General features: G+C 39.3%; 6 protein-coding genes and 1 long non-coding RNA gene across 15 annotated transcripts; 3 read left to right on the top strand and 4 right to left on the bottom strand.

The window, feature by feature from the left end:
• The first annotated feature begins 444 nt into the window (after nucleotides 1–444).
• On the top strand, nucleotides 445–23,839 carry LOC119883611 (SH2B adapter protein 2). Its single transcript, XM_038694358.1, has 9 exons — nucleotides 445–652; nucleotides 13,351–14,293; nucleotides 17,522–17,623; nucleotides 17,813–17,904; nucleotides 18,274–18,374; nucleotides 18,455–18,607; nucleotides 18,705–18,907; nucleotides 19,570–19,744; nucleotides 21,040–23,839. Exons 2-9 carry the CDS (start codon nucleotides 13,382–13,384, stop codon nucleotides 21,372–21,374), a joined length of 2,073 nt encoding a protein of 690 aa, XP_038550286.1. The 5' UTR covers nucleotides 445–652; nucleotides 13,351–13,381; the 3' UTR covers nucleotides 21,375–23,839.
• A 1,267-nt stretch (nucleotides 23,840–25,106) lies between these two features.
• dnajc30b (DnaJ (Hsp40) homolog, subfamily C, member 30b) lies at nucleotides 25,107–27,124 on the bottom strand. The gene has a single exon (XM_038694359.1). The coding sequence runs from the start codon at nucleotides 27,084–27,086 to the stop codon at nucleotides 25,950–25,952; it is 1,137 nt and encodes a 378-aa protein (XP_038550287.1). The 5' UTR covers nucleotides 27,087–27,124; the 3' UTR covers nucleotides 25,107–25,949.
• Nucleotides 27,125–28,218: 1,094 nt separating this feature from the next.
• Nucleotides 28,219–34,758, top strand: bud23 (BUD23 rRNA methyltransferase and ribosome maturation factor). Its single transcript, XM_038694374.1, has 12 exons — nucleotides 28,219–28,392; nucleotides 28,723–28,760; nucleotides 29,356–29,451; nucleotides 30,369–30,451; nucleotides 31,398–31,494; nucleotides 31,592–31,688; nucleotides 31,781–31,831; nucleotides 31,920–32,005; nucleotides 32,998–33,043; nucleotides 33,129–33,190; nucleotides 34,105–34,194; nucleotides 34,356–34,758. Exons 1-12 carry the CDS (start codon nucleotides 28,345–28,347, stop codon nucleotides 34,408–34,410), a joined length of 849 nt encoding a protein of 282 aa, XP_038550302.1. The 5' UTR covers nucleotides 28,219–28,344; the 3' UTR covers nucleotides 34,411–34,758.
• Nucleotides 34,759–35,288: 530 nt separating this feature from the next.
• Nucleotides 35,289–104,511, top strand: stx1a (syntaxin 1A (brain)). Of its 5 annotated transcripts, none has more exons than XM_038694372.1 (10): nucleotides 35,289–35,961; nucleotides 50,163–50,240; nucleotides 66,531–66,630; nucleotides 84,153–84,227; nucleotides 88,931–89,004; nucleotides 89,507–89,615; nucleotides 97,033–97,106; nucleotides 97,203–97,337; nucleotides 99,110–99,220; nucleotides 100,847–104,511. In XM_038694372.1, the coding sequence occupies exons 1-10, from the start codon at nucleotides 35,932–35,934 to the stop codon at nucleotides 100,919–100,921; spliced, it is 861 nt and encodes a 286-aa protein (XP_038550300.1). In that variant the 5' UTR covers nucleotides 35,289–35,931; the 3' UTR covers nucleotides 100,922–104,511. The 5 variants fall into 5 exon arrangements, with proteins under 5 accessions (XP_038550300.1, XP_038550299.1, XP_038550297.1 ...); XM_038694371.1 differs by lacking the exon at nucleotides 99,110–99,220 and adding an exon at nucleotides 99,464–99,574 and having other exon boundaries at nucleotides 103,206–104,511; XM_038694370.1 differs by having other exon boundaries at nucleotides 35,431–35,961; nucleotides 100,844–104,511.
• LOC119883621 lies at nucleotides 89,624–97,021 on the bottom strand. Of its 3 annotated transcripts, none has more exons than XR_005440693.1 (3): nucleotides 95,857–97,021; nucleotides 95,352–95,562; nucleotides 89,624–91,804 (listed from the first exon to the last, which is right to left on the bottom strand). It is a non-coding gene; the product is annotated as an uncharacterized LOC119883621 (long non-coding RNA). The 3 variants fall into 3 exon arrangements; XR_005440695.1 differs by having other exon boundaries at nucleotides 89,624–90,057; nucleotides 90,951–91,804; nucleotides 95,352–97,021; XR_005440694.1 differs by having other exon boundaries at nucleotides 89,624–90,314; nucleotides 90,951–91,804; nucleotides 95,352–97,021.
• A 3,867-nt stretch (nucleotides 104,512–108,378) lies between the features above and the next one.
• On the bottom strand, nucleotides 108,379–111,085 carry LOC119883616 (caspase-1-like). 2 transcript variants are annotated; one of them, XM_038694366.1, is made up of 8 exons: nucleotides 110,913–111,085; nucleotides 110,490–110,774; nucleotides 110,272–110,354; nucleotides 109,851–110,027; nucleotides 109,521–109,755; nucleotides 109,208–109,378; nucleotides 108,966–109,075; nucleotides 108,379–108,767 (listed from the first exon to the last, which is right to left on the bottom strand). In XM_038694366.1, the coding sequence occupies exons 1-8, from the start codon at nucleotides 110,917–110,919 to the stop codon at nucleotides 108,663–108,665; spliced, it is 1,173 nt and encodes a 390-aa protein (XP_038550294.1). In that variant the 5' UTR covers nucleotides 110,920–111,085; the 3' UTR covers nucleotides 108,379–108,662. The 2 variants fall into 2 exon arrangements, with proteins under 2 accessions (XP_038550294.1, XP_038550293.1); XM_038694365.1 differs by lacking the exon at nucleotides 110,913–111,085 and having other exon boundaries at nucleotides 110,490–110,882.
• A 1,670-nt stretch (nucleotides 111,086–112,755) lies between these two features.
• Nucleotides 112,756–121,641, bottom strand: LOC119883617 (caspase-1-like). 2 transcript variants are annotated; one of them, XM_038694368.1, is made up of 8 exons: nucleotides 121,044–121,641; nucleotides 115,485–115,772; nucleotides 115,254–115,336; nucleotides 114,872–115,048; nucleotides 114,543–114,777; nucleotides 114,244–114,414; nucleotides 114,013–114,122; nucleotides 112,756–113,807 (listed from the first exon to the last, which is right to left on the bottom strand). In XM_038694368.1, the coding sequence occupies exons 1-8, from the start codon at nucleotides 121,048–121,050 to the stop codon at nucleotides 113,703–113,705; spliced, it is 1,176 nt and encodes a 391-aa protein (XP_038550296.1). In that variant the 5' UTR covers nucleotides 121,051–121,641; the 3' UTR covers nucleotides 112,756–113,702. The 2 variants fall into 2 exon arrangements, with proteins under 2 accessions (XP_038550296.1, XP_038550295.1); XM_038694367.1 differs by lacking the exon at nucleotides 121,044–121,641 and adding an exon at nucleotides 117,431–117,758.
• Nucleotides 121,642–121,896: the final 255 nt, after the last annotated feature.

Below are 121,896 nucleotides of genomic sequence, written 5' to 3' on the forward strand. Positions count from 1 at the left end.
TTATTTGATAATAATAAAGGTTTACAAGACTAAAAACTCCCATTGATTGCATAATTGTGATAATTTCGATGTCATTTGGTCGTCTAATTGTGAGGAAAATGCACATGTAAAATTTGTCTACAGGGAAGTCTAACATTCAACAAATTTAGAGTATAACTTTTCCAGTAATACATGGCTAAACAAAATAATATTTTATAAATAAATAAGCTTAAAATAATTGTATAGGTAACTGCAATGAAATTACCAAAACCCATTGACAAGCAATGAACATGGGACTTTTGGACGCCCTGTGTGTTTGGAGTGCAGCTAGAAATTCAGGTGTCCCCCAAGAACTATGAACACTCATATGCTTCTCATTTGAATAGCAACGTGGGGCTTTATTGTGAAAGTATTAGACGGAAGTAGCATTTCACTCTGTATCTGTCTGACTTGTCAGTGGTCTGTGGACAGCAGATCCAAAGGCGCAGCAGCACAGTGCGTCGAGCGGAGAGATGGAGAGAGAGCTGGCCGGCCCTGACCGCTTATAAACCGGAGAGGAGAACATCACATGAAGAGGGAATAACCATGTTTGATGCTGAATAAACAACAACAACACAGCAAAACCCGGATTGCCTCAGAGACACCAGCGTCATGGAACCAGTCCTGTATTGAGGTGAGTGCCGCCGCCGCCGTCGTGCGCTGCTGCGGGTTTATTTCTTACTTGGCGCGTCTGGACCATCCTGATGTTTATGATTAGACATTTTGCAGAGCCCTTTTTATGTGCTGCTGGTGTCAAGAGAAAGATGAGAGCATCAGGAACAAACCTCCAGGTGCTGAAGATGATGATGAGGAGGAGGAGGACGACGACGAAGAGGAGAGGCTGGCGTGTTTTTGGTGTTCAGCCCCTATCCATCCCCACAGTCTGTGATGAATCCTGAATTACAATCGGCTTTTTGATGGTGTTAGCGGCTCGTTTTTAGGCGTTTGGAGCCTCTGTATGAGACTTCCCGGACTGGTGGGGAGTCGCTGTGTAAAAGGGGGCTTTCCCAATAATCCATTTAATAGCATCGAGAGAGTAAAGTCTGGCCAGTCACAGGACGGCTCAGGGGCCTGATGTGATGTTATCTGATGTGATCTGAGGTGATGTGAAGGCCCACTCAAGATGATCCAAAATCAGTGTGCCGACTCGTGACTTCTCACGCAGGCTCCCATTCATGTCCTGCTGTCTGGACCTGGAGATGTCAGCCATTCAGCAGAAATCTGCTGCCGATTCCCATTCATGAAGTCCATTACGCAGCCTGCACAACACTGTTGGCTTTAAATAGGCTCTCTGGGCCTGCAGCCTGTTTTAGGCCCGCTATTGACTTTCTCTCGTGTATCATTTTATAGGCTACAGTCAGTTAATATGAAGCCTAATAAGCCTGATTTTAACAGGAAACTGCTTTTATATAGGACTTTGCATCATTGCAATATCCTGATGATAGAGGCTTTACTGCTCTCTCGCACTGTGTTGTGATTTTATAGTAATTTATTCAAAGACAATGGCTTATTATTTCCCTTATTCTTGAAGTAAAGTATATAATACTCGATTACTGATATTGTTTTGTTGTAATATTTAAGCAGAATCCCTTTAAATATTATAAAAGTTGTGCTTTCCACAGCTGACCCGAGCTCATACAGTAGCCTATGCCAAGTCCTTCCAAGCTAGCTACTCTGCAGGGGGTGGACAGAACAACAGATATTCCTTACAGTATAATGCAATCCAATACCACCACAAAATGTGTAATATATATCTTTGCAATATATATATTTACATCATAGTGATATTCTGATATTTAATACAGCTCTTTTGTTGTAATATTTATGCAGAATCCCTCTAAAGTCAAATTTAAAAAAAGATTCTTTCTCTAAAACCTAAGATAAGCCAAGCTATGCTACACCACTCAGGCCAGACTGTCGCCTATGCAATCCAATGAATCATCACCACAAAAAGGCTTCTCCCATGGTTCAATCAACACCTGTCTGTCAGTGTGTCAACAAATACCGAATAGAATAAACTTTTTTTAAACAGTTTTATCACAAGCCACCTAGGCCAAAATGGAATACTTCGCTTGTGCACACATACATACTGTCATGCGTAAGTATGTATGTATGCGCGAGGTAAGTATGCACATATATACATACTTAACCTCGCACATACATACATAATCACCTCGCGCATACATACATACTTATGCAATGGCAGTATGTGCAAGCGTTTAAGAATGTGCAGGCATGCATGTATGTATGTGCAAGCGAAGTATTCAATTCTCATACAGTTTGAGGCAAGCGAGTTTGCAAACTCAAATACAAACAAATACTAACAAGAACATTGTAAAAGTACAAAATATGATAATGTAAGAAAACAGTTGAAATACACAAGTGTTAATGGCAATGACCAATCCATAGCTGGCCAACAAAATCCTTCACCACAAAGTGCAAAATGTCATAAGTAAAAATAATATACATGTAATTATCAGATAGTTTTTTTTTACATCAGCTTCAGCTCTTCGACACCCAATTAAAAACCTGTCTATTCCAGTTACTGGCACACTCGATGCTCACAGAGGTTGTGCAGTATTTATCCTCTGCGAGAAGCTTGTGGTCATCTGTGAAATTAGTTAGACCTGGTGGGTGAGAGACAGGAAATGGAAGTCAGTAGCAGAATGTGCTTCTCCCACGCACTCCGTCCTTTATCACTGGCTGCCATATGGATGCCTGAGCTCACTCAATATTTACATTGTCACTGCTTGCCAGAGAAACCACAAGAGAGCGAGAGAGGACACACTAATTAATGTGTTCAATATCTGTATGATAATTTCAATTGGTGAAGAACCCACAGGCAGACTGGCAAGCAGTGGTCAGCTTGTTTGTGTCCAGTTACAGTTTTGTGATGTGGTGCTCAATTAAAACATTTGAGGTACTTGTACTTTACTTTAGTCTTTTCTTTTCTTTTCCACATTAAACTTCTACTCCACTACATTTCAGAAGGTAATATTATACTTTTTATTGTCTGACAGCTTCAGTTACTTGTTACTTTACAAAATAAGACTTTTACATACAAAACATATGCAAAGCTTATAAAATATAATGTTGTGTTATATGTCAGACTACCCAACTGTGTATACAAGTACATTTACATTTACATTTACATTTACTCATTTGGCAGACGCTTTTATCCAAAGCGACTTACATTTGAGGAACAACATACAAGCATCAACAGAGCATCAACTACAGATCTACAACTGACAATACATACTCGTAAGAGCAGCAATAAATACTAGTAAGAGCTCACAGTACATATCACATCAATGGGGTAGATACCTAGGGAAGGAAGTAAGAGTTAACAAAAAGTGCAATCAAAACAAAAAGTGCAATCAATACAAGATCATTGTAGGGGATAGAAGGAGAAGAGCACAGGAAGTGCATGTTAGAGGTTAGGAGTTAGAGGTGTTATAAGAGGAAGTGTTCTCGGAAGAGATGAGTTTTCAAGAGCTTCTTGAAGTTAGAGAGGGACACCCCTGCTCTGATGGCATGTGGTAGCTTGTTCCACCATCATGGTGTCACAGTTGAGAATAGCCGGGACTGGGATTGCTTTGTGTGAAGGGATGGCAGAGCCAGGCGGCGTTCGTTGGAGGAGCTTAGCGGCCGAGAAGGAACGTAAGTTTGTATTATGGAGTTTAGGTAGATGGGTGCAGACCCAGCAGTCACTCTGTATGCAAGCATTAGTGACTTGAATTTGATTCTGGAGGCCACGGGGAGCCAGTGGAGGTCACTGAGTAATGGAGTGACATGAGTCCTTTTGGGCTGATCAAAAACCAGACGCGCTGCTGCGTTCTTAACCATTTGTAAGGGTTTCACTGCACAAGCTGGAAGACCTGCTAGGAGGGCATTGCAATAGTCGATGCGAGAGATAACCATGGCCTGTACCAGAAGCTGGGTGGCGTATTGAGTGAGGTAGGGCCTGATTTTCCTTATGTTGTATAGAGCAAAGCGGCATGACCGAGAGACAGCAGCAACATGGTCTGAAAAGGACAGCTGGTCATCAATCATGACACCCAAGTTTCTCACCACCTTGGTTGGAGTGATGGTTGCGGAGTTAATTTGTAGTTTGATGTTATGGTGGATAGATTGCTTGGCTGGAATGACCAAGAGTTCAGTCTTAGAGAGGTTTAGTTGAAGGTGGCAAGCCTTCATCCATGCAGATATGTCCGATAGACAGTCCATGATCTGCGCCGGGACAGTGGGATCGCCTGGCGGGAAGGATATGTAAAGTTGCATGTCATCTGCGTAGCAGTGGTAAGAGAAGCCGTGGGAGTGAATGATCGGCCCTCGAGATGCCCATTGCTGAGAGAGCGGATAGTAGGATCCTGTGGTTGACTGTGTCAAAGGCAGCTGATAGGTCAATCAGGATAAGAACCGAGGATTGGGCTGCAGCTTTAGCTGACCTTAGGGCTTCTGTTACAGACAGAAGAGCCGTTTCAGTAGAGTTTTTAATACTTTTGAGGTTTGGACTGTTTATTGGGCAAAACAAGCACTGTGAAGGTCACTTTGGGCTCACCAGTGTATTTACAGTTGGTATTAATACATTTACTTAAGTAAAGGATCTGAGTACTTCATCCTTCACTACTCAGGAATGCCCGCTCTCCATCTTCTCATTATGTCTGGTTTCTTATCACTGGTTGCATCTCTCTGCGTCTACACACACACTCACACAGATAGCTTCATGCAGTGCGGTGTATCAGTGTCTGGATCAGGACTGTGGACCTTTCATAATGTCTGTCTGTGTGCACATCACAGTGAAGGTGGACACTCTTCTCTCTGTTGGCCCTGTAATGTGTTGATACAAACTCTCCAGACAACATTCAGTTGCATCAGGGAGGGACGATAACCTCGTTATCAGGGGTCAGGTCAAAGGTCACTGATCTGCTGCTCTGAAGTGGACAGATCTAAAAGTAGGTAGAGAAAGGGGTCTATTACTGCTGACTTCTGCTCTTCCTCCTACTTCGTCTGATCCCCCTTCCTTTATCCTTTATTCCTCTATCTACGATTTCTCCTGGGATTTTTATCTTGTGTCCCCATCTCCTCAGATTTTCCTTTCATTTCCACCATCCTTTCTCTTTGTTCAGTGTTAAAGCTGCTTTACATTCTTTCTTCCTTGCTGTCTTCTCTCTCTCACACACACAAACACACACACACACACACACACACACACACACACACACACACACACACACACACCTGAATGTCAACTGTAATAATTTGTGTTTTGAATTCTGTAGGTAAATCAGTTTTACTGTTGGGTTATTTACCCCTGTTAAAATGGTTATTTTGACCAAGTTTTGAACGCAAGCTCAGGTTTTACCATAAAACTGTCCCAAATCACAATAATCATTTGTTGTACAAACGATGTGCATATGAAATTGAATACTGCAAAGGATACGTATTTATCAGAAACTAATAGTGACATGTATGTTGAAAAATAGCTACAGTAGAGTATAACAGTTCATAGCCACATCATATATATAGTTTGTGTAAATAACAACTGGGTCAAAACAAGTCTTTGTCTTAGGTGGTTTTCTGAATGGTAAATCCAAAAGTACTTTGCCTCTCATTCACACACATTCTCACACTCTCGCCCCTTGGCAGCGAGCTGCTAAAGTGCTGGGTACGTTATTGCTCTATTGACCCAATTGACATTTCATCTGCTGATTATTTTCTTGATTAATCAATTATTTGTTCTATAAAATGTCAAAGAATTGTGACTGATGTCCATCGCAGTATCCTACATCCCAAAGTGACGTCTTCAAAATGTCTTGTTTAGTCTAACGGTCTAAATTCCAAAGCTATTCAGCTTGCTATCATACAAGGCAAAGAAAAGCAAAACATTTTCACAACTGAGAAGCTGGACGGGCAAAGTGTTTGGCATTAATTGATTTAAAGTTGAAACAATTACTTCACTAGTTGATTAGCCGATTGACAGAAAATCAAACAGCAACAATTTTGATGATTGATTCATCATTTCAGTTATTTGATCAGGCAAAAATGCCCAACATTCACTGGTTCTATCCTCTTCAATGTGACGTTTACCTGCTTTCTCAGTTTACCGCTGCTTTTATATTCTTTTAAGTGAGTTTTTGGACTGTTTGCTCTCAAAGAGTAAACGATAAAAATAACCATCAGAACAGTCAATAATTAACATAATCATTAGTTGCAGCCCTAAATAAACTTTAAATATTATTGCAGATAGGGCTACAACTATAGTCTGTTTAAAACAATGGACGTAGTCTCTGTAAAGTTACCCATTTCTGAAGAGCGATTGTGAAGCTCAGTGTGGTTGTCTCTGGCAGTCACCATCTCAGCAGTGGCAGACTCATCTAACACCAGGCTAATCAAAAAATGGGTAAAGAGGTGGAGCATTGGTGAAGCTAAGGCGGGCCAAATAAAGCCTGGTTGCTGCTGCTAGCCACCTGTGATGGCATCGACCCATTACTCAAAGCGGCCTGCCCTTAATTATGCATTACTTTAAGCGGTAATATAATTTAAATAGGTGGGTTAGATAAAAATCAGTCAGTTATTCTGCTGTAAAAGTGGACATTATGACATGAGGCTCTACAAGGATTGGCTGGCTTTTGGAACCAGCCTCAAGTGGCCATTTGAGGAACTGCAGTTTTTGTCACTTTGGCTTTGGCTTCATTTCAAAGAGGCAACCAGAGGTTGCGACTTGGCTGCAATTAACAATTAATTTAGAATCATATTAAATAGAGGAAAGCAGCACATCCTGACCAGTGAGGTGCTGGAACCAGAAGATTTTTGGCATTTTTACTACCTATTTTAAATGACTTAAATTATTAATTGATATTATTTTTCAGACTATTGACTAATTGATTGCTTCAGCTCGTACCAACATGCTTTACATTAATACCTAGACGTGCATGAACAGCATGTAAAAATCATTGGCAATATGTATGGACCCAGAAATACAATATCATTGTTGTGCTGTTGTTCTCCATCTAACTTGTATGACAAACATAACATATTTGATGTCCTTAAATGTCCACAGTCTTATATAAGAACACATGATTAGTAGATTCACATCGCACTGATGTTGTGTATGTACAGCACTGTACTGTACTGAGTGTGCTGCTAGCTGTGTGCTGTGGAGTGGAGCATGCTAATCTTAGAAAACATGGCTGGGCCCAAACTCCCTGGGGTTGGGATCACAACATCACCAATCATCTTCATCAGCCAGTCACTGAGGGTGTGCTGCTGGCATGAAATGGCTTTGTTTGGATATAGGAGTCTGTTAAACTCCATATACAGTGTTTATCTCTGTAAGTACATGGAGGTATGTGTACACACAACTTTAAAAAAACAAATCCTTGTACATCCGTTGTGCTTGGCTACAGCATCATTTCCTCAGTAGCTCTGTATTACAAAGCACAACACAGTATTAATCAAGCATATGTAATTCTTGGCTCTGCACAGTTCAGTCCTTTGAGGGCTCTACACGTACACAAAGTGAACGTGTCTTGTGCGATGTGTTTTGCAGGCTGCAGTTGATAGCTTCTCCCTGCACAGTAATGTGTCTTTCCTCTCCTCACCAGTCAGTTTACTGTTACAGACAGAACTCCCAACCATCTGACAGAGATATTAGCCCATGTCCCCTGGGTAAAGAAGCAGCAGGAGGAGGAGGACGAGGGGGCACAGTAGTGGTAGATATTTACAGCAGATAGGGAAGAGATACAGGAAGGAGAAAGGTTTCTGAGGCCTGAAGGATGGAGGTGAACATTTTTAGATTTCCCTCGACTCCACTCAGCCTCAGAAAGAAAGAAAAAAGAAAGGAAAAAAAGAATGAGGGGAGTCATGGGGTTGTGAGACTCTACTTAGTGCCTCTGCTCCCCCTCGTCCTGCAGTGTGTCTCCCTTTCTTTATGCTGCCCTTGTCTCCTCCACCTCCACACACTCACTGATTGTTTTAGCAGCTGGCCTATGGAGCAAAACATGCCCCCCTCCAGTGGGGGAAGAAGTACTCAGATTCTTCACTAACGTAAAAGTACCAATACAACAATGTAAAAATACTCCATCATGTCAAAAGTCCATCATTCAAAATCATACTTAAGTAAAAGTACAAAAGTATTAAAAGCAAAATGTACTTAAAGTAGCTATAATCGATATTTTTATTATTGACTATGTGAAAACAGTGGGACAAGTGAAAAGTGAAGTGAAATATGAAAAGTGTCTCTCGTAATGATGAGCCTATACAGAGAAACATTTCCTGAATCTGCATCTTCCCTCGGCTTTAAAGAGCTTTATAACGAGTTTCAGATCATTGTATACTGTTTTGATGCACTCTCAATGCCCATAGCGTCTTTTTTGGCCGAAGCAGGCAGCTGTTGTTAGTTAAAAAGCTCTAAAACCCTACTGTTCACTACCTGCCCAGCACCAAACAGCAGACACAGACACAGTTCACAACTATCTGATGAACATAGTTGAGAATTTAGCAGCTAAAGAGCCAGGTGTTTCACTCAGGAGTTGGTCGAGACCAAAAACAGAGCTAAAGGAGAGCTAATATTGGACTTAATTCATCAGGTGGACAGAAACACGGTAACTGCTGGATGTGTAATAAGCAACTGTTTCCCTAACAATTTCATTATGTTAACCTGAAAAGTAACACCAGGCTGAAAGCAGCCCTCTGCTACTCTCTCTGGTTGAAAGTTTCAAGTATTTTACTTCTGACCACACCCAGTATCACTGATAGATGCCCAGTGGTTCCCAACCTGGGGGTCAGGCTCCCTCCAAAAGGTCACAAGATAAATCGGAAGGGTCATTTTTGTGTTTGTGAAATATTGAATAATGTTACTATATTGGGCCTGTAACAATCTACATGAACAAATTGTAAGATGTTCAGAGGGGAGGAGTTGAGGAGTTGTCTCTTTGGCGCAGCTGCTAACAACTCATAGACATCTGAAACGTGAAAGGACCTCAACCAAACCCTGCTTTATTATCATTAAAGTGTATGTCTAACTATTTTAAAAGGTTATCACATGTTTTTTTATGTACATATCTGTCAAATAAATGTCTTGGATTAAAAAGCTCAAATATTTCCATCCATCCATCCATCCATCCTGGAGCCAATCCCGGCAGCTGGAATCAGGCGAAAGGCAGGGTACACCATGGACAGGTTGCCAATCCATCGCAGGCACACACATGGACAAACAACCAATCACACTCACACCTAAGGACAATTTATAGCCACCAATCAACCTAGTCCGCATGTCTTTGGATGGTGGGAGTAAGCTGGAGTACCGGGAGAGAACCCACGCAGACACGGGGAGAACATGCAAACTCCACACAGAAAGGACGGGACGACCGGGGTTCGAATCCAGGACATTCTTGCTGTGGTCCCAAATATTTCCCATTAACATTTAATTTAGTAGAACTATATCGTAGCAAAAAACGTGAATACCTTAAACTTCTACTTAAGTACAGTAGAGTAGTTACTTCCCACCACCATAATTTCTTCATTATCTCCCTGTGTGCTTTGCAGTATGTAGTCTGCTTCAGTATGTAGTCTGCTTCAGTCTGCTGAGCCTCAGAAAATCCTGTCCACTTCCTCCAGCATCTCATGGCTTGAGTTTCATGCTGACTAGATGAATGAATATATGTGTATGTGAATGTGTGTGGGGGGTGGGGGGGTGGGGGGGTGGGGCACATCCTTATCTTTGCAGAAGGGCAAAAGTTTTAGAAATGCACCTCGTGTGTTGTTGTTTTGCTGCTGAATGAGTGGAAATGGAAAGTTGGCTCACTGCAGGTTTTTAAATAGCTGAATGGGTATTGACTTCCTCGCAGCCAGCAGCAGCAGCGGCACACACACACACTCACAAGGGGAGCGAGATAATTATTACAGTAACACTTGGTGATTAGCAGTTTAGCTTACAAATCTTGTTTGGCTTGAAGTAATGAATGGATGGATGTTTGGATGAATGAAGTGATGGATTCATGAATGAAAATGGATATGGAGTTTTTAAAAATTATATTTCCACACATTTATCAACTCTGTACCACTTTCTAATAATGCACTCTTTATAAAATGTTTCTAAGTTGTAACAGCTTTATCGCCAGGTTGTGAAACATCTCTTTAGCTGTTCGGTTATAAAAGCTGGTAATCAATTTATGAATGTACTTTATAATTAGCCATAAAGTCTCCTGTTATAAATGTTAATAAGTTTTTGGTAAGTGGTGTATGCCTAGACAAAAGCCAAAAGGGATGTAATAATTACTATTTTATAAGCAGTCGAATACTTTTTTTATAGCATTGAAATATTTAACTGTCTCTATGAATTGGTGTGGTTGAATTACATTCTTTGAAATTTCTAGAAATGGAATTTCAAAAACTTCAAAAGCTCAAGGTTGACAAATTCAGGTAAAAATGTATCCGGATTATCCAGTCAAATTAGTGACCTTATGGCGCCTGGGAAGTGTCATGGAGGGAAAAAAAACCCAAATTGTGTGCAAGAATGACCAATTTGTGTTCTTGATTTAATAATTCAGTATCATAGTATTTATTAGGCCTCTTTCCCTCTTATAGAGAGACTTATGACCCACAAGACTGAGGGTTTATGAACTGGATGGAGGTTTTTTTTTGTTTTGTTTTTTACAGTGAAACAGTCCCATATCCCGATAAAGAAAGGATCTTAAAGATAACACACAGAATTGTGTTTAACCAACTAAAACCTGAAATATACATATCAGTCCAAGATCAAAATAAAACCATTTTAAATCTGAGAGAGATTGAATGAATTCAGATGGATGGTTTTCAAAGTAAAATATTTCATTGAGACAAAGTCCTTAAATATTTACTTTTGTTTGCTTCCATAGTGAGCATGGGAGAACAACCACACAGTGATGCATGCATCTTAGAAATGTTGTTCATCCAATTAAAACAGCTTAATTTGAGACCCCTGACCTCCCACTTCTGCACACTAAGTGAAATAAAACTAAGCTAAATGGCCACAGTATTGGCACTTCAGATTCATCTGGGACGTCAACACAGACTTCCCTTGCCGTTTGTTGTTATTATTACTCTCTAATCCCACCCTTTCCTTTACTTTCTAGTGTCTTAATCCATCACAGCATTCCTCTGAAGTTCTGACACCGACCAAGTCTCAGCATCTAAGAGTTTCTCTCTCGACGCAAGCCAAGAAATTGTCTTTCAAAGAGCCGGGACTCCTGTGTACCTCCCCTTATCATATCCTGTCTCTGATCTGGCATATTGTTTCAGATCTGTGCGAGAGGGAATGAAGAGTGAAAGAGAGACAGATTTGCTTGTAGTTGAATGTGTGTGTCAGACTTAATTCATGTGGAGTGATTTGGTTTAAGGGTTCAATTTCAGAATGCCAACATTTGAGCGCATATTGGAAGTGAACCGCCAAGTGAAGCCCAGCAGCTCTGAGAATAAGCTCTTACAGCTTGCGAAGTGTTGGCCATCCCCGTGCATATGTCACCCAGCCTGCCCGCTCAGACAATTCTCTTTTATCTGTGTGATTTACAGACAACAATAATGAAACCAACACGTGTTTGATTGTGCATTAGTCACTGATGTGCTGAGGCAAAGAAAGAGAGAAAAGGAGGGGGGTGAAAACAGAGGACTGAGTCATACGAACACACATTTCATTTCGGGAAGCAGAGGAATGTAAGGCTGAGTGGACGAGATGTGGCCTTAAAAATACAAAGTATTAGTAAAGTAGAAAAACAACAGAGATAGATTGGAAATAAAGATTAGCTGTCCACACACGTCCAGATAATTCACATGATCTCAGTGCTTGTCAGAAACTATCAGTTGGTAACTGATGGAGGCACCAGCTTTCTGGATGATTTCTTTTCGATCTCCTGTCACGTTGAATCTGTCGTTTTCAAACCTCCATTGCCAAATCCTGGCTATAATCTTGAGCTGCCACAGATTCTGGACTGTTCAAAGTGAATAAATTCTTGCTTGTTGTCACTAGGGCCGTAGTTGCCACTGAGGACAATGATGTCATGGAGTCAGACATTTTAGGAGAACTTGGGGGTTTTAGAGACCAGGAGGGAGTTTATAGTCTACGCAGGTGGATATTTTATAGGCTGATTCTAGTGATTTTTGGACTCAATGTATTTGGTTTTGACTTCTTTTAGGCCAATAAATATAAGATTCACTATTTCCTTGCATTGTGAAGAGACGATGAAAACTGAAAACCATGTGTGAAAATTCTCCAACTTCTCAGGCTAAATTCATAATTTAAAAGTGCATTGGATTGTCTGAAAAATGTTTTGTCAAAAAACTGAAAACTGGCTTGTTTTCTTAGCTCCTAAAAAAATTGAAGATAACATGGTTTTCACAGGACCGATAAAGGACTGTATTGGAAAAAAAATTAACAATTGACTAAATAAATAAGATGTTAAACAAACTTAAAATAATCAAGGAAATGCTAAGACTTTATTTTTGGTGTAGTGTCACACCTACTTGGGGTAGGGGGACTCATTTCCTCTAAACAAATATATGCAAATCAGAATGAAGAATCTGTAGACAAGGAACACGACTTTGGTATCAGAAACATTCTGGCAGCCTATTTGAGTAGTATTGACCAATCAGGTTTGAGCTGCCTGCATGCAGGTAAACACTCAGAAACCCATCAGTGATCGTCTGAGGACGATTTAGCTTTTTATTAGCTTTTAAAAGTTATCTGCATTCAAACTGTCACGAGATGTTAGCGATGGGTCACAAGACTGCAAACAATGATATGTGAAAGGAAGAGGAAATCCCGGCCCAGATATCTGTCATCACTTAACCAGATATCCACTGGCTGCACCTTAAGTTCCAAAAACATTGGCTGTTGGTTGCCCCCAGAGGCTAAATTGTGGTCAGATGATAGCCAATTAGTTTCAAAATTGTGACTCATTCATCTCTGCATTTCTAAAATCCTGGCTACGGTCCTGGTTATCAATTTGAAAGTTGCACATTTTGTATGAAGGAATATGGGAATAGCGAAGATTGGAGGCGATCTTGATGTGAAACAAAAATAATCTTTACATAAAAATATGGGACAAAGTAACACTTGATAAACACTTGTAACAAGAAGACTCCATTTTTCATGTCATCAAGATATAATTATTTTAATGAAATACAATCAAAGCTGGTTGAACAGTCGGCTTCATTCACACATCATTTATTCTTTGCACCATCACACATGCAGGCCGTTCCACATCTGATCCAAAGCCAGGAGTTACACAAGGACATGCTGAAATATTTTACTTGCATCCACACTAACACTCTGCTCCTCTTCCTCCTCTCCAGCCTTGCCTCGGTGGGTTGGCATGGCCCAGTGATGAACGGAGCGGTGGTGCCTGGTAGCCCGGAGCTCTCCTCCTCGTGCCCACTGCCTGACTGGCGAGAGTTCTGTCAGCTCCATGCTCGAGCCTCCGCTGCAGACTTCGCTGACAAGTTCCAGCGCTTCCTGTCAGAGAACCCGTGCTACGACTCGCCTGGCGCCGATGTGAGCTTCTCACAGCACTTTGCCCACCACTTCCTGGAGTGCTTCTCCGCGGCGCTGACCCAGGCCCGGGAGAACCAGGCGTCTTCTCCGGGGGAGGACGGCTCCAACACAGCGCCCAAGTACAGCATTGTTCCTTTCCTGGGAATCCAGGGCTGCCCGCTGTCCTACGGTCACGACCTTTATCAGAGACGCAAGGACGCCGGGGCTTCAAGTGAATCTCTCGACAGCATGGACAGTGGAGGTGGAGGGATAGATGTGGGAGGCAGTGGCACCACCGCCTCCCGGGGCCCCCAGCCAGCCCACAAGGTGTCTGCTCTGGGACAGTCCCGCAGCTCAGAGGACGTGTCGGTCAGTCACCCAAAAGCTCGTTTCAAGAAGGGGTTCTCCCTGAGGAACATGAGCCTGTGTGTGGTGGACGGGGTGAAGGAGATGTGGCACAGACGGGCCTCCCCTGAACCCGATGGCCCCTCTGTTGGTGCCAGGAAAGCTAACGGGGGAGTGGGAGGAGGGGAGGCTGCAGGGGGAGAGAAGTGGTCCCAAAAGCTGCGGCTTCCCAGGGGTTCCCAGGGCCACAAGGCTGAGATGCTGGAAATCCAGAGGGAGGGAGCGCTGAGGTTCATGGTGGCTGATGACTCAAACTGTATGGGCGCTGCACAGTGGCAGAAGTGCCGCCTGCTGCTGAGGAAGACCAAGAGGGAGGAAGGAGGCGAGAAGTTCCTGTTGGAGTTCTACGTACCACCCAAGGTACACATGCACACGCCGACATGGAGGACTGTTGGGCAGAAAACATAGATCTAGTACTAAAGTCATTAGTTGCTTTAGGAATGATTTGATCAACAACAAATACATTTACAGCAAATCTGCCTAAAATGTTGGTTCTAAAATCTGATTTACTGCTTTTCTCTGTTTTATATTATTGTAAATTGATTAGCTTTGGGTTTTGGACTGCTGGTCAGTCAAAACAGTTAATTAAGAAGATCTCACACTGCTCTCTGCAAAAGTGAGAGGTGCATTTCCCCCTTATTCATTTCTCTCATTTTTAACAGTGTTGTTCAAGGTCTTAGTAGTAGTTACGCCCACTGCATCAAATACTAGATGTTTCCACCCCTGCCTGACAAAAACAAAAATGGACAAACATAATATTATCATAATATGACATTGGCAATCCTTACAGGAAACAGGGTAAGATGCAGGAAAATCAGTATTTTTTTACACTCCTGTTTGGCGTTTAGTGTCCATGTCGTCCAGATCACTTATTATTATTTTTCAACAGAATCATTTCTATCATAGCAGATTTTTTCCAGGTACAGTGAGGAAGTAATTGTGTCCAGCCACTCTTTAAACATCTAATTGAACATTAGACTTCAAGATTGATTGAAAAAATGATCAACACATTAATAATACATGAAATATAATCATTAGTTGCAGCCCTACATGAAGTCCAGCCTGATAATCCAAGCCGTCTGACCCTTACTGACAGCCTGAGGTAACTCACGGATTTTTAGATTATTGCCCCTGACCTTAAGAAGGTCATGGTTCTGTGCAGCTGAGTGTGTGTAAATCTGTCACTGTGCTTTGATCAATGCTGGGGAGAGGGGGAGAGGGGTAAGGACAGGTTGGAAGCAGGCGTAGGAGGGAAGGGTGAAGAAGCTGGTAGAGAGAACTGGAGACTGTGAGAGAGAGAGAGAGAAGTAGCTGTTACATTGATTTCTGTAAGGGGGAGTGGATCACAAAGATTCCCTTTCATGTGCAAAAAATAAATATCGATTGGTTCTTCGTCTTTGGCAAACTGTCTGCTGTGACAAACTGAAAAAAGGAACCAAAATGGTTTTGTGAGTCACTCAAAAACTCCACAAGCCACAAGGGGAACATATAAAATTAAACTTCATAATTGTACATCAGCAGTTTCATGTGTTATGTTCCATTAACGTCCACACGTGGGAAAATTATCATCAGCTGAGGACTGGGCTGAGATAAAGAGAAACTTCAGAGCTGCTCTGAAGTGACACATTAATTAAACACACACATCTCAACAGGCCTGCCCTGCAGACTCTCTGAGTTGTTTTATCACTGCTGTTCAATTCAGGTCTTACAAATCATAACAGTGCAGAGTCAACAGTGTCGAAAAGATACACTGACTCGTGAAATCTCACTCTTGCCTGCTTCTGGCAGACTGGCTCTGGCTTCATCCCTGTCATGGCTATCAATCTGCCGATTGCTCCGTGTGAGCAGAGGCGGCACTGCAGCACGCTAACTACCTGCATTATGACACAGCTGCAGGCCCTGAGACGAGCCACTCTCTGGTTCATGTCATAGACTGTATAAAATATGTTCACACCTTCCAAAGTAACATGCAATAACAGTAAGAGTAGATGTAAGTAACACATCATATGAATTGTTTGTTATTGTAAAAGAAGCAGCTTTAAGTAAAAATATTCAAACTTGCCTAAAAATACTAAAAGCTGTTTGGGCTATTTTTGTTGTTTGCTGGTGTGATTTTCTTATTTTTGTGGATAACTAATTTCCATTACTGTGGATGTTTTGACAGTGTTACCTGTATTTATAGAAGGAAAAGAAAATTAAAAAATATCCTGAGAAAATGCCACTTTTCCCCTTATACTTAAGCGTAATATGCAGTAGCCTATTCACTGAGCGCTGAACACTGAAGTGTTAAGCTTGCAGGGTAAAGTTTTGTGTCAGGGCCCGGCCTCTCCTTCACAAATGTAATAATGTTGGAACATTTGTGAACAGTTCACAGAGCTGGGTTTAGAAAAAAAACGCAATATGTTTTTGTCACTTTGTCAATATTTTTACATTAACAATAGATCAAATAATATGTGTAATATGAGAGGGATCATTTCTCACAGACAATTATCGGCTGACTCGAGTTCCCTTCAGCTCTTAGCTTTTTTTTGTGTTTTTCAACTTGTTTTGGTTTAATGCCCCCCAACTTGACTGTTTTTACTCTCACTGCTCTGACCAACAGATGGCTGTTTTTAGTGAAAAAGCTCATTAGGTAACCTGAAACATAACAAATTCACCACAGTAACATGACAAATATCTCAAAACATTGACCAATGAAAATAAAACAATCTGTATGTAATATGTGTTTTTTGCCATTTGTGTGGACTAGTCCTTTAAGTTTTTTTAATCAAAAAGACCACACCACAAAATGGTAAGACTGACCACACCAACTTACTTCCTGTAAGAGCTGTGTGGTGGAGCACGTACAGCCATGTGCACTGGTTAACACTGGTGTGCACTAACTAAACCTTTCAACAGACAGTGAACACTGGGCTTGTTCTGTCCACAGTAGGGACAGGAAATGGTCAAACGGTTTAATAAAGGAAGTGGTTTTTGACATTTGATCCAGAGAAAGGAATTGTGGGTATGGACGACAGCCAGCTACGCAGGCAGATCAAGATGAGAACAGTGTTGCTCCAGACAGATCAGCTGATAAGCCTCTGCTAGACTATCAGTCGGCCTCCTTGTCGCTCTGCCTCTCCTGACACACACACACACACACACCACAGCTCAAACACACTCATTCGATCTGTTAAGATTATCGTCTGGACCCAACTCTCTGCAGTAGGCAAACTGAGGCCAGGATGTTTTCTGTGTTCAACCGCTTGTAAACTCTTCCTGTTGACAGTTACAGTCAGTCGTCAGGAATAATCGCTTAGAAATACAGTGAGAAATAAGAGACTACATTAAACTGAGCTGTGGAGTAATTTTAGCAGATTGTGCAATCTTTTGTAAACTCTTCCCTACTGTTTTAATAATAATTAAAATGCGTGCCACTGATTTAAAACTCTTTTTAGTTTGCAGTTGGTCGGGACCTTTGTTGCATTAGTGAATACTGACCTTATATCTATGTTGCCACTTTTGTGCCAAGTAACCACCCACCATTATAACTTACAATTCAGTTAAATGTGACCTTTTATTCTGTGTATGCTTGCATGTTCACTTCAGTCCTCAAAGCCCAAAGTGAGCATCCCTCTGTCAGCCATCGTGGAGGTGAGGACCACAATGCCTCTGGAGATGCCAGACAAGGACAACACTTTTGTTCTTAAGGTAGGAACCGTAGCCATTTTACAACCACATTAACATAACTGCACCTTCCTCAGTTTCAGATGTAACTGCTATCAAAGAGCTAGCCCATGCCCTTGCTGAGTTAACATTGGATTTGCCCTGTTCTGTACCCTGATGTGGTTCTTTGAACAGAGCTCAGTGTGTGATCGCAGTGTTTGGCTGCTTCCATAGGTGGAAAACGGGGGAGAGTACATCCTGGAAACCATCGACTCGCTGCAGAAAAACTCCTGGGTTGCTGACATCCAGGACTGCATAGACCCTGGGTAAACCACCAGATAAATATTTGCTGTTTGCTGTTGGCTGAAGATGGAGAGAAGAGACGGAGGGGTGAAGGGTTGATGGGTAGGGGAAGGAGGGTTAACATACACAGTCATTAATCATCAAATTAGTAGAGTTTTTGACAGGTTGCTTTAGCACAAACATTGGCGAGCTTACACCATTGACATTCCTCCACAGTTTCCTGGGTTAGTGGACGTTTGTCGGTGCAGTGCAGGCCGTAAACAGAAAGATTATTTGTGTCCGTGTTTGTAGGATGTGGATGTGTGTAGAGTTGTGTGTTAGGACTCGATGATGTTTGTTTGCACATGTGTATACGTTCTTGCGGTTCTCCTGACCTGCCTTCTTGTGTACAGTGACAGCGGCGATGACATCGAGCTGGCGTCGTGTCCTCATGGTCAGGCCTCCAAAGACTGCTCCATGGTGGCCTCTTGCAGCTGCGAGCTGCTGTCTGAGGGTGAGAGAAGACCCACTGTTACATAACATACAAATCTTTTGATCCTCATGAATTTGTTCAAATAAAAAAAATGTGTTTAGGTGTGTATCGCGCTCCGGAGAGGCCATGTCCTACAGCAGCAGAGCATTACAGCGCCTCCTCAGTCCGCTGCAGGGAACCCCCCTTCACCCAGCACCCATCCCACATGCCTTTAGAGCGCTTCCTCCAGTCCCAGGGCTCCAACTCTTCCACAGGTAATAACACATACGTTTCAATTGCATATGAATACTCAAAAACACAGAAAGATTACAGATACAGAAAAAAACCTTGATTTGTTTTGACTCTGCTCAGGTGGCAGTGAAGGAGCGAAAGAGTCAGACGGGGATGCCAGCCTGGCGGGTTACCCATGGTTTCATGGTACACTGTCCCGCGTTCGTGCAGCTCAGTTGGTGCTTGCAGGCGGGGCCAGGAGCCACGGTCTCTTCGTGATTCGACAGAGCGAGACGCGGCCGGGGGAGTACGTCCTCACCTTCAACTTTCAGGGCAAAGCCAAGGTGAGACAATAAGAGAGAGGAGACATAGTGTAATGTTATGTGATTGAGTTGTACACTCCCTGTAAATTAACTAAGAGTGAGGGGTGATAGTTTATGTATAATGAAAAAATGCCCATCACAAGTTACCAGAATCAAATGTTATGTCTTCAATTTGCTTATTTTGTCTGGCCAATAGTAAAAGTGTATGTATGTAGTGAATTTAAAATTATATGAAATGAAAAAAGGAGGACAATTCTCATATTTGTGAAGCTGGACCTAGCTCCCAGCTGCGTTAAATTCACTCAAGCTTGTTCTCATGACATTCTGGGATGCAGCCACTGCAGCTGACAGCAGACCAAGTTGTTCAGGCCCTGGAAAAGATGCAGTAATGTCCATGTTTTGTGTTCTCTTATGTAACATGATCCTTGCACATCACATCCTGCCAGCCGGCAGTGTTGAGGAAGTGTCAGCCTTGACATTCTGTAGCTCTGCTACCACAGCAAGACACCTCTCAGATAATGTCCTGACCTCTGTCTTCGGCTGTCTGTTTCAGACGTGTCTAACACTTTCCCTACCCTCTCTTCTATCATCTATCTCTTCCTCGTCATTGCTTTCAATCACAAACCTTACTTGCCCTTGTTAACGTCCTGTCTCATTTTCTTCCCTTTCCTTCTCCCTCCCAGCATTTGCGGTTGTCAGTGAATGAAAACGGGCAGTGCCACGTCCACCACTTGTGGTTTCACACCGTGTCAGACATGCTGAGACACTTCCACGCCCACCCCATCCCCCTCGAATCTGGAGGCTCTGCTGACATCACATTACGCTCCTATGTACAAGTTCAGCGAAGCTCCACCACAGGTACACAAAACACAAATTTTAAATTCTCACACACATGCTTAAAACCACACCATAGCTGTAGATTTATTTGGAGAGGCCATATATGTTCACTCTCTAATTAGTACAGTTGATGTCAAGACACTGTCATGGTGTTTTTTATAACATGACTTTTCATGTCTAATATTTGTACTGTAATATTTGTAACCTGGACCAAGTTAAGTAAACCACAACAGCTATGAAAAAGGCCCATTATGCAAGTAAAAAAAGGTTTGCTCAGACCTATTCATTACTATAGTTCGACAGATACTGGATTTTTGAGGCCAATATTGATATTTGAGAGTTTAAAAAGTATGATAATGATATATTAAGACATCTCTCCTCTTACAGGACGCTGAATTCATAAGAAATAAAACATACTTTTTCTCACTTCAGGACACTCAGAGCTTTTGTTGCTACAGCCTCACTTGGTCTGGTATGACCAGAACTAATTTAAACTAAACTTGCTGTGTAACTGACATTAGCAAGTCAGTATGCTGACGTTATTTAAATTTAACACATGTGCTACTGTTACACTAGGTTTTAGCATTTACCATTATCACGTAACTGCCTCAGTTGTCCATATTAAGGTTAAAATTGAGAAAGTTCAAGCTTTTGACTTGCAGAGAGTGGAAACATTCTGTAGACAAAAAGTGCCTCAGCTGGACAGTCACTTCACATGTCACCAAAGGATAACTAAAGGTGAGTAGAATCTTCCAGAAAGTCTGATGTGTTGATGCATAGCAGAAGTTTGTCCTTATAGCTGAAGGAAGCAGAGCCCAACCTCACTGAACCCCCCATACTAACACTGCTCCTGCCCTCTGCTCTTCTGGCATGGGATGAATGCCCTCCTGTACAGGAGAGTGAGGGGGCGATTATACCGCAGGAGTTTTGCATGCAGGCCGAGACTCCAGCCCCAACCCACCCTGGTGGTCACAAAGAGGCCCTCTGTTTCCCGAAACGCCGGACCTACACACACTCATGCATTCACCCCCATACAGACACTTACATAAAGTGAGGGTTTGATTCAGGACGTAAAAGGCTTTACTGATACACTGGTCAGGCGTGTCTTTGGCACCAGTGTTGTCGGTGTTATTGCCCACCAAGAGAAAGGATAATACAGGACACTCTGCCTGTGTTTACAAGCTACTCTATGAGGGAGCCTTTTGTCAGCAACTCTCCAGTGTAACGCAACAAACAATTATTAGCAGCACAGCTTCATCTATATTATTAATCCTCTATTCAAATGATTTATTTCTTTTTTCCACAATCTGCTACAGATGTGACTGTGCCTCCAGTACTCACCCCACCCAGGGATGCAGGCTGCCGGACAGATTCAGCCCAGCCAGCTCTCCACCCTCCTGGGATCACAGCGCCTGCAGGGCCAGCTCCTGATACACCGCTCTCCTCGAGCAACTCCTCCTCACCCACCACCCTTCCTTCCCTCTCCCGCAGTGACCCAGGTACTGGAGGAGGAGTAGGAGGAGGGTTACAGAGTCGGAGCAACAGCTCTGAACGCCTGCTGGAGGCCTCTAGTGGTGCATCTGAGGACTACCACGATGCTGAGGGGACTCGCAGGGCCCGAGCAGTGGAGAACCAGTACTCTTTCTACTAATGGGCCCACAGCAGTCTACAGTTGTGTATTTTCTGGATTGGATGAGATGCTGAAAGTTGGAGGAGACATGGGAAGCTCAGCTGATGAGGAAAACGGTCCAAATCACTGGATCACCCGTCGTTTTGTTTGTTTGTTTTTGTTTCAAGGCAATTTCCTGTTTCTCTGATTTGAGAAGGGAGGTGAGATCTTGCCGAGCACTGTGTCCCACTGATGAATCCCTCAGGCCCCGCAGCTTTTGTGTCAAACTCCGTTGTCAAGAATATCAGTGAACAGAAAGAGAAACAGAAGGTAGAAATGGAGATGTGATGGAGCAGGAGACGAGACTTAGATGAGCATAGGCAGAGAAAGCAAGAGGAAGTCATCCAGTGGAGTCATATGGCTTTGATTCACCTCCTCTGACCACTTCCTGTTCACCCTCACCCACAGTTCCCTGGGAGCAGAGCCTGTGTCGCCACCCTGCCGAAGGGTTGAGAGTTTGAAATGACCCTGAAGAAACAGTCCCTCCCCTCAGAGCTCCTACGAGCTCCCGAGAGCATCCCGTTAATGTTTGTAAAGCTGCTTTGAGTCTGTCCCGGATATCCTCACTGTCCCTGCAGGGTTTCCCTACAAAGTCCTGCTCTGGGTTTCTACACTAACATCAGTACATCAATCATGGGTGTGTTAGTGTTAGCTCAGAGATGTTTTTCTTAAACGTGTGCAGCCTAAAGGTTCTTAGTGCCTGACAATTACCTTGGATTTGAACGGACGATTGCCCATAGAGATGAGGAGGATGTCGTTGATCTTTCATTATTCTCACAGTTTTGTTGACAGCTGCAACATACACAGGTGGCCATATGTTATGTTACATATCAGATTAAAAATGCCGAAATGGAAGATGAACAACACAAGTTCAGCCTGTACGAATCTGGCAGGATGGCTCCCATTTTGCTGTCGTACTTGGTTATTTCTATGAGTGTGTGGTGGTGTATTAGAGTCCAAATATTTTTCAATGATCAGTGTGCTACAGTAGTGTTTCTAAAACATGGTTTTCAAGGTCCCTCCGTCTGGTGCTGGTTCTGTATTCAAGCTTATCATATCAATAACCTGTAGATTAGATATGCTGTTAATATAGGAGTTCACTTTGAAGTAATGCCTTTAAGATATTATTATACCAAATCCAGCATTTATCGGAGGGACTGGGGATTTGTTTTTTTGGTAAGATGGTAGTATTGTGTACTGTCTGTGCGGCCTGGTGTGGACAGGAACGCTACAGGCAGTAAGGTAAAGGGGTAGGGTTAGGCTACTAGACGACCATGCTCGAATAGAAAGATGTGACGTTGCTGCTTTACTTTATGCTGACAGAGTACTGAGCTTAATTTTTTTAAGTTAATAATTCAAAACTACAGAATATTTTTCTGTTTTTCTGTAAGAACTGACGTCATGGTCCTAGACATTCATATATATATTACAAAATATCTGTTATAATATCCTCTTAAAGGAAAAGTTATTTGCTTGATATGATACTACTCTCATGTCTGTAAACAAAAATATGGAGCTATACTGCTAGCAAATTAAGAGTTACCTTAGTTTAGCATAAAGACTGGAAACAGGGAAAACAATGTTCCTGTTCTGGACTGTCTCATCCACCGTGGGAGACGGTCCCCAAAGGTCTGCTATAAAAGCTACTCTTTAATGAAGGTGGTGAAGTTAACCAGACATACATTTGCAAAATGTAAAATGTGCAAAGTTTTATGGAGAGTTTCTCGGACTATTTCTTGTCAGGCAACCAGTGGAGACTCCTGGAAGTTAGTGATCCCAACTGGAGTCCATCCAAATATAAATATGGCACATTAACCCCTTAAAATGGTGATTTGTTGTTTTCACCCATCGATATTTGTACAGATTAAATAAATGAGAGATAACATGCTCATTAGAGAGCTTTAGATGTCCTAGTGTGCAGATTTTGTTACTTAGCTGTACAGAGTCAATGTCCCCTGTTCCCAGTCTTTGTGCTAAGCTAAATTAGCTGCTAGCGGTAGCTTCATATTTACCATACAGATGCTAGAGTAGTATCAAGTTTTATCAAGAGTCATCATCTGTCTTTTCAAGCATGGTCATTTAGCTTCGGAGGTGAAATTTCACTTTCAGTTGAAGAGCTGACGGAAAAGTTCATGTGCCAATTTGAATCCTATTTTTGAAACATATTTATTCCTCAGCCGTTGTAAATTACATTTTTCCTATCGAGTCTTATTTATGTACAATTGATTGATTCTTCTTGATGAAACATCCTCAGTGGAACCTGTCTGTTGCAAGAGCCCATCTCACATATCACAGATTGCTCACGTCTCCCTTTTATTTTCTTAACACTTCTTAAAGCAAAATTTTCCGTTGTCTGACTGAGTTTTGAAGAGTCTGTGCAATTTTGTATAAAGTGATGTACTTGACATACTACTTTATATTTCTGTGAATAAAATGTGAACAACCTATTGCACATTTTCAGCAGTTATTTACTCATAAATGTCACAATCAGAGTGAAAATGTAGGAGATTAAAGGCTCAGAAAAGTCAAGAGCTTTAGTGTTACATAAGCCGATAAAAGTATTTAGAGTTATGGGGCACCGGTCTGCAGAGATAAAAATATCTCACCTCTATTCATTCATCTGCCGTGTGGTTTTCTTTTGTTTCAGTTATGTTAAATAAAACACGGTCAGCATATGTTCCATAATTAGGCCCTAATGTGAACACAATTTGAGTTGTAATACATTCAGTATTAGTGCTAGCGAACCACATTCAAAGGTCACAGTTTAAAGTGTTTGACTTGTATTGACCACTTTCAGTCACAGACATTCACAAGGTTTGTTTCTCATATTTAGCATCTTAAGGGGAGATAGACAAAATAAACAACAGCAACAGCATTTCACTGCAGGCTGAGACTTCCATAACATGCATTAATATCGTCCCACATAGACTTTCAGAGGTGGAAGAAGTACTCAGATCCTTTACTTAAATTAAAGTAATAATACAACAATGTAAAAATACACACAAGTATCATGGGCTAAATGTGCTTAAAGCTTAAAAAATAGAAGTACTATAGAATAGCCATTTCATTGTGTTATACAGTGTGTAGATTATATAATTATGCTCTTCAACTTGTTTTTAATTCAAATGAACCTCCTAAATAACTGATTGGATCTTCAGACAATATGTGGTGTGTCGTGGCTCTACAATTAAGAAACCTGCAAAGAAAAGAGGTTGCAATGTCTGTACTTCATTGATGGATCACATGCACATTTTGAGAAAAGAAAAGGTTAAGACTGACTCAATTATAGTCTAAAATAACTTGATAAAAGGTGGTTGTTGCAGGAAATGAATGTGTGGTCATTTTATATGTGATCATATGTTTTGTGTGTAACATCTTAATCTGTAAGAAGTAATTGCAGCTGTTAAATTTAGTAAAAAGGGTAGGAAGTAGCTGAACACTGAAAAACTTACATTAAGTACAAGTATCTCAAAAGTATTCTTAACTACACAGTACTTGCGTAAAAATACTTCATGTTCTTTTCACCACTGCAGAGTTTAAGCACATTGAGCTCCTTGGGCCTTCAGTTGTAACACATAGATCATTAAAATGCCCTGTAGAGGTCATATCTTATAACACTGGAAAACAACGACAAAAAAAACACCCAAGGACATAAAATGCTCACTAATTGCAACTACATATTTACATTGATAAATAAAACTCAGAAGAAAGACATATGAATCAAACTTTTTTTTTAATATTTGCTTAATACAGTTGCCCTTGTCTGGCACCTTATTTTTACAGTACATACAGATATACACAATTAAACACCTGGAAGGTGTCAAAAATGTGCATTCATTTTTAAATAGATCATCTTAAAAGTGCACAGTTCAAAATTAGTCTACTTTACAGAACCAGAGGAATTGTGTTGTTCAGTATGAAACATTGAAATTTTCTTCATCCTTGTGCAGCACTTTGACAGACTTTGGTTTAAGCTGCCAAAAAGGTTATTCCGCTTCATACTTGCCACTACTTATATAAAGTAAATAAATTATGATTTACACAGAAACTTCACAACAGTTGTTGATGGTACAAAGACTAAACCTGCGATGAGACGTCCACATCAGGTCCTCAGGTCCTGCAATGGTTGCAAGTAAGCATGAACTTTTCCAAGACTGTGATGATATGAATGTTTTAAAAAAAACATTTAATGTGAATGATATCTTATCACCCACACACTGGGTGCCCTTGTGATTCATCAAAGAGCTATATGCTCGAATCCTTGAAGGAATCAATAATCCCACAATCCTGCAATGTGGTTTGCAGATTTCCAGTTTCTAATTGACATTACAGTTTTTTGATCCAGCACTGCTTTCTAGATGAGGCAATACTTACTATGGCCTCTAACAAAAACAGTCAGTTTTTGTTTATTCCTGCAACACACAAAATAATTTTCTTCAACTGCCAGAAACTGTGCAAAAATTGCAAAACAGTCTGAGGTGGCACCCCACCCCCCTCCCTCCTGAGAGTCCTAACGTGCGACCCCCAATAGGGACGTGTCCGGCTGCTGCTTCTATTTCAGGGCCTGCTGATGTTGACAAAAAGTAGGCCTGCCATGGCCAGCAGCATTGCCACAGTCATCTCCATCATTTTCCACTGCCTCCACCTGCTTAGATTCTCCTTCTGTTTCTCCTGCATGCGCTGCTTCCTGGCTCTCATGTCCTGTTCCCTCTGCAGCTGCTCCCCGTAGTGGGCCTGATAGAAGGCATCAAAATCAAACATGGTCTTCCCTCCCGGTTGGGAGAACCGCCTGGCTCTGTGTTGATGCTGCTGCTGCGGGGAGGCTGAGGATCTGCTGGTGGTCTCCTTTGAGGGCGGTCTCCCTGCACTTTGAACGTCTGACTGGCTCAGAACACCCCGGTCGTACTTCCTCCTCAGGCTAATGTTGCCCAGCACTGTGTAGGCCTCGCTGATCTCAGAGAAGCGCTGGGTGGCCTCCTTGCTCCCTGGGTTCTTGTCTGGGTGGTAGATAAAGGACTGCTTGTAGTAGGCCGTCTTAATCTGGGACTGTGTGGCAACGGGAGACACTTTGAGGATATCGTAATAGGCCGTCCTGCTTCTGTACAGAACAGGAGTATCTTTTGAGTTGCTGTCACTCCTCCAGCTGTAGCTTCTTGTAGTTGTAGATGCTTGTAGGGTATCAGGGTGTAGTTTCAGACGCCTCAGTCCACCCCCTGGCTTCTCTGACCCCTGTTCTGCCAGAATGAAGATAACAGTGCAGAAGGCTCTGAGCTGCTGAGGGGACCTGAAGGTGTCAGGGCTGAGGGAAACAGCTCCTCTGCTCCAAGTTGTCCTCCTGCTAGGCAGCAGCTTCTCCTGGAGGAGAGGCTGCAGTCTTGCTGAGAGGTACAGGGCTGCTTTATGAGCTTGGAAACTCTGAACAAACCCAATAAAACGGGATGAATCCAGCTCCAAAGACGGAGCACAACACAAAGTTCCATTTTCCTGTTGACTTGCTGTCACTCTGGAAAGTTTCCCTGATTTGCGTCGTGTTGATCTGCTTTTGACTGACTGAACGTCACGCGTTGATTCCTGTTTTATCCGACTGTCACTGAAGGTGCATTTCACCAGCAGAGATCCGGAACTTTCTCCGGTGTTTCTGAGAGCGGACAGCCGGTAAACTCCGCTCCCTAGCCTCGGTCCGACCTCTGCCATTTTACTGACAACATAGCCGGAAAACCGCTGCTGTATCCGGTAACGTCACACGACGAGGAACCAATAAGAGTCAATGTTTACAGGAAATACTTCCAATCGTTTTTGTAGAAAACGGGGAGGTGAAGAGTTACATATTTCTTGGCTCACATGTTATAAGAACCTTTTAAGATGGGCTTTTCTAATAAAAATAAATGTATCTTTGCGGATTTAGGCCTATTTTAATTTGATGTCATCCAGGTCTTCTTGGGAAGATTAGCCTATATGAATGATTGGCCACCAAAAATGTAATTCTTGATTTTCAATACAGTGTAATATTTTCTTGTGTTGTGTGTTGGTTGATAAAAATGTGTTTATGTTAGACATTATGTGTTTATATAATACATTTGCAATTATATAATTAGGTGTCAAAGCATGCTACATCCTTGTGTCATTGTTTACAAACAAGATAGTCCAAATGTTTATCCATGTTGTCAATATAACAGTGTACTCTTTAAGTATTTTCTGATGTAAACTATAGCTAAGGTTTTGATGCATTTTTTCAATATGGCATATCAATTTCAACAGTACAAAGTTATACATTGCATGAGATTGGACAGGATTCACAGGTGTGCTTTTACTGTTTGTACTGTAAAAGAAAAAGACAAAACTGTTTTACAGCACTGCATAGCTCAATGGTAAAAATGACAAAATAAGACATGTAAGCATGGCACAACTTAAGCTGACATTCCTGTCTGTCACATCACAGACTCTCATCCACATCACAACATTTATCTTCATCAATTCAGATGCCATATACAAAAGAAGTCTGATAGACATGTTTAGAAAATTATTATTATGACGTATAACGTATTCAACCATTTTGCATGTAGTGACTTATGCAATGAACCTGTGCCTAAATGTTTTGGGGGTTAAGAATATTCTATACCAGTATACTACCAGTATACTACATTGTGATCAACATGACATAAGTGATGGAAACAGCAGACAATTGTACGTAAGCAAAAGAATTAGAAATTGCTTTTAGCTAAGAAACCTGTAATGTTTACCTAGACGCACAGTAGGTGGCGATATAAGCTTCTGTTTTTTTCTGGTGTGCTTTTATTAAACTTGACGAAGAAGTACGTCTACGTCGCTTGCGTGTGACGTCAGTATTCTTCACGTGTGGACGGTCTGCTACCACAACATTTAGCTTGTTTATGAACCGATTATACAAATTAACTCCTCATCCTGTGATACCGACATACACACAGAGACAGCCATGACCTCCAACTGCCGACGGCCTGAACACACAGCTCCTCCAGATGTGGTCAGTGACGCGGTTTATTTTAGTTTTTAGCTGCTAGGCTAACTGTAACGTTGGTCCGAGCTAGCTGTTTCATGTTTCAGCAGGAGCATTACCAGCGTTTTAACAGGGAATTGAATACATGCTGACTAGACGAGAAACTAACTACTCGGTTGTTTATTTGTAATACTTGAATTAGCTCTAGTGTGCTAGTTTATGTCTGACATGTTTTGAAATGGGATGTAATGATGATTCATGAGAGGCTCAAACTGAAGCTACAGTGGAGTCAGCTGACAGCCGATGTTGTGAATTGTTTTATTTATGTGTTAATCCGATGAGCTCTTATTCCCGCAGTTCTACAATGAAGTCGAGGCGAAGAAATACTCTCAGAAGTGAGTATGAGGGTTATTTGTGCATAACTTCCTTACTTGTCACTGTGGTCGCTATGTTTGAAGGGGATATCTGCCAACAAATAAGTTTTTTCCTATAATAATGAGCAGTTAGGTCTATTGTGAATTTAATTTTCTTTAAAAAGACACATTGTAGAGTCGGTAGTAAGTAAATACAAGAGCTGCTTCATAGACAGGTTACATTCTCCTACTAACACTTTAACTATTTTAGATTTTTCCTGTGATATTAGACATTAGTCATTCAGTCACTAATACAAATATATCATCAACTCCAATTTCCTACTTAAATATACAGATTTCTTTGGTTGTAGTGTATAAATTACTTTCACCTTTAAGTTGGCTCAATGTGGGATTTACCCTTTAGATGAAAAATGGGATGCAGCATTCCCAGTTGTGTTTCTGCAGACCTGCTCTAGAAAAATTGCTAGCTGAAGAAAGATTGCTTCGGTTGTCTGGTAGATGATGGCAGTTTGCCACATGTAAATGTTGAGTTTGTTTGTTTTACAGAATGTCTTTTCATTGCCAGAGGTCACATCTACAACTTTAACCAAAGTTTTTGTGTTTTGCTTCTTCACAGCTCTCGAATGATTGAGATCCAGACCCAGATGTCAGAGAGAGCTGTAGAGCTTTTAAACCTGCCAGAGGGACAGCCTTGCTTCCTGCTAGATGTTGGGTGAGTGAGTGAAACTGACTATGTTTACATGCAGTATTGCACTATTAAAACGGCACTTAAAGTAAAAATGAATAATATTCTTTTTCTGTCATCTTGTCATGGACAAAGTCATAGTTAGATTAAGTGTTGTCTTGTTGGTCCTTATTCTCTGGCCCGGTTTCCCTCGTGCAATAAACAAGAGGCACAAAATCAATAGGACGCTTTTAAATTTTCAATAATTTATTAAAGATACAAAAGTAAAAAATATACAATTAATATGGATTACATAAAGTTATAATTAAAGACAATTAATAAAATAAAATGAAAAATAGAAGTAGAGTTAAGACCAAATTTGGTAATGTCAATTTAATGGAGAGTTTTATCCTCCTTTTCAGAACCTAGATAATTCCTAAAGATTACTCAAGAATCCTCAAAGTCACTCAATTTAGCTGAAGTTATACTAAATTTAGTAAACATTTAACTTGAGATTATATTGATATTCAATGATATTTGAATTATTATTCCGAATTCCTAAAGAGAAATAACTGACCAACTTTGTCGGAGATGATTCCTCAAACCCTCTGGAAACGTCTGAGGAACACCTCCTTCCTTTCCCTAAGATAAACCCCTAAAAAAAAAAAAAAACTACAGCTACGTAGACAACATGGCGTACTTCTAAACTGCGTCAGTTGAGTTCACAAAAACAAGCTATTAACCTGATGTCCCTTGTGCAAATGATGTTTTTCGTAGGCAATGTTTTTCCCTACATAAGGCAATTTAAAACAATGAAAACTTTTTCTTTAACATAGTTATACTATAGGGTACATATACACTTCATAATAAAGGTGATTACATTAAGCATCCTTAAACCTCAAAGTCCCAAAGGTCAGATGTTTTTCCCGTGATGCGAGGGACTCAGGTGACTATCTGTCTCTCAGGTGCGGCTCTGGTCTCAGTGGAGACTACCTGTCAGAGGAGGGACACTACTGGATTGGAATCGACATCAGCACCGCAATGCTGGGTTAGTCTGAAACTTTAGCATGAGAAGCTAGAGCCTCATGATATGATTCTGATGTTGTGATATAATCTTAAATATCATGTGGGATTTTGGTTATCTTAATAATGTGAAGAGGTTTAAATGTTATCTTTCAAGTTAAATTATAACTTTCTGAAATGGTTAGACTGAAGAATACTAGGCTGAAGGAAATGAACACTTATCTATCTATCTATCTGTTCTGTTGTAGTGATATCACAAAGGATTTCTCTAAATCTTTCATGTCAACACTGCGTGAAAACATTTATTGTCTTTGTTAAAATATTGCTAGAACTAGAATATATTCCCAAAATGTTCCAGCTGTTCCAGACACATGTTATTGAGCATTAAAAAAAGGCTCCAGGCACTCACTTGGCTTTGCATTTTAATTTCCATGATATCTCAGATGCAAAATGGAGCGCTTAGGTGCTCATTTGCGCGCACTGCCATCAGACTGTACAACAGCAGTGGAGACCACAGGCTGTCACAATCACTCTGACCAGCCATCTTTAGTTCACTTCCTTTTGTATAGTTTCTGTTCTTATTTCTATTATTTTATTATTTGTACTTCTAATTATTTATTGTTTACTTTCTCTATGGATCTTATTTTTGTCCTTGTGCTGCTGCAACACTTGAATCTCCCCTCTGGAGATCAATTTTATCTAACTTTGAGAACACACAGTGAGGTGTAAACCAATGTCAGCTTAAATGCAAGTCCATCAAGACATTTTTGGTTTTCCTGCCTTCATCAAGGTGGTATTTGTTTTGTGGCGGTTGTTTCAATGTTCCTTATATGAAATTTAATGATTAGTAATGTGACTTAGAGAGACCAAGTTTAATAAATGTTATGTAAATCTTTTTATGCACTTTTTTACAAAAAGTTTTACATTTTAACTTAACAGTTGATCAAGTATAAATGCCTTACTTGTGACAGATGTTGCACTGGACAGAGAAGTAGAGGGAGACCTTTTAGTGGGGGACATGGGCCAGGGGATGCCTTTTCGTCCCGGCACCTTTGACGGTTGCATCAGGTGAAGAACACAGCATGCTTATGTTAAAGAAGCAAGAATTTTCCCTGGATTAATTTTGAATAATCTCTGACTTTATCTTTTGCTTTTGCCCTATCAGTATCTCTGCCCTGCAGTGGCTCTGCAATGCAGACAAGCGGACACATAGTCCTCCAAAGAGACTCTACACCTTCTTTAGTACGCTGTACTCCTCTCTGGTAACACTCTTGTTCACTTCTTCAACAAAAATTCATCATCATATTTTATGGTGACGACCTTTACTAACTTCTCCTTGCTCTTTGTCTTCCAGTCAAGAGGCGCACGTGCAGTTTTTCAGCTTTATCCAGAGAACTCGGAACAGGTGAAACAACGTTTTGGACAGTGGATGTAAAATCGGAAGTTTTCTCCAGATTCCCTTACTCACCTTCAGTCTTCTTCTCTCTCTAAAGCTTGAGCTGATCACGACGCAGGCCATGAAGGCAGGCTTCAGTGGAGGCATGGTGGTGGATTACCCCAACAGCAGCAAGGCAAAAAAGTCAGTATCTTTCAGAGGCTGCACTGTTATTTTGATGTGTTCAACTGCAGTGTTGGGAGTAACGTGTTACAAAAGCAAAGCAGAATGATAAAAAATCGGTAATATTGTACCCGTTACAATCTCAGTAACGCATGTTACAACGCATTTTAACCCAAAATTAAGTGGTGTTTGGTTTTTTAGTAATTCACCAACACCGAAAAACATTTCGGCACCAGAAAACTAATCCATCAGTAAAATAGTAATATTATTTCCTGTTGCGGGAATCCGATGGTTGAGATTGTAGGCAGTGTGCAAACTATGGGGGAGCTTGGCTCTTCTTAACAAGATGGTAGCTCCTGTGATGGATCATGCGTAAATAGATTTCTATAGGCTGTGTTTGTGCTTTAACCATAGACTGTGTAAAACCATAAATTGCTTTCATGATTAGAGAGACTGCCGTCTGTTCATCGTGATCGATCATGTCGGAGTGTCGATCCTGACGAGGATTCAAATAATAAATGACGTAATGGTGCTGTACTTAATGCGTAAATGCTTAAATGTTTATGACAAAGACCCACCTGATCCGCGGATATAACTCTGGGCATCACTAGAACCCACCTATGCAGCACATCTTGCTAATCAGAATAATGTGCCAATTAAATAGCAGTGACAGTAACTCCAAAGTAATGTAAAGCATTACAGTTCAGAGACAGTAATATTGTAATATAATTAATTACTCTCAAATGAACGCAACTAGTAATCTATAATGTTCCAATACATTTTGGAAGTAACTTGCCCAACTGCACTGTTCAGCTGCAGCCATTTGCAATTGATTCCTTCCTAATAGCCTGTGAAATTAGTAGCTGTGTACTTGCAACACAAGGCTAATTAGAACAGTGTTGCATTCATATTGACTGTTGTTGTCACATTAGCCTCGTGATGAATTATCTCACATTAAAGCGGTTTGCCTGAATAAACCCTTTCACGCACACATACATCTTGTTTGTTTCCAGGTTCTTCCTATGTCTGTTTGCTGGAGCAACAGGAGTCCTCCCCAAAGTAAGAAACAAAGGAATTGCCATTGGTGGATATTGTAGATGTATGCATTTCATTATGACCGCTGTCGTCTTTTTGTTAATTTCAGGGATTGGGATCAGAAACTTCAGATAGAGCGGTTCCAAACCAGGTCCAGTTTTCAGGACAAAGGTAAAGATATTCACGGCAGGGTGACTCTCAGATTATTGTGATAGTTTGTTGAATCTGTTTACATGGTTGGAAGTAGCAGAGTTTGTTTCAGTCACAGTTTATCTGGATTATTTGTTTGTTGCTGTTTGTTATTCAGAAAGATGTGATGAGATGCAGCCTGAGGCCATTTGAGAATCAGATGAAAATTGTTCAAATATTTTTGTTTCTTAATGTGCTTACTGCTGAAAATGCGCACAAAGCAGATACCCCAAATATATTGCATTTTAACACACGTACATGTTACTGTGAATTATTTGAAAATTTTGGTTAATTATTTCATTTATAATGATTTGCTGGTTTCACCTTCTTAAATGTGAGAATTTGCTGCTTTTCAATAACATTTCTGAACATATGGGTTTTGGACTGTTGGGTGGACAACATTAGTAATTTGAATATTGTGAAATTGGGATCACCATTTTTCCCTATTATTATTATTATTATTATTATTATTATTATTATGAACTTTTTATAGACAAAATGATTAACCGAAAATGAAAATAATCGTTGTTGTTGCCCTACTTTATTCTGATTAGTATAATCTCTATTTCGTCATTGATTTGTATTACACCAGCCATTTCCTTTCCTTTAGCATAGGAAGCAGGTCTTGGCCATGATACGTGCAGGTTCAGTCATACCTGCTTTGATGAAGCCAAAAGACCGAGAGAAATCTAAAAAGGGCCGTCGTCCTGCCTGACTTAAAACTCTGTCCGGCAGCTTTTCCTTCCTTTTACATAGGGATGTTGAAGTTTCTCCTCATAGTTCCACAAAGAGACTGAACATGTGACACATTTTGCATCAGAGGCAGAGTTTTGGATGCGGTTTGTGATGAGGTGCATTTTAAACAGACTGATCTGCCAAATTTTGTCTTTGTGAAGATGCCGGTTCAAAAACATGAAGGGGAAATCAGTGAAGAAGGGACGAGACTGGATCTTTGAGAAGAAGGAGAGGAGGAGAAGACAGGGACGGTATGTGTGTGAACGTATTTTAATCTCTTTCAGAACAATTGATTTATCTATCTTTGATGTTCTAAATAATGTGATGTACTTAGGTTTAACTAAATGACCTCTAATTAGCTGTATTCTATAACACTGGCTTCTCTCTCCCCTGTGTGTTTGTTGGCCTGCAGGGAGGTTCGAGCCGATACAAAATACACCGGACGTCAGAGGAGACCTCATTTCTAGCTCTTACTCATGCAGCTGTGCTTTCATTAGCTTTCGTATGTACCACCTCGCTCATAAGCATCACTGGAACTGGAGAGTGTTGGGACTTAATTTTTCAACTCTTGAATTGAGATGTAAGAGAAAAACGCTATTACAGCCAATCCTTTTTATAATCAGTTGAGGGTTTGTCAGTTTGTTTCTCACAAATGGTGGTAAGATTTCACTCTCCATGTTCATGTTGGCTGGAAGACACCAAGTACATGGACAGACGTGTACTTCTCACATGTCTGTAAGTACGTACTACTTGGTAACACAATGTGCACAGTTGACAAAACCATCAATGTCATAGAAATAAAACATTTTTTTTAACATGCTGTATTTTCTCAATTACAAGTGCACAAAGAAAGAAGAGTATTATATTAACTGTTTTTGTATTTTCCAGAAAATAGAAGAAAAGCAGACTCCATGTACTAGTGAAAACCACGCTGCAAAATAGAAATGCACAATGATACATATTCACATTTGTGTGATGGTCCTGGACAAACTGGCTGTCCATTAAGTTAATGAACATTACAAAAAGGGGAGAGTGAGTATGAAGAAAAGGGCGCTGTCATAAGGGGAACATTAAACTAAATGGACTTAATATTATATTATTCAACTTTATCCTTTTGGGAAATTAATTTTTGTATGTTTTGATTGTTTGATGTTTGTCTTATCAGTAGAATAGTACTCAACAGACCTGCTGTATAACCTAATAAAGACATGCAGACTACTGATAAGGTAATTCAAATGGATGTTTAGTCTCTATTTGCACAGGCTAAAAACACTACATGAATGGATAAAAAGATTGCTGGTCGGATTAAAAGCCCCTAATGGATGAAGGCATCCCCAGGATGAATGAATGAAGGCATCTAAAACATAATTATTTACTATTCTGCAGAGTTGTGAACTGAAATGTAAGACATATGTGTAAGACACACGTTATTTTTTAAATCCTAAACTCCAAAATACTCGCGAGCTCTTCTGCTGCTTCCATACAGTCTGCACCGCGTGTGACCGACAGAGGTCGCTGTGCGCCTTGGCACAATGGAAACCACCTGGGCGTCATCTCTGAACCTGTTCAATCGATAACCAAATCCAACACAATCTCGCCGCTCAGCCAGACGCTCTGAGGTGATCATTTCTTATCAAAGCAGCCTTCAACCTGTTAGACTGACTTTAACGGAGCAAAACGAAACTTGGAGAGGTGGTTTAGCCTATTTAAAACCACAAAAAGGTCAATTACTGCGGATTGAAGAGGAAGTTGAGGGTATGTAATGGGTTAACGTCGGAAGGCCTCGCATTACCTTTACTGCGCGTCACCCGGCTCCGTAAAGTGGTCTCACCATCCCAGCATCCAAACCAAAGGGGGAAATCGCGGCCAGAAGCGCATCCTCGCCTCGGTCGGTCTCACATCATCCTGTCGGTCTCCGCCCTGCAGCTCCGTCATCTCACATCCACAAGAAAGAGGGAACTGAAAGGAATAAGTGATTTACCGGAACCATGAAGGACCGCATGCAAGAACTTAAACATGTAAGTTACTGTTTGATTCTTTGGCCAGGATCCACCTGTTCTGTGAAGAGATGCCTTTTGAACATGGCTACATGATCCATCCAGCCTAGTCATGTATTTAGAAAGCACAGATCTACAGAGCTGGGTGCGCTGATGGAGCAACAGTTGTGACTCTTGGAGGGAGGGGGGGCCTGATGGAGGCTGAAATGTTCTGTTTTAATACCGGAAACAGGCGCAAATTGCTACCAAGCTTGACTGTGTATAGGCAGAATGAAAATCCAGCCACAGATGAATGATTTGAGCTTTAATCAACATAAAAGTAATTTTCTTCTCATTCTTCAAAGAAAAAAATTACTTTGATCTTCCTGCCTGTATTCTTTAAGCAATTTCTGGGCTATTAGAGGATGTCTCTGGGACTTGATACACTAGACACTTTGTAGTTAGACCTAATGGTATTTCATCTCGATAAGGTCATTCATTTAATATTCAGTGTAACATTTTAGCATTTTTGTAATCTTTCAGAATTTAACTGTTGTCCAGAAAGCGTGAGATTGCAAATTATGTAGCTTATGTGGAAATATGTGAATAAATTAGTGTGTGTGTGTGGTTTGATCGATTAGGCCAACTATGGGCGTGTGATTGGGGAAAAAAAAAAAAAAAAAAGATCCCAGCTTGCCCTGTTGAAGGTCGGACCCCTGCTCGTCAAAGGACATCTAAAAAATTTTAAAAAAATCTAAAAGAAAAAAAATATATTTTTTACTTTTCCATAGCTCTGCTACATTCTCTAATCATAAAAATAAAGCCTTAACATCTTTAGATCCAGTAATTGGCAGTTGAACTGAGGAGAGAGGGGAAACAATTTAAGACTCCTCAGTTTTTAGTGAAGATCCAGCTATGAATTGGCCTCAAGGGAGACAACCCAGCCCAGCCAAGTGTGTGTGTGTGTGTGTGTGTGTGTGTGTGTGTGTGTGTGTGTGTGTGTGTGTGCGCACATGTGTGTGTGTCTGTGTGTTTGAAAGAGGTGTGTCTCCAGCCTGCCATGTTGCTTTCTCCCAGTGCTGGAAGGATGCAGTTGTACAATTGAGAGAGACAGAGAAATTGCCTAAATCTCCCTCACCATCTTCAGTAAGAAACTTCAACCAGCATTGAGTCATTCAGGTTTGACAGAAATTACCTGTCAGCAGACTATTTTCTTTCATTAGTTTTGATCATATCTTTCATGTCTGAGAAATGGCTGCTGGAGGGGCTCCAGCCTGACCAATTTCAGGCAATTTCTGACCAAATAATATTCAAGCAAATTGCAAATCACAGACTGTTATTTCCCATCAGCGCTAGATTAATATTGTTATCTATTTACAGCCTCATGTTAATGCAGATTTGTGAATCTGATGTAGATGTCTCAGTGGGTCGGGACAGCACATTTGTGATTGGATAAAAGCTCTGAACTTGTGAGCAGTGGACTGCGGGTGCAACTAATTATTTTCAATATTGAGTAATGTTTCTTTTTTTTTTTTACTAAATTGTATTACAAAATAGTGAAAAATGTGTCTAACAAGTGCATTACTCAACATCTCAAACATGTTGTTTTGTCTGACCAATAGTACAAATCTGAAGATATTTAATTTACAGTGATACAAAACAAAGAACGTAGCAAATGTTCACGCTCTCACAATTCTGTTATTTAATTCAATAACTGTTTTAGCTCTAAAGGGGCCAAAATATTTTGAGCTCCAGCTTCAGTTTGGAAAAATGCTGTAACTTGTGTCAAGGACACTGCTGAGATTTAGTGGTGTGAGCTCAATGGCTTAGTACTGACACTTTAGTTCAGTTTTTGACATTGAGTTTGACATTAAAGGTGTACTCAGTGATTTGATTATAGCATCCATCACCTGAAACTAGGTCACACCACACTTTTTACTTTTTTTACTTTGAAATTTTGTCATTAAATCAAAAATATTTGCACAGACATTGAGTTGCAGACTTGTGCAACTGTCTCCATTTTATAGTTTTAATAATTTTGAATAAGATTTGGGGATTTTGGAGAGTCCCCTCAAGTATCTTCCCCTTATTGTGACGCAGAACTTTGTTGGCCTGATAGGATCTCCCAAGGCAAACTGCTCTCTTATGAGGGACCAAACTAAAAGCAGCACAAAGACCTCAGTGAATTGCCACTGAGCAAGAGCCATCTTTGTGTAATTTATAATGACACTGACAAAACAAATAATGATATCTTGCCAATATCTGTGCTGATCAGCATATCTCTATTTAGGGAGGACTTGTTCTCAATTAAATGTTGTCATTAGTTTGTTGCTCTTCTATTGTGAAAGTATTTGTTTTGTGCTACATTTGCCAATTGCTTAAATGGGAGAATAATTAGCTTCAAATAACAAATTACATAGATATTACAAAATCATTATTTTAACGTGCAAACAGAGCTGGGGAGCAGCAAAAGAAGAAAACTGAGCTTCACAGAATTTGTTGCTCCCGTGTCTTCATGTGTATTTTTGTAGAGTCACCCTGCTAGTTTACTCACCCATGTACTTGTGTGTCATTCTGGCAGGAAATTGAGTTTTGCTCATATTTGTGTGAGGTTCAGCTCCAACATTGCCCATATGCACATAAAGCTACTTTATGAGCTCAACACCTGCCTACAACACCGCTCTTCCAAGTAGCTCATTAGCTTGCTGCCTAAAAACGGGCAGTTTCAATAACTAAAATGGTCATACAGACTCTCCCCTCACCTCGTCCCATCACCCCCAGTTGGCAAAGCAGTGATTTAATGACAGATGGCACAGATAGGTTGAGTTTGTCAGCCTCCCACAAGCTCTGAAACCAAAGGGAAAACACACTGATGAGGTTATTACAGATTTCACACACACCACGGTGTCACAAACAGGCTCAGGGAATGTGACAAGGAGGTACGCAAGATATTTACTTAAAACAAGTATAATTTTTTAAAACTAAAGTTAACCTGAATGAACAATGAGGTGTGGAAGTGAGGTATATCAATGACACAAGCAAGGCATGGATGTGTGCTGAGGTGCAAAAGAAGAAGGTGACGCAAAGTGGATGTAAGTTGTAGGAAAGGAGAGACATGATTAGCCAGCTTTTCTAGCCTAAGGGCCCATGCTGACGACCCTCATGTGTCAGCCAGTTGCCCGCTGAGGGTGACCTGGACAGCCTCCAAGACAGTGGAGGGCGGGGGCATCACAATAGGAACTTTTATCAATCAAACGTGATTGCTTATCTTCCTGGTGTTTAATCAGCCATGTCTTTTTTTCTGTCTCTGTGTTTGATTGACCATATCTGCCCCTTTTCCTGTCTCTATCTCTTTTTAATAATAACCTGCTCTTTCCTTTCATCCTCTCAGTGATGGGGAGTTCCTCCATTATGTCTCTTTGCTCTTTCCCTATCAGTGATTTATCAAATGGCTTCCTGTACTCCTGTCCGTTTTTCCTTTCCTTTCTCCCTTCTGTTTTCTCTGTGCAGCCTTGTTAGTCAGTGTTAGTATTGGTTCAGGCAGCTATTTGTGAGTGTGTATGACGGGGGTACTCACTGTCACTGCCTCTTTGGCGTTAGAGTGACACATTAACTAATAGGATGAATGTGGAGCACCCACTGAGAGGCTTGTGTGTGTCTTTGACTTTTCTTTTTGTTTCCTTTCATTATCGCTTCTCTTTTTTTCTTTGCTCACATCCATCGCCCCTTTATCACACTTTATTCCATGTCACCTCATCTCTTTTTATTCTGTCCTTGATGTGATCTTGGCTGTATACACTTCAATGACACAAACAGCAGTGGGGGGGGGGGGGGGCGGGGGGGCACATTGGTTGCTGTTGAACTGAACACTGATCCTATGGGTCAGAGGTTTTATTTGTCCTCGCTCTAAGCTTTGAGCCTTTGTAAACGCTTGGCTTACTGGCAGTGAAACCAGCAGCTTTCTGGTTGAACTCCACAGATGAGCCTTTATCCTTAAAATCAGCGGTGGGGTGTATGGAAGTAGCGGCAAAATGCATTGTTATCAACTTATATTGTCACTGTAACAATGAGAAAGGCATACTCACTCACAAACATTATTCATCAACACATAAAGGCTGTAAAATTGCATTAATGAGCCATGAAATGAGTGTGACCGATCAGGCATTTCCCCAGGGACTTGTCTGTCTTTGCAAATGAGGTGACAGATGCAGTGATATCCAATATCTGTCGGCTGCTAATAGGTATTTCTGAAATGTGTGCATTTCCATTGAACCGTTGTGCAGTACACCATCCTTATCCATATCAGTAAAGCATGAAATAAGGGTTCGTATTTATGATAGTTTCTTGAGATGTCTTTCTTTGAAATCAATGTGATGCCAGTGTCTGCTGATGGGTTTTGTAATGTCGACTGTGCAGTAAAATCTTGTTGTTTGTTCTTGTGCTTCTCATGAAGCTTCCGAGGCATCAGCAAATGGAGATCTTAATAATAAGTAAATTCTGTAATCAAACCTTCCACATCTGCTGTGGGAGAATTAGCTTCGGGTTTTCTTTGTTACTGCTTCTAAAATTTAATTTGTAATGTGCCGCCCTCCCCTTTCACATCTTATAATTGATGGCAGCAGAGTGGTTCTTTAGTAGCATAGATAACGCCTAGTATCACATACTTTTTGGAGATAAAGGCTGTGAACTGTCATTGACCTCATTATGCCCTAAGTAGTCTATCTTTTTTGGGTGATGATCTTTTATTATAACAATATGCTTAATTTCGCCAGTGCTAGACAGGTCTGCCAAAGTAAAAAACAAAATATATTTTTTGCCACCAATCATCATCATCATCCCATATAAGCATTTTCTGATTTGACTGCCCAATCTTTTACCTCTGTTTTTGGTCTCCAGAGGGACTTATATGGCTTTTTACCAGATGGTCTGTCTGCTGTTTGGTGCTGGAAAGTTAGTGTATGATGGTTTTCTTGGGGCTTTTTCCCTGATAATAGCTGTCTGATGAGACTGAAAATGACACCATGCAGCAAGAGTGAACCAAAAAAGTAAAGTTGCAAGCCAAAAACCAAAACAATGAGCTCAGTAGAGCTGAAGGGAACTGCAGAGGAGGTGATAATTCTCTGTGGGTTCATCATTATTAATAATCTCCGTCACATGCAAGGAATCATTGTTAATAAATAAGTATTGATTATAGTCACATTAAGGCTAGAGAATGATTGTGGTCGTGGTTAAGAGATGTACATTTTGACTGCAGTTTGACATTCCGTTGACCCATTTATGGACCCCATTATCCGTCCTCTGCAGACTTTGTGCACTCCTCACACTATTTCCTCATTACTTCCTGATGGATAAGAATCAGCAAGTCCTACCAGCCCTTTTCTGAAACGACAGTCCCCTTTTCTCAGTACTTTTCTCTGAATTATGTCAGCCATTGCATATATTATAGAGCTTAAACAATCAGCTGATGAATTGATTAGTTGTTTGACAGACAATTGGTTGCCAGCAACTTACAAGATCAGTTATAATTAAAAATACAAGGATTTTCAGCTTTTCTTTTTCTTATGTCATAGAAAACTGAATGTCTTTGAGTTTGACTAAGACAAAAATGTGGGTATATTTTTTTTTTTTGACATTTTGAACCATACATTAAGTGATCGTGAAAATAATATTTAGTTTTTTTTTTTTATATATCTGCCTCTTTCCTGATGTTTTTCTTGTTTTTTCTCTGTCCTTCTTGTTCTACAGCTCTTTCATCTCTCCCTCTTGCTGCCATGATTCTTTTTCTACGCATCCTTGCCATTCCTTGACATCCTTCTCACTCTGTGCTACATTTCCCCCATATCTACAATTGTGTTAGTGGCGCATTGGTGCAGTCATAATCCTTCATATTTGGCGAGTTACAGAGTGAGGCTCTGAATATATCCCACAGGGGAATAAGGAAAATGGCCTGGGATTGGGAAAAGCCATGGCATAAATGGTGACAGCACAGCTCTTTTCCCTGCCTGTGATCTGTCATTAGAGTTCAATTGAAGCTTTACGACACTTTCTCACCCACGCCTGCAACGCTGAACACTAGCCGACCACCCACAGCTGCTTACACGCATGCAAGGCAGGCAAGTTTATGTATGAACGTCCTCAACAGTGTGAAAAATATGTATTCATACCCGTACCCATCGCCCATATTAGGTGCTAGAAGACTAAAGGTCACTCATCTCATCTGTGTACCTACTGCAGAAAGAGTTATCTTGGAGAGTGCAGACATTTGAATTCTGGCATGAAATTGATGATCATTGATTTGTGGAAACACACGATTTACAAGTAATTATTTAATCTATTAATAGTGGCATAGTTCGTAAATTTGTATTTAGGCGTATTTAAATGGCGTCACTTTGATGATTACACTGTTTAAGGTCAGAAAGATGTGAGGAAGGCAGAGGGCGGAGAGGGATAAAAGACAGAGATGAAAATGTGAGGAAGAGCAAAAGAGGTATTCAATCTGGGATTAACTAAGGAGGAAGAGATTGGATGAGGAAGATCAAAAAGTTTAAGTTAAGCAGAATAAGCTGTTGTTAACCTCAGGACACGACATAAAAGCGTCTTAAGTGTTGTTGGATAAATTAATGTTGACGTGGTCTTGAGGAAGGATAGTGGGATGGTAAAGAAGAAAAGACAATGTGAAGGCGTGAGGAGGGAGAGCGAGACAAAGGTAAATGAGTCCATTCTGTGTGGGCCAGCTGCATTAATGATTCTGTAGTGAAGCTGAAGTCTGGAGGAAGGAGACCGAGAAAGACGGAGGCAAGAGAATGACGGGCAGGGAGAATGAGAAAGAAAAGGGAAGATGATTAAAGGGGGAGGACATTGAGGAGGATTGTTAGGAAATGGAAATTGTTGCACATGCACACACTTTGACTCTGCGGTGGCAGTGCTTCATCTCTTCTCCCACCCACATTATTCTTCTTTGTGTGTTTGCTGAACCCTGCTCGCTGCGGGCAGGACTGATAAAATCCTCTTGTTAACCTAGGCTATCTATTTTCCACTGCAATGCAAAATATCTGTGCTTTAGATACTAGAATATGTATGAAAGGAAAACCCCATATAAAAAACGCAGTAACAGGTAAAAATACATGGAACGGAACCGTAAGATCCACCACCCTTCCAACAGCCGTAATTCCCATCAATATTCTAAAATCTTACTTATATAAGTTGATTTACAGCAACCCAATTTACAGTTCCCTTGATCTCATTCACATTGTTTCTCTGACACAGGAAGATGGCACCCCCTTACTTAATCGCGCCTGCAAAGATCTGATTGGTGTGATTGTTTTTCCAACTTGGAAATAGCCGTCAATAAGCATGACACCAGATTTATTTCAGTTGCTGGTAAATTTGAATTTGCTGTTTCAAATTTGAAGATGTGAAAACAGGCTAAGATATTCTAAATTGGGCGGTTGAAGGTCTTTAAAGCCACTATAGACTGTTTTGGTTCAGTCTCATTACTCTCATCAAAATCGTTTCCAATATCTCTACATCTCTAAAAACATATAAAACCCCACTGTGTATTACCTGCTCAGCACCAAACAGCTGACAGACACAGTTAGCAATTAGCTGCTGATTATAGTGGAGCATTTAGCAGTTGAAGAGCCAGATATTTTCCTTAGATGGAAACCAAAGAGAAGCAAGGAGAGCAGCACCCTTCGACCTATTGACACCAACACAAAACAACTACACAGATGTAGCGAAATCAGTTTGGAGCTAAACCTGGGCCCTATTTCATAAACAGGTTTGCATCAATTATCTCACTAATAATAACACACTGGTGTTTGCACAATATCTTCACACAACCTGACACAGCGAGGCAAACCGATCCATGGAAATCACAGCTGCCCCGGGTAACAAGCCACACACACTATTTACCCGCAGTCGCCGTCAATTGCCGTCACTCCATTGGAGGAATCCACCACCGGCCGCGCCAATCATCGATCCCAGCCAGACAACAGGAGGAGGCGACGTTGGTCGGTCCAATCCCCGGCGGCAATCCTGCAGCTCCTCAGTGTACAGCAACATGTACATCTTCACTCGGTGATCGGGGGTAAATTAGCGGTCAATCGGCGATGGCATCAAAACGGCTCCCCGACACATTTCTGACACATCGACATCCACATCTAGCCAATGAGAGCAGGCAGCTACTTTTTTATGCAAAACAGTTTTTACTCACCTCCAGCTCTCTCTAGCTCAGACAATCCCTGCAACCTGCGTGTGCTAATCCATATTTTTTGTCTTTAAAATTGGTATCTTTATAATAACAAACAACAGCTGTTTTGTGTGTAGGTTCGCGTCATTTCCCGTTTCAAATTTCACATGTGTTTTCTTGACAAAACGTGGTTTGGAGACCAGCATCGGGTCACAGAGCCGCTGTCAGCTCGTGTAGTGTGTGTCACCCTGTCACCGATCAGTCACGCAGTGTGAACGCCACAACGACTTCAGACTCCCGTCACAAGACGGCAAGTTGTGTAGTGTGAACAGCACTGCGATCGGCCAACGCTGAAAGTCGTGTAGTCTGCACAAGGCATAAGAAGGAGACTTGTTGATTTGCTTCAAAGATCACTCCTGGTGTTATTGTCAGTGAGGAGACTGCACAGTTATGTGAAAGGAACTGACTGAGTTTTATATTTGGCTGGCTCATTGTATCACTTCCTGTGTCCTCTCGTCACCCACACTGCTCCCTTGTGTAATTATCCTGTCTCGATATCCCTACACTGTGTCCTTCTCCTCCATCAGCCATGTTAACTCAAAAATTACATGATCATTGGTTGGATTTTCTGATTACCCATAGATTCATTTCAACCCTTGCACTCAATAAAGTCACTGCCAAAGTCACTGGAGGCTATAATGTTAGCATAAGTTCACAGTACCTAGCTAATGCAAGCCAGCACACATTTAAATAAGTAATGTTTATGTTAGCTAGACAATCATTACCGTGTAAGATGTAGCTCCTTCCCATCCACTTTAAACAATCATCATCACAAACCAAGGTGAGTCTCTGAATTTTATATTTAATATAACTACAATATATAACGCCTGTCTCTAATAATGTCCGGGTGCGCTACGCTGTTCAAATAAATACGTGCCCTGGCTATTAGATGTTTTACAGGTATGATCAATGTAACATTAGCTAGCTAGCTGTAAATATGATTCTGGCAGGGGATAAGGGGATAATTCAATTGAGGTGTTAAACAGTGTGTTTATGTTTTTAAACTTTTTATTGTGTTGATGGGTAAACTTTATAAACAAAATTACTTACAAGGCATCTGTCACAGGACTATCCTATAGACTTAGCAGTCACAAGCCACTAGACTCACTCAATGAAGACACAACTCACTTGCTACAAAGATGGAATCTGGGAAAAGTAGTGTTAGGATGAAGTAAACTGACACTTAATTTTCAAAATTTGAAAATTTTGATTTGTTTCAAAAGTGGAGATGGCTTCTATTAAATATATATTTTCAATCCCTTAATTTATTTAGAAATAATTTATTGTGGGGGACAACTTCATGTTTTTCAGAAGTTGGGAAGGGACCCAGGGTCACTGCTCACATACAAGCATCAGCTTCTTGCTTAAAATGTAAGTGAACATCCATTTTCCTGTGGGATTTTACAGTCTGTTCCTGCTTGCAAATGAACTGTAGGTCTCTCAGCCTATAGGTGGTGATTATCCTAAGGGCTTGAGAGCATGGGAGCAACTAGGTGAAGGCATGTCAATGGCTATTTTTATAAGTGTGGTTATGTGTGTGTATACGTACGTGCTGATGAATGTCTGTCTTTGTGAGGACTAGATGAGAGTATTAACATTTTTGGAAAGCGAGGACACTTGCCAGTCTTCAATTCTTCAAAGGTTGTTTGATAGTGAGACTTGGTTTTCGTGTAAAAAAGCCTGTTCACCCAAATTACAAAAAAATATATTTTCTCACTTAATTACTTCTAGTAAGCCATATGGGTAGTTTTGGTTTTATTTGCTCGTTCGCGAACAAGTTGTTTTATGCAAATGCATGACAATGAATGCATTACTATTTGACAATACTATTTTTTTCTGTCTCTGAGAGTTCTGACATAGATTTCTAGAAATAGAAATTTGTTTGTGCTGCTCAATGCATCAAAGAATTACATTTGAAAAATAAAACATTGAAGTGTCTTTCCAGAAACAATGTATCAGTTACTCTGGATGATTCATGATGACCTTGCTGTCCATAATGTCTATGAAAACTGTCTCTGTAAGGTCTGAATAGTATGTAGAGTTCCAGAGACACAGATTTTGGAAGAAAAATATTGTTAAATTTTCAGAATCTAATGTTTAATATCTGTGAGCACCACAAATGAAATCCTAGTTTCCCCTGTATTGGGTTAGGCAATATAAACAGATGCTGGGTAAATTAAACCAAAGTTTCCATCATAGCTAGATATACAGCTAGAGGTAAGTGAGAAAATACAGTATGTGTCATGTAACTTTTCTGAACTGACCCTTCAAGGTTAGAATTAAGTTTAGGCTACTGCCACATTCACGTTATATGGAGGGTAGAGATGGGGAAGTTCCCTTGACTTAAGAGCGTTAATGTCATCGGAAAATTCAACCCAGTTCTATGAAGATAGTGTGCATTGACAATTTAGCTCTATATCAATTGAATTTGGGGGAAAATACATTAAACAGACTTTGGTTAATGTGAGACATTTTATTTGTGTGAGTTTTTAGGCATTTCTGTGTTAAAAAGTTAGACATATCGTACCTTTCAGGAAAATATGAGTTTTTGTGTCGCATTTACAAATCTGAAACTGGTGATTACTGTAAGTACTGGAAACATGAACACGATATAAGGCAATGGTTAGAGGGGAGGCAATGTTATGTTTTGTGTTAGTGAAGATTCACACAACTTCACAGTAGGTGAATAAGTGTGTGTGTGTGTGTGTGTGTGTGTGTGTGTGTGTGTGTGTGTGTGTGTGTGTGTGTGTGTGTGTGTGTGTGTGTGTGTGTGTGTGTGTGTGTGTGTGTGTGTGTGTGTGTGTGTGTGTGTGTGTGTGTGTGTAGTGATCCTATCAATCAATCAAGTTTTATTTAATGTGCAAAATCACCAAATGACCTGAACTTGTCCTCTTCATGTCTCCTCTGAACTATAAGCAGACATGCTGTCTGAGCTGCAAGGCTTTGCAAATGGAGCCTACGATTCAGTTTTTAACTTTGTATTTGTCTACTGTAGGAAACACTAATAAATAATAAAATATTCTAGTGTTTATGTGCGTGTATGAGTAAGCACCCATCCATTATGAATGTTACCTAGCTGTATTATGATCATAAATCTGGTTATACTCTAAGTAGCCTATTCCTCTGTGCAGTTGACACAGATTTTTATGAGTCATTTCTAATGGGACTACAGGAAGCGGCTTGAATTGGCTGTAATACAAAGATGCAGGAAACAGTTCTGCTTTAATATGGAAACATAAAAGGACAATAAAGTGCTGCCCACATGGGTTTCTGTCTCTACTGAACTGCTCTACTCTCTCTTATTCTCAGTTATAACTGACTGCTTACACATCAACACACACTCTGTGTCTGTCTGTATGTCCTCTTATTGCACATAGAATTACACCTTCACAGCATTCAATAATTGTTGTTTTGCCCTGTTTCTCCTCCTCTTCTTTCTGTGCTGACATCAGCTGTTATTCTTGCCACCTGCTCACTAGATGTCTGTTTTATCTCTTGCTCCCTCACTCATGGACTATATTTCCTCCTCCTGTTTACACTGGGTTTGCAGACACTGCCTTTTGTCTTTACGGAGCGACTCCCTGCTGGCATGGTGCCTAGAACAAGTCTCTAATCTAATAAACTGCATAATCAGGCCTCTACTGAGTGTGAACCCCAGAGGCAGAGCGAATTGAAGGGTTCTGGCCTAATGGGGACCGGCTTGCATAGGCCCTGTTCTGTGTGTGTGTGTTAACTGTCGGATGTACATTATCAGCGTGTCTTGCTCAGAGCATCTGCTGTGTGTGGACAGTCAAGTCCAAGTCTCTGTAGTTGAGAGTGAAGCATTGAAGTCTTCTCCCAGCCTCTCTGTTGCTCAGCAGGAGCTTCAGATCTGAGGTGGAGGCGGAGGTTTGGGGTGCACTGCTCGGACACCTCCTCTCTCTGCATGAGATACAGCATCTCTCTGTAGAGGCAGAACACACTACTGGTGCTTATTCTGATTCCTTGCCAGTCCTCCTCTTCCTCCTCCTGCTCCTGTTCCTGCTCCTGCTGCCACTGCCTCTTTCTCTGTGCAGTTCCTCAAATGCACCTCATTGACATACCAACACCAAACTTTTATTTATTAATACCGTGTGAAGAGCTTTGTTTCAAAGTGCGACCCACCAGATTGACTGTTGTCATGACAGTTGAGCACATTAAAGATGTGCTGTCAAATTTGGGAATCTTGAGACAGTTAATTGTTTTGGATACAATTATTTTATTTTCCAAATGTCAAATGTGTGTTTGGATAAAATTTGTTGGACGTGCAAAATTGACAAAGTAACACTTTTACATTTATTTTGGGATTGTCTTATGTTAGATTAATTTTGCTCAAATATTTTGATCCACTCTAATGGATACGGAATACTTACTCAGAAAGACTTGATTATTTTTGGATGTTCGCAGGAAACTTTATCAGCCAACCATGTTTCCAAAATTGAGTACATAAATCAACATATGCATTTGCAAAAACCTTTTGTTAATATGCAATGTCATCATAAGCAAAGGTTGTGTCATTCTTTTTTTTGTTTTCTTTTGGCTTCTCATTTATTTATTTTTAATGAAACCTTATTGTAGTGCTGCTTTGGGATTATTTAGCAGAGTGACGCAATGTATTGATTCTAAAGATTGTTGATGGCAAGTTTTCTGTAGATCTATTAATCAATTAATCAACTATTTGATTAAGTGACCATTTTTTAGCTGTCCAAAAGTCATATAAACTATATGGCATATGTCTAACTTACTCTGATTTTTTGGGTGTGTATGTGTACAGTAAAAAAACAAAAAAAAAAACAGTAAAATGTCAGCCAGAAGAAGATGAAAACTACACTCACTCTCCACAGCTTTGATAAGAAAATGGATCTCATATCCTGCTAATGGGTAATTGAGTTAGTTTGACAGAGGCTAGATGAATGAGATGAAGCCCCATGAGATCACTGCTAATGTAGTGTAATGGCTGATATGTGATTAGAAATGAGCATTTCAGAATGAATCACTGGTTAGACGCCTAAAAGTTTGAGAAGTTTCATATTTGGACGTTGGAAGCTCGGCTTTGGCATCAAAAGGCTTTAAACACCTAGTTTTTTTTTTTTTTTGTGACAATGTAAATTTTTGTATTGTCACAGTTAGAAATGGAAATGCTACATACTTTTATCTCCAACCTTTTAGAAAATGACAATACATGGCAAAATTGCTAAACAATTTCAGACCTTTGTGATCTACATGCCATTTTGCAGTAGCAGAAAACACTTCTGTCGACTAGTGTTACTCCCTGATAAAAACCTGTTGTTATTTTGATTGTGAAAGCAGTTTCCTCCATATTGTACATTTAAAGGAATAGTTGGAAAATTGAGGAAATATGTTGATTTAATTTCTTGCAGAGAGCTACTATTTCTGTTGTTTTTACACTTTTGTTTTTGTTCAGAATACACAAATGAGATACAGTGTGTTAATCAGCATACTCTGAGCTTTAGAGGTGCTGGTAGGTGGAGTTTGCTACCATTGGACAGAGCCAGGCTAGCTGTTAGCTGTAACTTAACAAACAGTTATGAGGTTGCAATGGATCTTCTGAGCTATCTCTCAAGAAGAAAGCATCTTTCCCACAAAATGAGTCTATTCCTTCAAGCGGAAGTGTTTGTACTTGTATCTGTAATGCTGGCGAATGAGTGTGCAGCCTGACGTGTGTAAAAGTCAAGGTTTTCTTTGCCCCCAGTTCCTAATTCAATAATAACTTGCTAATCACTCGACCTGTGGTTCTAATTACAAGTGTCGTCAGTGCTCCTTGTTTCTAATCAGTTGATGGGTGGAGAGATGGGGAGAGAGTTAACCCTGTTCTATCTAATCTTGAATTATGCATTACATGGTCCAGTCATGACCGGTGTAGAGCAAACATGTCACACATTTTATGATTATGTGCTGTATTTTATTTTTAAGCTGTTTTAAATGATTCCTAATTGTGTATGTGTTTGTACAGGGGAAGGAGACAGCAGAGGAGGAGGATGAAGTTGCTGTAGGGATGGAGAAAGGCTTCATGGACGAATTCTTTGAACAGGTTTGTTTCTCTCACAGCCCTGATGTTTCCTTCTATCTCTTTCTCTCTGACACTGACTCTCATGCACCCACAAACCTCTCTCCCACTGTAAATGTTTTCACAATACAAATCCGATGCACTCGCACTTCTCATTAACACATTTAACATGTTTATAGTAGGCTAATAACTTGCCATCTTAAATTAAAGTCCGGGTCATTTGCTACACTACAAACAACCTGGGAATGAATCAACTCCTGATATTGAATTTAATCTCATGTTGGTTTTTCAGAGCTCTGTAATCAACCTCATGCTATTTCTATTCTCTGTGGAACATGGATGTTATTTATAGTTATTGATATTGTTGCTGGTGTGGCATGGATTGTTATATATTTCATTTCATTTTATTTCAAATGGCCTTTATTGATTCAACAACACAACCATGCTCTTCTTGTCCAGCTCTGAATAACAACATAGGCGAATTCACTTATTTCTTTCCAGTCTCTCCTCTTGTGCATGAGCCTGTGTAAAAGTCCATCCATGTGTGCATTTGGTGAGTGTATTTCTCTGTACCTGCTGTGCACATGTGCTGGGAACACTAACTGAACATTGTCATGGCTCTCAGAGTGTGTGTGAACTGGGTGGGGTGGGGCATTTTGAATGGGCCTGCTACATACATCTCCCACAGCAAGTGGCTCAGAAATAAAAAGCAGACTTTATATCTAATATGTAATCCATATTATCTTCATATGTCATGTCTTTCATTCTCTGTTACTGCTGTATTTCTTATATTCCATCAAGGTTTAAAAATGTGTGTCATTGCATGTACATGGGGGCTTAACTTTGAAGTATTTAAATCACCATTGCAAATACTGGTACAAAGGTAGGTCGTGTGAGGTTGAATGCCATTCATCAGCATTTGCTAGTTATGAAAGAGACAATCAGCACTTTGAGTTTTCAAAGCAACATGAGACAACAAACACATCACCAAAGAGGCTAAATCATCTGTGACTGAGATGCAGGTGCATCAATCAAAAATCCTGCACAGATATTTTTAATATTTCAAAAGGAGCAGTATGACAAATCATGACAGAAAATACAGACAAACAACATCTTAAATGAGAAGCAGCCATCACATATTGTAACTAACCAACAGGTATATGATGGGCTTACTGTATATTACATAGGAGTTTGGCAAATACTGCTAAATGGTAATGCTAAAAAGTCATTTTAAATTCACATGTTTATACATTTCCTCTATAACCACAACCATTAATTCAAACAACTGGGCATCACATGAATAGATTGATTCATTCTGCTCAACGCTGCTTCCATGCAGCTACAACCACCACCTGCTCCTCAGCATTTTAACTCCCTCCTCCTCCCCCGCTTCCTAATGCATTAGCATTTAGATTTCTCCATTTAGAATGAGTTTATGTTAATGGAAGTTTTGTGTATCTCACACTCCGCCCAGTGTTTGTGAGCTTAGAGACAAATCTGTGTCACATTTGTGCAGATTTATTTCGCAGAATCACGGCAGCAGAGCCACACCGCTAAACCAAAATGTGTTCTATTCTTGTAATAAATATTCAGTACTTAAAATGAGTATCCTGACTAAACTGGAAGGGTCATTCATTTCCGAGTTACTTATCCTGGTCATGCTTGTGGTGGAAACAGAACAAACAGACCAAAGAAGTCCCTTCACGCAGACAGCTAGCAGGTTTAATCCCTCCAATGTGTGTTTGATCTACCTGTGCATTTCCTCCCAGTTGTTCATGACTTGAAAGCCTCAAAGGGAGGTGACCCAGAAGCATCATTATTGTAGGTACCTAAACTTCTTAAACTGGGTCTTCAAAATGTAAAGGAGCTGTGGCTCAATTCTGATGTCTTCCTGAACCACTTAGAAGACCCATTTCATCTCAGCTGCTTGTGTCCACAGTCTTATTCTTTCAGTCATGACCCAAAGATAGTAACCATAACTGAGGGTTGGAATGAAGACTGACCAACTCATTTTTGGACAGAGAAGCATGTTGTCAAACTTAAAGGTGCTGATCTCCAGCGTCACACATCCTACATCATGATGGAGATCAGCCCCTTTTAAGTTTGACAACATCTCTCCAAAAAGAATAACCCTTAAATGCGTACCGTGAGTATTTTGTAATCCCGGACTATATTACACCCCATCATTCATTTCTTTCAATTAACTTTTCAAAATGTCAGAAATGACCGCATCACACCGAGCTGCAAACTGTTATATTACAACAGACATCAACGTCCAATAAAACCAAAAGGACAACATCATCTGCAAATAGCGGAGATGCCTTCCAAACCAGACATTCTCTAGACCAGTGGTTGGCAATAGGCGGCCTGCGGGCCGACCATGAATTTCCTCAGGGAAATGAAAATAAGCGCCCATAGGTTTATGAATGCGGATCAAACGCCGGGATGCACACGGGATGCAGCACATGCTTTATTGAAAGCATGTGAAAAAGGGTCCTTATAGGCTAATCAATTTATTTAACAAGGAAGAAAAAAAAAAGTCAGTCAGATTTTGGGATCGATCGTACAACTCCTCCAACCGGAGTCCTGCACTCTACCCACTGAGCTAAACATGCACATGAGTGTCCAAGGGTTTGAAATAATTTGACTGAAATAATGTTCTGGCCCGCTATGTAACGGCTTGAAAAAATTTGCCCCGGTGTCAGGCTTATTTGCCGACCCCTGCTCTAGACCTTGGCAGTGCCTTCATATTCTGTCTATTGTAATATTGAAAAAGTATAGACAAAATGCGTTCTTGTCAAGTTCAATGACCACATTGCACGTGCCCGAAAACGCAAACAAATCTTTATTTCCTACACCTATAACACACATTTCTCTTTCTTTCTTTTCTTTGAGTGTAAGAAATAGTAGTTTTTTTTTACATCTGCACCCTGGAGTAAAATGCCCGAGTTCAAGATTTGACACTCATTATAGGGATACATGGTATAACTTGACACCTAAAACCCCGTCATTATGTGATGTTTTGGCTCTGAGGGAACATCTGCAGTCATTTCTCTCACATTTGTCTCCTCTCATTTTTGTTCTGCTGCTGCCTCTCGCCTCTCTGACAGTATCCACTGTAGAAACTGAAATGTACGTCTCTATCCATCTGGCATTTCATTCTGCTACATCTGTCTGAAATGAGAAAGTGAAGTAGGAGGACAATGAGTGAAATGTGGAGACATGGGGGATAAAAAGAGAACGAGTTAGATGCCAGAGAGATGGTGAGAGAGACTTTGAAATAAGAGTGAAATTAGACAGCAAGACCAGAGAGGAGGAACGGGTAGTAACATGTGACAGAGGCAGATAGTGAAGTGAGCAGATTAAGGCAGGCAGAGAAGGAGTAATCAGACTCTCACCCTGACTGGGTGTAGTAATTAAGCTTTCAGTCTTGGTGTGGGGGGATAGCAGATGGTGGAGAGACCACTGTAGCCTTTTTTCCTCCACTCATACCATAAACATAACCCTCTGGATATTGATTTCAGTATGTGTTTGTGGCATTTGTTTGCGCAAGCATGCATGTGGCTGTATCTCTGTCTGGTGTTACAGCACAGTGCATTAAGTATCATGTACTCCTCTGTGCGGCATATCTATCTGTATGTTTTTGTGTCACTGTAATAGCCTATATGACAACTAAAGGTTAGGGCTGTATTTTGTCATTGTCAAAAAATCCCATGAAGAAACCAAAACTAATAATAAACTTATCCTTTTAATAAGATATAAACTGTAACAGGTCGTCTCTGCCTAACATATGTAATGCCTCCGTGCCATAGAATTACAACCTCCCAGATCCCAAGTGGAAAGTAAGTCTAAGATGAGAGAAGAAAGTGTCAACAAATCCTTAAATATTCTGATGTACACAATACATGATTAAAAAATTGGAGTGGTTGTTTGATTCTGCTTATTTTGTCTTCTTGGGAAAGAGGGCAGGATGGACTATTTAATTAATCTTTACTTTGTAACTTGTAGATTACAAACTGCATATGCTTTATTCAAAACTTTGTTGGAGACATGAAGGTCTGAAAATCTAATTACGTAAGTGTGAATCAGTATTCATTTTCTTTTCGTTATATAATATTCATTTTGTTTTGTCTTGTAAGCTATCGACATATTTGTAGGCTTGACACAAAGATAATTACTATTAATACACATGGAAGATCTTTACTGCTGCATATGGGCGACACATTTCTTCATATAAACGTGGCCAGTGAAGTTCATTCCTCTCAGCTCGTCAAACTAGCAAAGCCGTGTACAAACGACACTGTGCTTTATTACGGTCTGTGATTGAGTTTGTGTTAGAGTTGAAGAAGGTTGAATCACTGCTGTTGATAGCCTTAATGAAGTCTTCTGCGATCTTGTTCAATAGCACATACGAAATCTGACATAGGCTATTTACCTTCAAACGTTCTGGCCTTCGGTGTGTATGTGTAAGAGCAATTCTGTACCATATGCTCTATGTTGACTTCACACCTTTGATGTGTTTGAAGTGTCTGAATGACTGTGTCTGCAAGATGTGATGTTTAGTTGAGATTTTAATCTAATGCGCTCATTAACTAAGCTGTAACATTATGGAAACTTGCAATTATGCTCAAAAACAAAAAAGCCCCTTAAGAACCCTATGAGATTCATGATATTACAATTACATATATATACAACTAAATTAATTAAAGTATATTGTATTAAAATCCTTATGCACATCACAAACATTAAGAACCCTATGAAGTTCGTGATATTATAGTTATATGTATACAAATACATTAATTAAAGTGTATCCTTAGGCACATCACAAACATTGAGAACCCTATGAAATTATCTATATACAAATAAATTTATTAAAGTATAGCGTATTATAATCCTTACGCCTTATAGACTTAAAAGCAGATGGAGTTTGATTTGTTATTTGTGTGAGAGTTTAAGTGTTTTCTGGGGTTTATCTTTTGACATCGCCCCCCTTGGTGCCACAGTGGTGCAATCACATGTCTAGTTCAACAAAACACCGGAAGCATTATTTGTTGCTCAAAGTTTCAGAGAGTTTGACGTGACTAGTGCTGTTTTCTGATTTTTTTCATTTAACAACACCCGCCATAGTGGGTTGTAGTACTGCACCAACTAGTCTGAGCCAACACAACATCTTTAACTCAATGTGAATTTACAAGTTTGTCAACAGCACATGTAACAATTGTGCTTCAACAGACCAGCTAAACAATTAGCCGTAAGAATTGTATGCAGTAACTTACTAAGGATTTGTCCGGTCACCATCCCCATCAAATTAAACAGTACCTTCACTCACGGTTTCAGTAGTAAACTGTCATAGGAATGATAATTACCGACAAAAAACATTATGTTATAACCAGAAACATTTAAGAAAACATAAATTACAAAGCATCTTCTGTATTTCATACAAATAGGAGTTTTTAACAAAGCTCCCGTAGTCTAAATGCATCACGGGATGTCTGAGGGACGGCCTTTAAAGCTGATAGGCTGTACTACATTGCAGGTGTGTGAGCCTCTGTCTCTTACATGCAGTAACATCTAGTTGCGAGATTGTGATGTAGAGGAGGGAGGGTCTACTGAGATTCAGTGTGGATTTATGTATGCTTTCTCTTAACTGTGACTAAACTGTCTTATAGTGGACAATTAAACTTTCTCAGTAACAAAAGTTTCAAATGCATGCAAGACGGGATGATCCCAGTACTAATTTGGATTCGCCCCTTTGAAAAGAGAGTAAACCAAATGCATTACATCTGTGTTTAAACGTGTATTTAGGTTACACAAACAATCCACTCACTTAACAACGATGCCGATGAGTTAAAAGAAATAGCCCGTGACTTATTGTAAACGACATTGAAATAGTTTTATTTTCCAGAACAAACAGCGCATCACATCCATACCATCGTTTGGCTCGATTAGGAAGCGATAGGCTCGTGTTATTTTTTGTTTGTTTTAAACTCTCAGTAACAAAAATGATTCAGATGTGTGTGAGAGAATAGGATGGAATCAAAGCTAGACAGCTGTCGGTTTGACATGAACGTGCGAACGCGGTTGTGTATTCGCCGCTGTCTAACTCAGCATAGACCCTGATGTAAGACTAAACAGGTATTGCAGGCTAAAACTGTGAAAGTAGAGCGTAGATGCTTTATCTTTATCATTGTGGGATACAGTAGTTCCTGATAACAACACCGCATCACATAGACTAAATGTTACAAGGAGCAAACAGTATAGTTAGTGATGGGATGGATTTATGCGTGAGAACGCAAAACAGATGGCTCACAAGATGTTTACAAATGTGTGCGCAAGTGTTTATTTATCATACGCATTCCTCCTGCGTAGTGACGTCACTGACCGAATGGGGACACGCATACGCAAGACGGGATTACCCGGTTGAAAAGAGAGTAAACCAAATGCATTCCACCTGTGTTTAAGCATGTATTTAGGTTGAGAAAACAGTCCACTCACATCGATGGCGATGAGTTAAAAGAAATAGCTTGTGACTTGTAAACGACATTGAAATAGTGTTATTTCCCATGAGAAACATCACATCCATACCATTTTCCAGTTTTATACTGTATCAGAGCGTCGGACATTATGGGATTTAAGCTGAGATAGATGTCACCCTATCTACTATCCTAACAATAGGAGACAATTTAAGTATCTGAGAAATAAAAAAGGCTTTCGAACTAAAAAATAAAACATTAGCCGCAAGACAAGGTCGTTTTTCCTGATCTGAGAACTTTACCATACCATGGCTGTTAGGGAGACTGGTGGTTTTGATTTTAGACTACAACATCCTTTTAGTCTAATTGTGTCAGGTCCTTCAAACAGCGGTAAAACATATTTTGTGAAAATGTTGATTGAAAATGTCGATAAGCTAATTTCAAAACAGATTGAAAATGTTGTATATATTTTTTCGTGTTGGCAACCATTGTATGACCAGTTATTGAAAATTAGAAATGTGAATTTCATTGAAGGATTGCCATCTTCTTTATGTGATGATACATTGTTGCCTTTAGATAAAAACAATTGGTTGATTATTGATGATTTAATGAGTGATGCTAGCAATAACATTGAGGTCCAAAATGTGTTCACAAAACATGTGCATCATAGAAATTTAAGTTGTTTATACCTAGTTCAGAATTAGTTTCAGTTCAGAATAAGTTAGCCATACTATTAATTTGAATACCAATTATCTTGTTTTGTTTAAAAATCCCAGAGATAAATACTAAGTCATGCTAATGACTAGACAAATGTTTCCTAGGAAGAGTAATTTTTTATGGATTGTTTCGAGGATGCCACGAGTGTTCCTTACGGTTACTTGATGATTGATTTTAAAGCTAAGACACCTAATGATTTCAGACTCAGAACTGACTTGCTTTCAGACCTGCCTGTTGTGTATGTGCCTAAGAGAAAGTAAATAAACATGTCTGATCGCATTAAAAGAAACCTGTCTTTACTGCAAACTATGCACGGAGCATCTTCATCTCAGAGAGTGAAAATTATTAAATCTGCATCACCAGACCTTTTGGTAGTGTTGTGCGAAATAGCTTAGAATGTTTTAAAGGGTAAAATTCCTATAAATAAGACACAGTATCAAAAATTAAAAAAGAAGAAGGCAGGGATTAGACTGCTCGCCAATATAAATGTTTGTGCTTCAAAGAAAAAGAAGACGTTGCTTAAACAGTCTGGCGGTTTTCTTCTCCCCCTCCTGAGTATCGCTGTGCCTTATTGGTTCAAGACAAACTTAGATGACTATGGAGTATGCACAAAAAGCAAAATATATAAATATTCCATCGCATTGCAGAGATTTCTCACCATGGTAAAACAAGGAGAAAAAGTGAGTATACCGGAGAGTTCCCAAAACTGTCAAAGAATGATCCCACACCCTGCTTGTCAATATAGATAGCGACCCAGTGTTGTCCTCCCAGGTGGGAGGGGTCTGTGTTTACCACCAACATGGTGGGTCTCTTTTTAATAACTGATTTAGGAAGCTGGTCACTAGCAAATACTCCAAGAAAGACGCCTTGCTTCACTACCTTTTCAAGTACTTTTGACAGTTCTATCGTATTTATACTATCGTTTGTTAAAGTTAGAAAAAGTCAGTGAGAACCTGTCTTCTTGATGATATCTCAATAATAGAATCATATGTGGCGTAAATAACCGCATTTATTGTGCGTTGAAGCGGATTTCTAAAACGAGCCTCTAATCTAACGCTACCGTTTTTAATGAGCGACATATGGTCTCCGCATCCTTCATCAGGGCTCAGGTTAAAACAGAACAGACTATATCCATCACAAAACTCGTCGCGGGTTATGGCCATAGCGTTGTTTTTAAGATACTTTCCAGTTGCCGAGTACAATTGATGATACTCCCTTTTGAAGGATATCACTGGCCGTCAACATATAAACATAAAAACTGTATATCATAATGGTTAAATGTAAATGGATTACGCGTATAACTACCTGTAAATGCCTCATGATCTACAAATCCTACTACAATAAATTTACGTATTTGTCCCAAGAATACATTTTCTTGATTACAAACACGAGTACCCATTGGGACGCTAAAATTTTTAAGACAGACTCTGTCTATGGGATACTTAATGTTGCCATGCGTTAATGCCTTAGCATGTGCTAGCTTAACAGCCGGAGATACGGAGACTTTACTCTTTACAAACAGGATTGCTGACATAATGTTAACCCGAAAGTCGTCTACAGTGTTGCGCATTAAGCAAAATTTGTTTTTAGCTCTTATGAATTTTATCTTGAGGTCTACGCCATTTATCATTAACTTGTCTTGAAAAAACAAGTCAGAATGTAAAGGGGATATTAGCTCCACTACGCGGCCGCCTTGTGTGTACTCCATTCTTTTAACTAGCCCCTCATTGCGTCCTCCAGCCGTTGAGTCGTCCATATGACCTGCTGTATCCGTTCAAAATAGTCCGGATCCAAACTGTGTCTGCAGAGCGTCCTTTCCATAGTTCAAAAGGCACTCTATAATACCCCTGTAAGGATATGTGTTTGATGATTGCGTTATGTGTCAGTCCCCCAACGATATGTCAACCTGTGAAAATATTGTACATCCAGGGTAGTTGATAAAGCCCACTTCGTCTGCTTGATCCAGGTTTCCGCCATTAGCTTTGGTGATTTTTACGCGCATGTACAGAAACGTATTGTTTAGATCCAGGTACTGTACTAGCTGGAATGAAAAATTCAAGGAGTGCAGAGCCTGATACCGCTGCTAGAGGAGGGAATTCGACGTAGATGCATTTCTCAATACTTGTTTGTGTTAACGGCACCATAAACAGGTCTAGCTCCGACTTGACGCACTCTTGTGACAGGCTATATACCAACGACATTCTTGTTAGAAAATGTCTCTTGTCTTCTGACGTTTTGTCGACTTGCTTCTCCTTGCTTCTCCTTGCTTCTCCTTGCTTGTTTATTTTTTCTAGTCTTAGTATGGGTCTTCTTATTTGTTGTTTGGCTATGCCTCTTTGGTGGGGAACTCCCTCTTTTCCCAGGAGGTCGTTTTATTGGTCGGGGGGCCACGGCCTCTATACCCGACCCCTCTTGATGTCTGTTCATGACCTTAGTAATAACATCCGTAGCTATGTTTTTAGCGGCTGTATTTAAATGAGGGGCAACAAATGTAAATCCTTTCTTGAATAAGGGGAATGCTAATCTAAACAAACCCCTAAAGATACCCCCTAACCCTGCACCATACTGAGCACCGAGCCCGCTGTATCCTGGTAAATCGGCACCTGCTTGGGCTGTATAATATGCAACGTACTTGTCCGCATTGTGGGCATATGGATGGTACGTGTTTGCTCCTTGTCTAAGACTGATATTTTACAGGTCTAAAGTATATCTTTATTATCACTTTGCTGTACGTAAAAGGGATATGTTGATTCTGATCTGTCTTGACAGAAATCTCGATACTATCAATGTGTGTTTTGCAGAGCCTCAGATAGTGTGGTCTGTCATAAGTATTTGTGATCATATAGTTGTTTGGCCCCGATATATGTACTATTCTTAAAAGAGGGACGTAACTACCCCCCTACTGTTTGATGATCAACAATATTGGTATAAACAAATATATTATACATCCCTACGTTAACATCGGCAGAATGTGGCGCCAAATACAGCATCTGTGTCAACACTGTGTTAGTTCGTGGCTGAGATCTAAACATTGCAATTCCCTCGTGAGTTTTAAAAGCCGCACCTGGGATAAATTCCAACATTTGTGGAAGTTTTCCTTGAAACGTTAATTCTACGTCTCTCGTTGGTAAAATGCTTACTCGTTTTCAGATAAACAACTGTTTAGTTCAGCTATTATCTGTGACATTGTTGTATAGAATCCCTGTGTCACTGATAGAACTACCCTCTTGTTGGATTTTTTATCAAACACTACAAATTTTGAGTCTTCTGATGAAAATGATTTCCATGTTTTTGGATATTATATTTCTATCATACCCACCTCGTATGCTGATTTAAAGTGTAAACGCTTGGATAGTTTTGTTATAAAGTTTGCTATTGTATTGCTCGGGTAAAATAATGCAGACGAGTTGCTGGGCAGTGTGACAAAAAAATCCTCTGTATCCATTTATACGTGTGTTTGTAACCTGCTAAGGTAGCTGAATGACCTGTTATTCCAAAATCCACGAGTTAAATTTATCTGGCCATCAGACCCATTTGACTAACACCATGTCCCGGCCTTGTCTTTTCTTTCTAGATAAAATCTTTTCTATTTTAAATGTTTTGTTTTTATCTATAATAACTTTTTGCATCTCTTGCTCATAAAATGTCCCCTGTAATATTTCGCCGTCATAGTCTTTTAACCTGTAAACAGGAGGGTCCCTTGACACGCATTCCTTTACAGTGAAATATTCATCAGTATAATTTTGCTCATAACCTTTTTTAAAAGGCCCGCGTAGTTTTGAAATTCTTACAGTATCGCCGCCCTCATATTTAAAATGAATTACTCTTTTATCTTTTGTTTTATACAAGTTGTCAAATATGATGTCTTCATTGTCTTTTGTTACATCAATCGGTTTCATTTTAACACTACGATGATAACTATGATTGTAGGAGGTGACTAAATCCTGCGATATATCTACGTATCGTTTAGAATTATTGGCTGTTAAATAACGCCACATTTTAGATTTCAGAGTCCTGTTAAAGCGCTCTACTACAGATGCCTTAGTCTCATTTGATGTAGTAAAGTGTACGATACTATTAATTTTCATTAACGCCTCGAAATCTTTGTTTAGGAACTCTTTTCCCTCGTCTGTTTGAATTTTATGCGGTATTCTACCTTCAGCTAAGATATCTACCATTCGTCTGTATATGCACAATACACACATGTTTGTAAAGCTTTTTGCTGCAGTATATCGTATAAATAATAAGCTATGGTTACCTGTATAATACCGCTAGCAGTAGTGTTAGAAGATGTGTCCTTGTCGCAACAGTCCAGAGTGTCCAAACAGGTACCCTTAAACGGCTTGGCCCTGCTCTTGTCCTCTTCTGCTTTTTCTTCAGGAAATGTTAAATTTCTTTTCCCCAGTTCTTTGCCATAGTCATTATTATCCTGAGTAATGGAAAATATTTAGGGCTGCTCGATAGACCCTCACCCGCTGCACATGTCCTCGTACCTGCACACAACATTTTAATTTGAACAATGTCACCGTCAGCCCCGTCGTGGAGATCTTTGAGGTTGTTGTTTGTTGTTCATCTTGCTTGTCCTTAGGACCAAAAAATTTTCTTTTGATCCCTACATAGCTAACATAAGGTTTATACCATCTGAATAATTTATCAATGTGTGAGAAGATTTCAAGGGTTCTATCCCATTCTCCCCACTGGACCACAAAGCCGGTGCTGAACCACGTCTCCCACTCTTTAGACGTGATGGGGTAGCCTTTTTGTTGCTCTGGGGTTCCCATCCTTGCCTTTTGAATGATAGAATCATCCTTGCACAATCTAAAAAAGATGTAGGATTCTGGGTCGTAGACTTCAAGGTCTGTCTCTACACGATAGAGCTGTCCTGGCACAGACCCGCACCATTGTGTGGTATAGACTCCTTTTGAAGCACTCATATCTTTACAGACTTTGTTTCTGAAGTAATTCCAGTCTTTGGCTGAAAAACTAATGTGTGGTGTGCTTTCACAAAAAAAAATTTCATCAAGCTCTCTTGTATAAAGATGAACTGTTCCGTGCTCAAACAAGAATCCCGACATTCTAAAAGGCGCCCAAGCCTTTCGGTCCAGAAAATCAGCCAATGTTGTTGGGGGAGTCTTCTTTCTGGGAGCCATACTCATTACAACAGGATCTATAATGTCGTTTTGGAGTCATTGCTCCTAATTGATTACCTGCGACATCCATGATTGTGATTGCAAAGATGGCGCTGTTGTTCTGCACGGAAATAGCTCTTTCCGATATGGATTTACCCAAAAAATCGTTCAGGCACACAGTTCCACGCTCTCGGTCACATGTAAGTCAAAAAACTAGTAAAACTACTAATCTCCCTTTTCACACCCGTCTTCACCTTTTGGTGATCGACCCCCACTACCGCTAATAGAGGATGAGGCTGGACACGCCCTAATACACACACCCATTTTCACACCCCATGTCTTTGTTGTTCAACCTTGCTATGACCACAATCTTTAAAAAAAATAATAATAATTTTTTATTTATTAATTTTTTATTTATTAATTAATTATTTTTTTATTAATTATTTATATAATTTAAAATTATTTTTTATATAATTTAAAATTAATTTTTTGATTAATCAAAAATGTATTCACGTGCACGACTGTTATGCGCATCATGCACATGCACGTTCACATGCACGCGCTTTGCTGGCCTTTATTTACTACTCACAACATTCAGATTTTTCCATCTACTACTCAAAGTTTTAAACTGTGTATTGAAAAAGTGTGAATTCACCCTTTAACCATTGCTGATTACAATAAAAAATTTGCCATTTGTATAGCAATTTTAACAGTTACAAAGTGATTCAAAGACAGATAACAAGTGAGACTGATATTTAAAAAAATATCTGCTTATAAGACGTAATAAAAAGTGATTACGCTATCAGATGCATATAAGAACCATTACATCTTTCAGTAATTTTCTTATGTTGTGTAGCAAGGTTCATCTCATGCCCCCAGAAATCTGTCACCAGATGATGCAAGAATGAAGTGAGCAAAAGCAAGACAGACTCACTGTGGCCTCAAACCTTGTAATCATTCTACTTACCAGAAAAAAATTTGACGAGGGAAAAGGCAATTTTTCAAATTTGGCAGGTAAACAGGGCATTTGTAACATATACAAACAAATTTCTTGGCATGTGAAGTTCATAAAGAGAAGTGTGAAATCAGCGAAGTCGGTCTGTGAGTTTTTGTGTGTCTGTTTATTTGTTGCTGCTTGTATGTGCGTTTTTTTCAGCAGTGTCGGAAATTGTTTTTTCTCCCACACCAATAAAATTTGCCTGATGTCTTATGAGACCTGAGAGACGCACCGTGACTCACTAACACATGGTCTCTAAACCGAGACAGCTTAAACTGGTTTCATCTTCTCCGTCGTGTCTTTCTCTTCCTCCTCCCTGTATTCCTGTCTCGCTCTTACTTTTTAACTTTGTGATCTCTCCTCACCTGTCTGTCTTACTTTATATAACTCTGTACTCAACTCAGTGTACCTTCTGTAATGCCTGGTCTCTCCCAAGTGGTCTCCCAGAGCCAATTATTTTGTTATTAAAAAAAACAGATCCAATCAGCAGCTAATTAAAGAGATAATGGGAGAATAATGACCCGGGCTGGGAGGAGGAAGAGCTCAAGAATGTGTGGATGGAGAGACAGAGGGAGTGCTGAGCTGTGAGAGGAAAGTTGGGCTCGAATGGGAAAGTCAAACCAGAGATTAGCATGGGGAAAAACCTTGGACATATCGTAGTAAAGAATGAAGGGAGAACAGGCTGGCCTGTAGTGGAGCAGGTGTAGAGGAGGAGAAAGTGATTGGGGGTAGATGACAGACTGAGATGAAAGTAGAGATTGATGAAGTCACTGACAGATGTGACCGGCTGCTCATCCAGCTGTTGCCTGATCCAGAGACACCACAGCTGGTGACGAGGCAGCAGGGAGGAGGAGGGAGGTGGTTAGAATGTCAAAGTGCAGAGTTCAAAAGACAATATGCACGCAATGAACCTCCAGGGTCAGTCTTCTTTAATGTATTTAATGACGTGCTTAATAAGTTTATTCCCTTTCTTGCTGGGATGTAGATGAGAAAAATGATTCCACTCTCTTGTCTGTATGATAAATATCAAACTCCAACTGCTGGTTACATCAGCTTAGCATAAAACAGCTAGTCTTGCTCTGTCCAAATGTAACAAAATCTACCTACCAGTGAACCTAATGCTCACAAATATGTTTAATCTGTACAAAAAAGTGCAAAATCAATTCCTTTGTCAGAAAGAGGGAGAAACACAAACTGTAAGTTTACACCCCCTCACGATCACTTAGCTCTACTGATCAACTTTGGCTGGTCGTTCCAAAAACCAGGTTCAGCACCTGGTTGGCGGTGGTGCAATGGATAAGACACATGCCTTTGGTGCGAGAGACCCAGGTTCAATCCCCCACTGTGACCCATCCCTGAGCAAGACACTTAACCCCTACTTATTCCAGAGGCATGTGACCTCTGACATAGGTCATATATATATGGCATTTGTAAATTGCTTTGGATTAAAGTGTCACCTAAATGAAATGTACACTGTGGAATGAGCTACCTCTAATTGGCCCCGACCAATTAATGTTTTAAAACTCACTTGTAGTCCCTGGTTTTTAACCCAGCATGAGAGTTGTGTAGTCTTGTTGTTTTATGTTTATATGTGTTTTTTAGGTTTTATTTCTTGTCCAGCACTTTGTAAACCTTTGTTTTTTAAAATGTGCTGTATAAATAAAATGGATTGGATTGGATTGTAAGTGTGCCATTTTATTTCTTACTTATTACCTTCCTTAAGAATATGTTATTTTCAACTCAGCCTGTCATCTTTCTGCAGAATGTGTCTGATAATCCAAAATCCATGAGATTTGTTTAATAGGTAGGTGCCAAGCCAAGAGATTGAAGCACTTAATAGCTGACATGTCATGGTCCAGGATGACACGAGGGCCGCATTCACGGCACCACAGACTGCGCATGCATGTTAGGTGGTGCAGTCTATAGGCCGAGTGAGAGACCTTCTGAACAGTTAGGTAAGATCCAGATACATGTTTTCTGTTGTTAGATTTGATTGTCAGACTATATGGTATACTTTTGTGCACTTTTGTGCTAGCCGTCTTAGTTCCAATTACCTCTTAATACTAAAAAGCACACAATAATATTTTAGACAATAGTGTACTTTAAACTCTGACAACAGTTTGGGGAAGCTCAGCTTCAGTTTAAACATGAAGACGCCCTTGTGAACAAAGCGAGGTCCATGAAATGGCTTTCAGAGTTTGGTGTGGAAAAACACACAGCACAGAGCCCTGAGCTCAACCCCATCCAACACCTTTGGGATAAACTGGAACTCCGACTGTGAGCCAGGCCTCATCACCCAACTTCACTGGCTGACCTCACTAATGCTCTTATGGCTGAATGGGAGCTAACCCATGCAGCCAGGCTCCACAGCAAATTAATGACCATGGCTTTGCAATGGGATATTCAACGATCGAGTATGGGTGTAATTGTTCGGTTGTCCACATACATTTCTCCATGTAGTGGAGCTACGTCATATTTTGGTGCTTCGTGCTGCTCCTTTGACTTTTATCCACCACACATATCTTTGATTCACCTGATTCACACATTCACCCTTCTCATTCTTCTTCTTGATATCCCTGGTAACATCACATGTTGGAAAGAGGCGGCTTTCTGAGCAGTTGAGTATCAACTCATTCAGTCATTTTCACTGCACATAGTAATTCATCATTTTTATTTATTATTAATAACAGCTGTATATATACTGTTTAGTCCACACATCACACACATACATAACAGACTGCTGAAGTGTTTGTAAAGTGATAGAGAAATGATTAATGAGCCCAGAAAAACCTCTGTGTTCTTTCACAGATTTTTACATTTGTGTTCTTTCACTTAAACCCACTTCACTCTGCTTTCATTCTGCCTCTAATATGATAATTACATTTTCAGTTCAATGTCTGTCAACATCACTCAGGTTAATCACTGGTGCTTCCTGCCTTGGCACTGAGGAAATCTAAAGTGCCTTTTGGTGTCTCTCTCTCTCTCTCTCTCTTGACAGGTGGAGGAGATCCGGGGTTTTATTGAGTCTCTGGCAGAGAAAGTTGAGGAGGTGAAGAGGAAGCACAGCGCCATCCTCGCCTCACCTAACCCTGACGAGAGTAAGGCTGTTTGTCTTTTGTGTTCTTTTTTGATGCTCTCAGGGTGACAAGCTCAACACACCAGGACATTCACAACTCCAAGTGAGTCCAGGTTTGTACTGGTTTTATCTGATTGCCCAACCTGTTCTCAGTTTCAAGTCATCAGATATGGACACATGATCAAGACCCCTTGGCGTCAGTTTGTAATGCAGTGGGAAGCCCCATACCGGCATAGTTTAGTCTGTAACATCATTTATGAATGCGAAATGCAGGTGTAGGATGTAAATAGCGCTGCTTTTGACACCATTGATCACAACATCATGTTAGACAGACTGAGGCACTGGGTGGGGATCTCTGGTACTGCCCTAGAATGGTTTTCATCCTACCTGTCAAATAGGAAGTTTTGCGTGTGTGTAAACAACTATGTCTCCTCATTCTGTCCAGTTAAATATGGTGTGCCTCAGGGGTCGGTCTTAGGACCCATTTTGTTTTCCTTGTATCTGCTTCCCCTTGGACATATTATCCATAAACATGGCATTTCTTTTCATATTTATGCTGCCCGTCAGATCCACAGACCCTGGAATGCTGAGTTCACTTAACAACTGCCTTTGTGAAGTTAAAAAATGGATGTCAAATAATTTCCTCCAGCTGAACTCAGACAAAACAGAAATCCTGGTCATCGGGTCTCAGCAGATGGCAAATCAAATACTGCCATCTGCTGGTTCCCTAGTAAATCACATTAAGCCTGTGGCAAAGAACCTTGGTGTTTGGTTTGATAGTAATTTAAATTTCGAGCAGCACACCACAAAGCTTGTTCAATCATGTTTTTATCAACTTAGAAATATAGCAAAAATTCGATCTATGTTAACTTTTAAGGACACCGAGACCATTTTACACGCCTTCGTCTCATCACGCCTGGATTATTGCAACAGCCTTTTCACCTGTTTAACCTGTTTTAAAAATCTATTGATCAACTCCAGCTGCCAGGCTTTTAACCAGAACAAAGAAATATGACCACATTACTCCTATTTTAGCTTCATTACACTGGCTCCCAGTATGTTTTAGAATTGACTTTAAAATTCTATTGATCACTTTTAAAGCTCTTCATGGCCTCTCGCCTTGTTATATTTCTGACCTTTTATTCCCATACGCACCAGCACGTACCTTGAGATCCTCGGGCAGAGGTCTGTTGTCTGTTCCAGAGTCTCGACTGAAAACTAAAGGGGACAGAGCGTTTGCTGTCAGGGCCCCGAGGCTCTGGAACAGCCTGCCCGAGGAAATCAGGTCGGCTGAGTCAGTGAACTCTTTTAAGTCCCTTCTTAAAACATACTTTTATAGGAGAGCTTTTCCCGATCTTATTTGACTTTATTTTATCCCTTTTATTTTATTGTATTTTACTAATTTTATATTAATTTTTCATGCTCTTATCTTGTTTTTTTTGTATTATTCTTTACACTTGTTAAAGCACTTTGTAACTTGTTTTTGAAAAGTGCTCTACAAATAAGGATTATTATTATTATTATTATTATTAAATAACAGAAAAGTCAGAGTAAGGAGGTGGTTAGGGTGGATGGGTGGGCCAGAAACCGGACTTTAACCCAGGAAACCAGTGTCTTTTTCCCGTGTGAAACAAAAAGTAAACATTGATTGTTTTTAGTACTAATTAACATAGTTATTTTAACCCAAACCATGATGTTTCCTAAACCTAACCAAGTAGTTTTGGTGGCTAAACAAATTGTGACGTTTACCAACGTTAACCACCAGTTTTATTTTGAAAGCCTAACTATTTGTTATTGGTAACTTGACCGGACATTGCATATTGTTACTAACCTGACCGCTGAACCCTACACATAAAAAAAAAAGAGGTACCTAGAATATTAAAAAGGAGTCTTGATCAAGTGTCCATATGTGACGATTTGGGAGTGAGAATGTGATGGATTGCCCAGTTGCATTTGAATCCTTTGGTTAAGAAATACCATACAGGTGGGTGACATTAAAGGGGAAATCTGAATAAATCATTGCATTTCCACCACAGAAACATTCCCAGGGAATGAAGAGCCTTTTGAGGAACTCAGGCACTTCATTGCCCAGTGCGCCGCCCGGTAGGAAATCACATCCCTCCGCATCTTTGCATTAACTTAGTATGTAATCGCGCTGCCAACAGCGTTGGCTTTGCGTTGTGTGGGAAACCAGCATTAACCTACACTTGACTGGTACTGTTGGAGCAGGGTTAGCAGAGCTAAACATCCCTTCATTCACAAAATGAAAAGGTACTGGCAGGTATTGCACATATCAACTGCAACTGAAATCGTAAGGATTATGAGTTTACTGTTTTATTTGTTGCTTCTAATTAAGGTGTGTCATCATGAATTAATTTATTGATTCAACCAGAGGAGGTCACATTGTCCAGGCCAAGCCTAACCCTTTTGCACCCATGCTACTTAATGATAATATTAATGTTTAATACCGCAATGACTCAGTAAGGAGTCAGAGAAGCTCTTAATGGAAAGCAGAAAGAGAATAAAGCCAAATATCACTATTTTATATGCTGTCTATTGTACAAAGGCGCAGCAAAAATCCTGAAAAAATTGGCCGATTACACTGAACAAAGGACAAAAAAATTACTCCATTGCTTAAAGGAAATTGAGTAAATAAATAACAGTTTTTCAGAAACGCACAAAGCCGGCCTGTTGATGGAGACTGTGATAGATGCCGGAGAACCATGAAGATGTCCCTGTCCGCCAATCAGCTCCCTCTGTTCGTTTTTTCCCTCAGATCTCTTACACCCTTTTTTGTCCATTTCTCTCCACTTTTCTACTTCCTCTCCATTACTCTGTAGTCCTATCTTTACCTCTTCCCCTGCTGTTAACACCGTCTGCCATATTTCTTAGTTTCTCTCTCTTACTGTGACCTATTTCAACCACTCTCCTCTTTACTTTTGTTCCATGTGTGCTGGATACTACAATCCATCTTTCCTCCTCTTTCTTCTCCATTTACTCGCATCTTTGTTCTCTCACACCTCCTCCTCTCTCATTTGTCAGGGCATTGATCTTTATCTCTGCTCTCACAAGGGGGATGTTACTCACACTAGTAACACCCTCCAATCCCCTTTCCTCCCCCCTGATTCCCTACCGCCCACCTACCAGCAAAAGCATCGATCTGCTTGCAGCAGCAGGTGTCAGATGAGCCCTTTAACTAGCCGGGTCGTGCAGATGACACACAGCGGAGCAGCAACAAGGCAAGGTGCTGCATTTAAGATACAAATTCTTTCACAAGTCATCTCCTTTGTCACTGAAATCAATGCACAGTGTGGTTGTGTCTGCCTGATAAATGCACATCAGTCAGCAGCTGTTGTAAATGTCAGCATCATTCATTACACGAAGGTCAGATTGTTCTTCGCTGTCTGCCTGTTGCATTTTGGCCACTGATGGCGAATAAAATTACCTGAAAACCCTCTTTGAGGAAGCCCCTGAGCAGCATTTTATATTTTGTGTGTCCATGTGTGTCGGTGCAACTTTTTCTACTTTAAATCAAATTCATGTGCAACTAATTTGCACCAACTAACATTTTGTTTGGATACATATTGCTACCCAGATTACATTTTTATCATAAAGCAAGAAGTAAACGAGGACTAGAGTATACGGGAAAGTGGGCTTTCTAAATTGTCCAAATTTTGAAAAGCACCTGCAAAAGCACCATCTGCAAGAAGTTCATTATTAGTACAATGTTTTTCTTTACTTTCCTGACAATATCTGCTCCTGACAACTAATGGATAAGTAATGTCTTTAGGCAACTCAAATCACTCAAACACCACTTTGGTCCAGACTGAAATATCTCCACAACTATTGGATTGACTGCCAATAAATTTGGTAGAATCAATCAATCAGTCAATCAGTAAATCAACTAACCAATCAGTGTTTTGATTCAAGGTCCCCAGAGGATAAATCCTAATGTTTTTGATGATCTTGTGACTTATCTCCACTGTGAGATTGGCATGTGGTTTTGAGTGAAATTTATCCATTTCACCTCCTCCTGTTGCATTGATTGCTGTGAAATTTGGTACCCACATCCATGCCCTCCTCAGGATGACTTGTAATCACTTTGGTGAGTTTTTGTTTTGCATCATCACAAAATTACAATTTGTTGCATAGTATAGCAGGGTGGCGTTGTCTCAAATCAAACAGGACTGTTGTTCACTTACCGGAAATGACAGTAGCAACATGTGAGTTCTTCTTCTTCTTCTTCTTCTTCTTTAATGGTGAATTGTAACTGGGCGTGTCATACACATTTGACCATGATTGTCACCCACCAAAATATCTGCCGGCTTGTTTGCTCACTTGACTTTTAGAATCGCAACCACAGCAACTTCCTCGGCTGCCATTTTCACAAGTTTGAAAATAGGTTGTTGGTGGTCCCTTCCCTTCTGCTATGTAGCCAAGATGGTGACCATTTAGGGTGAGAAGTGTCCAGCATTCCACACTAAGCTTTTTGACCATTATGAATTTACCATCCGGGTACTCATAATGAACTGCATTTTGCTATACTTGTCAGTGTGAACTCAAACGTAGAGGAAGGGCGCAAACTGAGACACATTTCACAACATGCTAAACATTATATCTGCTAAACATCGCACATTCCATGTGTTATGCTTACCATGTTTACCATCTTCATTCCCATCAGGCTGATGGGAATGTCATTAGTTTTGCAGGTATTTATCAGTAGCTGTTGTGGTATATCAGTCTGAACCTAAGCAGTGGACCAACCAACTGACATTGCCATCCATAGTGCCATGCTGCTACCATGGCTAGAAATACCCAAGGTATACAAGTTAAGTGCAACTGGAGTGAAGTAGGGCTGACCCCGAATAGTCGAAGATTCAATGCTTTGAAGGACTAAAGCCAGATTCAACTGTCAATCTTACAGTCTAATCTTCGGCGTTATGAAATAGGATCATACCATTTTGGCTATATGGGTGTCAACGTCTGACTTTACATAGAACTATCAGTTTTTTCCCAATAAGTTAATGTACAGCATAGAATGATATAAATGTCAAGATATAATAAATAAATAAAAATGTGGAAAGAACGAAGCTTTTAATAAATCTTTTTAAAAAGCGTGAATAAGTAAAAAATTTGAACCCTAACCCATAAGTTAGGGGGTGTCAGTGTGCTTCAGCGGGAGTGTGTGTGTGGCACACGAGGAAGAAAGACCATCAGCTGTGCTGGTGTTATGCCGTGTTGTCAGCACCTTGCGGGACGTTCGGATCATTTATCACCATTGATGAACCACACTAAGAATATTATATTGTTTATAAACAGTTAGGCCTACTTGGAATAAACGGGCATGCAGTTGGCCACTGAACATTATCCAGGTGGCAGTTTTGTTTCCTCCAAAACATCTTAGCTATTGAAATTAGTTATATATGTAAATAGGATTTGTAGAAAATAGTGTTGGTGTGTGTGTTGAAATCATAACTGTGCACTGTGTTGGCTCATGTGTGTGACTGCTGTAGTAACCGTGCATAATTCTGACATTTCTATGCTTCTGCTTATACTGGAGAGTGCCATCAAAACTAATTGCACAATGACATTTTGATGTGAAATCTAACGTACCTAATACGTACTAAGATCTGCACTGATTCATATTGAAAATGCTGCTCACGTAAAAGGCCAGTGTGGTCTTCCATTAGTTTTTATTTTGCATTATAATTGCCTGTATTCTTTTATTTTCTCCTCTATGGTAAGAGGAACCTGTTCTGTTTCTGCTGTAACTTTAGATCTTGTTCGTCTTAACAAATGAAACTTCATCTCCTTCCTGATGAGAGCGAGTTCCACTTTTGCTCTTCTAGTGCACGTAATTTTTCTTGCAGTAGTTTTTCATCTAAACCGTCCTCTCTTCAGCATAAAAACAGCTATGGTGAATATTGCTAAAATAGGTGCTGATAATTTGCGTGTGTGATATTAAGAGGAAGGGTGATCATTTATTTTCTCTCCAGTCTGCTGGTAAACAGGATCATGGTGTTGCAGCACCTTTTACTTTTTTTAGTAAAGGTCTTTCACAACTCAGTGTAACATTGTGACGTGGTAAGCCTTCTGTTTCTGTCACAGTTTATCTGTTTTATAATCACATCATATCTCCCTAGCTACCACCCACCTGTCCAGCTTCACGACCCTCCTCTTACTGCCCCTCTGCTATGGGAGCTTTTGTGTTCGCTGACTGAGACTGAGAAATTTCCACTGGGTTAACTCCAGCCCACTTACAACCCTGTATTAACACGTACACACACACACACACACACACACACGATACTGACACAGTATGTGTAATATTACCTTCGCCCTTGCACTACACACTGTTAGATATCACAGTTTACCCACTCCGCTAAATGAAGCATAGCAAATTTTCAACCAGGGAATTACAATATACAGTATATGTATGTTTGTTTTTGATTGGTTGGTATAGCACAGTGTCCCTGTTACACCAGCTAAGGGGTTTCACTCAGTGACACTCTTGGAAGTTTAAATCAGTTGCTCTCCCCTTACCCACTCACTTTGCTTCTTTCAGCATGCGTCTTCTTTTCACTGCAACTCTGCATCGCGATGTAACGTTACGTATTTACTGCTTTCAAAAGTAACAGTGGCAGTAAAACATTTTCTTTTTCAGGGAAAGAGGTGTGTGAGTAGCCATTTTCTGTGAGCTAACTATTAGCCTAATAATAACGTTTTTTAATTTTAAATTACATTTACAAAGGAAAGTTTTCAATTCAGGTTTTCATTTCATGAATAATTACACCAAAAAATAATTGTTGTAGTTATTACACTACTATACCACCATTATATTTTACCGGTTGCGCAACCCCTAGAGGCAGCTCACACTTTGGGAATTGCTGCACTAGGTAATAGCCATCAGGTCATAATGGTTATTGAACTGGCATTTCCTCAAGCACATTCCTCTAATGCAGGAAGGGAAGACACAAATGCATTTTATATTTAGAAACATGATTGAATTCACGTTGCATTATTTGTTTAGTTTACAAGTATTGTTTAATGGTCTTGTGCATCACTGCTTCTTGTTATTTTGATTAATGAGACTGTACTTGATAGATTTCATAACAAAAGGCGATAAGTCAGTGATCATTGCACAAGCAACACTGGCCTTTACTGTCAGGGTTTGGTCTATGTGTCTGTCGGTTTCCTGTTTTATTTTAAGGTTTTCTGCTCTTGGTGTCCTGGTTTTACTTTATTTCCTGTCTGTGTCTTCCCTGCTGAATCGTAATGTGTCCCACCTGTTATTAATCTCCCTGCCTGCTTGTGTATGTGCTTGTCTGTCTGTATATATTGTCCAGGTGTTCCTTTCGTCATTGTGTTGCGTGCACCTGTCTGAAACTCTGCATGTTTTATTCACCATCTGTTTGTTCCTGGATTATGTTTCCCACCTGCATGAATTCTTGTTGCTCATTTATTTGTGGATTTGGACTTTATGTTTCCTTTTGGATTTCTGTACCTTTTTTTTGTATTACTGTTTAGTTGGACTGTTTTCTGTTTGGACACTATACTTCTATAAATTGAACACTTTTTCTTTTTTAAATTATAAAACTCATTCAGCCATGTTTGTGTCTACGGTTGGGACCTAAACCTGTTTTAGCCTGAGTGCTTAGTAACCTTTTTGACATTTACACTCAGTTTCTCCAAGTAGAGCATGAGATTGATAGGAAATAGTGCTGCAACTAAAGATTATTTTCATTGTCAATAAATCTGCCGCTGAATTGATTAGTTGAATGGTTTATAAAATGAAAGAAAATTGTAAAGTCTGGGAGGTTTATCTTCTCACAGTGTAACTTATAGTTTAATTTTACAAACCATTATATTGGTATAATTATTTAGAAGAAGCTGAACAATGGCACAAATAATAATAATAATAACATCTACATCTTCAGTGTCGCAAATAGAACGGAATTAACATTAAACAAGATAATCCATCCATGCATGGCAACTCACACATGTAGATAGCCAGACTTCACACTTACAATCACACCTACAGGCAACTTTAGAGCCTCCAATTATCTTAACTTGTGTGTCTTTGGACTATGGGAGGAAACCTGAGCAGTGCATGCGATCATGAGAGACTGTTCCCAGTGCACTTAAAGTACCTTCCTGGTTTCTAAAACCATTTGAGATAAGCAGCCTGGAGTAATACCTTTTATAGTGCTGTCTGTACTACTTAGAGTATGCGAAAATCAATACAAAGCTAACAGAACACCAGTAGAGGCACTTGAGATTTTTGTTTTCTCTCAAGACTTGTAACACGAAATTCCAACCTGCTATAGAAAATTTTACACCTCAGAATTACTGCAAAATAAAGTACAAAATCCTCAGTTTGAATTGAACTACCACCTTTGCAGCTGCAAAATGTACTTCTAGTTTAATGAAATGCAGAGAATCTGATCCTTAACACTGATACTTGAGAGTTTATTTAACAACATTTCTCAGTCTGTTTTTCCAACCACTTAGTGTGTGCTCCCTCTGACATCTCAGCCTCCACTTTCTAAAGAGCATCTTTCCTCTAACTCCTGAAAGTCCTCAGCTCGCAGCTCTATAGATGCTTGTTTTAATTGCAGCCTGTGAGTGTTACTATTTCTGGTGTCAGTTTTTTGGCTGAGTGCGCTCCCACCCTCAAAGTGTTGTTTGCCATAGCTCCTCCACCCTCAACCAAAATTTGAAAGTGTTATGTAAGTTCCCCCAGCTTTCTGTATTTCCTTTGTTCTTCCTCAACTGTCTTTTTTCTTTGTTTCTCTTCATTATCTCTCTCTATTTCCTTTCCTCTTACATCTCCCTCACAATGACCAAGCTGAACACGGCTTTATACAGTGGAATAATAATATCCTTACATTGAGGTTAGATGTGTGTTGATGGTCAAAGCTAAGGCTAAGGAGACACACACATTTATATACAATGGAAGTCAAAGCTAGTAACATAACTCATTCACACTGGGAGAAATCAGTTTACCTTCTCTCTGTTCTCTTGACTCCTGAGCCAGCGGTCAGCAAAGAAGCGTGCTGTGCTCTGATCTAGATTGAAATGTCAAGTGTTGGGAGACAGGGGGAGGATTCAAAGTGACAGTAACAGTACTCATAGCAACACTGTATTACTGCCTTGGAAGATGTTGCAGGTGAAAGACAGGTTGTTTGAGAGAATGAGTCGACTGTTTTAATCAGATTTAATCAGGTGCATCTGCTCCTGAGTGGTGCCCAAAATTATATTTCATGTACTGTGTTTTGCTTGCTGCAGAAACTGTATGACTTTATACAACTGTTTTCAGATATGCAAGACCTGTGAACAGATTGTATTTATCTTGACCAGTAACAATTGAAAAAAATGACTTTGTTTTTGAATTTCTGTTTTTGAATATTTGTTTGTCCTGGGTTTTGGTGATAACAGAAAAAGATTATTTGAACAATACTATAGGTGTTTAATAAAAAATAAATTGACTACTGCTTTATTTTGTTTATTGTAATAAGTGTTGATTTCCACTGTATTTTTTGTTTCTTTACATTTTTATGTGTAACTGTATTCAGATACTACATTCAGGGGTCATCATGGAATAAAGAAAATGTCTAGGAGTCTAAATCAAAGTTTAAATAGTAATACTTGTCGTTGACTGTTGCATATCTTTGAAACAACTGTCAAAATAACAGGTAGTTAAGTGCAAGCGTGTTGCATCCAGACTTTTCACGAGTAGTTTAGTGGTTATTTTTTCAGTGGTTAAATTCAATAAAGCTATATTGAATTGGTTAAACTTTATCTGTGCTGTCAGTTAGTCATTACCTGAGTTCATACTGTATCCCTGCAGTAAGGTAAATGTTTGAGGGATGAGTGCAGATTCTATCTATCTGAAACATCAGACAGATGGACTCTTAGACGATCAATAGGAGTCGCGAACACACAAAGGACTGGTAATATATTTACAGGGAGAGCAGAGGAAGACAGAGAGACAGTCTGTGAGATGTAGAAAATGATAAACGGCTACAAGTTTGAGATTAGAAAGGCAGCAATTGACCCTGAGTTAGAGTGGTGGAAACAAGAATCGCCTTTGTGTCTTGTCTGTGTCACGCTGACATTGTGTCAATGTAATAGTATGACCCGTTGTGTGTGTGAAAGACAGACTGCTGATGGTGACGGTCAAGTGGATAAATGCTTCTGTAGAACCAAGGCTGACTTAATGTAGGAAATAATTGACCAGGACTTCCAGGATATGAATCTTTTATTAGATCTTAATAATATGCTCTCATTCCCATATTCCTAATGAGTGATATAGGTACCATCCTGATCAGTAGACATGAAGGCTGGAGGTGTAGTTCAAGTGAAGCGAAAGTCAAAATGATGTCAAATATGATGCTGCATCTTTTTGGTTGATGGTGTCCGCCACGCCAGATGTGATACTGAGCTTCAGGGTGCAGTGTTAGAGCAATAGTTTCAGGTTAAAGGAAAGGTTTGACATTTTGGGAAAGACATTTATTTACTTTGTTGCCAAAAGATGGAAGAGAAAATCTAAACCACCCTCATGTCCATAAGCAAAATGTGAAGCTATCACCAGCAGCCGACTAACTTAACATAGCACAAAAACTGGAAACAGTGGGAAACCGCTAGCCTTGCTTTGTCAAAAGGTAACCACCTACCAGCATCTCTAAAGCTCACTAATTATCTGTACTAGTGCAGTGCCTGGCCAGGGGCCGATGTGACACCTCCCTGTACTTTTTGTTCATAATGTGTCTCACATTGGTTTCACCTACAACATTAATAACACTGAAACAACACAACAATGGCAGAGATACTGCTAGATATTCAGCGCTTCCTTAGAACTTCATAAAACTCCATTTCAGCACATTTGTTTCTATATCAAACCCGCATGATGACGAGATCAGATGACCTGATTGCAAATATATATATATAAATAGAAGTGATGAAGTTAGACATATAATAGTAGACATGACGTGAAAAATATTTTTCCGTATTGTAGCTTTAAGTTGGAGAGTGTTCAATTTAGACCCAAATTTAGAAATGGTTGTGTTTATCTATAAGTGGTCATAAGATATTGTTGACTGTTGCAGGTGACATACATGGAGCTGGGATAGTTTTTTCCCCAGGCTTTTCCACCATATCTAACCGCTTAATCATTTGCCATGACTGGTCAGCTTTTAAACTGACATGTGTGTGACTGATTTTGAGAAGCGTTGAATGAGATTGGGTCTATCTGCTCTGCTTTGTTTATCTGCATTGTTTCTGGCTGGGCAAACATGCCAAAATTTAAATTGTTCCCAGTATACTGCCAACTGTGGAAATAGTCATATTCAAAGTCGACCCGGTGCTCTGGTGGTTGTACATGCATACAGTGTATGGATTTGGACATGGATAACTACAGTGTTCTAGTTTTGAGTCCTTTTGAGGGCCTTTGCTGCATTGAAAGGATGGTGTTATAGTTTCCATATTATCAAAAAGTCCTATCATGAAAAGAAATTAATTAGGCCATCTCTCAATATCTTAGCCCCGAGCCAACTGGTTCCTACAGAAGACATAAACCATTTAAAACAGGTCACAATAATATTGTTTAATTTCCCCAAACAGATGGGCACTTTTATCTTGTTGTTTTTATTTGTAACACAAAAGTAAAGGTAAAAAAATCCTTCATTCATTTATTACATTTTAATAAATATCCTGGAATCCCATATATTTCATCTTCTTTCTGCCCTTCTTCTATCTTCTACATTTCCTCCATTCCTTGCCGCCTCGAGCATCTCTGTCTCTTTCTCTCCCTCCGCCACTTTGAAACAATCTGAAGCTGGTGAGAGGACTGACTGCACACATCGCCATAGCAACACAGTCTTAATGATGGCAACAAGCGTGACCTGAAGATTTCATTTGAGAGCGTCTGGGAGAGAGGGATGGTGTGTGAAGCCACAGCTCAATTGACTCCTCAGTTTTGCCCTCTAATTTGCCTCCGTCTCACTTCTCCCTCGACTCATTCATCAGGGTCTGCATTCTTCCTCTTTTCAGGCAGCCAATAATGAGGCTGAATAGACGTTTGATCGAGCAGGTTGGCCTCCTCTGTTTGGTAACCACAACGGGAAATCTAATCTAACTCCTTAACACACACACGGCCCAAAAAACTAAGCTTGGTTTTTATGTCGTTATCTCTGTGGTGCCAGTTGACCTCATGGAGCAGGTCGCCAGAGGTTGCTATGGTTACACAGAATGAGAGGGACACTTTTTCATAACCATACCCCTCCACGTGTTTCTAAAGTTGTGCAAACGTGCACAAGTAGACATACAAAACGGTTAAAAGTACCTTCCTTTGTTTGATAATGAAGTAACCCTCGTTCATACTAACAGGTTACAGTGCATTCCTGATTACACTTCTAAATGTGATACGTGCCCTATAACTGATTATAAAGGCACTCTCGCTTTGCACACAGAGCACTTCTTATTCATTTTGCCCTGAGAACCTCAGCCCACCTCCTCAGATCAGTTTCTGACCCTGACAAACTCACTGTATGCTGCAGACATTTTGCCCTTGGCAGCAAGATTATTGACAGGAGACACAATTTTTATTCAAATGTATACCATGAATATGGTAATGCTGAACAATTTTTTATTTATTTTTGTCTTTATAAATTGATATATCATGTTTCAAATATTGATATATGTATATAAATATGAATACTTTAGTTAATTATTGTTCTTTTATGTAGTTATATGATTGGCCTCTGCCTCCTCCATGATCCTCATATTATTTTACTTTAATATTTAATTTCTCTTTCTAACTGCTGCACTGCTGCTTACTCATAAAAATGAGGCCTAACAACTGTGTTGAATGCATTTCCTTCCTCATAAAACATTAGCAAAGCTTATTTTTGTGATAATATTTACAATTGTGCATCGTTTATATCCATATTTGCAAGCTTGCTGTGTTCTCAGCCTTTGTTGGTGCATTGTGTCATTTCTTTGTGTGTTGCCGCTGCCAACTGTGAATTTGCAGCAAATACTGTATTAAAACATGGATGTAGTCTTGGTGACGTTGTGAAGCTCACCGTGGGAGGCTCTGGCTGTCACTTTGTGGCAGTCCCTGACTCCTGCTAAAGAGGTGGAGCTGAGGCGGGCCAAATGAAGCCTCATTCCTGAAACCACCTAGTGGCTAGACACCTGTTACAGAACCCACCTGTCAATCAAAGGGCCTGTCCTTAATTATGCATAACTTGAAGCCTTAATATAATTTAAATACGTTAAATAAAAATTCACTCCCCATACAGTTGTCATGAAGGGGTAAATTAGCTATAGAGACCAAAACCATTTTTGATCCAGGCTGTAAAATGTTTATTTCTACTGTAAAGTTGAGCATTTTAACATGGGGGTCGATGGGGATTGACTGGCTTTTGGAGCCAGCCTCAAGTGGCCATTTGATGAATTTCAGTTTTTTGCACTTCTGAGTTGGCTCATTTTTTCAGCCCCAGAGGTTGATTGATTTGATGTGTGCACGATCAAATCAGGGCAGGGACAGGGACCCATACATGAAAACCGTTGCTCAATAGTGCTCAAAATGTGCGTAGGGTTTCTTTAAGAAACACCTGCCTGGGCGTCCCGGTGGCCTAGAGATTTAGGATGTAATTGCAACTTTCTCTCCCATAGTTTCCTGTCATCTCTTAACTCTTGCTATCAAATAAAGAGAGAAGAAACACACTGCCTGTCTATTGCTGGACATGAAATGTTATACGTTCTTCCGTGAACGAGTCTGAAGTTATCAATTAGCACTCTGCATGTCCACCACTTTGTCCCACCAAGCTGTATGTACCACAGGCTGATGTTTGCTGATATGGCAATACGTCTTTTAAGCAGATTAAAAGCTTACCATCTCCACTGAGGTGTTATAGTTTTACGTTGTCAGACTAGCTGGCAGAGGATTTATCCCAGCTAGTGTTTGGTATAAGCGGCTGATTAGGATTCAAATGAAATATATTATTCAGTGTGAATAAAATAATGCCTTATTATAATAGTGCATCCTCTACTTTTTATTGTCTGTTTGTGTTTGTGTGTATGAGTTTTTAGCTCAATATGCTAGCCATGTCTTACCTGTTTTTTTTAATCATCAAATGTGATTTCTCAAACTGCCATAAAGAGCATTCATGTAATGGAGATTGGCAGTACATCTGTTGAGAAGGAGATGATATGATTATCTCATACATTTTAAGCTTCTTTCTAACATATGTGCAAATATTATGTTTTAATAATTGAACATCTATCAGCAATTTAAGTCTTTCTCATACTGTTTAAATTAAATCATCTATTGAGGCTCTGTCTGTAATTGGATGCAGATGTTTTCTGTCTCTAATTCATCTTTGTAATTTGTGCAGCTTTAAAGAAGCAGGTAACATACAGAAACTACAAATTTTTTTAATACTCATTAAAAAGAAGCACTGCAGGCAGTTTGGTTTGATCGAATAGTTTGAGTAGAGCAACTTTTAAGGATCATATTTTATCTCTGCTAGCTTCCTGGGGCTTGTTGACATATGGAGATGTGGTTCTCTTATGACATTAAATATTATAAATTACTTTCTCACTTCTTTGCAATGTGCTAAAATTAGCAATTAGTGCTCCGGGGGAACGTGTGTATGAGAGAATGTGTGTGAAAGCCATTCTATTTTCACCTTTTCCCACCTTCTTGTTCGTTTCTATGTCCAGACTCAGATATTTCTTTCTCTTGTCTGTAGTGAAAGCCAAATAGATGTGCAACACTTTACTTTAACCCTCCATATTTAGCATTTGCAAGCATTACATAAAAATTTAATAAATAGTTTATAACACTATAATGTCGTTGTAAGCAGATGTAAATGGTTATTAATACATTTGTTAACAACTACAAAACCTAACCCTAACAGATAACATAACATAATAAAACTGTGATTGTTAGAATATAAAATATGTCTTCATAGGAAAAGTTATAGTGTTGACAAATACTGTACATCCATAAACACTAAAAACTGTCCTCTCATGTGCTTACAACTGCATTATAGTGTGTTATAAACCATATAATAGCTGTTTCTAGTGCTTATAAATCTAAATAGGGGCGGTTAAAGTAAAGTGTTAAGAGATCTTTGCACCAAAATTAAAGCTACTGAACATATAAAGAAATACAGGAAACACTGTACATTACATTTTTGTTTATCTTATATGGATGTGATAATAGAGACATGTAGCTTTCTATTGCTACATAACTGATATTCTGCAGTCATTGTAGTAAATTAGTAAATGTGCAGGCAGTTCTGTGGTATTATTACACTGTGGTGACCACAGAATATCACACAGCATGCTTAATACATGTTAGGCCTGTTTTGTAAAATATATTGGATGCCAGTTTGACCAAAGGTGACAGCAGGTGAAATAGCTCGTTTAGTCGGCCCATATTTCGAGGTGATGAAAACAACAAGGAAGATGGTTTGTAGTAGTGAGGACAGAACATTGGAAAAGTAATGATAATCTATTTTCCTCTTTTTCTATTTTCTGTGCAATTACAAAAGAAGAAGTTCATTAGACATGATTAGTCAAGTGAACCATTCAAGTGCATCTTTATCACCACAGAGAATATTGTTTTGTTTCAATTAATTTTCTCTGTTATGAATGGATTCTACCTTAAACTGGCAACTACAATCTCCCAGTCCTGTTTCTTCTAATCTAATCATATTTACTGATGTTTGAGGCAAGGCACAATTAATCCAATTTACACTAGATAAAATTTGTTTTCAGTCTATTCTCCCATATATAATAATCCGAAGTGTGTGGAAAATATGATTATAAAACTGCTGGTTTGGCTGTCACTGTAATGAGTGATAGAAGGGAGAAAAGATTAAATGGAAAAGACGGTCGGTTCCTCAGTTTGTCATAAGCAACATGACAGCACGATGTGACTGTCACTCCAGCCATCCTTCAGTGCTGCTGCCTTTTGAAGATTGTGCTGATGAGAAGAATTGTGTCTATATGTGCAAAAAGATATGAGAGTTAAAACAAGCCCATACATAGAACCAGTGCTGCGACACACCTCAGCATTTACATTTGAAGTTTTAAAAAGTTCTGTTATTTTGGAACAGTTTGAACCTAGTTTATTTTAGCACAGCAGAACTTAAACTAAAGATATCGTGCAACACTGGGCTCTGTGTTTGACTAGTTTTGTAACTTTCTGAAACCGAAAATCCAACAAGGTCGCCTACCTCACGCAGCAATTGGCCAGCTGTGTGGAGTTGAAAAAGTAGGCAGGCTTTGAACTTTGATGCGATTACCTCTGTCACTGTTCATGTATACACATGAATGCAACACCATGAAGGCCTTCAAGGAGTGACTGTGCAAAAGTGTAACTACGAGATTATTTTTATTATCATTAACTGTGCAAATAATTTTTCCGATGAATCATTTTGTCTATAAAATGTCAAAATAATAAAATGATCACCACAGCCTAATGTGATCTGTTTCGTTTACTATCATTTGACAAAGCTGGAACCCACAAATCTTTGCCATTTCTGCTAGAAAAATCACTACAACGCTTAATCAATTTTACATTTTTTGTCAATACAATCGATTTATTGCTGGAGTTCTTGTGTTCTCTCTAATCCCTGTTTGAACAGACATCGTGTCTAACTCTTTTCTATGGCGACAGGATCAACACTGCATTCAAGTGTGGCTGTTCTAAACAGCTATAAACATATTGTATGTGGACGATACGCTAGATGAACTACTTTGTTACAAGCATACCCTGGTTGTTTTTTTGCCTTTTGAGTCCTCCTCAGGATGTGTTATGACCTCCATGAATGACCTTTTTTTTCTTCCTTTATGTGGCCTGCTGTTTATGTATTTAGTATTTGACTGTATAATTGTGCCTTCGGACTCTCATGTTTTTGTGCCTCCTCGACAAGAACAGTTCCCATTTAGAAAACGGTCAGCATGTCATGCTGGAGGAGAGTTTGCTGATTTGATTGGTCATCATTGAAATCTGCCCTATTCCATCTTCTGATAACATATTCCTGCTGGTAACAATACATTCTTTCTCTTGTTGCCCAGATTGTGCTGCAATCCATCGTGATTTCACTTGTTCCTCTGGTCACCAAAATAGCTAAATCTTTCTTGTCAGCACCCACATGTACCCATCTACCCACATGAGTTTCAACTTTACGTCTCTATATACTGTACTGCATGTATGGTTGAGGGTGTGTGCCTGCATAGAAAGGGGACAGTGGACTGTAGAGAGGAGTGAAGTACGCTGGTACTCTCTGTGCAAAAGAGAAAGCAGTAAGAAGGATGAGATGCGATGCTGTGGACTGAAGCTGATGAATTGTTTGTCCCTGTTGGGTGTGACATTTAGATTCATTTCTAGTGTGTCAGTATTGATTCTGTGTCTGTGAAACAGGCTGGCACAGAGGTTTTTGTGTGAGTGGGTGAGTTAGTATACAAGTGTGGGTTTATGTGTAGTATCATACAAGTCTACTAATCTCTTTCTCCTCTTCTCAGAAACTAAGGGCGAGCTGGAGGACCTTATGGCAGACATCAAGAAGTTGGCCAACAAAGTGCGCTCCAAATTAAAGAGTTAGTATGATTTTTCTATTTTCTCCTGCTAGAGATGCAACTAATGACTATTTTCTGTATCAGTCATCAATCAAACCCTTTGCTTGTTTTGTTCAAATAATTAGATGTTTAGTACACTAAAATTTCAAATATTGAGTAAGTGTCATGAGTTACATGAGCTGATCAGCAGCCAGAAAGTGTATTATGCATTACTTAAGATATGAAACAAGACGAAAAAGCTAATCTTTGTGTTTAAAGCTGCACCTAGTAAATGTTTACTAATTTTATCATAATTTACTGTTTTACAATTATAATTTTGTTCTCTTTTGGCTCCAGTATGAGGGATTTTCTTAACAAGTATGCTAAAGTTGAAACGACTAGTCAATTCATTGATAAGTCAATTGATCAGTAACTATTATCATTATCAATTAATTGTTTATGTAATTTTTTAAAGCAAAAATAATAAATATTTAAAGATTCCTCTAATTTGAGGATTTTCTGTTTTTCTATGTCTTACATCATAAAAAACTAAATATTTTGGGGTTATGCAGTGTTGGTTGGATAACAAAAGACCAATTAGGAGATCAAAGTGTAATCTAAAAAATTGTGACAAATGTTTTTAAATTAACTTTCACTTTCATTTTCTGATATTTTATAGACAAAAGTAAATGGCAGATTAATTGATAATAAAAATAATAATGTGTTGCAGCCCTGAAATCTGTATTACAATATTATGACTACATCCATAAGCAGTGTGTGCAGCTGTTTCTCTTTCATGTGATGTGACGGCCTAGAGCTTGCTCAGGAGAGGAGAGAGGGTAAGAAGTGAGCCATAAAGCGACAGTGAACTGTATAGCACATGGCAGCTGACAGACAACTCAGTTTACACTAGTAGATTCTGCACTGCAGTGGGCAGAGTGATAAGTGTCACTTGCCACAGAGGCGGTGATTCATATGCACGAGCACATACAAGTTTTATTCACACACGCAAACTGACTAATGTTACAGTAATATACAGGCATAAAGTGTTTGTGTTTATAATATATAAAATAAATAGTTATTATTATGTGTGTGCGTGTATGTGTGAGGCATCTAATCTTCTTATTCTGGTTTGTCTGCCACCTTCTCTGCTTTGCTTGTACATTTTAACTCTCATTTTATTCCCTACAGGATTCAGGTGTCGAAAAATAGGGGTCAGAGATAAAATATCTGTACACAGTATCTTTCAGGAAAGTAGAGCACAACTTCAGTGCAGAGAGCTAGAAGATAATAGCCCCAATCCCTCACCCTGTGTGCCTACAGATACACAAACACAAACACACAGTATCGTGTGCACAGTATCGTATGTACACTGATACATTCACTTGACTATGCTATAAGGCAGAACAGGATCTGCATCACCGGCCACTAACTGTGTCACTCCAACTCATATTAATCTCATATTAATAGTTGCGACAGGATACTTTTCTGTAACTGTGTGTGTGTGTGTGTGTGTGTGTGTGTGTGTGTGTGTGTGTGTGTGTGTGTGTGTGTGTGTGTGACAGGACTTCTTCACTATCTTTTGCTTTGCAATTCTCAATCATTTTAATGTATTTAGTAAATTAATTTCTTCAAAAACAGAAAATGGATGGATTAAAAATATTTAAATAAACATATCTTTAGCAGCTATTGAAATTTCTGTAGAGAAACACTCTCTTTGTAAAGTGTAAGTTAAGACAATGGGCCTTATGCAAGAACATTTTTGTAATTTTACCCTATCTGTTAGACTTGCTCATGTGATTTAGCAAACTCTCTTAACTGCATGAACTTGTAAATTGCTTGTTTCAACTTGATGAGAGCAACCTGGTCATGAGTAAGTGCTAGTTTCAGACAAATGATAATTCTTAAGGCAAACAAATGTTTTTAACTTGTGGAGAATGGCAGACTGTCTGTCTATGACCCGTATGGCAGGTTTGGACCACTCATGAATTTTGGTCGTAATTTTAAAAAACTGGAAAATTGGTGAATACAACAAGTTCTTGTGGTGTCCGAACAATAATGCTGCGATGATGTGTTGAGAGGAAACCCGCTTGACACTGTTCTTGATCATAAAAGTTTATTACATCAAGGAGTTCAGCATCAATTACAAGATCTGCAGCAGCTTGGAGAGTGACCCAGCCCGATGGCCACTCTGTCTCTCTGTACATCAAACATAGCTTATATAGAATATGTTTGGTATCTGTTAGGTACCATAGAAGGGTTGGAGTCTGCAAAATAAAAGGTCAAACCCATAGAAGGGTACAGTACTATTCTGAGGTAACAAAACAGGGGTTAGAGGTCAAATTCTATAGAAGGGTTCAGTCCCTACATAACCACCAATCACTGCTCTCCCCGTAGAAGGTCACTGACCCTCTGTCCTACTGCTACAGTACTATTTTGAACTGTTATGAGTCAAATGCATAAGCACTGGACACTGCATTCTCGCAAATAACTTGTACGTGCCACTTAAAAAAAATTGTGAAAAGTTGTTCAGCCTTGACGCCCATTTTCTTGTACTGTATATACTGCTTGATAAAGATATATGTAGATATACAATTAAAAAACTTTTATGCTGTGAGTTTTGAAGCTACATTTTCTACACTGTGGGCAGTAAGGTTCTAACTTACTATGTGCTCAGTGGGTTTTAGATACACTGAGGTTGTAGGTGACAGCAGCCTGAATCTGTGAAGTCACAGATTCAAAAAAGAATGTGACAAGGAGGGAGTCCATGCAAGGTACTTACTTGAAACAAGTATAATTTATTGAACTAATGTAAACACAACTACAAAAGGTGCCTTAGCATGGATGTAAGCTGTATGAAGGAAGAGAATGGACTGAATACATGGGCCCATGGACCTACTGTATATACTGTAGGTGCGCTTAATCAGCTGACGACCTTCCCAAGCCAGCCAATTGCCACTGAGGTTGGCCAGGACAATCTCCAAGACAGTGGGAGGAGCATTATACCACAAATGCAGCAAATCAAACTCCATATTATCTCAAAATTACTGATATTACCAAACGCATTAAAGTAAATTAAAGCCATTGTCATTTCCCTAGAACAATCAAGCAGCTATCTTGGATCACAAAGTCGGGGTAGTGCAGTTCTCCCAACTTTTCAAGTCAGAAATCTGACTTAAGGGGGCGTTCCCTTTGAAAATTCTGACTTTGAACTCAGAAATTTCGACTTCCCATGTCAAATGGAACGCACCATAACTGTTGACACTGCTTTTAAAATAACAAATTCCTTTAAACCTAGGTACAAATATTACTTTTAAGTGATCTTAAAGTTATACTGTTTATTTGTGTATCTTAAAAGTCTATGTTGAATGTCCTTTGGTTGTTGTTGTATGTATGGTGTCCCTATCTGTAACTGTGCACTGTCAACATGCTGCTGTTTTGGCCAGGTCTCTCTTTAAAAAGAGGTTTTAAATCTAAATGACATCATGAAGGAAAAGACACTAATGGCTGAAATGTTAGTGTTGATTGAAGTTAGATGTGTGATATTCTGTTATGCAGTAAGTGAACCTGTTAACTCTGTTGGCTCAAGCTATTTGCATGAACAAGGAGGTGTACAGAGCGTACAGTATAAGCAGCCGCAGGTGTAGACATCTCACAAAATGTCCCTGAATGTGCAAGAGCTGATACAGCCAGCATGTCCCAGTTTAAGTGACAAAAAAATGGGAATGTAAATGAGCAGTCGCTTACATCTCTGTATAATTCAATACTTGATTGAGTACTTCACAAGGTCTCACATTGACAGTCTCTTTAATTTACATTATTATACTCAGTAATGGTTCCTCTACAATGATTTCCTGAGGTGTGACTGTGACAGAGCAGTGCAGAAAGTGCTTATTACAAGTAAAAGCTTAAAAAATCCTCTGAAGAATAAAGAAAAGAGCAGAGTCATCCTAATAATTTATATCTTGCTAAATTTCTTAATAATCAGACTTCTACCACTCATTTTATTCACTTTACCATTGAGTGACTGACTTGATGTGTGATTAGTCCATATTTGTATCATTCAGAGACATTCTATACATGACACTCTCAGTATAATATTTTATTTTCATACTGGAACAAAATAACCCCATTTGGCTATATTTGTAGTTTTATATAGATCAGGTCCCTCAGTGCATCCAACACTTTGGATCAGAGCAAGATATTTTGAAAACTACTGACCAGATAATCATTACATTTAGTGTGAATATTCATGGCTTCCAGAGGATTATTCCAGAGGTACTAGCTGCTTCTCTCATTACAAAAACAGGGCTGGATTTCTATGAAATTTACTGTGGATTTTTAATGATCTCCTGAGATTGAATCCTTGTGTTTCTGATGACACCATTTCTTACACCGTCTTCAGGTCAAAATGTCAGCTTTGCACACAAAGTAAAGTACTCATAATCTGTTAGGCCTTGGGGTTTTCTGAGCAGATTTCGTCTCTCATGGATTCAATACAGTCCTTGTGATTTTATGAACCTCATCACTGTTCCTCCAGTGCAAGTGTGCCACCACTGCTAAGACTCTAAGGACACTAAAGTCATCACTATGTTGTTTGTTTCATCTAACACTTTTGTATTGTGTGGTGTAATGAAACCCTAGAGGTAGACAGCGGCACTGTGGTCTTTATTTATGTTTGTGTTGATTTTCATGAGTGGCACTCACCCTGTAATTGAGTATACATTTTGTGTACATCTTTTCAGGTATCCAACAAACCATTGAGCAAGAAGAAGGCCAGAACAGGTCATCAGCTGACCTTAGGATACGCAAGACACAGGTACAGCTCAGGACAGAAAGCAGCTAAGTCAGCTGTGTCCCAATTGCAAACCACATAGTAATTGTACACAGGATGGTTTAATTTTTTATATAAAAGAAAGATAATTTACTAGTGTGCACAAGAAAAATATACAGTACGTATACCAGCGAATAGTCAAACTGCAATTTTGGAATGCCACTGTCAATTAAACTTCACCAGGAAAAAGTTAAATGTTTAATAATAATGTAATGCTTATTTTTTCTTTGCCAAAACCTATCTGGAGCTCATTGTTGTAATTTACAAAACAATGTGCAGCTGTTAGAAGCTCCTTGTTTACAGGACAAAAGGGGACAAAATTGCTCAAAACTTTATTAGAATTAGTATGCAATATAGAATGGGGACACAGCTGCACTGACTGTTGTGTTTGCACCTGTTCATATACCATTTTAATGACTTACAAAGTCTACTGCTGCCATTGAGCAGGTGTCGTGAAGTGTTATGGTGTTCGTCATTCTATCTCCAGCACTCCACACTGTCCCGTAAGTTTGTTGAGGTGATGTCAGAATACAACACCACCCAGTCGGACTACAGGGAGCGCTGCAAGGGACGCATTCAGAGACAGCTGGAGATCAGTGAGTAGACCTGGGAGACTAAACCCTCCACCATCCTTCATACTGCATAACTCTGCATGATTTAAAGTAACACATCTGCATCTCTTCTCATGTACATAGTGTTTGGTTATGGTGCAGTTTTTTTCAAACGCTGGTGTTGCATTAGAGATTCAAGATAACATTTGTGCAGTTTGAGTGAGCTTATACCACAAACAACGTGTTTTCAATTACAGCAAATTACTTTTTGAAAGTCAGACTTGACGATCACCTCTTGACATGTCTTGGTTTTGGCACATTTTCAGTCAAGAAAGAGTAGGGATGGGAATTAACACTGTTGGGGAAAGAGGGATCATCATCACAATTGGAGAACAATGGCAGAAAACGGTTGTGACATCCTGATCTTTGTGTTGGTGTGTCATGTGGTGCCCCAGATGGCACAGTGGTTGTCTTCCGCTCAGTCACACTACAGGGGATGAAACAAGTGAGTGTCACTCTTGATGCTCACTTTCATTTTTGATCCCCCAGGTTTGTCAGATAAGACACATGGACTTGCTGTTAATTAAGTGAAACGTTTGGTCAGCTTTGGTAATTTATTTCATGATTTTGTTTCCTCGTGTTTTTTTCAGGTTCATGTCAAAACAGGAAATGGGAAATGGCATTTTTCCCTGGTGTATTTTAAATCCTAAACCAGGCGTCATTCTCTTCATTTTCATCCTCCCCCTGTAATTAGTTAGATGTTAGTTACATGTTAATTAGGATAAAAATATACCCTGCGCCCACATTCTCCATCACTACGTAAATGTTCAAAATCATTCTACACCTGCACAGTTTAAGCATCATCCATTTTTGCAAAAGCATTACTTTGTACTATGTTATTACTGCATACTCTTACTAAAGTGTGAGGATGTGAAGTAAAGATGTGCCAGTACTGCTACACATCTCTAAATGTATGATTTATTGGATACTCTTCTAAGACTAGTCCCTGTCTTTTTAAGGCAAGAAGCACCATGGTTGCTAAAGCAGGCCCTTCACTCATCTCTATTTTAGAAGACTTTGCTTTGTGCATTCTGGCCGGAGAAAACGCTTCGTCAACTCAACATCCTGATAGTGCCATAACCATTTCACATGCATGGTCTAAAGTAATATGTCTTTGTGTTAAACTGTTGTGTAACAGTTAAATTAACCATAAATGAATAGTCACCCATCAACATTCACTGTACTTGGTGGTCATGCAGTTTGATTTTGAAACATCCACATGTAATGCTTATACAAATATATTAAATGCATTATTTTCTGTCTATAACATTTATTATAATGAAAGAAGAGGTTGTAACTTGGGTGGGAGAAATAATTTACCTTAGCTCCTAGCTGTTGGCTGTATTTCAATTTCAACTTTATTTTCTCCAAGGGTAGATTTGTCTTGCAGCCATGTAAAACAGACATGAACATAAAACATAATGAATACATAACGCATAGTACAAATATGGATAAACTAATGCTAAAAACCCTCTGCGCAAACCCCCATAAAACAATGTATGTCAGTGACAGCATAATATAACATACATCCAACATCATCATCGATGGCACTTATGTAGGAATGAGTACAAAAAAACTGTCCTTTATTCATTTTGTTTATAGTGAAATTTCATCTAAAACGCATACTTCACCATTATGCGTGCACACGCCACTCAGCTCAGATGTGAGCTCCTCTCACTCGTGTGACACTGTATGTGTAAAATGTTTTGACAGGTATTAGCTGCAGGCCCCGGGGCTCTTGGACCAGGCAGATGCAACGGCCAGCTGCCCCTAACAGTCATCGGGATACAGTCACCTTATACAAAAGGCACACACACACTCATGCATGCATGCAGAGACGAACACTATGACTCACTTAGTGGTAAAAGCAGAGGAGAGCAGGTGCAGTTATGTTGCAGAGTACTTGGCATAGACGTAATTTCCTGTGGCCATCTGTCAGTTTAGAGTGGACACATGCAGCAGGTCTGTATGTGTGAACACTGCCCAGTGTGATCCAGTCAAAAGAACAGCAGTGACAACACACAGTAGTTTCTGGGGTTAATCAAAGGACCCCTCATGGAATAAAAGCACACACACACACACACCTGACGCACTTTTTCCTTTAGCTCCTCCAGATCCATTTGGATTTAAAAGTGTCAGATGGTGGAGTCACAGGAGTCCTTAGCTGATATCACCTGTCATCAAGGAAGGGAGATTAGACACACACACAGAGAGAGGGCAGAGAAATACAGTTTTTGGTTTTGAAGGAAACAAGACCGCAAGCTTTTCCCTTCAGATTACATTTGATCTGTATTTTGTTCAAACACAATTTTATTCCTTAAAGGTTAAATGGCAAGAGAGCTGTGCTTCTGTTGTGCCAACCCCTTTGACTTGTTTCTATGTGAATCAATAATAGTGTGTCACACACAGAGGGAAACATATAACAATATCGATGTTTCTTCTGCTCCTTTCCTGTTTGCCTCTGGATAAAGAGATAAAATAAACAGGAAAGCAAGACTGTAACATAATGTAAACATGTAATTGTCAAGAGAATGTCATTTTTGAGAAGTCAGAAGTTAAACCACTGGAAGTAAGCAAAGAAAATGTTTTGAGTATCTGTTAAGCTGCTTTTTAAGTAAACAGAGAATAGACTAGAATGGATACCTCTCATGTTCGTACAGTAATTATGAAGCTTGAACTAGGAGATGATTAGCTTAGCTTAGCACAAAGACTGGAAACAGGGGGAAACAACTAGCCTGGCTCTGTCCAGAGGTATCAAAAGCAACTGAGCAGCACCTCCAAAAATCACTAATTAACACATTAGATCTTGTTTGTTTGATCCATACAAAAACCAAAGTGTACAAATGTCATGTTGTGGCAACCAACTAAGAAGTTACTGCTCCCTGTAATCCAGCACATCACCCCCCTTAAAACCATATGACGTTGTCACACTTTCATACAAGTTAAACAAACAAGAAACAGCATGTGAATTAATGAACTTAAGAGGTGGTGGTAGACTTTCTACCTTTGAACCTCTGTTCCCCCGGCTTTCAGCCCTGGTTCCAGCTTCATTTAACGTACAGATAGAAAGGTTATATCAATCTTCTCATCTACCTCTCGACAATAAAGCGTGTATCACTAAAATGTTATTCCTTTAAAAGCACATGTCTTAAGTGACCTATTGGAGGTTAACCGCAGTAACACATCAGTTTGAATGTTTTTGAATTGCCAGTTAGGACTGAAAAACTACTTTCATATTTTCAGCCACTACAATGGCAATGCTTTAGCCTTTTATTTTATTATTGCTTGAGAATGCAGAATATCAGACATTCATTTGCTTCCATAAGCAGACAGGCAGACCCAGCAGGTTGGAGGGAATGTTGGTCACAGGCATCGCAGGGCCTCCTTGACATTTGATTGTTATGATTTATTTCCCTGCGGACACCCCCTCTTTCTCAGTGCCAGGGAAAAAGACGAGATGTACACCAACATTGCTGCGTAACAAACAGATTGGCTTATATGTGTGCAGATAAGCTATACATGCTTTTCTCATTCCTTTGCAGGAGAAACTGCAGCTAACAGAGCCATAAAAATCAGCCTCGTCGTTCGCTCTGCGTGTGCGTGGTTTGCCTTTTGCGCTCTGTTCCCTGGGGGTCTCACTTCATTTGTGTTACATAGCAATGGAAATGAAATAATACTGTTACTGGTAGCAACATAGAACTGTATGAATGATTTAATAGACCATAAATGCTATGGGTGAAGAGCGACTTCTTAGCTTCATATTAGGCTTCTCAGGGTTTGGGTCTCCATGGTAACAAATAAGAGCCTCCCTCAGAGCCTGTCAGGGCTTTAAAAAAAAAAGCCAATGAGTGTGTATGTGTGTAGGAAGTGAGATAAATAGGGTAGCGTAGGACCACCAGAGTGCCTTTGGTTTTTTTTTTCCTTCACTATTATCCATGACTCATTGTCACTCCTCTCTGCCCTTTAAACTCTAACTCTGACCCTCTTTAATGTTGTAATTTTAGCCTTAATGATAGAGAGATTATTTATTATCAGCGAGACCTGGAGAATAGGTAATTCATCACAGTGATGCGGTGAACGTGGTCTCTCACTCCTCTTTGAGGGCTGTCCTCATCCTCTCATTTGTCAAACTGCAAAATGTCATTGCTGAACATGATTAGATTGTTAATCAAGGCAATAAAAGCAGCCCGACCGCTTAACCACCAACTAAATGAAATTCATTGGTTTGATACGGATATGAAGTTTGGATTAGACACAATATGCCCAGTGTATGAGTGGAGAAATGAACAAAAGTGCGTTCTGAAACACAGACACTTACATGCACCAGTAAACATTAGAGAACAGCTTCATAGGTATTCTGTTCATGAAGGCAATCATTGACTCTGACTCATCACTCACCATCAACCTATCTGCTCTGCCACTAAGGCCTCCACAGCAACGACCAGTCTTCATCACACATATAAACACAATATACACACACTCTCACACACACCCTTAAGGTCAGCCTCAGGGACACCATGAGAGGTTTTGGAGCTGAATCCAAAATCTCCCAGGAGCCACCACTGAAGGAGGCTCAGTGGAGAGAAAAAGTACCTGACCGAGGTAGCTTCACGTTGAGTCATTCAGTTATAGGTAAAAATTAAGTGTCTTGTTTTTGTTTAGTATTTTGTTTGATATTTTAGGAAACACACTTATTTCCTTTTTGCAAAGCGTCAGTTTAGCAGATTGATACCACTTTCATGTCTGTATGGTAAATATAAAGTTACCTAATGGCTAATGACTAGCTGCTAGCCCCTGTTTCTTTGCGTTCTGTTCTGTGAATAAGCATATTTCCCAAAATGTCAAACTATCCCTTGAAACACAAACTATGGCTAGTGTAACATAATAAATTTGCTCTTCCTATACTGATGTAGCTTGAGTGGTCTTTAATACCTCAACAGACAGATGTCACCAGCTAGCCTGCTGTAACTCATAAGCAAGCTAACATAGCAAAGCTACTTTTGCTCACAGCAGTAGTTTTTTAAATGTCTCTTCTCTTTTAGTATTGTTGTTTTCTTTCCTATAAAGTACTGGATACTCTTTAGGTCTTTAAAATCCTTCAAATGAAAATACCTGAGAGGGAAAAAACAATCTTTTGCTCATCCTCCACTCCTGTAGTCCACATTAAGGCCATATCCTGTGTTGTGTGGGGTCATAATTAGACATTGCTTTTTAGACTACGGGTCACAAACCAGAATGGTTGATTACTTGCTTCCGTGTTCACATGTAAGTGACATTTCTGTTCCAGGCTAAAAGAGCAAGAGCAAGTTGTATTTTCAGAAAGACAATGTTGTGACAATTTCTTGTCATTGGTTGAATTTTATGTAGTTGCACTCCTGAGATTTTACTAATACTTTATATGTCTTTCATATCAAACCCCTGCTCCTTGGTATGAAATAACTTGCAGATTAATTTTCCTAATTTATAAGTCTTTATTATTTTCTTGTTTGCTAAAACGGTATGCCTGAATAACATTAGCATGATCAATGTAACAAATGAGAGACATTAAACTAACTGCTCAACTCGTATGTCCACCAGCTTATGGTTAGAGGGGGCACAGTGAGTCTTGATGGGGAAGAGATAGTACATAGGCCTACTGTATATATTGTATCTAGCCCCTGAGAGGATTTAAAATGTGCAAAGGAAAGATTGGAGATGATGCTGAGTCTGAATGTAACTTACAGTGTCAGTGGGGCAGAAATGGAGCCCAAGAGAAGCAGCTCTGCAGGCGAAGTCAGCGGTCATACGTGAGGATGTTAATGTAGTTGCAGCAAAGAGCTGTAGGGGAATGTTTATGAAGTAGGACAACTCTGTCTGGGGAAATTAAAGATGGATGAGGGGCAAACACATCAGCAGGAAGAAGCAATAAGATGTGCTGTCATACATGCAGGGTCTGTAGATAGAAAGATAGAAAGTTTGTTGGGGGGAGCCATGAGTATTGAGGCAAACTTAATAAATAGATGACTTTTCTTTACTCTGTATACTCAAGATTTTATGAGCAACACACCCAAGGATTAATACTCACTAGTTTTTCCTATCCTGAAAATTGAAATGTCAAAAAATATTATCTGCAAGTATTAACCTCTACAAATGACTTGCAGACTGACCCAAGCTGTTCCGATACTATACAAACTCAATATTTGCACTGACTTGCTCCTTTTAAGTACCCTAAAATGCAGTCCCTTACCTTCATTTGTTACTGGTCACATCTTTTTAACGGCAAGAACATTAAACTTGTAGTTTTTAAAAACCACAGAGACAGAGATAGCAACTGTTTAAAATAGAATACAAAACATTTATAACACAGAGGTTAATGACACTCATGTCATGCACAGGATAAAAAAGGGAAATATAGGACTATGTAATAGGTCATCATGAGCAGTTTTTGCTCTTGAGCTTCAAAACAGATCAAAGTCCACTGTTACAAATAGATCTACAGAGGAGGAGAAGTAGTAAATGTTAGCCTCAGGAGAAGGAGAAATCAGTAATTTGCATACTAAATTATGCTCATATCAGACAAGCAGGTGGATCTGAAAGACCTTATGAAGAGAGTGGTCAATATGAAAGTGGTGGGATTAAGTTATTGTTAGATGTCTAAACTGCTGATCGGAACATGTCAGGCTGAAGTTCACTTGGTAGTATTTTAACTGTAAGCCTGTTTGTTAGTGTAAGTGTAAGTGTTGGGACAAAGCAATGTTTATATGACTGAAGTTGTGTCTGGTGTTGGGAGTGTGCATGTGGAGGCTAGTAGTTGTGGGACAGCACAATTTCTAACCAAGCCTAAACATTTGAGATACCTGGTTGACTACTGACAAATCCACAAACACACACTTAATCCTGTAACATTCAGATCAGCTAAAAGTAAAAGTTTAGGATGTTGATTTTAAGTCCAGATCTATGATGATCTAGACCTCTTCAGTAGCTGTTTTTGTATTACTACATCTGTTTTGACTCCTTTTACAGATGCTCAGCCCAAATTATCAGGATTTTTACGTCACATCCACCGCTGTTCAGAGAGATGGAAGAATAAAATAGGGAGTTTAAAATGCAGTAGAGGCAGTAGAGACAGATGGATATAGAAAATGAGCATGTGGAAAAGACAGGCACACAGCTCTTGTTTTAATTAATCCTCCGACAGACATTAAGGAGGAGGGGAGTTATATTAGTGTTTCCTAATGTAGACTTCATTCATTGCAGTTTGGAGAACATTTTAATCCAATAGCATTGCCCACCTACACTTCTTAATTACTGGGCTTAAATTTATTGAAGCCACACATTTGGTTAATCTCTTCAACTCCTACAAACATCATGTTTGCAATCATTGCTGTTATAGATGTTTATGGATATGTTTTTGCCCTTCTAGCTGGGAGAAACACAACAAATGAGGAGCTGGAGAGCATGTTGGAGAGTGACAACCCAGCTATTTTTACCTCGGGGGTAAGTGATACAACAAATGCAACATAATTGTGCACAAAGCTTGTTTTAAAATCAGATTCTCCCCTTTAACTCTTTCCTTCTTTTGGACCATCTTAGATTATAATGGACAACATCACAGAGCAAGCTATGAATGAGATCGAGACACGGCACACTGAGATTATCAAGCTGGAAAACAGCATCAGAGAGCTTCACGACATGTTCATGGACATGGCCATGCTGGTGGAGAGCCAGGTGAAAACATTGATCCTCTCTCAGTACCTACAGCTGTGTGCTTTGGGGCTTAGCCAAATGCATATGAAAACGGACCTGTAGATAATAAATTCATTCATAAATTAGCAATCCATTTACATGGATGATATTCAGAAGAGTTACAATTCCAGTTTCTAGATTCAGAATTTCTTCCTGTGAGGGGTTTGAAAGGGTACCCTGGTTTATGGAAAAGTTCAGGAGCACATTGTGTTCACAATTGTAAAATCACTAACCATCTAACCAGGCAAGCCTGCTGTTTCTCCTTATGATGAAAAAAGCTCCACTTCAGGCAGACAAGACAATTGGCAGTCTTTTTATTTACATACAAGTTGTAGAGTGTATTAGTATAGATTTCAGCCTATTTTTGCCAACAGAGTTGGAAGGAGGTTGTGTTTTCAGCTCCATCTGGTTGTCTGTTTGCAAAATATCTCAGTAAATTTAGACAGAATTTGGGGCACAGAAGTTGGTGGGATTTTTTGTACATAATAATCATGCTGCATTCATGAGCTGGAAGGAAAATCTGACATCTGTGACTTGGCGACTAAACAGCATTACATTTTAAACAAGCCTTAATTTTTACAGGGGGCTTTGGCTTAGTAAAATAATTGTTGAAAATTAATTTAGGTTTGTTATTTCCCTGTGGTAGAAATGTTCTTCTGTTAGAGAACAGAGATTTTGTATTGTGTTTATTGTACTGAGGAACTTCCATCATCCAGTGAGCAGTGAACATGTTTTCTCTGACAATATGTAGTTTCCTTATATATATTCTTCAAAGCCACATACGTATGTGGCTTTGCTCTTCTCAGTGAAGTGTCAAGCTTCAGGTACATATGTAGGCTATGTGTGACTGCATGAGTGTGTGGGCCGAACCCCCACAGAGATGAATGGTTTCGCTCATCAGAAATACTCGGTCTGAATTATGCAAAAGGAAAACTGAGCACATGAATAAGAAAATATGCTGAATGACAAATATGAAAGTAAATTGTGTCATGTAAGTGATATGAATTATAACAGAACAATGCAATAGTAGGCTTCCCCTCATAATTGTAGTGTGGGAGTGATAATTGTTTAAATGTCTAATAATTTTGTTGTATTGTGTGTGTTTGTGTGTATACTCTTTTCTTCTCTTGTCACGCATATGGATGTTCTAATTCTAAATAATTAAATGAACTAACTCTTCCTTTATTAACGGAATGCCATGTCATTTAAGATTATACTTTTTGTTAGAATGTTTGTTAATCTTGCCTTTCTCAGCTTTGCACTCTCTTTCCCTCTTTTTTCTTTTCCACAACACAACACCACCACAATGACTCTAAGCTCTAGAGATTTGAGAACAGCACTCCCCTTCTAATACAGCAAGGTAATTTACCTGTGATTCCTCTTTTCTGTTGTTTTTTTAAATACTTAAATGGTTGCAGTAGACGCATGAAGAGCTGTATACACTGGTTTGCCTTAATATTCACTGTGATGCAAAAGGGTTAATTCTTTCTTTTGCCTACATTCCTGGGTCAGTGCTAAATGTGCAATAATTCTTTGTAACTAGGCATAATATATTAATCATAAAATATATATATAAACATTAGAGCTAAATAAACTTAAGAAAATATATATAACATATAACATTCATCAGACTTTATTTATTATTACTTAAAACAGTGAAATGTAACTAGTTGGTACTGATTGTGAGTTCAGGCAGATTTCTGCTGTCACCACCACCACTACACACACTCTGTCTGTGTCTTGTTTCTGTGCAGGGTGAACTGGTGAACAACATTGAGCGGAGGGTGCTGGAGGCTCAGGAATATGTGGAGCAGGCAAAGGAGAACATCCCAAAATGCAAAAAGTTCAAAAAGACCAGCAGACGGGTGAGATGCAAGATGCACACATTGTACAAACTGACTCATTATTTCTCTTTTTTCCTTTTTTCCTTTCTCCCTCTCTGCTTCCCCTTCTCTCTCCTTCTCATTCACCCATTATTCCTCCCCTTTCCCTCACCTCCTCTCAATCTGTATCCACTCCTCCTTCTCCTCCTGCCTCCACATCTGTCTCCCTCTTTCTTCTTCTGTCTGCATGTTTTCCACGCCTCCTCTGTAACTAACCTGTCCTAGGGGGAAATGATAGACCGCATAGAGTACAATGTGGAGCACTCGGTAGACTATGTGGAGAGGGCGGTATCAGACACTAAGAAGGCGGTTAAATACCAGAGTAAAGCACGGAGGGTGAGTTGCATATACAACAAAACAATGCACGTGCACAAACATGCTATCACGTGAAAAAAATTATACATCACTTCAGAAGCATTGCATGCATATATTGTAGTATGTAACTGTAACTGTTGTCATTATGTGTGCATGCTCACCTGTCATGTATTCTGCATGTGGACCATGTGTGTCCTGAATGTATTGACATGGTCACTTTGAGCAGTGATTTCCAACCAGGAATACATGCTCCATGATACTGCTGCAGTTACCAGAGTGCACTAAAAGTTGTTGAGTAGCTCATCTGTTTTGAAAAACTAAATTTATAATGTTTAGGAGTATAGGATTACAAATTGGTGTGAGGCTGATCGTGAGTATGCTCATTGTCAAAATAACCAATGAACTACCAGCTACAACAGGCTGACTGCACAGGACACAGAACCTGTAAGCTGTAACAACACCACCTGCTGCAGAGAGTTTGTGAAATCTGGTAAGCAAGCAAGCAGAAAAGCCGAAATAGATAGATAAAAGTAATGGATAAATTACTGACATGTCCAATGTAGCCCGCGCCAATTGGTTGGGGTACACATGCAAACAGCTCTCTTAATACATCCACGATAAACCCCTGTAAAAACATAAAATGATTTTACACCAGTTTTTGTACAGATGTACATATACAAACATATAAGGTGTTTATTAGTGAGTTTAAGAGGTGCTGGTAGGTGAATTTTGTTACCTCCGGACAGAGCCAGGCTAGTGGTAGCGTTATAAATGTTAATTTAAACAAGCCAGCTAAAAAAAGCCCAAACATCATCATGTCTTGTATAAAAAATTCATCCAAAAGACCAACAACTTGAAACATCAGTGAAGTGTGTCAATGAAGAGGTACGCCAGCTCATCTGAGGAGCTGTACAGCAGACAAAAATGACTGAAAACTTCTGTTCAGTTAATAAAGAGGGTTTTTCACTGGTATACTTGTCCTTCCTTCATTTAACCATCTGCACTGCAGTGGAACAACTCTGCCACCTCTTGGTTAATATATATAATAGCACTCAAAGGTAGAGGAATTTCATACATCACATGACCCCAATTCAGCACAGGGGTCATTTACATGACTATGTGATTATTTCCCCATTTATAATCATATACAGTGCAAAAGCAAAGTTTCTTTCTTTCTTTCTTTCTTTTCCTCCTTCCTTCTGTCTCTGTTTCTCATTCGTCTCTCCTACATCCATTGAATCATTATTTGACACTTTTCCCTCCTTGTTCCCCATCCCACCCCCCTTCCAGAAGATGTTCCTGATAGGAGGTTGTATTGCAGTATGTCTGACCGTCCTCGTTATTTCCCTCGCAGTGGGACTCAGTTAGGACCCTAACAAATCCCTACAGAGAAGGAGGGGATGCCTCTGTCCCAGTCAGCAGTTAAAATGTACTGTAACTGCTCATGAAGTTGAGAGCCTTTTAAATTATTATTTTTTATGCCTTTTCTAAACTAAACAGTCAAAAACATTGAGGAACTAACTTGTGTTCTGTGTCTGTATCATGATTCACATACCTTTGTCATGTGCATGTTCTACAGTCTGTTGAAGAGCTATGCATGTTTTTTAATAGCACAAAGCTGCAGATATGTGGTTATGTCCATTTATAATCAAAATAAACGTGTTGACTTAGATTTTTCAAAAACAAAAAGAATTTTCAAAGCACACATAGCTCAGCTATATAAGTTTGTGAACTGTCAGCCTCTCACATACTTGTAGATGTATCTTATATTGAGAACCCTGATGATGTTTTGGGTTTTTTTGAGTCCATGATCACTGTTTTGCCTTGTTTGTAGCATTAAAGGAATACTTTGACAATTTGGGAAGTAAACGTATTCGCTTTCTTTCCAAGATTTAGATAAGAGGATCGATTAAAAAAAACATTAAGTTGTGGTTTTATAGTGGTTATGTGATGGACCATCCATTGGCCTTGTGCAGTGAGTTTTTTGAATCTCCAGTCCAGCACATAAAACCCATGGATGTAATATAAAAACTGGATACTGCACTCCAAGATCCCTCCCGCAGCCCTCACAGTTGAATGAAGATTGCTCATGAAGTCTCCTAGCTTCCAGGTTTGCTCCTGCATTGTGCGGCCCACTGCACAGACTCATTAGTGTTTAGTCGTCGTTTGTATAATTCAGTTTTTTTACAGATCAAACAAAATATAAAGTGTTAATTGATGAGCCTTAGAGGTGTTGTTAAGCAAATTTTGTTAACTTTGGACATATCTAAGCTAAACAGCTTCTTATTTACCATGCAAAAGTGTGGTATCGATCCTCTCATCTATCGGCTGAAAGCAAAAAAACGTATTGAAGCTGTTTCTTTAAAAATTGATAGAGACTGCAGATTCCATAGATTTCAAGAAGACACTACAGTTTTCTTTCATGCACTGGTCAATTTTGAGATTTGGGGTTTCTTTGCTTCCATAACATAGCATTAGATAATGCTTTGTTTGTGTATTTAAACATAACATTTCAGAAAACCTGTCATACAAAAAAATTATTGTCTTAAAGATATGTATAAAGATAGTAAAATTCCATTGTGTACGGCAATACAGGTGAAAAGGGTAAAAAAAACAAATGGATATCACCATGAAACTTGTTGACCAACTTGTCAGCCTCTAGTTGATTACAATATTAAAGGCAGTTTTCTCAAAATAAGTTCTTTCTCATACTTCCAGAAATCTCCACAAACGTTCCAGTTTTATTCCCATCTATATTCTGAGGTTTTTACAGAGGGGATTGTTCATAGATAATTTGTAACAAGATTTATTTAACATTTTATTTCTAAAAACATGACAGAAATTGATTTTTATGGCTGACAGTATTTTCTGATTTATGAAGTGATAAATAGAAATTTCCTCTTTAAAAACCTTTAATTAAAAAAAAAAAAATTAAACAAGAAGTTTGTACCTGGCTTTATCCAATGTCTAGATTTCTGTTGTGGAAATACATGCAAATTAGAACATATTTAATTAGTCAATGCCTAATTTGCATATTATCCATAACATTTAAAAAAAAAACTGTAATACTAAAATTATTGTCTTAAGTAAGAGTGTCATAGTAATATCTATTATTTAAAATATTTACCCTATTCACCTGTAGTGTATGGCTTTAAATGTTGGACATTGGCTGTTTATGAATGTATGTGGAGGAGTGCATGCTAAAAAGACATGTTTTACAATTTAATTTTGCCTAAAAGTCGCTGTGTGAACAGTCCTGGTGAACATCGGCACAGTCTTTATGTTGCTTTAAGCTTATTTCAGGAGGTAGCTGCATGTATTGCTGCCTGCCACATTGCTTCCTGTGGCATGTTTGAATATTGTGTATGTTGTTTAATGTGGTTTGAACAAAATGCAGGAACCAAATATTCATGGTTTTAAAAGCAGAAGATGTGGAAGTGCTTCTAAACAGTCACAGTCCAACAATATCATCAGATACATAAAAATCAAATAGTCTTTCTCCAAATTGCTGTTTTTCTAAACTGCATTTTGTTCTGATGATTATAAACATGGCTTAAAAGTAAAGAACAAGTTATATTCCTAATATGTTTTCCCCTACTCCCCATCTGCTGCCTTGGATGACTGTTTATCTGTTGTTTTTAACACTATGCAGAAGAAAATTATGATTATTATATGCTGTGTGGTTCTGGGAATTGTCATTGCTTCCATCGTTGGGGGAACACTGGCCTAAACCTCAACCTCAACCTCACAGTCACACTAAAAGACACACAGCCGCATACACAACAGAGCAAAAACACATCAAATGAACATATTTTCAGTCTTGTTTTCATGAATGCAATCTACATCCTGTATGACACATTTACACGCGGTGTACAGGGCCTGAGGTGTTTTCGCATGAGTTGCTATTTTGTAAATGTGTGGTGCTGCATACTGTTTATCTGAGTGTTGAGTGTTGTCAACGATATGGTGTTTCCAAAAGTGAATTCTTGAATGAAAACGTTACTAAATGATATGTAACACTAAACTAATACATTCCAACTTCCAAATAGGACACATATTCAGTTGTAATGTCTATTTCGCCACTAATCTGCAGTGTTTTCAAAGCCACATTATCTAAACCTCCGTTTATTTACATGTTATCTTTTTAAAGTCTTTACTTTGTTTCTCTTGTGTCTTCTACCTCCCTCCAAACACCCTGCATGGTTTAGTTCACTGTAAAGTAGTTTTTTAATTTGTATTGCAAAGGGGAAAGAAGATATGTTGGATATTTTGCTTGTAGAATCATCACACTGCCAAACTTTTTTAATCTTCTCTCTTGTAGTTTACGAAGGCAATGCTTCTGTACTTAACTTCATCTGGCCTTACCAGTTGTGCAGCATTTTTAACCACTGCTCCCGTGTTGTGCGTGAGTGCGTGCATGAATACATGTGAAAGAGGATATTTGTGTGTTCAGTTGTAGCTACATTTTTGAATGTGCAGAATGCCAGTCATGGGAAGAGAACATGAGTGTTTGTTACTAGCCACCTGTGTCTTTGTTTTGTATAAAGCGTGAACTGATATTAATCTCTTTCTAACACTCTAACACTGCCAGTACGTTCAAATAAGCTGTTAAAATGAAGTCTACTCTCGTTGGATTGATAATTCTGGTCTTTAAGTGACAAACCCTTGTTGTTTTATGTCTTTTTATAAACCCAGAGCTTTAACCAGAGTGTATCCTTCTGTCAAGCTACTTCTGTTTATTATTACAAGTGAACATGAGTCAGTGAAATCGTCAGCATGAAGTCAAGGACTCTTATATCAGTTTTCTGGCAACATCAGACATGCACAGATTGCAACCATGTTGCCATGATACCTACTCAACTTGTTGCATTTGTGTTGTATTGTGATGACATGAATTTGTTTGTTTAATTTGAGTTTGTTTTGTTTTGTTTTTTCAAGTAAACTTTGTCTGAAAATCACATATAGAGTTTGTGCATTGCTTTGCGTAAGTGCATTCACAGAGACCAAATGTTTCTGAAAGTCGCTTAAAGTGAAATTCTGGTATTTTTTGTTTTATTAAACCTTTATTTAAGGAGGAAAGGCTCATTGAGATTGAAAATCTCTTTTCCAAGAGAGTCCTGTCCAAGATAGACGGCAGCAAGTCATTATACAAAGTTGCAAGAATACAATACAACAATACAGATATCATAAAAAAACAAGAACAACTTAACTCACAATAATTGACACAGCTAAAAACTATGACACATAGTGGAATCAGACTCAGAGTCCTTCATCAGTGATTTAAAATTACCAATTTAATTCTATATTGAAGGGAGTTCCAAGCTAACAATTTATGATAAAACAGCACAAGTAAGAAGATACAAAACCCAGACGTTCCTTGTAAATAAAAGTGACTGAGTCTACAGGTTGCTAGGAAAGGCCATCCAACCCTGGCATTTAATATACTTGTTTCCAAAAAGTTTCAAAAGTAAAAGTGCTTTTATGCAGAACTTTCATATACTTTGTAAATACATTAAAATATTTTGATAATACTGAATTACAACTAGACATAATGTACAAAGTATTAAAAAGTCTGCGATTAGTATATATAGATATATATATAATCTATACATTAACATGTCAGCTGTACTTGGTTGTCCTAATTCTATTCTATATTTAAAATGTAATGTTTTAGCTGTTCCCAGGCACAAATAGACTAATTACCAATTTTCATCCCTTTGCTTGAAATGTACCATCAGCTGTATGGCATCTCTCTTTCAAGATGCACTCTGACAACACTGAGCTCTGGCTATTTCAAAATCATGAGTATGTTTAGAACATTGCATTACATTATATTAGCTGACATTTTATTCAAAGTGACTTAGTGAATAAGTGCATTCAACTGTGAGGATACAATCCAAATACTGCAAGAATCATGCAACTACATCAACTTCATCAAATATACTGAACTGCTTAAAGTCAAGTGCCACTGTGAAACAATAAGAGAAAGAGAGAGAGTTTTTCGTTTTCTGGGCCAAGGTGCAGTCTGAACAGATGAGTTTTTCATTTGATTTTGTTGAGCAGTAGCTGGGCCCCCTTGTAGAAAGGCAAGGCAAGGCAAGTTTATTTGTATAGCATATTTCAACAACAAGGGATTGGCGACCTGTCCAGGGTGTACCCCGCCTTTCGCCCAATGGCAGCTGGGATTGGCTCCAGCCCCCCGTGACCCTGTACGCAGGAAAAGTGGTTGACGATGGATGTATGGATGGATTTCAACAACAAGGCAATTCAAAGTGCTTTACATAAAAAAAGACTTTAAAAGTGATAGTGATAAGCAGATAAGTGGGATTGATAAGCAGATTGGCAGTAGCAGAGCCTCATGGACAGGCTGTGGTGTGTGGTTTGACCATGTCTTGGATGTAGGATGGGCCTGAACCATTCACAGCATGGTAGGCATGTACCGGTGTCTTGAATCAGATTGGAGCAGCCATTCAGTGCAGAATGCGGTGTAGTGTGGGAAAACTTTGGTAGGTTGAAGACGGTCAGATGGCAAATGTAAGCACACCAACCAGGAGTGAGTTGCAGTAATCTTGATGCAAGATGATGAGCTGGGACTAGATCCTGCGCCACCTCCTGCTCTATAGGTGATATAATTCCTCCAAGAAGTCCCCAAGAGGACATGGCGGGCAGTAGAGCACAATAATGTTTAATTTCACCGGATAAGTAAACAGATAGAGTAAAATCTCCTTTGGGGGAGATTAGCAAACAAATGACACCCCCTCTGCCAGCAGGTCAGGATGTGTAGGTGAAGGAGTAGGTTCAGGAGATGGCTGCAGTGGTGGAATTATTATCCAAGTCAAGGTAACAGCAAGGAAGTCCAGAGATGGCAAGGAGGTGTAGCCAAGGAGGAACCTTGCAGGAAGCTGACTGGCAGATCCACAGACACTCTGTGACAAGTTGTTGGCTGTGTGTGGAGCTGGTTGGATTACAGTGATGTTGTGAGCAGGTGTGTGATCTACTGGAATATAAAGTAGCCTATACACATATCAGAAAAGGAAAAAGCAGGTATATAGACAAAAAACGAAAAGATACTTAGCCCTGACAATGATAGTCGTCATCTCACTTCACACCCCACGAAGCACTCCCTCATCTTTGTATTTTTCAATTGGCAACAGAACTGCTAACCACACTCACTGCTAATTAACAATATAATGACCCTAAAGTGGTGAGGCCTGACAAGAAATGATGGCCTGGAATGAGCTCAAACTTTCAAATAGGAACCCAAAATGCTGACTGGCTCTGAGATCTAGAGATATGTGCACTCAGAGGAAAATCTGTCCAACATCCTGACTCTGGGCAAAGCTTTAGCTGACGTGAGAGAGCCAAAGAGGTGCATTAACTCTCCTCACTTCTTCTTTCACTAAGACTTGTCAACCATGACAGTATGATGCAGCTGCTTCAAGGGGTAGCACGATAGGTCAAGATGGATAGTGAAGACAAGAAGGCGCAGATTTTTAGAGAGCACAAAAAGATGAGTAAGTCCTATTGAAGACAAGGCAATCTTTACCCTCCAGTAACTGTCTATTTACTTTCTTTAATTCTTGAGTTCATTGAAGGCGTTGAACCTGTACATCAGGTTGCACTGGAGCTTTGCCAGAATGTTTTGAAGGCCGATTCTGTTATTCTGCTATTTCTTTCTTGCATTATAAGAATTTACTTCCCATTTTTGTAGTGCAACCATGTCCTTTTAGTACTTTACTTTCCATCTACTCGTGTTTGGACTCTCTGAAGTTCCCCTTTTCTCACAGTCAAAGCACACAAAACATTTACTTCCTCCTCTAGTCTCAAATCTACTGAGATTTGACAGTACATTGGTTTCAAATAAATAATAAAAAATATATATATTGTAGGGGGCCAGATTAAAACGTGACGAGATTTATTGTTAGGTTTAAAGCTGTCTCGCAAGACTCATGCAATTGACATTTTTCACACGCTCTCACGGCATACATTTTCTCAACCAGGGAAAAACAAATGTATAACTTAAAATGTCAACTGGCTGAGTGAATTAACAACTACGGATCAGAAGTGTTTTCACTTAGTTTTGTTTTCCAAACGGTTTGAAGAGGATAACGAATGCGCAGCAGATTATAGGGCAGGTAGACCTAAAAATGATTATGAATTCTTATTAAATTATGACCTTAGTCTCGTAATATTTAAACTTTTTTTCTCAACATGTAAGTGAACACAGATGTGTGGGATAAATTTTGAATGTGCAGAAAGTTTTGAAAATGAGCAGAAAACCTGCTGAAACACAGGAGCAATTAAGGTCCAAGAGTTTATAACTGAATTAAAATGAATTAATTTATCATTGAAGTGAAAAGGTACCATGTGCACATTTAAAGAGGTTACTTCCCCAAACAAAGACACAGAAGAGGGAAGACTAAATCATGTGTTCTGACTCAGCAGGGATGATATTACATGAGAAGAGTTGATCTACAGAACAAACATTTCTGAAAGTAACAAAGACTGCCTGAGAGCCTTACTGCATTATATTCTGTTAGATTTTTATATTTTGAATTGTCACCTGAATTTTGTGTTTCCTTTACATAAATTACATTTCCACCACTAATTGGTGCAGAAAATTAAGTGTTTAATGCTCAAATTTTCATATTATTCAGCACTAAAGATTTCTTAAAAATAGTGTTAAAGTCTCGTTTTGTCTCGTCTTGTCTCATCTCGTGAGCTTAGTGTCTCATCATCCACTAATATATTGCATGTAATTTATGAATCTGCAAAGTAACAGTGACCATATCAAATATAAAGTAATACAAATGGAAATACACAAGTACGAGTACCTAAAAACTTTTCTTTAATGACTGAATTTCGTCTGCCCTCAGCTGACCGCAGCACAGACAGAAACTCTTTTCAACAATGTATTTACATCGAGAGCACACTGTACAGTTGTCACACTGTCAGATATATTTAAAAACATAAATGCATGCAAATATGTCATTATATATAAAACAAAGTTTAGTTTTATCTATCTAACTTCTTATTTATCTAATCATAAAGCATAGTGAGCCTATTGTAAAACATCAAATCGGAGTTTGCATTAACCAACACTCTTATCTCAGAGACCTGGACAGAAGTAGAAGCGCCTTGTCAGAGTGCATCTGTCTTTGGTAGGCATCTGCCTTTTGCTTTGAACGGAAAAATCTTCAAAGCGCTGCATGACCTGTGAGATTAAAACAAACAGTGTATGAAATTAAGCCACATAAAGACTAATAAAAGTGTCACCATTTCTGCATGCTATGTGGTGTGGTTGTCTCCTAACTGATATTACTTTCCACTAGATAATTGTGATGAGTTTCAGTTGCTACTCTGTGTCCTATTATACATGCATATTTCATAACCGTTGCATTTGCAAACTTACTTTTCTGAAAAGTTCCTCAATGTCATCCTCATGTGCGCAGGTGTTCAAGACCTCAGCCACATACTGGATAAGTAAAGACCCATGTTCTGGATGTCTATATGAGACAGTCTCTGGACCATACAGAAAAATGAAATATATGTTGTTTTTATTTCATAAGGTAACTATTCTTAGCTGTTTGCTATGTAAACTAATGCACAATTTGTTATGAGCTATAAGATCTGATCATTTTTAAGGTAACATACCAGGGGTGGAGGAAAGAAGAGAAATGAAGTCTTTTTCTTTGTGTACACATCGTAAAGCATCATCCTCTAAGTTTTCGTCACCAGCAGACGGGTATGGACTTGGCTGTTTCACATCATCACAGACCAGAGCTGAGTTTGCAGCATCACTAACAAGTACTGATCCGCCCTCATCTGAAACACATGTGGAATATTTTTAATACAGTGCACAAGAGCCTCGCTCACTTAAACTCAACAAACATTAGCAGACATTAGCAGACTCCTACATTGATTTATATCGATGTTTGGTGTATCTGTGAGAATAGATGACAGTCACCTCCTCTGCAGGCCTGGATGATGATGATCTTGGGTTTGTTCAGCAGTGCTGGACATTTCTCTGAGCCCAAGTGTTTGTAAATGTTGTTGATGGGGAACTCATCATCACATTTCTCATCATGGTTGATACCGAGGACAGCTCCCAGTTTCCCGTGAGACATGATAACCACCATCACGCTGTCTGTCTCTTTGAGTTTCGGATGTTTAGAGAAATTAATCATAGAATCATTAATTGCCTGCAAGAACACAAAAAGTCAGATATAAGTTACTGTGTCACTAAAGCAACCAGACAAAAAATGTTGGTTTTAAATTTCCCTTTTATACAAATCACCTTTCCTGTGAGGTTTGTGTGTTTCACCACCTCGTATCCCAGAGATGTGAGCAGTTTCTCCATGTTCGCCTCGTCTTTCTCAGCTCCTCTTCTGCTGAATTTCTCATTAGTAAACTTTATATTAGTGATTAGCAGGGCCACACGATTCCTACTGGAACTTGCGCTCACAGGGTAAACCTAAAAAACAAATTTAAAGTAACTGGAAATGTAACTTTAATAACATTAAAGTTTAACACGACAGTAAAAACAACACCTTTATATAGAGGTGAGTTAAACCAAGATGCACATGAACCAACTAAATAATCTATTTTATCTATTTTTTTTTTTTTCCCATTTTTTCCACTACAAGCAAATAGCTTAGTGTAAATCTATCAATTAAGACCACCTGAGAAATCTGATGTGACTTTTATGAATGACTAACATTTCTATTATTCAGTTTCTCGTTCTTGAATGAGTCGGTAGTCGGGATAAGTGTGGTTGACCATTTCTTCTCCATCGGGGGCTCTGCAGTTCAAAATGACAAAACATTTCTGTTCAAACTGATGTACTTATACCTGTATTCATGACAATGTCAAAGTATAATATAAGTTTGAATCAAAATAGGATGAAAGTCTCTCTAGTTGAAATATGTCACCTCACCTGGAGGTTCAGGTGGACCACAGGACAGACCCAGTTCATTGTAAAGGGTTGGATCCCTGCTTTGAAGGTAAGTGATCATCTTCCTGCTGGCTTTATTTCCTTTCTTCTTCACTGTGTCAATGAAACACCGTGCCTTGTCTGCTCTGCTGCTATTCTCCTCAAGTATTGAGTCTTTCTCCCCATCGTTCAAGATTTTATCCTCTAAAATGTCATCCAGCAGCTGATTTATAAGTTCTTTGGACGCCTTATCCACAAACTTACTCCTCACCCTGGCAAGCTCCTTATCTGGAGTAGAACGAACCATATTAATCATAAATAATTAGGTAATTCAAAGCAAGGTACAAATAGTGAAGACATACTTTAACCACAAAATGCTAATTATGCATATATGGTTACTATGGTATTTGGTCATTTAAATCTTACCTGCCATTGCCTCACTGAGCCTTCCAATATGACAGGACAAGTGTGTACTGTATCACATGAGGCAATGATTTATCTCGCTTTACAGCGTATTTATGCAATCCCATCAGGAAACACAAATTCCATATAAGTCTTGCTAAACTAGTAAAACCAGTAACAGCATGTAGGATGTGGCCAAAACAGAGAGTCAAAACACACAATACAAACCTTAACTAAACTCCTGCAATGTTGGACCTGTGTGACGGCACCCGTCATCTTTAAAGGCTACATAGCAGACAGCCTCTGAGACATCACAACCACAAACACATTGTCCGTGTGTTTGCGTTTCAGAGTTTGGAGAACATAATTAGAGCATCATCCATCTCCTGTGAGAACAGAAAAAGTAAGAAATCAGTTAATGTATCGCTCAAATAATTAGACAAATCAACTTTTAACAAGAAACAAAAGAGTCTTATTTCCCCTTTTTCAGAAGCACCTTTCCAGTGAGCTCCCTGTGTTTGACCACCTTGTATCCCAGAGCTGTGAGCCATTTCTCCATGTGTTTAATTTCTCGTCAGTATAATTTCTAATAGCAATAAGCAGAACTACACAATTCCCAATGGACTGTTCTGCCACACGACAATGTAAATATGGAAAACAAACTCTAAGAGCATAAAATTTTATTTTTTAAATGTATACTTTAAATAGATAAGTTACTGTATTAGCATCTTAATAACATCTTATTTCATGATGCTTTTTCACTGAGGTAAAAAATCAATATAGTTACATTTGAGGTGATGTTGTTTTTGTCAAGTTCTCAGGAAACAGTACTTCCTTTTAAGTGGTGGTACACAAGAAAAACTTCTGTTTTTTCTGCTTTGGGCGTCATGATTATCATTTATGAGTTACATACCTTTCTGTCATATGTGCGTGCTTTGTAGTCTGTTGGAAAGCATTGCTTATTTTCCTAAGAAGACAAAGCTGCAACTGGTTTAGATCACTGATAATGAAAATGAAAGATTTACAGTAATCATCCTTTCCCAAAACAAATTCCAAAGTTCAGCTAATGTTTAAAGGAGGCCTCCGCAGGCTGAATTAGACAAACCAACGGGGCATCTTCCAAAGTTTGTCTTTTTGGTATATAATTCTATCTGTTTCCATGCTGAGCCTTGTCAGAGGACTAGTAACTCAAAGCAGTTACACTGCAGCATCAGGGACATTTATATAAATAATGCTCTCTAAAATGCATTGTGTGCTTCTGCTTATCTTGTAACTTGCATTATGCTCATCCTGTGGGCAAAGTCTGACTGATATTTCTAACATGGTTTCATCTGCTGTCTTTTGCAATACTCTATGACATGCTTATTCTGATTATGTAAACCTCTCTTACGACTGTTGATGGGAGTATTTCCTGTAACAAAAATGTTTTATTTTGAGAGTTTCTCCCGTAGTAAAAGGCTGAACTATCAACTGTTGAGCTCATGTTATTTTATCTTCACAAACATTGGTTGCATTTATTTGGTCTAGTTTAAATACAGGTTTGACTTGTACTGTTCTTTGTGTTGGTAATTACCTTAGTTACAATACTTTTGGCTGCATGTGCATGTGGCTACCAGCCAAGGAACTGACTCAAGATTATTTGTGTAGCCCACTGTCACACATTATCTCAGAGAGCATAACAGGCCCACAACAGTAGACATCCCAACCTGGCCCAAGTTCAGAAAAAATACTTTAAAAATAATTTATTTAAACATTAACTGTTGTGAGTCCTACTAACATGTCATATTAGCACGGATAAGCACAACCATTCATAAAGCAAAACAATTTCTAAACATCTGCAGTGTCCTTGCAAAATAAATACACAATATTGGAAAATTGTGTAGTGAAGTTTTAATGTGTGTCTCAAAGCATGGACAAAATTAATACAGACAAGATCAAAAATAAATTCAATGTCAATATGTCACATTAAAAATATGATTAAAATATATGGATCTTCCTCAGCTAACATATAAGCTTTTATGCTGCTCATCTCAGCCCTGGAACGGCTCTCCCTGCATTATAGTCCCTGTTTAATTAATTCCTATCATCACTTCTTTTAAAAGAAATTAGGAAAATCAATGTATTCGTAGTCGAATGTCAATGTAATTTAAATAATTGCAATTAACCAAAATATATAATTCCTATAGATGTTTGGCTAATTTTCACTTAATTTTAATGTTGTCTGGTGCCTTTTAACATTCGAGAAGTTTAATTAAATAATAAATGTTGCTAATTTTACAACTTAACTTGGTTGTAGAGCCTGTAGAGAATCCAAATAATTCCATAAATTTGCAGGCAGGTGTGTTTTAAAGTTTGTTGGAAGAACTAGGAACCTGGTGCAGACAATCATTCATTAATTTGTTTTGTTTTGTTTTTCTCAAAGGACAACAGTTGATTAGTTGCATGATGGCCATGAGTAAGCAACCTGTTGAATACAAGTTAAAAAAAATCTCTATGTGCTATTAATTCAAAACCTTACACGCTGTTAGATGTATATAAAAATATAAATGCAAAGTTTTGATCTATCATGGATGGATTCTGAAACAACCGGCCCCTGGACACAGACATGTAAGAGGCCCCCACCCCTACTCCAAAACACAGAGACGCAAAATGACTAGATATGACATGGTCATGTTTTAGGTCTCTTGGCACCCAGGTCATTCAGTCATCCATCCATAACTTTTATCAATTCACCATGTAGCACCAGAGAAAAGCATTGCAAGCATAATTTGGAATGCGGTTACAAGTCTCTGCTAAACAACAGCAAATGTTGTCTCAAAGACCTGGAAAGAAGTAGAAGCGCCTTGTCAGAGTGCATCTGTCTTTGGTAGGCATCTGCCTTTTGCTTTGAATGGAAAAATCTTCAAAGCGCTGCATGACCTGTGAGATTAAAACAAACAGTGTATAAAATTAAGCCACATAAAGACTAATAAAACAAAAGTGTCACCATTTCTGCATGCTATGTGGTGTGGTTGTCTCATAACTGATATTACTTTCCACTAGATAATTGTGATGAGTTTCAGTTGCTACTCTGTGTCCTAATATACATGCATATTTCATAACCAGTTTGGATTTGCAAACTTACTTTTCTGAACAGTTCGTCAATGTCATCCTCATGTGCGAAGGTGTTCAAGACCATAACTACATACTGGATAAGTAGAGACCCATGTTCTGGATGTCTATATGAGACAGTCTCTGGAGGAAAATTATTAAATTAAATTATTTCATAAGGTAACTGTTCTTAACTTTTTGCAATGTAAATGAATGTACTATTTGTTATGAGCTGTAAGATCTCATAATTTTTAAGGTAACATACCAGGGGTGGAGGAAAGAAGAGAAATGAAGTCTTTTTCTTTGTGTACACATCGTAAAGCATCATCCTCTAAGTTTTCGTCACCAGCAGACGGGGATGGACTTGGCTGTTTCACATCATCACAGACCAGAGCTGAGTTTGCAGCATCACTAACAAGTACTGATCCGCCCTCATCTGAAACACATGGAATATTTTTTGGAATATATCTCACTTAAACTCAACAAACATTAGCAGACATTAGCAGACTCCTACATTGATTTATATCGATGTTTGGTGTATCTGTGAGAATAGATGACAGTCACCTCCTCTGCAGGCCTGGATGATGATGATCTTGGGTTTGTTCAGCAGTGCTGGACATTTCTCTGAGCCCAAGTGTTTGTAAATGTTGTTGATGGGGAACTCATCATCACATTTCTCATCATGGTTGATACCGAGGACAGCTCCCAGTTTCCCGTGAGACATGATAACCACCATCACGCTGTCTGTCTCTTTGAGTTTCGGATGTTTAGAGAAATTAATCATAGAATCATTAATTGCCTGCAAGAACACAAAAAGTCAGATATAAGTTACTGTGTCACTAAAGCAACCAGACAAAAATGTTGGTTTTAAATTTCCCTTTTATACAAATCACCTTTCCTGTGAGGTTTGTGTGTTTCACCACCTCGTATCCCAGAGATGTGAGCAGTTTCTCCATGTTCGCCTCGTCTTTCTCAGCTCCTCTTCTGTTTAATTTCTCATTAGTAAACTTTATATTAGTGATTAGCAGGGCCACACGATTCCTAATGGAACTTTTTGCTGCAGGGTAAATCTGAAAAACAAATTAAAAGGAAGAAAGTTAAACAAATATTTGCCACATGTCTCAAAATGGTCTTTTAGAAGACAATATGTACATTGTAGACTTTAATGAGAAATCTTTTTTTATTCCCATTTGCTAAACAACACCGTTCTGTCAAGGAGAGGTAAATTAAGGTGCACAGGAACCAATATAATAATGACTTTTATAAATGACTTACATTTCTGTCATTCTGCTTTTTGCACCAAAATGCCTCAGTGGTTGGGATGAGTGCGTTTGACCAATTCTGCTCCTTCGGGGCCTCTGCAGTTCAAAAGGGCGAAAACATTTCTGTTCAAAATTATGTACTTCTTTTTTCGTATAAACCTGTATTCATGACAGCATCAAAGTATAATATCAGTTTGAATCAAAATGGGATGAAAATCTCGTTAGCTTAAATATGTCAACTCACCTAGAGGAGCAGGAGGAGGAGGACCAGAGGACAGACCCAGTTCATTGTAAAGGGTCGGATCCCTGCTTTGAAGGTGAGCGATCAGCTTCCTGCTGGCTTCATTTCCTTTCTTCTTCACTGTGTCGATGAGACAGCGTGCCTTGTCTGCTCTGGAAGTCTTCTCCGCAATCATTGAGTCTTTCTCCCCATTGTTCACAATACCATCCTCTAAAATGTCATCCAGCAACTGATTTATAAGTTCTTTGGACGCCTTATCCACAAACTTCTTCCTCACCCTGTGAAGCTCCTCTGATAGAAGACGGAATATGAAGCAAAAAAAATTACATGATTCCAAATTTTGCCTCTTATGGTGATTTCAACAGAGGTACTAACATTTAATAAGACATTAGGATTATTTACAAAACATAGCTGTCCTGTGAAAATCATGCATCTTCAAATATCCACTTTTTACAAGCAAAGGAAAAAACAGTCCTGTTTAATGACATTGTGTTTTTCATACAATCCAGTGGGTTTCTAAATAGTTTACCTAGGTCAAGTTAAAAACTTAATCATTTAGTTTATCTGTTATAATCAAAACCATGTCCATGGTTTTCACTCATCTGGACAGCAATGATAAGATGTCCACAAGTTGAAATCAGAAAATCATGTGGAATCAATTTGTGACTTGAAAATATTTCAGTTACACTTCATAGAGGTATTAATCATTTTGGAGGCTTCAGTTTGTGGTGCTGCTGAAATGTACTGCATTATGCTCAGAGGTGTTTCTGTTATTCAGCCTACCCTCTGTGATACAAATGGTGGACAAAATAATAGAAACACCTGTTAATTATATGGACTAGGCTACATTATGCATTACAACACTACAAAATGCAGCCTCCAGAATGATTAAAAAGTTGAATTAACCTTCCTAAAACAGTTTCAAACTGAACATTATATTCTTCATGAAGGGATGATTTATTTCGGGACCGTTATGTTAGACTGTATTAGTTTAGCTAGGTGTACCTAATAAACTGGCAAGTGTGCAATAAGGTTAACACATGTTTTAAGTAATGCATACAAATGAATGTGAATGAAGTGAGTGTCACAGTGACTTGGTCATCTCTTAATAGTGAGCAACATGGCAATTATGATACATCCTGCATTCATGTATGCATATTACCTCCCTTCAAGAAGAGATGGGCTTTCTCCTGGTTAAATAAAATGAAACTAAAATCATCATTGTGCAGTAAGCATTTGTTTAAGCTCTTTTCCAATGTTTCAGAAGAGTTAAGCTTAGCTGCAACAGTAAAATGTGAGTTTACTGTATATTGTGGGGCCAGAGGGTTGATTGCGCTATCTGCCCTTCCTCCTCACAGTACAGAGAAGAAACCCTACACAGCTACGCCCATGGTTTCAAACTGACAACGAAAATAAGTGTTTCACAGTATGGAATATTAGACCACCAGTGATATATGTATTTAACTTTATGTAGGATATGCTTTTCAGTCTGAAGAAATCAGAGACTTCCGTGAAATCCTTTATGAGCTGACCTGCGCACTCTGGACATTTCAGCTCCATAAACCGTCGTTTATAGTTTGCCACCCTTTTCACTTTAAATGGCGGACACTGAGACGCATATGAATATAACGTAAAGCATGTGACAGTTTCTGCAACCATTGTGTAACTAAATGTTACCAAACAACAGCGCAAAACAGTACGGGCATGAGCGCCAGCAAAGTGAAACTGATACGTTGCGCACAACAAAATTCCTATCAAGACTTTGTAAAACAAACGAAGAGTAAGAAATCATAAGTAAAACCCCATCCTCCTCCTCACCGTCTTCATAACACAATCCACTTACAGTAAATAGGCTACAGCTTGCGTTGTTTTACTTGTGCTGGCTGATCGCCTGCATACACCACATACACATTGTTTTTGTAAAGTGCATTTACACCGTGAACTCTTACCTGCCATTTCTCAAATCTTGTAAGTTACACAAAGCTTCCCAACTTCCAAAAGCCTATGGGTAGGGACGGCTGCGTAATACGTACTGGTGGAGATGGTAAGGATGTTTCCTGCTTTGCGCCAAGTAACCCAGAGCCCTGTAGGGCTCCGAAGTAACCTATAGGCCTAGGCTTCTATAAATGATCAGTTGGCTACTTGGAGCACTAAGATTTGTATCGCAGCAGGCTGAAGAGTGGCCTTAAAGAAGTGAACCATCCATCGTCAACCGCTTATTCTGCGTACCGGGTCGCGGGGGGCAGGAGCCAATCCCAGCTGACATCGGGCGAAAGGCGGGGTACACCCTGGACAGGTCGCCAGTCCATCGCAGGGTTAAAGAAGTGAACCATTGCTCCAAAAGGTGCAGCAGACTTTGTGTGCGCCGATCATAAACCATATTTCAAATGGTTATAGAGACTAGATGAACCCCACATTGTTCCCTTAATTAATTATTCAACCAATGGCTTTTGGAAAGTTACCGTAGACCACGAGAGGCACTCTTGTCTCTGGATATTACAACTTTTACGCAGCACAATTCAGTATTAACAAAACAGTATCTAAAATAGAAATGTCATAGTGATACTAAAAAATTAATAAGCACGCATATTTGTTTATTTCCAATAAAGTTTTAATGAAACCGATTACAGATTTATTTTTATTGCAAATGGACTGTAATTCAAGTAATTATGCCCATCAGCGACCTCAGGCACTTCCTCTCTACCAGAGAGCTGAAGAGGGGACAGGCCACACAAACACACACGAGGACAACAGCATTCACACAGAGAGTAGAAATAAACAAATACACAGAGGGAGAGAATAACACGCAAACTACGGAGAATGGGAGGTGCTGAATGTTCATGGGGGATGAACATCCAAATCAACAACTGGATTTAACTCCTTGGTGCAGAGTCCAGTATGCAAAGAAATTCAGAGCCGTGTCAACCGACCAGCGACATGGATGCAGCATGCCCCAACGTGCGGGAAGCGAGCAGCTAGTTACTGCTTGCAGCTTTAATGCCAAATGAATTAAAAATTGAGTAGGGTTCCATAGAAGTCTGTAATAAATTCTAAGTCACTTAATTTCATCATTAAATGTATTTCTGCACCAGCAAAAGTATCAGTAGCCTACTTTCTCCTTTGGAAAAATGTAAAGACAGTGAAATAATATTTGTCATACCGAAAAAATATTTTACATTTCATAACATGACCTCCTCCCTGAAAGATACAAGATGCAAATAGCATTTAAAACCTCAAATGGTTTCCCTGTCAGTATTACAATAAACAGATACAAATTGTCCCAGTACAGGATGTAGTTATAGCCTTAGAAGCTTTATTAGAAGGTTTATTTTGTGAAACAATAATGACTTAAAATGTGCCAAATATCCCATAATAGCTGATGGTCTGATGGGAGATAGGTCAATTAAAACAACACAGTTAAAAAATATATCACTTTGTTATAAGTAACAGTAGGCAGTCATAGGAGTCAGGAGCTAAAAACGTTTTAAAAAACCACATCACACTTACTAAAAACATTAGTCTATAAAGTTCATTAGCATAGATTTGAATTTAAGACCACATTATTTTATGTTTATGAATGGAGAGCCAATTTAAATTATTTTGCAGTAAAACATGTTTTACATTATACAGAGTGATGCCAAATCAGTAATCTAATACGGCTTTTTAAAAATTTATTTTAATGAATGATGAGCATCTTCGTTCTTATTTTTCTCCATCCGCAACTCATCAGCAGGAGGGAGTGTGAATCACCAAGTCTGCTCCTCTTGAGACACTGTGGATAAAAACAATAAAACACAACATCGCTGTTATCAGACTATGGTTCAAAATTATGTATTTCTCTCTGCTGGTGATATTCTATATTTTCTTTACTGTCAACAATTCCCTTGGACAAAAAAAGACTGAAATCAATAATGAATTAATTCTACTAACAAGTATTCTGTGTAGTAAAATCATCCTCAGTGCCAAAGATCTCCATTGTTGTCCAATCTGTGTATTAGGCTTCTCTGCAGCTGAAAATACGGTCTTTCATACAAAATGCACCATTTCTACACAATAAAATTAGGTTAAAACAGTCTGCCTAAGTGCAATTTAACTTGTTAGCGTTAACGCCTCACCTGGTTAAAGAGGTTGACCAGAGGACAGACCCAAGGTGGAGTAAAGTGTAGGGTCTCTGCTTTGAAGGTGAGCGATCAGCTTCCCGCTGGCTACATTTCCTTTCTTTACCACTGTGTCAATGAGACACCGTGCCTTGTCTGCTCTGCTGCTATTCTCCTCAAGTATTGAGTCTTTCTCCCCATCGTTCAAGATCTTATCCTCTAAAATGTCATCCAGCAGCTGATTGATGAGTTCTTTGGACGAATTTTCCACAAACTTACTCCTCACCCTGGCAAGCTCCTTATCTATAAGAGTGCATATGAAGCAATAAACAATACATAACATTTAATAAGACGTTCATGCATTTCTGAAAAAAATCTACTTTTTACAAGATAAAGAGTTTGTTTCACACAATCCAGTGGGTTTCTAAATGGTTTACTTAGGTCAAGAAGTAGGACTTTTTTAAACATATAAAAAAGGTCTTTTATCTGTTTATCATCTTTTATGTACATCTGTAAAATTCAAAATCATGTCCATGGAAATCAGAAAATAATTTTTTAATCAATTTGTGACACACATTTGTAGCACTTTAGAGGGGTGTTGATCATTTTGGAGGCTGCTGTTTGAGGTGCTGCTGAAATGTATTGCGTTATGCTGAGAGGTGTTTCTGTTATTCAGCCTACCCCCTGGGAGTATTTATTGACTATTGTGTTAGACTGCATGAGTTTAGCTGGGTGTACCTAATAAACTGGCGAGTGTGCAATAAGGTTAACACACGTTTAAGTAATGCATACAAATGAATTTGAATGAGTGTGAGTTAACAATTATTAACTGATTTTCAAATGTTTCTGTAAGTTTTGAGAGTTAAGTTTAACTGCAACAGTAAAATGTGAGTTTATGAAGGAAGCCTACACAGCTACGCCCATGGTTTCAAGCTGAAAATGTAAATATGAGTTTCTAATAACTGTACATCACAGTATGAAATATTCGCCCACCAGTGATGTCTGTTCTTAACTGTATGTAGCTTATCTTTGATGTATAGGCTACTTCCGTAAAATCCTATATGGGCTGTCATACGCACTTTGGGCATTTCAGCTCCATAAACTCATGTTCATAGGTTTGCCACCTTTTTCTGTAGGCTACACATTAAATGGCGGACACTGAGACGCATATGAATATAATGTATAAATGTGACCGTTACTGTACGCATTTTGTAAAAGGTTACTAAACAGCAGAAAACAGGACGGGCATGAGCGGCAGCAAAGTGAAACTGATACGTGGCACACAATAAAACGCATTTCAAGACTTTTCTTTAACAGACTTTGTAAAACAAAGGAAGAGTAGCCTAAGTAATCATGTCAAAGCCCTTCCTCCTCACCGTCTAACACAGACCACCAGCTTTTGCCGATTTAAGTTCGCTGGCTGATCGCCAGCATATTGCCGTGTATTTACACCGTGAACTCTTACCTGCCATTTCTCAAACCTCATATCACAGAAGTCTACAAGTAACTGCCCAGCTTCCAGCAACCTATAGAGAGGGCTGCGTTAATTCGTACTGGTAACACATGAGAACGATGTTTCCTGGTTTGCGCCAAGTAACCAATGCTATAGGCTATAAATTAGGCTACTATGGAGCACGTCAGATTTGTATCACTGCAGGCTGAGAAAGTGTTTCTTAAAAAGTGAACCATTGCTACACATGGTGCAGAGTAGCTACTGGGCTATAGCCTACACACTAAGAAAATGGTGCTAAATAGCACTAATAGTGGTTCATTGGCTTTTAATCATAGGGAGCCAGTTTCGGTGCTATGTAGCACCTATCTTTAAATCTTTATCTTTGTCAAATGGTACTATGTAGAACCATTAGGTGCCATATGGCACTACTTTGCTCCAACAAAAATGGTGCTAAACAGTACCCAACAATGGTTCTTTGGCTCGTAATCATAGGGGAACCTCTTTTGGCGCTATACAGCACCTATATTTAAAACAGCTTTATAGCACATTTGTCAAATGGGGCTATTTAGAACCATTAGATGCTATAAATAGTTTTTACATGGTTTAATTTTTTTTTAAAAACACCATATTTTTCTCATACTGCACATTGCTGCAGTTCCTTTTTTCACCCTATGTGTTGTACGCTCCGCTCTTGAGCTACAGAGTGATGCATCTTACTTGTACAAAATCTTTGTTGGGAGTTGCATATGCGCAGTTCCCAGGTAAGGACTACTAGCCAATCAGAAGCAGAGAAGGGCGGGTCGTAAGAAACAAGGTAGCGTGATCCAAATCAAAGTCGCTTCAGACTGAGACCATAACCTAGCAG

This window comes from Micropterus salmoides, unplaced genomic scaffold (assembly GCF_014851395.1).
Source record: "Micropterus salmoides isolate LMB-PRFRI ecotype aquatic unplaced genomic scaffold, ASM1485139v1 Ms_hic_scaffold_3, whole genome shotgun sequence".
Taxonomy (NCBI): Eukaryota; Metazoa; Chordata; class Actinopteri; order Centrarchiformes; family Centrarchidae; genus Micropterus; species Micropterus salmoides.

Bases quoted from the DNA above. Each gene is read 5' to 3' on its own strand.
- LOC119883611 (XM_038694358.1), top strand. From the start codon at position 13,382: ATGAACGGAGCGGTGGTGCCTGGTAGCCCGGAGCTCTCCTCCTCGTGC. The intron at 18,908-19,569 runs GTGAGACAATAA...TCTCCCTCCCAG, and splicing joins ACTTTCAGGGCAAAGCCAAG to CATTTGCGGTTGTCAGTGAA. The intron at 19,745-21,039 runs GTACACAAAACA...AATCTGCTACAG, and splicing joins TCAGCGAAGCTCCACCACAG to ATGTGACTGTGCCTCCAGTA.
- stx1a (XM_038694369.1), top strand. From the start codon at position 35,932: ATGAAGGACCGCATGCAAGAACTTAAACAT. The intron at 35,962-50,162 runs GTAAGTTACTGT...GTGTTTGTACAG, and splicing joins GCATGCAAGAACTTAAACAT to GGGAAGGAGACAGCAGAGGA. The intron at 50,241-66,530 runs GTTTGTTTCTCT...CTCTCTTGACAG, and splicing joins TGGACGAATTCTTTGAACAG to GTGGAGGAGATCCGGGGTTT.
- bud23 (XM_038694374.1), top strand. From the start codon at position 28,345: ATGACCTCCAACTGCCGACGGCCTGAACACACAGCTCCTCCAGATGTG. The intron at 31,832-31,919 runs GTGAAACAACGT...CTCTCTCTAAAG, and splicing joins ATCCAGAGAACTCGGAACAG to CTTGAGCTGATCACGACGCA. The intron at 32,006-32,997 runs GTCAGTATCTTT...GTTTGTTTCCAG, and splicing joins AACAGCAGCAAGGCAAAAAA to GTTCTTCCTATGTCTGTTTG.
- dnajc30b (XM_038694359.1), bottom strand. From the start codon at position 27,086: ATGGCAGAGGTCGGACCGAGGCTAGGGAGCGGAGTTTACCGGCTGTCC.
- LOC119883617 (XM_038694368.1), bottom strand. The intron at 114,778-114,871 runs GTGATTTGTATA...GTGTTCTTGCAG, and splicing joins ACACAAACCTCACAGGAAAG to GCAATTAATGATTCTATGAT. The intron at 113,808-114,012 runs GTAAGTTTGCAA...TTAATCTCACAG, and splicing joins TTGACGAACTGTTCAGAAAA to GTCATGCAGCGCTTTGAAGA.
- LOC119883616 (XM_038694365.1), bottom strand. From the start codon at position 110,802: ATGATTAATATGGTTCGTTCTACTCCAGATAAGGAGCTTGCCAGGGTG. The intron at 109,756-109,850 runs GTGATTTGTATA...GTGTTCTTGCAG, and splicing joins ACACAAACCTCACAGGAAAG to GCAATTAATGATTCTATGAT. The intron at 109,076-109,207 runs GTATGTTACCTT...TGTATGGTCCAG, and splicing joins TCTTCTTTCCTCCACCCCTG to AGACTGTCTCATATAGACAT.